Source organism: Narcine bancroftii, chromosome 2 (assembly GCF_036971445.1).
Source record: "Narcine bancroftii isolate sNarBan1 chromosome 2, sNarBan1.hap1, whole genome shotgun sequence".
Taxonomy (NCBI): Eukaryota; Metazoa; Chordata; class Chondrichthyes; order Torpediniformes; family Narcinidae; genus Narcine; species Narcine bancroftii.
The window spans coordinates 11701397-11845575 of record NC_091470.1 but is presented as its reverse complement, the minus strand read 5'-3'; the positions used below and the strand labels follow the sequence as shown (position 1 = coordinate 11845575).

Here is a 144179-nt window from a genome sequence, read left to right as displayed (position 1 = left end):
AGTGGGGACGTGCCTGTCACTGTGTAACACTGGGGTACAGTACTGGTGGGAACGGTCTTTTCTGTTACTGAGTAACACTGGGAACAGTACTGGGGGGACAAGACTGTCACTGTGTAACACCGGGGTACAGTACTGGTGGGGACGAGTCTATCACTGTGTAACACTGGGGTACAGTACTGGTGGGAACGGTCTTTTCTGTTACTGAGTAACACTGGGAACAGTACTGGGGGGACAAGACTGTCACTGTGTAACACCGGGGTACAGTACTGGTGGGGACGGTCTGTTACTGTGTAACACTGGGAAACAGTACTGGTAGAGACAGGTCTGTCACTATGTAACACTGGGGAACAGTACTGCTGGGAACGGGTCGCAACTGAGTAACACTGGGGTACAGTCCTGGTGGGGACAGGTCTGTCACAGAGTAACGCTGTGGTACAGTACTGGTGGGGACGGGTCTATCACTATGTAACATTGGGGTAAGTACTAGTGGGGACGAGTCTGTCACTGTGTAACACTGGTGAACCGTACTGGTGGGGACAGATCTGTCACTGTGTAACACTGGGGTACAGTACTGGTGGGGAAGGTCTGTAACGGAGTAACACTGGGGTACAGTACTGGTGGGGACGGTCTTATCTGTTACTGAGTAACACTGGGGAACAGTACTGGTGGGGACAAGACTGTCACTGTGAAACACTGGGGAAAAGTACTGGTGGGGACAGATCTGTCACTGTGTAACACTGGAGTACAGTACTGGTGGGGACAGATCTGTCACTGTGTTACACTGGGGTACAGTACTGGTGGGGATGTGTCTGTCACTGTGTAACACTGGGGAACAGTACTGGTGGGGACGAGTCTGTCACTGTGCAACACTAGGGTACAGTACTGGTGGGGACAGATCTGTCACTGTGTTACACTGGGGTACAGTACTGGTGGGGACAGATCTGTCACTGTGTTACACTGGGGTACAGTACTGGTGGGGACAGATCTGTCACTGTGTTACACTGGGGTACAGTACTGGTGGGGACAGATCTGTCACTGTGTTACACTGGGGTACAGTACTGGTGGGGATGTGTCTGTCACTGTGTAACACTGGGGAACAGTACTGGTGGGGACGAGTCTGTCACTGTGTAACACTAGGGTACAGTACTGGTGGGGACAGATCTGTCACTGTGTTACACTGGGGTACAGTACTGGTGGGGATGTGTCTGTGACTGTGTAACACTGGGGAACAGTACTGGTGGGGACAGATCTGTCACTGTGTTACACTGGGGTACAGTACTGGTGGGGACGGGTCTGTCACTGTTTAACACTGGGGAACAGTACTGGTGGGGACGGTCTTTTACGGAGTAACACTGGGGAACAGTACTGGTGGGGACGGTCTTTTACGGAGTAACACTGGGGAACAGTACTGGTGGGGACGGTCTTTTACGGAGTAACACTGGGGAACAGTACTGGTGGGGACGGTCTTTTACGGAGTAACACTGGGGAACAGTACTGCTGGGGACGTTCTGTTACTGAGTAACATTGGGGTGCAGTACTGGTGGGGTGGGGTCTGTCACTGTGTAACACTGGGGAACAGTACTGGTGGGGACGAGTCTGTCACTGTGTAACACTAGGGTACAGTACTGGTGGGGACAGATCTGTCACTGTGTTACACTGGGGTACAGTACTGGTGGGGATGTGTCTGTGACTGTGTAACACTGGGGAACAGTACTGGTGGGGACAGATCTGTCACTGTGTTACACTGGGGTACAGTACTGGTGGGGACGGGTCTGTCACTGTTTAACACTGGGGAACAGTACTGGTGGGGACGGTCTTTTACGGAGTAACACTGGGGAACAGTACTGGTGGGGACGGTCTTTTACGGAGTAACACTGGGGAACAGTACTGGTGGGGACGGTCTTTTACGGAGTAACACTGGGGAACAGTACTGGTGGGGACGGTCTTTTACGGAGTAACACTGGGGAACAGTACTGCTGGGGACGTTCTGTTACTGAGTAACATTGGGGTGCAGTACTGGTGGGGTGGGGTCTGTCACTGTGTAATTCTGGGGTACAGTACTGTTGAGGAATGGTCAGTAACTGAGTAACACTGGGTACAGAACTGGTGGGTACGAGTCTGTCACTGTGTAACACTGGGGAACTGTATCGGTGGGGATGAGTCTGTCACTATGTAACACTGGAGTGCAGTACTGGTGGGGAAGGGGCTGTCACTATGTAACGCTGGAGTACCATACTGATGGAGACGGTCTGTTACGGAGTCACACTGGGGTACAGTACTGGTGGGGATGGTCTGTTACTGTGTAACACAGGGGAACAGTACTGGTGGGGACGGTCTGTTACTGTGTAACACAGGGGAACAGTACTGGTGTGGACGAGTCTGTCACTGTGTGAAACTGGGGTGCAATACTGGTAGGGACAGTACTCTCGCTGTATAACACTGGGTAATGGATTGATGGGGACAGGACTGTCACTGTGTAACACTGGGGTGAAGTACTGACGGGGATGGGACTGTCACTGTGTAACACTGGTGTACTGTTCTGGTGGGAACGGGACTTACATTGTGTAACACTGGGGTGCAGTACTGGTAGGGACAGGTCTGTCACTGTATACCACTGAGGTAATGGATTGATGGGTCAGGACTGTCACTGTGTGACACTGGGGTGCAGTACTGACGGGGATGGGACTGTCACTGTGTAACACTGGGGTACTGTACTGGTGGGAACGAGACTTACACTGTGTATCACTGGGGTGCAGTTCTGGTAGGGACAGGACTGATACTGTATAACACTGGGGTACTGGATTATGGGGACGGGACTGTCACTGTGTAACACTGGGGTGCAGTACTGGTAGGGACAGGGCTGTCACTGTATACCACTGGGGTAATGGTTTGATGGGGACGGGACTGACACTGTGTAACACTGGGGTGCAGTACTGATGGGGACGGGTCTGTCACTGTGTAACACTGGGATACTGCGTTGATTGGGACAGGTGTGTTACGAGTTCGGATAGGTGGACTCCCTCTAAGATGGGGATCGGTTCTGATGGAGCCTCCCTTTCCTCACCGGGACAGGGATGACCTTGTGGCTGCACTGGTAGTTCTCCAGGTCCGTCCCCTTCGCTCTCTTCAGTGCTGAATCGTAGACTTTCCTTTTCCGTCTGTGGACCTTCCTGCAGATCTCCATGTGCGTTTCCAGGCGGTCAAGCACGAAGCGTCTTCCACAGAAGGAGCAGTGAGTTTTCTCCTCTGGAGAATAGTGTCCATTCCACTCTGTCGTATAACTGCCTCCTCTCTTCTCTGCCCCCTCAGTGCCCTTGTCCCGTGTGCCTGCCTCTCCACGCACAGCCTCCCTGTCGTCTGCCAGCAGCTTGCTGTGTCTCTCTTGCTCCACTGACCAGCAGCTCTCCTCTGTAACTTCTGCTCCTCTGTTCACTCCTTTCTCCCTGAGGGCGTCCTCAGCCCCCCACTCCCTGCCATGCCCTCTGCTCCTTCGCAGTTTGTCCCTCTCTCTCTGTGCCTCTCCCAGCCTTTCTTTATCTTTTCTCTCCCAATTTTCCTGCTCAATCGTCCCTTTCTCCAGCACGGCCCTCTCCCTCCCTGAATTCGTCCTCCCTGACCTCTCCCTCTCCAGTCTCCCTGAACACTCCCCCTCCGACCTCCTTCTCTCTGACCTCCCTGACCTGTCCCCCTCCAACCTCTTTCTCCCTGTCCTCTCCCATTCCAACCTCCCTGACCTCTTCCCCTCTGACCGGCATGACCTCTCTCTCCATAGCCTCTCCCCCTCTGACTCCCCTGCCTCTGACCTCTCCCCCTCTGACTCCCCTGCCTCTGACCTCTCCCCCTCTGACTCCCCTGCCTCTGACCTCTCCCCCTCTGTCCTCCCTGACCTCTTCCTCTCCAACCTCCCTGCCCTCACTTGCTCTGATCTCTCCCCCTTTGATTTCCCTGACTTCTTTCTCCCCATCCTCTCTGACCTCTCCCAGTCCCCTTCTGACCTCTCCCAGTCCCCTTCTGACCTCTCCCCTTCTGATCTCTCCCCCTCTGACCTCCCTGACCTCTTCCTCTCCAACCTCCCTGATCTCTCCGACCTCTTTCTCTCTGACCTCTTCCCCTCTGCCCTCGCTGACCTCACTCTGTGTGACCTCTCTTTCCGTGACCTCTCCCCCTCTACTTTCTGCCCCATTGACCTTTCCCAGTCCCCCATCCCCTCTCTGGATTCTTCACGCTGACTCTGGATCTGCCACAACTCCTCCTCGATGTTCCTCAGCTGCTGCTGGACGAGGCTCTCCCTGTGGGAGAGCCGCAGCATCAGGCAGTGGCTCCAGAGTGGGTCGTGGCCTAGCCCCCATCCGGCAGGGGAATGCAGCTGTTCCTGCTCCTGGTCCCTGCAGCGTGGCTGAGCTGTGGTGAGGGGGATGCCAGGAGACTGTCCCTCTAGCTCCCTGTCCCTGGGCCGGTCAGGGGCGTTAGAGACCACAGACCCTGGGGGCTCAAGGGGCTTCAGAGAGTGGGACCTGTCAATGCCAGGGCCCCTCTTGCCTCGTGGTCCGGGTGCCCAGCGGGGTACGAGGTGGGCTTGCTGCAGGCAGGTGGTCCGCAAGCGCTGGAGAGCCTGTTGGTACTGCATCCTGTAAATGGTGGTCAGTTTGGCCTGCTTCTCCATCTCGAGCTTCTGGTGCAACTGTTCCTTCAGCAGGTCCAGCCTGGTCAGGGGGGCCACAGGCTCGGGGGGTCGCCGGCTGATGGGGGGCAGCTTGCTGCAGTTCCTACCCTTCGAGCAGGGGGAGACCACGTCCATGTGCAGGTGGGGACCCATCAGCCAACCAGCGAGCTGTGGAGAGAGGGCACAAGTCAGTGTGACCAGACAGGGCAGATGGATGGGACGACCCACAGGGGAAGTCCCCCCTGAACAACCCTCCCCCGAACCCAGACAGAGCCCCTCGAACCAGACCACCATAGGTGGAGGAGGCAGTAGAGTGCGAGGTGAAGAGTTGTCCTTCACACAACATGACTTCCCCTCCACTCCTCCACTTCCCTCAGACACTCCCTCTCATGTCTCCTTTCATCCAGATCTCTCCCCACCCCTTCCCCTCCCTCTCCCAATATTAATTCTCACCTCCTTTTCATCTCCCCTTCCCACCTGCTGAGATTCTGCAGCTTTTGTGTGGGCTGCACAGTGGGAGTCAGCACTCGGATCTGTGTATAACTGTCTGTCTTGTGTATCCCACTGAACTGTGCTCACTCGGCCTGCGTATCCTGCCCCGACTTGTGTACCACTCCAGCTTGTGTACCCACTTCAACCTGTGTACCCAATACAATCTGTGTACCCACCCCGACCTGTGTACCCCACTCAAGCCCGCATATCCTGCCACAACCTGTGTACCCCACTCCGACCTGTGAACCCACCCTGATCTGTGTACCAACCCCGACCTGTGTACCCACTACAATCTGTCTACACACCCCGATCTATGTACCCACCCTGACCTGTGTACCCACCTTGACCTGTGTACCCCACTCTGACCTATGTATCCACCCCAATCTGTGTCTCCACCCTGACCTGTGTATCCACCCTGACGTACCCACTACAATCTGTGCACTCACCCTGACCTGTGTACCCACCCTGATCTATGTACCCACCCCGACCTGTGTACCCCACTCTGGCCTGCATTTCCTGCCACATCCTGTGTACCCCACTCCGACCTGTGTAGCCACCCTGATCTGTGTACCCACCCCGACCTGTGTACCCACTACAATCTGTCTACACAGCCCGATCTATGTACCCACCCTGACCTGTGTACCCACCTTGACCTGTGTATCCACCCTGACCTGTGTACCCCACTCTGACCTGTGTATCCACCCCAATCTGTGTCTCCACCCTGACCTGTGTATCCACCCTGACTTGTACCCACTACAATCTGTGCACTCATCCTGACCTGTGTACCCACTACAATCTGTCTACACAGCCCGATCTATGTACCCACCCTGACCTGTGTACCCACCTTGACCTGTGTATCCACCCTGACCTGTGTACCCCACTCCGACCTGTGTATATACCCCAATCTGTGTCTCCACCCTGACCTGTGTATCCACCCTGACTTGTACCCACTACAATCTGTGCACTCATCCTGACCTGTGTACCCACCCTGATCTGCGTACCCACCCGACCTGTGTACCCCACTCCGACCTGTGTATCCACCCTGACCTGTGTATCCACCCTGACTTGTATACCCACTACATGTGTACCCACCTGACCTGTGTACCCACCCTGATCTATGTACCCACCCAACCTGTGTACCACCCACTACAATCTGTGTACCCACCCTCATCTATGTACCCACCCCGACCTGTGTACCCCACTCCGGCCTGCATATCCTGCTACAACCTGTGTACTCCATCCCAATCTGTGTACCCAACGCTGGCCTGCGTATCCTACCACAACCTGTGTACCCCACCCTGACCTGTGTATCCACCCTAATCTGTGTACCCACCCGACCTGTGTACCCCACTCTGACCTGTGTATCCACCCTGACATGTGTATGCACCCTGACTTGTTTACCCACTACAATCTATGTACCCACCCTGACCTGTGTACCCCACTCCGGCCTGCATATCCTGCCACAACCTGTGTACCCCACCCCAATCTGTGTACCCCACACTGGCCTGCGTATCCTACCACAACCTGTGTACCCCACCCTGACCTGTGTATCCACACGACCTGTGTACCCACCCGACCTGTGTACCCCACTCTGACCTGTGTATCCACCCTGACATGTGTATCCACCCTGACCTGTGTACCCATTACAATTTGTATACCCACACTGACCTGTGTACCCACCCTGATCTGTGTACCCCCCGCTATAATCTGTGTACCCACCCTGATCTATGTACCCCCCCTGACCGTACCCCACTCCGGCCTGCATATCCTGCCACAACCTGTGTACCCCACTCCGACCTGTGTACCCACCCTGATCTGTGTAACCACCCTGACCTGTGTACACATTACAATCTGTGTACCCACCCTGATCTATGTACCCACCCCGACCTGTGTACCCCACTCCGGCCTGCATATCCTGCCACAACCTGTGGCAGGATACCCACTCCGACCTGTGTACCCACCCTGATCTGTGTAACCACCCTGACCTGTGTACACATTACAATCTGTGTACCCACCCCGACCTGTGTACCCATCCCGCTCTATGTACCCACCCCGACCTGCGTTCCCCACTCCGATCTGTGTATTCTGCAAGGATAGCAGATTTAGGCAGATGAATACGGGAGTGGTGCGGGGGTCAGGGTTACAAGTTCTTGGGATCTATTTTGGGGAAGATTTAACCTGTACAAAAAGGATGGGATAAACCTGAACTCCAAGCATACCAGTATCCTGATGGGGATGTTTAATATCACTATAAGGGAGGGTTTAAACTAAGTTGGCAGGGGAGAGAACCAGGGTGTTAGTGTCAAGAAAGAGGAAATTTTAAAAATGGCAAAAATAATGTGCAGTAAAGACGACAAAAAGGACAGGCAGGTGAAAAGTCAGGATAATTCACTGTACAATAGAAATACAGCAAGATCGGTAACAGATACTGGCTTAAGGGACCTGTACCCAAGCACACGGGGCATTAGGGATAAAGTAGATGACCTTGTTGTACACCTACAGATTAAAGAAATGACATTGTGGACATCCCCGGGACATGGCTTAATGATCGATGTGATTGGAAGCAGAATGTCCAAGGGTACACGGTGTAGAGGAAAAATAGGCAGGTGAGTAGAGGGGGTGACCTGACCCTGATGGGAAGCAATGATGTTAAATCACTAGAAAGAAGGGACATAGGGTCAGAAGTGGTAGAATCCTTATGGGTTGAGTTCAGAAATGGCAAGACTAAAAGGGCCCTATTATTAGTTATATACAGGCCCCCAAACAGCTGCCAGGAAGTGGACCATGAGTTATAGCTGGAGATAGAAAAAGTGTGTCAAAAGAAAAATGTCAAAATAATTATGGGGGAATTTAACATGAAAGGGGATTGGGAAAGTCAGGAAGGTTCTGGATCTCAGGAGAGAGAATTTGTTGAATGTGTATGGGATGGCTCTTTGGAGCAGCTTGTTAATCAGCCCATCAGGGGATCGGGGTCTTTGGATTGGGTGATGTGTAATGATCCTGAAGTGATTGGGGAACTAAAGGTAATGGAACCCTTAGGGAGTAGTGATCATAAAATGATTTGAAAAGGAAAAACAGATATCAGACGTGTCAATACTTCAGTGGAACAGAAGGAGTTACAGTGGGATAAGAAAGGACTGGCCCAAGTTGTCTGGAAAAGTAAACTAGATGGAGGGACAGCAGAGCAGAATTGGAGGATATTTCTAAAAGAAATAAAAACAGTGCAGATTAGATATATTCCAAATGAAAATTCTGAATGGAAAAATGGCACAAATGTGGCCAAACGATAGAGGTTTAGGCTAAAATAAAAGCAAAATGGAGGGCAGACAAGGAAGCAAAAATTAGTGGGAAAACAAAGGACTGGGAAACTTTTAAAGTTACAGAAAGAGACAAAGAAAGTCATTAGGAAAGAAAAGATGAATTATGAAAGGAAGTTGGCAAATAACGGACAAAAGATACAGAGAGCTTTTTTTCAAAATATATAAAGAGTAAAGGAGAGACATGGTAGATCTAGGGCTGATTGGAAATGATGCTGGAGAAATTATAATGGGTAACAAAGAGATGGCAGAGAATGAAAAGAGGATTTTGCATCAGTTGTCACTGAGGAAGAAAATAGCAACATACCTGATAGTCAGAGGTCTCTGGAAATAGAATTAAGTACAGTCAGGATTACTAGAGAGAGATAGCGTTTAGTAAGCTGAATGGACTGAAGGTCATTCCCCCGGACCGGATGTGGTGCACCCATGGATTCTGAAGGAGGTGGCCTTGGAGATATTGGAGGCTTTGGAAAGGCATGGTTCCAGGGGATTGGGAGGTCGCAAATATAGATCCACTGTTTACAAAAGAAGGGAGGCAGAAAAAGGAAATTATAGGCCTATTAGTCTGATTTTGGTAGTTGGAAAATTATTGGAGTCAATCCTCAAGGATGAAATACCTTGAGGTGCATGATATGATGGGTCCAGCCAGTATGGGTTTATGAAGGGGAGATCCTGCCTGACCAAACTAATGGAATTCTTGAGGAAATCTCAAGTAGGCTGGACAAGGATGTTGTGTATCTGGGTTTTCAAAAGACCTTCGATAAGTTGCTGCATAAGAGGCTGTTTAATAAAATGGAGCCCATGGAATTACAGGGAAGATATTAGAATGGGCAGAGCTTTGGCTGATAGGCAGGAAACAAAGGGTGGGAATAAAGGGATCCTGTTGCCAGTTACTCGTGGTGTTCTACAGGGATTGGTTTGGGGCCGCTTCTTTTTACAATGTGGACTGATGATTAGATTATGGAATGAATAGTTTTGTGGCCGAGTTTGCAGATGACACCAAGTGGTAGAGTAGGAAGTGTTGAAGAAACTGAAAGGTTGCAGAGAGACTTGGACAGTTTAGGAGAGAGGACAAAGAAATGGCAGATGAGACTCAATGTTGAGAATGTACGGATGGACATTTTGGAAGAGGAAATAAACAGGCAGATTATTATTTAGATGAGGAGAAAATTCAAAATTCAGAAGTGCAAAGGGACCTGGAGTCCTCGTGCAGGATAACAAAAAGGTTACCCACCAGGTTGGATCAGAGGTGAAGAAAGCGAATGCTATGTTGGCCTTCGTTTCAAGAGGAATGGTGTATAAGAGTAAAGAGGTGTTGATGAGGCTCTACGGGGCCCTGGTGAGTCCTCATTTGGAGAACTGTGTGCAGTTTGGGGCCCCTTAGAAGGGATGTCATGATGTTGGAGAGAGTCCAGAGAAGATTTACCAGGATGATTCCTGGAATGCAGGGGCTAACATATAAGGAATGTTTAGCAGCTCTTGGACTGTGTTCATTGGACTATAGAAGAATGAGCGGGGATCTCAAAAACATATCAAATGCTGAAAGGATTGGACACAGTAGATGTGAATAATATGTTTCCCTTGGTGGGTGAATCCGGGACAATTAGAATTAGAAGGCACCCATTTAAAACAGAGATGAGGGGAAATTTCTTTAGCCAAAGGGTCGTGGATTTGTGGAATTCGTTGCCACATCCACCTGTGGAGGCCCGATCATTGGGGGAGTTTAAAAGGTAGATTGATAGGTATCTAATGAGTCAGGGTACAAAAGGATATGGGGAAAAGGCTGGAATTTGGACGTAGATACAAGAGCAGTTTAGTCCATGTGTTCCACTGAAGACCCAGATTCGATTTTTGCCCCTGCTTCCTCACCCCCCGCCCCCTCGCCCGATTCCTAGCATCCCGTTCCAGCCACCCATCACTCTGTCAACATCAGCACCCCCCATCTCCCTGACAGCCCCTCCCCTACCCTGAACCAGGCACCTTCCAGAGTGGGGCACGTGTACCCTGGCACAGGGCACATGGTGGGATCCCCCACCCCCCAACCTTCCTCCAATCTGTTGGGGGGGGGGGCGATGGAAGCTGCTGTTTTACCTGGACCTGCTCCTTCAGGAACTACATCCCCCTGGACACCAGGAGTCGGACTTGTTCAATCCCAGACGCTCTCAGACCCTCAATCCCGGATCCTCTTAGATCTGGACTCTCTCAGACCCGGGTTCCTCAATCCCGGATCCTCTTAGATCTGGACTCTCTCAGACCCGGGTTCCTCAATCCCGGATCCTCTTAGATCTGGACTCTCTCAATCCTGGACTCGCTCAGACCCGGCTTCCTCAATCCCGGATCCTCTTAGATCTGGACTCTCTCAATCCCGGACTCTCTCAGACCCGGACTCGCTCAGATCCGGACTTTCTCAATCCCGACTCACTCGGACTCGCTCAGTCCCAGGCCCGATCCCGATCTCGCCCAGTCCCGGAATGTCTCGGACCCGGACTCCACCAGTCCCAATCAGATCCCGATACACGGACTCCGCGCCTCCCGTCAGTTTCCTGTTGTTTACCTTCGTTGCCAGGAAACCGTCTGACGTCACGTGTCACGTGGCTTTGAGGGGCAGAGATTTCAGCCTTGATCCATCGTCAGGGAGCAAAGGGGATGGGTCAGGGATAAAGGTGGAGGGTCAGGGTCAGGGACAGAGGCAGGGTCAGGGTCAAGGTCAGGGTCAGGGTCAGGGTCAGGGACACGGACAGGGTCAGGGGCAGGGTCAGGGACAGAGGCAGGGTCAGGGTCAGGGACACGGACAGGGTCAGGGTCAGGGTCAGAGGCAGGGTCAGGGGCAGGGGAAGGGTCAGGGGCAGGGTCAGGGGCAGGGGAAGGGTCAGGGACAAGGTCAGGGACACGGACAGGGTCAGGGTCAGGGACGGACAGGGTCAGGGACACGGACAGGGTCAGGGGCAGAGGCAGGGTCAGGGTCAGGGGCAGGGTCAGGGGCAGGGGAAGGGTCAGGGACAAGGTCAGGGACACGGACAGGGTCAGGGTCAGGGACGGACAGGGTCAGGGACACGGACAGGGTCAGGGGCAGAGGCAGGGTCAGGGGCAGGGGCAGGGTCAGGGGCAGGGACACAGACAGGGTCAGGGTCAGGGGCAGGGTCAGGGACAGAGGCAGGGACAGGGTCAGGGACACGGACAGGGTCAGGGTCAGGCGCAGGGTCAGGGACAGAGGCAGGGACAGGGTCAGGGTCAGGGACAGAGGCAGGGTCAGGGTCAGGGACAGGGGCAGAGGTAGGGACAGGGTCAGGGACACGGACAGGGTCAGGGGCAGGGTCAGGGACAGAGGCAGGGACAGGGTCAGGGTCAGGGACACGGACAGGGTCAGGGTCAGGGACAGAGGCAGGGTCAGGGGCAGGGTCAGGGACACGGACAGGGTCAGGGTCAGGGACGGACAGGGTCAGGGGTAGAGGCAGGGTCAGGGGCAGGGGCAGGGTCAGGGTCAGGGTCAGGGACAGGGGCAGGGTCAGGGACACGGACAGGGTCAGCGGCAGGGTCAGGGACACGGACAGGGTCAGGGTCAGGGGCAGGGTCAGGGACAGGGGAAGGGTCAGGGACAGGGTCAGGGACACGGACAGGGTCAGGGGCAGAGGCAGGGTCAGGGGCAGGGGCAGGGTCAGGGGCAGGGGAAGGGTCAGGGACAGGGTCAGGGACACGGACAGGGTCAGGGTCAGGGTCAGGGGCAGGGTCAGGGGCAGGGGCAGGGACACAGACAGGGTCAGGGTCAGGGACAGAGGCAGAGACAGGGTCAGGGACGGACAGGGTCAGGGTCAGGCGCAGGGTCAGGGACAGAGGCAGGGTCAGGGGCAGGGTCAGGGGCAGGGGAAGGGTCAGGGACAGGGTCAGGGACACGGACAGGGTCAGGGGCAGAGGCAGGGTCAGGGGCAGGGTCAGGGTCAGGGTCAGGGGCAGGGACAGGGTCAGGGACACGGGTCAGGGGCAGGGACAGAGGCAGGGACAGGGACACGGACAGGGTCAGGGTCAGGGGCAGAGGCAGGGACAGGGTCAGGGACACGGACAGGGTCAGGGGCAGGGTCAGGGACAGAGGCAGGGACAGGGTCAGGGGCAGGGTCAGGGACAGGGGCAGGGTCAGGGACAGGGTCAGGGGCAGGGGAAGTTCAGGGGCAGGGACAGGGTCAGGGACACGGACAGGGTCAGGGGCAGAGGCAAGGTCAGGGGCAGGGTCAGGGGCAGGGGCAGGGTCAGGGGCAGGGACACGGACAGGGTCAGGGGCAGAGGCAGGGTCAGGGGCAGGGTCAGGGACAGAGGCAGGGACAGGGTCAGGGACACGGACAGGGTCAGGGTCAGGGTCAGGGTCAGGGTCAGGGTCAGGGGCACGGACAGGGTCAGGGTCAGGGACAGAGGCAGGGACAGGGGCAGGGTCAGGGTCAGGGGCAGGGACAGGGTCAGGGTCAGGGTCACCATCAGAGGCAGTGCGGAGAGAACTTCAATCTGTGTCTGACCCCAGGAGTGTGTGATGAGAAAGTGTGGAGGGAGCTTCACTCTGTGTCTGACCCTGGGAGTGTGTAATGGGATGATGCGGAGGGAGCTTCACTCTGTCTGACCCCAGGATTGTGTGATGGGATGGTGTGGAGGGAGCTTCACTCTGTGTCTGACCCTGGGAGTGTGTAATTCAACGGTGTGATGGGAGCTTCTCTCTGTGTCTGACACCAGGAAAGTGTGATGTGTCAATGCAGTGAGAGCTTCACTCCGTGTCTGAACCACAGGAGTGTGATGGGATGGTGAGGAGGGAGCTTCACTCTGTGTCTGACCCTGGGTGTGTGTGATGGGACAGTGTGGAGGGAGATTCACTCTGTGTTTCTCCCCTGTTGATGAGAAGGTGCGGAGGGAGCTTCACTCTCTGTCTGATCCTGGGAGTGTGTGATTGGACAGTGCGAAGGGAGCTTCACTCAGCATGACCCCAGGAGTGTGTGATGGGACAGTGCGGAGGGAGCTTCACTCAGCATCTGACCTCAGGAGTGTGTGATGGGACAGTGCAGAGGGAGCTTCACTTTGTGTCTGACCCTGGGAGTGTGTGATGGGATGGTGTGGAGGGAGCTTCACTGTGTGTCTGACCCCAGGAGAGTGTAATGGGACGGTGTAGAGGGAAATTCACTCTGTGTCTGACCCCGGAAGTGAGTGATGAGAAGGTGTGGAGGGAGCCTCACTCTGTGTCTGATCCCGGGAGTATGTGATCAGATGGTGCGGAGTGAGCTTCACTTAGCACCTGACCCCAGGAGTGTGTGATGGGATGGTGCGGAGGGAGCTTCACTCTGTGTCTGATCCCGGGAGTGTGTGATTGGATGGTGCAGAGAGAGCTTCACTCAGCATCTGACCCCAGGAGTGTGTTATGGGACGGTGCGGAAGGAGCTTCACTCTGTGTCTGACCCTGGGAGTGTGTGATGGGATGTTGCGGAGGGAGCTTCTCTCTGTGTCTGACCCTGGGAGCACGTGATGTGTCAGTGCAGAGGGAGCTTCACTCTGTGTCTGAACCCTGGGAATGTGTGATTGGACGGTGCCGAGGAAGCTTAACTCTGTCTGACCCCAGGAGTGTGTGATGGGACGGTGCAGGGGGAGCTTCTCTCTGTGTCTGACCCCGGGAGTGTGTAATGGGATGGTGCGGAGGGAGCTTCACTCTGTCTGACCCTGGGAGTGTGTGATGGGACGATGTGGAGGGAGATTCACTGTGTCTGACCCTGGGAGTGTGTAATGGGACTGTGTGGAGGGAGATTCACTCTGTGTCTGACCCTGGGAGTGTTTTTTGGGATGGTGCGGAGGGAGCTTCTCTCTGTGTCTGACCCCGGGAGAGTGTGACGGGACGATGCGGAGGGAGCTTCACTCTGAGTCTGACCCCGGGAGTGTGTAATGGGATGGTGCAGAGGGATCTTCACTCTGTGTCTGACCCTGGGAGTGTGTGATGGGATGGTGTGGAGGGAGCTTCACTGTGTGTCTGACCCTGGGAGTGTGTGATGGGACAGTGTGGAGGGAGCTTCACTCTGTGTCTGACCCCAAGAGTGTGTGATGGGACGGTGCGGAGGGAGCTTCACTCTGTGTCTAACCCCGGGAGTGTGTGATGGGACGATGCGGAGGGAGCTTCACTCTGTGTCTGACCCAGGGAGTGTGTGATGGGACGGTGCAGAGGGTGCTTTCTCTCTGTTTTTTTTAATGATTTTTTATTTAATACTTCACTGTGAACCATTTCAATAACAATATATACATTCTTCATTAAAATACACACAGTGACCTTTTCCCCCTTTCCCTGCACCCTCCCCACCTCCTGTAACATAAAGCAAGAAAAAATATAAATAAACAATATAAGAACACAAAAGAGAAAAAAAAAGAAATCGTATTGTCCTAAATTCCATATTGAAGTATTTTTGAATTTGTAGCTTATCGTTTTAAGAGATGGAGGTCTGAAATCAGTGGTTTCTAATGTACTCTATGTATCATTTACAAATTTGTTCATGTAAAGTATATTTGTCTTTTAGATTGTATGGAATTTTTTCTCATGGAATACACTTGTTCATTTCTATGGACCATTGTTGTATTTTTTAAGTTTGCCTCCATTTTCCAAGTTATACATATGACAATCACAGTATGGAAAGAGGCCATATCGGCCCTTCTAGTCCGCACCAATTTAAGTGAAACTCCACTCGTACCACCTACCTGCTCCCTGCCCATAACCCTCCAACCCCCTCACATCCATGCACTCATCCAACCTCCTCTTAAATGACAAAACTGACCCTGCTGCAACCACCTCTACCAGGTCATTCCACTCAGTCACCACTCTCTGAGTTAATCATTTTGCATTTTATGCTACTGCAAGTGTAATCATAACAAATCTTTTTTGTATCCTGTCTAATTTTAGGCCTAATTCTTTGGCTTTGATGTTGTTTAACAGGAAGATTTCTGGATCTTTTGGATTCCTATTTTTTTTGTAATTCCATTTAATATTAAGTTTAAATCCTCCCAAAAGGTGTAGGCTGTGAGTGCCATTTAAAAGGGGATTCCCTTTTATATTTTGTATAATCAACTGTTCATTGACATCACTTCACTTTTATCAATATTAACTTTGTATCCTGATATCCATCTTTCAATTTTGTATATAACCTTTTTATTGATTTACCTGGGTTCATTAAATATACTATACTATAATTCACAATCAAGCTCATTTAAAATTCCTCTTTTACTTTTATTTCCTTTATTGTTGGTTCTTTTCTTATTAGCTCTGCCAATGGTTCTATAATATCCCTGCCTAGTTGATCTACTCAATTTAAAGTGATCTGAAACATATCCATTTGTTACCACTTTTGTCAAAGGTCCATTATGCAATGCTTTAATCCAATTAATAAATGTTTCTGGTAATTTGAATTTCTGTAGTACTTTAAACAGATAATTTCATTCCACCCTATCAAAAGCTTTCTCTACATTTAGAGTTACTGCCACAGTTGATGTTTTATTTATTTGCACTGTATGGATTAAATTAACAAATTTACAGACATTATCTGCCGTTCTTCCAATTTTAACAAATCCTAATTTTGGAACACAATTTGTTAATCTATTTGCTAGTAACTTTGTAATTAATTTATAATCTGTATTGAGTAAAGATATTGATCTATATGACGCCATTGACAGCTGTTATTTTCCAATTTTTGGAATTACTGTAATTATTGCTGTTTTATATGAGTCAGGTAAATTCTGGGTCTCTTCCATCTGTTTCATTACTTCTAAAAAGGGCAGGATTAATAGATTATTAAATACCTTATAAAACTCTGTAGGGAATCCATCTTCACCTGGCACTTTATCATTTATCATTAGTGTATCCTGTATTTCTGTAATTGTCAGGGGTTTTAGTAATTTATTTTGATCTTCCAATTGTAATGGTCGACAAAAAATCATCTATTCCCTGAGTTTTCAATTTGATACAATTGCTTATAATTTTTAAAAAAATTCTATTTATCTCCAATGGATTTATATGAAATCTGTATATTCTCCTTCCTTGTTGCTAAGATCGTCCTTTTTGCTTGTTCTGTTTTTAGCTGCCAAGCCAATATTTTATGGGTTTTTTCTCCTAATTCATAATATCTTTGATTTGTTTTCATAATGCTTTTCTCCACTTTGTATGTTTGTAATGTGTCATTTTTTTTCTCTCCCAATTCTCTCTTTTTCTCTGTATCTTCACGTCTCATTCAATCTTTTTCTCTAATTACTATCTTTTTCCAACTGCTCTATTTCCTGATTATATTCTTTTTTAATCTTAGTTGTATGACTAATTATTTGTCCTCTAATAAAGGCCTTTATTGCATCCCTTAATATACATTTATCTGTTACTGAATTTGTATTGAAAAATATTTTGATTTGTTGTTCATATATTCCCGAAAACCTTGCCTTTTTAACAATATAGGGTTTAGCCTCCATCTATCTGTTTTAGGTGGAATATCCTCTAAATCAATTGTCACGAATAAGGGTGAGAGGCCAGATATCAGTTTTGCTTTATATTCAGTGTTTCGAACTCTCCCCTGAATCTGTGCTGACAACAAACATATCGATCCTTGAATAGGTTTTGTGTCTGTTTCAGTAATAGGGGGAACTTCTTTTCTCAGAGAGTGGTAGCCGTGTGGAATGAGCTTCCGGGAGAAATAGTGGCGGCGGAGTCAATTGTATTATTTAAGAAAAGGTTGGACAGGTATATGGATGAGAAGAAGATGGAGGGTTATGGGCATTGTGCAGGGAGGTGGGACTAGAAAGGGGTGTTTGGTTCGGTGCGGACTAGAAGGGCCTAATGGCCTGTTTCCGTGCTGTAATTGTTATGTTATGTTATGAATAATCTCTTTCTTTTGGGTGTTGTTTTCTCCATATATGTCAATTATCTTCATATCATGCATTGAGTTTAATGTAAATTTGGCTGCTTTATTATTTATTTGTCTTTCAGGTTTTTATCTATCAATGGGTCAAGGTTAAAATTAAAGACTCCCCCCCCCCAGTAAAATGTGTCCCTGTGTGTCTGCCACCTTTAAAAATATGTCCTGCATAAATTCCTGATCATCATAAATGTTCCCCAAATTCCAAAAATCTGACTAAATCTGGCACATCATCATTCCGTATCTCCCCGCTGGGTCTGTTATTACTTCCTTTATCTTCATTGGCAGATTCTTATTAACTAATATGGCAACTCCCCTGGCTTTTGAATTGTATGATGATGCCTCTACATGACCCACCCAAGTCTCTCTTCAGTTTGCAGTGTTCTAACTCAGTTAAGTCTATTTTCTCCTTTTTAAGTAGTGTCGGTAGCTTTTTTCTCTTAATTTGATTGTGGATTCCATTAATATTAATAGTTATATAGTTTAATGTACTCATCTTACGCATCCATTTTCAGGTCTCTCCCACCTCTCCAAACTGAACCCAGCACAAGTGGTCCCTAAACTCCCTCCACGTTACTTCTGTGCTTTCACCCTTGTTTCCAATTTACTCTCGCGAGTTCCTGCCTCATCCCTTCGTAATTGGCCCTTCCCTAGTTTGACTGTTTATATCCTTTTCCATAGCTATGTTGAAGCTCAGGGAGTTGTGGTCACTCTCACCAAAATGCTCCCCCACTGAGAGGTCCGCCCCCTGACCAGGTTCATTCCCCAGAACCAGATCCCGTCTGGTCTCTCCTCTCGTCGACCGGTCCACACACGGTGTCAGGAATCCTTCTTGGACACACCTGACAAATTCAGCCCCATCGATCCCTCTTGCAGTCAGGAGATGCCAGTCAATGTTAGGGAAGTTGAAATCACCAATAACTACAACCCTGTATTTCCCACCATTCCAAAATCTGCCTGCTGATCTGCTCCTTGCAGTTCTGAGGGCTATTTGGGGGCCTGTAGGTGACTCCCAGCACAGTGATAGCTCCCTTCCTGTTTCTGACTTCATCCACACTGACTCAGTGGGCCCTCCCTCTGCAGCCTCCTCCCTTTCTATAGCCATGATACTATCCCTGACCCATAATACTACTTCCCACCCCCACCTCCGCTCCTATTCCTTTTAAAACCCCTAAACCCAGGTACCTGCGTCAGCCAATCCTGCCCTTCCTCCAACCAAGTTTCTGTAACGGCCACAACATCAAGGTTCCACGTATTGATCCAGGCTCTAAGTTCATCCCCTTTTTTCCTAATACCCCTAATGAAATAGACACATTTCATCCCCTCTAACTGGCTCCCTTTATGTTCTGTCCCCTGCCTGTCCTTCCTCACCAACTCAGAGCACACAGCATCAAGCTTTTGTCCTTCTAACCTAATCTCTGCCCTCACATTCTGATTCCCACCTCCCTGCCAAACTAGCTTAAACCAACCCCCATCAAACCTGCCTGCCAGAATATTGGTCTCCCTCCAGTTCAGGTGCAGCCAACCTTTTTGTACAGGTCAGACCTTCCCCAGAAGAGATCCCAATGATCCAGAAATCTGAATCCCTGCCCCCTGCACCAATTCTTCAGCCACACATTCATCTGCCACAACTCCTTGTTCCTACCCTCTCTGCCACGTGGCACAGGCAGCGATCCCGAGATCACCACCCTTGAGGAATTGCTTTTTAACTTAACCATATAACCATATAACCACTTACAGCACAGAACAGGCCAGTTCGGCCCTACTAGTCCATGCCGTAACAAATCCCCACCCTCCTAGTCCCACTGACCAGCACCCGGTCCATACCCCTCTAGTCCCCTCCTATCCATGTAACTATCTAGTCTTTCCTTAAATGTAACCCATGATCCCGCCTCGACCACGTCTGCCGGAAGCTCATTCCACATCCCCACCACCCTCTGCGTAAAGAAATTTCCCCTCATGTTCCCCTTATAATTTTTCCCCTTCAATCTTAAACCATGCATTCTAGTTTGAATCTCCCCCACTCTTAGTAGAAAAAGCCTATCCACGTTTACTCTGTCTGTCCCTTTTAAAATCTTAAACACCTCTATCAAGTCCCCTCTCAATCTTCTACGCTCCAGAGAAAAAAGCCCCAGTCTGCACAACCTTTCCCTGTAACTCAAACCTTGAAATCCTGTCAACATTCTCGTGAACCTTCTCTGCACTCGCTCTATTTTGTTTATATCTTTCCTATAATTTGGTGACCAAAACTGTACACAGTACTCCAAATTTGGCCTCACCAATGCCTTGTACAATTTCATCATAACCTCCCTACTCTTGAATTCAATACTCCGATTTATGAAGGCCAACATTCCAAATGCCTTCTTCACCACACCATCTACCTGAGTATCAGCCTTGAGGGTACTATTTACCACAACTCCTAAATCCCTTTGTTGCTCTGCACGTCTCAATAGCCTACCATTTAATGCATATGACCTATTTTAGATTTGCCTTTTCAAAATGTAACACCTCACCCTTATCTGTATTAAATTCCATCAGCCATTTCTCAGCCCACACCTCCAGCTTTCCTAAATCACCTTTTAATCTACAGTAATCTTCTTCACTGTCCACAACACCACCAATCTTTGTACCATCCGCAAACTTGCTTATCCAATTCTCCACCCCTACTTCCAGATCGTTAATATATATAACAAACAATAGTGGACCGAGGACCGATCCCTGAGGAACTCCACTAGTCACCGGCCTCCAATTGGACAAACAATTTTCTACCACTACTCTCTGACACCTCCCATCCAACCATTGCTGAATCCATTTCACTACCTCCTCATTTATACCTAATGCCTCCACCTTTTTTCCTAACCTCCTGTGGGGAACTTTGTCAAAAGCTTTACTAAAGTCTAAATAGACAACATCCACAGCTTTTCCTTCATCAACCCTTTTTGTAACCCCCTTGAAAAACTCAATCAGGTTTGTCAAGCATGATCTACCCCTGACAAAACCATGTTGATTACTCCCTAGTAATTCCTGTACCTCCAAATATTTGTAAATACCATCCCTCAGAACACTTTCCATCACAGACGTCAGACTCACGGGCCTATAATTCCCAGGTTTACATTTAGTCACTTTCTTAAACTTCTTTCCTAACTCCCTATATTCCCTCTTCAGGACTTCATCCCTACTCCATTCTATGTCATTGGTACCCACGTGGACATCTGTCTGCTCACCCTCCCCCATGAACTCGATCAGAGACGTCCCTGACCCTGGCACCTGGGAGACAACGCACCATCCAGGAGGCTCAATCTCATTCACCAAACATCCTATCCCTTCGTCTAACCAATGAGCCCTCAATCACCATTGCTCTCCTCTCCTCTTCTACCCCTTCCCTTCTGAGGGGCCAGGCTCTGTGATGGAGATCTGATCACCTTGACCACACCACCCCCCCCCCACTGACTATTCACATGCCTCACACTGCCCAATCACACGGTGCATAGGCCAATCAGCCCCCCCCATCGGCCAATCACGCAGCACCCCCACTGGCCAATCACATACCCTACACCGGCCAGTCACACCCCCACCCCACTAATCAATCACATACCCAATACTGGGCAATTCACATGTGCCCACTTGCCGATCATACACCCCCACTGCCCAGTCGCAACCAACAACGATCAATCACAAGCCCCACTGACCAATCACCATCATCACTGACCAATCACAAGCCCCACTGACCAATCACCATCATCACTGACCAATCACAAGCCCCACTGACCAATCATGATCAGCACTGACCTATCACAAGCCCCACTGACCAATCCCACTGCTCACTGACTGATTACTTGCCCTGACTCTCCCATCCCAAGCTGTGATCTGCTCTCGCTGGGGTCCTTGTAGAGGTGCTGGGGGATGGCGGGATATGCTGAACTTCCTTCGTCTCCTGATGAAAACTGGTGCATTCCTGACCAGAGCATCAACCTGCTCATCCCACGTCACATCACCAGGGATGTTCATTCTGAAGAAATTTACTCATTCGACGTGTCATTAATGGACGTGTTGGCTCTGCCCCTCCTGCTGAAGTTAGTGATCAACCCCATCTTATTTCCATTGAGAGAGGATATCTTGGCACTGGGCCTTGTGACTTTCAATCTCCTGGATTCTGTCCCCTTGTTCTTCATACACAGCTCACTGCAGTGGTGAGGATGGAGTTGGGTCAGTGTCCAGATGTAGATGGAGAGTTGAGTGTGATCGTGGAGGAGAGGTGACCCTCCATTCATTGTGCTCAGTCTGTCCTTAAACAGGTAATGCAAGACAAATGAGCAGGGAGTGGTGAACTGCAGGACTCTGGGGAGTTACAAGGCACGGGCCATGATGAGGCATGGTGTGTGAGTTTGGGGGTGGGGGGGGTGGGGGCACAGGAACAGACCCTTTAATCCCATGTCTGCCCCATGATTGGCTGGCCCAGTTCTACTTGAAGCCCTGATCCTTCTCTCCCTAACCCTAACCCTAACATCTGTTAGGCTCCATATCCGCTTCTCCCACCAGAACCTTTCTCCACCGGCCCATTCAGGTGTCTGAGAAGAGCAGGAAACTGTCCTGGAATCTGAAGGTTCAGGTTTCGACCCTATTCTATTCTGGTCGCCTCATTACAGGAGGATGGAGATGCCTCAAAAAGGTTGAAGAGGAGAACTTATCTTATGAGGCAAGGTTGTCAGAGCTGGTGCTTCTCTCTTTGGAATGAAAAAGATGAGAGGAGACTTGATAGAGGTCAACAAGATTCTGGGAAATAGAGTGGACGGACAAGGGGTGACAGTGACAAACACCAGAGGACATGTGTACAAGCTGAAGGGAGGGAGGTTTAGGGGAGACGTCAGGGTAGATTTGTTTTTTTAAACTCAGTTGTGGGGGCCTGGAATCACGGTGGTGATAGAGGCTGGAATATTAGGGGATTTAAGAGACTCTTAGACAGGCCCATGGATACGGTAAAAATAGAGGGTTATGGGTTTAATGTATGGAATAATTAGAATTTTGTGGAGTAGGTTTACATGGGTCAGCACAACATTGTGGGCCGAAAGGACTGTACTTTGAAATAATACTCCATGTTTGCTCCCTTGCCCACTCCCTCCTCCCCACCAATCACCTCCTTGGTACCTAACCCTGTGACTGCTATTCTTCAGGGCCCAAACAGTCCTTCCAAGTGAAGCAACACATGAATCTGCAGGGCTCGTCCGTCTACTGCATCTGGTGCTCCCGTCGTGGTCTCCTTTACATAGGAGAGACTGTACGCAGGCTGGGAGATCGCTTCATTGAGCACCTTGGCTGCAATAGAGTGGACCATTTTAATTCCCTGCCCAATTTCCATACGTAAGTGTGTCCATGACCTCACGCATTGCTGAACCAAGGCTACCTGCACTTTATATCCTGTATCTCATTAACCAATTTTCAGGAACTCCCTCCCTGGTCTCTCTTCCCCCAGCTCCCCACCCCTTTCCGTCCCTCTGTAGGAGCATCTTTCTCAACTCCCAGCCCTCTCACCCATCACTCGTCTCCACATAACACCTGGCCCAAACATGGGTCATCCTTTACTTCCAGTAAAGCGACCTGCTGACTTTCTCCAGCACATTGGGATTGAATTCTCCACCTTCCAGATTCCTGGTCCCTCTCCTCTGCCCTAACAACAAGGCAAACATATCTTCCAAAATGTCCCAGGGTGTCAGAGCACAGGAGAAGTAAATAAAGGCTCCAAAATAAAATAAAGTGGAACAGGAAACTTGGAGAGTGAAACAAAGTTAAGCAGGGGTGATGCAGAGACAAATGTGAGAAGAGTTCTGAACTCGGTGCCAAATATACCTGCACACAGTCTACAAAACAAGGGAGGTGAGCAGTTAGACATTGGCAGGTACCATGTTCTGGGAGCTCAACATCCAAGAGCAGGTGGGGTGGGGTGGGGACGAGGTGGGATGGCTCTGTCGGTATGAAATGAAATCCTCAGCAAGAAGTGGCATAGAGGATGTAGAATCCCTGTGGGTGGAGTTGAGGAACTGCAAAGGGTAAACGACCCTGATGGGAGAAACACGTCTCTAAACAGCATTTGGACGAGGGCTGCAAATTCCAATAGGAGTTTTCCCATGTAGGAAGGCAATATTACGGTGGCCCAGGGGGACTTCAATAGTCCACGTTAGACTGGGGAATACAGTCCTGCTCCTGCGCTGTACACCTCCCGCTCCGCACGACCTGCCTCCTCCACCCTCCGCAGCCGGCTGAGGAATCTCCCCGCATAAAAGGTAAATTGGCCTTTTTTATGGAAATGTGAGCGGGGGATAACGAAGCAGCAGCCAGGTCAGTGGCATCACAACTGGCTTGGAGGCCCAGCAGGGAAGGGCAGAGGGATAGTGATAGGTGGTGCCCTAGTGAGGAGGGGGGCAGACAGCGGCTTCTGTGGGGACGAGGGACCCCAGGATGTTATGCTGCATCTAAGTGGTTCCAGGATATTGTCATGGGGATGGTCACTGTGCACAATGGGGAGGGAAAGGGGTGAGAGAGCTGGGAAAGGAGGCTGAAAGCAGAAGCTCGAGTGTAGAATCACTGGTTACTCCCAGAGCCACATGCTGGTGAGGTTAGGAGTAGAAAGGTAAATGCATGGCTGAAGTGCTTGAGCAGGGATTCATGAATTCAGGTTCTGGGACCATTGGAGAAATGGGCACCAGTACAAGAGGGAGGGGCAGCATGAACTGGAGGGGTCCATAGTCCTGGCCAGGAGATTTGTTTGTGTTTCTCTGGAATGTTTAAACTAGATGGGCAGGGGTCCAGTCTCAGAGCAGGTGGGAAGTTGGGGGGCCAATACTGTACTCAAAGTGAGCAAGTTGTCGCGAGAATAAAAGTTCTCACAACTGGAGGGAGAACAAAACTTTTATTAGCTTATAACTAAGAGTAGGGTCGTCTTCGGAATGGTTCTGGGTTTAGGCGGGAACCCAGGGGGGCAGAGCTAGGAGGTGGGGGCATCAGCACCACACACGACTAGTGAATCCAAGTTCACTGCACAAGTGTACTGGACAGGATAAGCAGGAGTACGCAAAGAGAGTGGTTTAATCTGCATTTATTTCAGTGTAAGCCATCTAAAACTTCAGGCAGGTGGGCTGAGAGTGTGGATTGGCTCGGGACACAGGGATAGTATAACAGAGCTGAGAGAGGGGCAGGACTGGCAGCTCAATGTTTCAGGATACAGATGCAACAGGAGCGAAAGAGGGTCAGGTGAGAGGAATGATGGGGGAAGACTTAACAGGGCTTAGTGAGGGTCTCCTTGGGAGATCGTTGGGAGATTGAGGGTACGAGACAGGGCAAGTGACTGAAGTGACAGCAGGGAGCACTTTGGGTCCAGTGAGAAGATCTCCATCAGTTTTAAACTACTTCAAGACAAAACTGAGATAATCCACAAAAATGTGCTGAATTGAGACAAGGCTGATTTTGAGAAAGTGGGCCAAGAAACGGCAGATGGAATTTAACTCAGACAAGTGTGAGGTAGTGCAGTTGAAACAGGGCTCGACTTGCAGGGTGTATGTCAGGGCCCTGGGGAGTTTTGTAGAACAGAGACCTGGGATAAATGTCCATCGACCAGAGGACAGTCCATCACAGGAACAGGCATGTCCATCCACGAAGGCAGTGTTGAGCAGGATGTACTAATTAAATGAAAAATGTTGACAAGAATCCAGGACGTGCAGGGGCGTATCCTGGTTCCCATAAGCAAGTCTCCAGAACCCTGTGTTGGTCCTTGAACTACATTTCCAGTAGCCCGTGTGGGTCATTGGTCGTCCCCAGCACCGTGTGGGTCGTTGGGTGACCCCAGCACCGTGTGCGTCGTTGGGCATCCACAGCACTGTGTGGGTTGTTGGACGTCCCCAGCACCGTGTGGGCCGTTGGACGTCCCCAGCACCGTGTGGGATGTTGGACGTCCCCAGCACCGTGTGGGATGTTGGACGTCCCCAGCACCGTGTGGGATGTTGGACGTCCCCAGCACCGTGTGGGATGTTGGACGTCCCCAGCATCGTGTGGGATGTTGGTCGTCCCCAGCACCGTGTGGGTCATTGGACTACCTCAGCAGCCTGTGTGTGGGTCGTTGGTCATCCCCAGCCTGTGTGGGTAACTGCTAGTGACTGCATCCCCACCCTCCCCGGCAGCATGCATTTGGTTCTCCCCACTCTCTGGGTGCAAAGCCCTAATTGTGAATGACCCCTCCCCCATTCTTGCTGGCACATACTCCCCACTCTCTGGGTGAAGAGGGTTCCACGAGATCCCCTCCAAATCTCTCCCCTTCCCCCCAAACCTGCCCAGTTTTCTGTACTTGCGCTGCAGGTAAGAGTGGCTGACCACTCATGGGGGCACCTCAGAGACCTGGCTCGGTGTCCTGCCTTGGAGTCAGACTACACTCAGCATTTTGAAGGAGTAAGAGGGAATGCTATTGAGCAAGGTCTTTGACAAGGTCATGGATGCGTGGAACAGCAGGCGGAAGTGGTGGATGAGGGGACAAATCTGACATTCACACAGGAACTTGGACAGGAAATCCCTTCCAACTCTGTTCTCTGCCCTTGCGAAGGAAAGCTAATATTCCACACCACCCTTCTGACCTATTCTGCCACAATCAAGGTCTCTCTGTCTCCATCCACCAGGGTCCTAATGCTCACTATGTCCAAGCCCTGCTAATCCACCCAAAGTACATAACCGTGAACCTTCCAGGAACACAAACGGCTGACCGGTGCTCTGCCCAACTTACCTGCGTCACCGTGGACAGTCTTACTTCTCGACCACTGGCCAGACTGGGAAGTTTCAACATCACAGCAATGGGGAGAGTAACCCCAGTTCAGCAACTGGCCAGGGTGGATAGGGACAGTGAAGGGCAGAGGGGAAGGGGGGTGGATGGGGACGGTAAAGGACAGGGGGATGGGGGTGGTTGGAGACAGTGAAGAGCAGAAGGGGGAGGGGGGTGAATGGGGACAGTGAAGGGCAGAGGGGAAGGGGGGTGGATGGGGACAGTAAAGGACAGGGGGATGGGGGTGGTTGGAGACAGTGAAGAGCAGAAGGGGGAGGGGGGTGAATGGGGACAGTGAAGGGCAGAGGGGAAGGGGGGTGGATGGGGACAGTAAAGGACAGGGGGATGGGGGTGGTTGGAGACAGTGAAGAGCAGAAGGGGGAGGGTGTGGATGGGGACAGTGAAGGGCAGAGAGGGAGGGGGGTGAATGGGGACAGTGAAGGGCAAGGGGCACCTAGACCACGTTGAGGATTTGGGAGACACCACATGTACTCAGGCCCTGCCCACAGATGAAACTCACCAGTACCGAAGAAACAGACAATTCACTGGACAGCAAATAGCTGGAAAATATCAAAATATTTTAATTTAAAATTCTCTTAAAACCTTACTCAGGTGAATAGATTCCCTTTCAGAAAGCACCGAGTAATGTCAGAGATGAAGTTAACAATGCAAGTGGCAGGAACAGGGAAAACACGAACACTTGACAGAGGGCGTCGAGACGTCACACAGAAACAGTGGAACTAATCTAAAGAAGGGCATCTCCACACTTGCCACAGACTGACGACATGAATACACTTGGATTAGCAGTGGGTGTAACACTGCATGATGCTGCAACACACCTCGGCACATATTTACTCACTGTCTGTATCACAGAATGAACCTGGACTCTGACTCAAACCTCCTGTACATGGAGTCCTCAGACAATTACAACACAGCAGTGGGACAGCGAGATGCATCACAGGCGTAACAATGCTGTTCCCATTCCAATGCAGGCTGGCCCAGCCAGAGAAAAGCCTGGGATTGTGAGGGAAAGATTTCACATGTGCTGGCCCCTGCCAATCCACCCTGATGGCTGGAGTCCACACAGCTCAGTGAGGCAGCCAGTGGAACTGTGCATTGCCCAGGTCTAGGCCAGCGCTCCGAATCGGGGAGGACAGAGCAGGGGGCCTCCCACAGAGGGTGATATACATACACAACTCCTCACAACTGAGTCCCTGCCACATGCGGCAGAGACATCACGGCACTGACAGGCTGGCCAGGCCCAGGACTCTCAGCTCCCGACCCAGCCCTGTTCTCACCCTCCGCCCATTCCATGCAGCTTGACGTCTTGTTGGCAGCACAATCCGGGCTGTGCCCCTCAGTCTCGGCAATGTGGGAGGAGGCGGCTGCAACAAAGAGAGCACCACAGTACACGAATACTGCCCCACTACAACAAGTACTAGGCATCTCACCACCCCCATCCCCACCCCGTGTCCATCCCTGCACTGATCCCCCCGCCCCATGTCCAACCCACACTGATCCCCCCCACCCCATGTCCGTCCCCGCACTGATCCTTCCTTCGTGTCCGTCCCCACACTGATCCCCCCACTGAGTCCGTCCCCGCACTGATCCCCCCCAATGTCTGTCCCCACACTGATTTTCCCCCACCACTCCTTGTCAGATACACACTAACCCCACTGCCCCATTCTCCCGAGCCGGCCCCATATCAGTCCCAGACCCTACCTGTTCCAGGGTTGGACATGGTGGAAGTCTTGCGCCTGCGCTTCACGCCACTCGTACACAGCGACCCCAGGTGCACACTCGTCTGCCTGAGAGGAGAGAATGGCCAAATCAATGGCAGCAGTGATGATCTCCCCGCCCAACAGTGTGGTCTAACAGCACCAGCCGTAGAGACAAGGCCTGGGACCCTCTGCCTGAAGGGTTCCGTGCGTTTGGAGGGGGGATTGGGAGATGGGGGAAGAGAGAAAAGGGAGGTGGGGTGTGGCACTCACCGTGACCGGCTGTGCTGGGGGTTACCCCTCCTGTGGGCGCCGTCGGTCAGGACATCCAGTGGGTAGAGAGGCATCAATGGGTTAAACTGTGGGCACAGAGAGGAGGAGTCACAGAAAGGTGATTGTGAACCCCCCCCCCCGACCAAGACCCCCCCCTGACCAAGACCCCCCCCAGTTCCACCTTAACCCTCCAACATGAACCAGGGAGACCCCTGCCTATCGATGGCTGGGTCCCTCCACAGCACTGTACGGCCATGGTCCCTGCACCGCCCACCTACAACCCTGATGTCTCCTCCCCCACATCCCCTTCCCTCCTACAACCCCAACATCTCCTCCCCCCAAAACCCACTCATCCCTACAACCCCAACCACCTCCCCCACATCCCCTTCCCTACTACAACCCCAACGTCTCCTCCCCCACATCCCCTCCCCGCTACAACCCCAACCTCCTCCTAAACATCCCAATCCCTATATCAACACCCCTCGGCCCCCACAACTCACTTGCCCGCTCCTCCCACATTCCCCCCCCCATAAATGCAGCCAAACCGTACTTACCCCTAGAGGCAGGGGCTGCAGGCGGCTCAGCACACTCCACTCCCGGTACGGACCCCGCATGCAAACGTTCCTGCGCAGCCTGAACACACCACCCATAGTCAGCAACTGGGGTTGGGGGAGCACAACTCCTCCAGCCACCCTCTACTCCCCCACACTTCCCCCAAACTCACCCCACCACCCCAACCCGACCTTCTCCCTCACACCACCTACTCCCCCAGCCCCTCCCCTACACCCACTCCACCCCAACCCCCAGCCCCTCCACACCCCTCACCACCCTAGGCCCTACCGCAACCCGACATGACCCCACCCCACAGCCCACCTCCCTCCAGCCGGGGAGGGTGGGGCACTGCTGGGGGGTGGGACGCACCACGGGGCACTCACTCCCTCTGGAAGGGGTCCTGTCCAAAGTGGTCCACTCTGTCGCTTGGCACGGCTCCCACTGGACCCTCCTGTCGGCACACAAACCAGGTTAGTCCACACCGCTCCTGGGGCCACTCTGCCCATCACCTTACTGCCAGCTCCATCAGGGATGAGGGGAAATCGGTGACGGGGTGGGGGAGGCATTCAGTGACAGGGTGGGGGAGGGGGAGATCAGTGACCGGTTGCGGGGAAAATCGGTGGCTGGGTGGGGGAGATGAGTGACAGGGAGGGTGGAGATGAGTGACAGGGAGGGGAGAGATGGGTGACGGGGAGGGTCGAGAAGGGTGACGGGGAGGGTCGAGAAGGGTGACGGGGAACAGGGAGATGGGTGATGGCATGGGGGGGGAATTGGTGACGGGATGTCATGGAGATCGGTGACAGGGATGGGGGGAAATTGGTGATGAGGTGGGTGGGAGATCCTTGACGGGGTTGGGGGAGATGGGTGACAGGGTGGGGGAGATGGGTGGCGGGGTGAGGGAGATGGGTGATGGGGTGGGGGGAGAGATGGATGACGGGGTGGGAGGGAGATGGATGACGGGGTGGGGGAAGATTGGTGACGGGGTGGGGGTGGATTTGGGTGATGGGGTGGGGTGAGATGGGTGATGGGGTGAGGGAGATGAATGACTGGGTGGGGGGGAGATGGGGAGATCAGTGACGGGGAGATGGGGAGATCAGTGACGGGGTGGGGGGAGATTGGTGGCAGGGTGGGAGGAGATCAGTAATGGGGTGGGGAGAGATCGGTGATGGGGTGGGGAGAGATTGGTGATGGGATGGGGAGAGATGAGTGATTTGGGCGTCTTTACCTTGCCCACCAGCCGCCGGCGCCCTTTGCGAATACAGCGGGCAGCGATCCCGGGGAAACGGTTGAGCCGGGCGTGGTAACCTGTGGGTGATGGAGAGGGGTTAGAAACTGCGGGACAGGGCATGGCAGCCGTGGGGACGGGGCGGGGGCAGCCGACAGGTCAGCCAATTGCAGCACAGGCCACTCTCCCACTCACCTCTCTGGGCGGGTCGGGATGGCAGCAGGAATGGTGGTGAGGGGTAGGTGGTCACTGTTGGCCCCACCTCGGTCACTGGTATCACTGGTGAACTTTCCCGGTGTAGCCGCAGATTGGGCACCCGGAAACCCTGGTCACATTCCCCCTCATAGAACCAGTCACTCTGCTCATCATCACCTGGGGAGGGGCAGTGAGAGAGGTGGTGATTTCTCAGCAAATACCCACCGCACTCGGCCATCTGCCAGATACCTTACCCCCACAATCACCCATCCACCAGATATCTCACCCACATCCCCAAACATGCCCCCATGCTCATCTGTCCCCAGAAACCCCCACACGCTCACCCATCACGAGAAACCCCCCCCCACGCTCACCAGTCCCCCAGATACCACACCCCCACGATCACCCATTCCTAGAACACCCTCCACACTCATTCGTCCCCCACACTAACCCATAGCCTAGAAAGCCCAAACCTACGCTCACCCATCCTCAAATACCCTTCCACAATCACCCATCCCCCAGACAACCCACCACCCTCGCTCTACATCTCTCAGACATCCCACCATGATTGCCCGTCCACCAAAAACCACCTCCGGGCTTACAGACCTCTGGAAATCCCAACACCCAGGCTCATACCCCGCAAACACGTGTCATCCAGAAAATAGCCCCAGGGTCAATATATCCTACCAGAAAATCCCACCCACATAAAACCCCCAGCAGACACAACCCTTTCCCGGATCAGCCCCCTCCTGGAAAACCCCTTCACAGAACACCCAGCACAACAGCCTGGCACATCCACTTCATAGCAGGGCTGCCCGAGGCCCCAATCCTACAATTCTGCCCCTCTCCCCACCACGTTGTGTAAGGCCCTACCTTGTCGTCCTTCATCATTGGTGAAGAGTCCATCACTGCTGCAGACGCTGCTGGCCTCACTGGAACAGGGCACAGAGTTAATGGGCTGCAGACAGACACACACACACACTGCTGGCCTCACTGGAACAGGGCACAGAGTTAATGGGCTGCAGACAGACACACACACACACACACTGCTGGCCTCACTGGAACAGGGCACAGAGTTAATGGGCTGCAGACAGACACACACACACACTGCTGGCCTCACTGGAACAGGGCACAGAGTTAATGGGCTGCAGACAGACACACAAACACACTGCTGGCCTCACTGGAACAGGGCACAGTGTTAATGGGCTGCAGACAGACACACACACACACACTGCTGGCCTCACTGGAACAGGGCACAGTGTTAATGGGCTTCAGACAGACACACACACACACTGATGGCCTCACTGGAACAGGGCACAGAGTTAATGGGCCGCAGACAGACACACACACACACACTGCTGGCCTCACTGGAACAGGGCACAGAGTTAATGGGCCGCAGACAGACACACACACACACTGCTGGTCTCACTGGAACAGGGCACAGTGTTAATGGGCCGCAGACAGACACACACACACACACTCACTGCTGGCCTCACTGGAACAGGGTACAGAGTTAATGGGCTGCAGACAGACAGACAGACAGACAGACAGACAGACACACAGACGGAAGCTCACACACACACTCTGCTGGCCTCACTGGAACAGGGCACAGAGTTAATGGGCCGCAGACAGACAGACAGACAGACAGACAGACACACAGACGGAAGCTCACACACACACTCTGCTGGCCTCACTGGAACAGGGCACAGAGTTAATGGGCCGTAGACAGACACACACACACACACTGCTGGCCTCACTGGAAAAGGGCACAGAGTTAATGGGTCGCAGACTGACACAGACACACACTGCTGGCCTCACTGGAACTGGGCACAGAGTTAATGGGCCGCAGACACACACACACACACTGCTGGCCTCACTGGAACAGGGCACAGAGTTAATGGGCCGCAGACAGTCAGACAGACAGACAGACACACACACACACACACACAGTCACACACACACACACACGCTGCTTGCCTCACTGGAACAGGGCACAGTGTTAATGGGCCGCAGACAGACAGACAGACAGACAGACAGGCACACGCACGCAATGGCACACGCATACACACAGCTGGCCTCAGTGTAAGAAACCTGAGTGTCAAAATATGCGCGCGCGCGCGCACACAAGCAAAATGGCGCACACATGCGTGCACACATACACACAAAATGGTGCGCGCGCGCACACACACATACGCACTCACACACAAAATGGCACGCGCGCGCACACACACACGCACTCACACACAAAATGGCACGCGCACACACACAGCTGGCCTCAGTGGAACAGAACACCATGTTAATGGTGCGTGCACACACACCCCACACCGCCACACACACGATAACCTTTATTGTCATTGTAGAAAAAGAACAACATTGAGCGCAGCCCATAACCTTCTGGGCCGTATTGATGACCCCGCTTGTTTGCTACTGAGCAGTGGGGAAACCACGTCAGAATGCAGTTGGCCAGCAGATTTAAAAAAATATTTTATTTAATATAAAACCACTTAACAAGCATATCACAAAATTGTGTGGTATTTTATATAAAAAATGAAAGTAAAAAAATACAAAAGAAAGAAAAACCTCCTCTAAATCCCCCCAACCCTCTCCAAACTAAACGAAAGAGAAGAAAAGGGAGAAGAAAGCCCCAACAGGATGCTTCTCACCTCTTGATATATTAAACGTGTGTATTTATTCATAGAGACTGATAGAAGAAAGGGAATATTTGTGATTCATCTAAATTTTAATACCATTGTGTATAAATATGGGTTCCATATTTCACAAAATGCGATATTTATCTCTTAAATTATAAGTAATTTTCTCAAGCGGAGTAAACGTCATCTCTCGATTCCCAAATCAATATCAGACTTCCCAGTTATAGCAACACATTTTCTAGTTATTGCCAAATTTTACTTGATACATATTCAGTTTTTATTTAGGTTTAATCCCTCTAACATCTCCCAGTAAAAATAACATTGGATCCTGTAAGAATCTAACTCCAGTTATTCATTCTAATAAATTACCCAAATCAAGACAAATAAATTTAATTGTGGAACACAGCCAAGTCAAATGCAAAAAACGTACCAACTTCTTGTCCACATCTAAAACATAAATCTGAGTAAGTACAATTCATATTATGTAACTTTTGTGGTATTAAATATAACTGATGAATAAAATTATATTGAACCAGCCGATATCTCACATTGATTGTACGTTTCATACTCTCTCTACATATCTGAATCCATCTACGTTCATCTATTTGCTTATTTAAATCCACCTCCCATTTATGTCCTGATTTCCCTCTTTTCAAGCCTTCTTTTGTAATAATTTATACATCTCTGAAATAATTTTATTTGCATTCCTATTACTTAATAATAATTCTACTTCTGTCTCCGCTGGTAATACTAAATCTTGACCAGAAATTTCACATAGAAATCTCTTAACTTTATAACAAAATTTTGTATTTTTCAATATGTTAAAATTTTCCTTAATTTTACTAAAAGTAATACATTTCCTGGCTTCAAAACAATCTTTAATTTTCTTAATACCACAACTTTGCCAAATGTTTAGGAATTTATTTCCATAGAGAATGGAAAGTCTATTTTAAAATAAAGGTGTTCGTCCAGACATTAAACCTCTTCTTCCAATCTCTTTTTCAATTTTATTCCAAAGTTCAATTTTATGTTTCACCATGGGGTGCTTCATTCTTTGCTATTAACAATCTTGCATTGCATTTATATATAAAATGTGGTGGTTCAGTTTCTCCTATTCAGTTCTATATTTACTCCCTCCTGGAACATTATATAACTCGCACATTACATTAATGAATCTCAATTGTGCTGTTTTATAATAATTTATCAAATTGGGGAGCTGGAAACCTCCTAAATCATATTTCCATTTCCATGCCAATTTTTCCAAAGAAACCCTAGCCATTTTCCATTTCCATAAAAATTTTCTAACACAATCATTTAATTCCTTAAAAAAAACTTTTGAGGAATTGAGATTGGAATCAATTGGAATAAATACTGTATTCGAGGAAAAACATTCATCTTAATACAATTTACTCTACCCATCAAAGTAATAGGTTGTGGCGGCGCACATACTCATGATGAACCGGCCCCGCTTGTACTGCCACATGGTGGGGCAGCCATGAGAAGATGGCGCCATCGGTGGACCTCCTTGCCTTGTGGCTTTAGCCCAGCATGCGCACATCAGACGTCACCGCCCACGCCGGAGCTCACACTGCCCTTAAAGGGGCGCACGTGGGATTTGAAATAAATGGTCACTGAGAACCTCCAATGTGGTGGTCATTAGTCTCCTTCATTGTAGTTGCCACTACATTGGTGACCCCAAGTCCAGATGTTTTTCTGGCCTCCCAGTATGGATCCCGCCGAGATCAATGCCGTCGCAGTGAAACTGCCCCCCTTCTGGACACATCGCCCACGTACGTGGTTTGGGCAGGCAGAGGCGAAGTTTCACCTCAGCAACATTTCTTCAGATGCCATGATGTTTTACCACGTCGTGACCATACTCGATGAAGAGACCGCGGCCAGGATGGACGACCTCCTCCACGACCCGCCGGCCGAGGGTAAATTCCCTGCACTCAAGAACCTCCTTCTTGGCACATTCGGTCTCTCCCCACAGCAGCGCGCCTCAAGACTTCTGCATCTAGACGGGCTAGGAGACAGAACACCTCATGGACAAGATGCTGGCGGAGGATCACAAGCCCTGCTTCTTGTTCCGCCAGATCTTCTTGGAGCAGATGCCCGAAGACATTCACCTCCTGCTGGCAGACGTGGACTTCATGGATCCACGGTGAGTCATGGCCCGAGTAGACACCCTCTGGCGAACCAAAATGGAAAATGAAGCCGCCCTCTGCCATGTCACCCGCCCAGGGCCCAGCTGGTCACAGCCCCCCCCCCCACCCCCCCACAAGCACAAGCCGGAGGAGCACCACCCCACCTGGTGCTTCTACCATCAACGCTGGGGGGCTCAAGCTCATAAGGGCAGGCAGCCCTGTACTTTTCAGGAAAACAGTGTGGCAGTGTGGCCAGCCACCTCCTGCATGTGATTGATAAGTCCACCGGCTGGCGTTTCCTGGTGGACACCAGAGCTGAACTGAGCATCTTACCCCCGACCGCCCTTGAGACCCGTACCCGAGCACGGGGTCCTGCCCTGTGTGCAGCCAACAGTTCCGCCATCTAAACCTTCAACATCTGAAGGGTGCAGATCCGGATTGGGAAAGACAAGTTCTGCTGGAGGTTCATGCTGGCCTCAGTGGGTACTGCGCTGTTGGGGGCCGACGTCCTCAGAGCACATGGCCTGCTGGTGGATGCGAAGGGCAAACGATTAGTCTCAGTCTGCCTCGATGCCACGGAAGTCTGCAAGCCGCCATCACCGCTCTCAGAGACGTATTCCAGCATACTCGATGAATTTCCCACCATCCTGCAGCCACAGTTCACCGCCGCCATGCCCCAGCACGGAGTCTATCATCACATCTCCACGCAAGGCCCCTGCTGCATGCCAAGGCCAGGCGACTACCGCCAGAGAAGCTACAGCTGGCCAAAGAGGTGTTCTCTCGCCTGCAAAAATTGGGGATCATCCGCTGGTCCGACGGTCCCTGGGCCTCCACTCTCCACATGGTCCCCAAGTCTTCCGGGGGCTGGCAACCCTGCAGGGATAATCGGCGCTTGAACAATGTGACTACGCCGGACAGGTATTCCATCCCATACATTCATGACTTCACAGCAAACCTGCACGGCGCCCAGGTCTTTTCGAAAGTCAACCTGGTATGGGGCTACCATCAGATCCCGGTCCATCCTGAAGACATCGGTAAGACCACGATCGTCACCCCGTTCAGGCTATTTGAATTCTTGCGGATGCCCTTTGGACTTTCCAGTGTCTGATGGACACAGTGGGTAGGGATCTGGACTTTGTGTACATATATCTTGATGACATTCTTATTCCCAGCCATGACCAAGAGGAGCACAAAGTCCATCTCCACATCCTGTTTGCCTATTTGGCAGAATTTGGCCTCACGGTCAACATGGCCAAGTGCCAGTTCGGCAGGCAGACACTGCAGTTCCTAAGACACACCATCTCGGCAGCCGGAGCCGCTCCAGCACCAGAAAAAGTAGCAGCCATGCGCCAGTTTCCAAAACCCACCACCCTCAAGGGCCTGCATGAGTTTGTTGGTATGGTGAACTTTTACCATCGTTCATCCCCGGTGCAGCCCGCATCTGTGGCTGTTATTCTTGATGATCGCTGCAAAAGACAAAAATCCTAGTTTGGTCAGAAGAGGCGTAGGGCACCTTCACAGCAACAAAGGATGCACTGGCGAGCGCCACACTATTGGCCCACCCGTGCCCAGAGGCCCACACCGCGGTCTTGGTAAATGCCTCGGCCACGGCTGTTGGGGGCGTGCTCGAGCAGTGGGTTGATGGCCAGTGGCGCCCGCTGGCTTTCTTCAGGAAGCACCTGGCCCTGTACCTGGCCATCCGACACTTCTGGTACTTCCCGGAGGGCAGGCCATTCACCGATCACAAGCCACTCACGCAAGCCTTCGCGATGGCCAAAGATCTCTGGTCAGCTCGCCAGCAGCACCACCTCTGCTACGTGTCAGAGTTCACCACCGACATCCAGCACAGAGCAAGTAGAGACAATGTCGTGGTGGATGCACTCACTTGACCGCAATCCACAGCCTTGCCCCCAGCCTAAACTACACCCAGTTGGCACAGGCACAGAGGGAAGACACAGAAATGCAGGCACACCGTTCCGCCATTACAGGGCTCCGCCTCCAGGACATCCGTTTGCCGGACAGCCCGGACACGCTGCTCTGTGACGTTTCCTCCGGTTCGCCACGCCCAGTAGTCCTGCCGTAATGGAGGTTATGGGTCTTCAGCATGGTCCACCATCTCGCATACCCCTCAGTCAAGACATCGGTGCGGATGGTGGCAGAGCAGTTTGTCTGACACAGGCTCAAGAAGGAGGTAGCCCAAATCGCAAAGACCTGCACACAGTGCCAGACCAAGGTCCATCGGCAAATGCAGGCCCCGATTTAACAGTTCGACCTGGCGGTCAAAAGGTTCCAGCACATACATGTTGATATCGTGGGCCCCCTACCAATGTCCAGAGAGGCGCGCTACCTGCTGATGGTGGTCGACCAGACCACAAGGTGGCCAGAAGCCAACCCCATCAAGGATACTTCTGCCAAAACATGTGCCAGGAACTTGCTTGAAACATAGAAGATAGGAGCAGGAGTAGGTCATTCGACCCTTCGAGCCTGCTCCACCATTCAACGAGATCATGGCTGATCTTAAAGTTCAGTACCCCGTCCCCGCCTTCTCTCCGTAACCTTTAATACCCTTATACTGAAGAAATAGATCTAATTCCCTCTTAAATATATTTAATGAACCTGCCTCTACTGCCCTCTGTGGCAATGAATTCCACAGATTCACCACCCTCTGGGTCAAGAAATTCCTCCTCATCTCGGTCCTAAATGGTTTGCCTATTATCCTCAAACCATGGCCCCGGGTTCTGGATTTTCCCATCCTTGGAAACATCCCATCTGCATCCACTCTGTCCAGTCCTGCCAGAATTTTATATGTCTCTATGAGATCCCCTCTCAATCTTCTAAACTCCAGCGAGTACAATCCCAATTTGCGCAATCTTTCCTCCTAAGTCATTCCTGCCATTCCAGGTATCAGCCTGGTGAATCGCCTCTGCACTCCCTCCATTGCAAGAACATTTCACTCCCTCCATTGCAAGAACATCCTTCCTTAGATAAGGTGACCAAAACTGCACACAATACTCCAGGTGGGGTCTCACCAAGGCCCTGTACAGCTGCAGTAAGGTATCCTTGCTCACTGGATCGCCAGGTTTGGAGTCTTGGCGCACATCACCAGTGACAGAGGCGCTCAGTTGGCGAGCCTGCTGGGGGTTAAGCTCCACCACACCACGGCTTATCACCCGCAGCTAATGGCCTGGTGGAGTGATTTCACCGCCACCTAAAGTCGGCCTTCATGGCCCACCTCACCAGTCTCGGATGGGCAGATGAGTTGCTCTGGGTCCTCCTCAGCATCAAGTCAGCTCCGAAGGAGGATCTGCAAGTATCGTCTACAGAGTTGGTGTATGGCATGCCACTGTCGCTACCTGGTGAGTTCTTTGGCCCGGAAACAGACTCCACGACTGTCCACCCAACCCTGTTGGCAGATCTCCACAACAAACTCGCCTCGCTGGCCCCCCCGCCTCTTATGCACCACGGTGCCCAATCAGCCCGACTGCCCAAAGAGCTGGTATGTGGCCAAATTCATCTTCATCCGGTGTGGCACGCACACTGCCCTTTCAGCGCCCTTATGAAGATCCGTACAGAGTCCTGCAGCAGTCCGACAAGACTTTCATGTTGGACATTGGGGGTAAAAGTAAACTGTTTACGGTGCACCTGGACCTCACTTAACCAGTTCAAATGGCTCAGCCCAAGTGCGAAGGCCATCCGCCCAAGTGGCGGGACGCGTAAGCCAGTTCTGGTGGGGGTTGTGTGGCGGCGCACACACTCGTGAAGAACTGGCCCCGCTTGTACCACCACATGGTGGGGCAGCCACGAGAAGATGGCGCCATTGGGGGACCTCCTTGCCTCGTGGCTTTAGCCCAGCGCACGCCTCAGGCAGACGTGATGACGTCACCGGCCGTGCGGGGGCGGAGCTCACGCTGCCCTTAAAGGGGCGCGCGGGGGATTTGAAATAAACGGTCGTTGTGAACCTCCAACATGGTGGTCGTTAGTCTCCTTCATCGTAGCTTCCCAAAAGGTAACATACTCCATTTTTCCAAATCTTTAATTTTCATTAATAAAAATAAATAATTTAATTTTAATATTTTTTGTCAAATCTGATTGCACCTTAATATTTTATTCCAAGATCTGGGCATCTGGATTCAATTACTTCCTTACATTTCTGATAATCTCCATTAACTAAAGACATAATTTTACTTTTCTCCCAATTTATTTTATATCCCAATATTTCTCCATATTCTTTTATTCTAATTTTAAGTTGTTGCAAAGAATTTAAAGGATCTGTTAAATCAATCAAAACATCATCTGCAAATAAATTTATTTTACATTCTTCTAGTTTTACCTTAATACCCACAATCTTTGAATCTTGTCTTATTAATTCAGTTAATGGTTCTATTGCTAAATCAAATAAAGCTGGTCTACTTGATCTCATTTATTCAAAAGATGTGAAATCCATCCATTTGTCACTATCTTTCATCTATAAACATGGAACCCAAATTAAATTTCTCTAAAACTTTAGAGGAAATCCCATCCTAATCTATTGAATGCCTTTTCAGCGGGGAAAGTGACTGCCACACTTTTTTAACCAAATGTATTAAACTAAGAAGCCTCAGTACATTTAGTGCAGATTTCTAACCCTTAACAAATCCAGTTTGATCCATATGTATTCATTTTGGTAAATACTTTGCCAATCTATTTGCTAATATTTTATAATCAACATTTAATAATGTAATTGGTCTATAAGATGCTGGTTTCATTGGGCCTCTTATCTTTTTTTGGAATTACTGTATTGACTGCCATTAAAAAGGACTCCAGCAGAGAATGTACCTTCAAACACAGTTTAGCACCTATTAAAAGATCTTTAAATTTCTTATAAAAATCCTATAGGAAATCCATCATTTCCTGGCGATTTGTTATTTTGCATTGAACACATTACCTCACTAATTTCCCTTATCGTAAATACTACATCCAAATCTTTCTGTTCCCTATCATTTAGACTAGATAAAGTATTTTGAGTCTAACTTATTTTCACCATGTACTGATTCCACTTGACATAATTCAGAATAAAATTCCCTAAATACATCATTTATTTCTTGTGGTTTGTTATGTAAAAGTCCCCGGGGATTTTTTTTAACCTACATTAATGACTCTTGATGTCTGTTCAGCTTTCAATTGCCATACAAACACTTTATAAGCTTTTTCTCCTAATTTTTCTGTTCTATATGTCTGTATAATGTTATATTGAAGTATATAAAAAATTTTATTAATTTTTTTCCTTTCTTCAGAAGGATTATTTTGTAGATTTTTTTCTAATTTACTTATGTCCTGTTCTAATTGATTTGTCTCAATTATATATTCCTTTTTAATTTTAGCCATGTGACTTATTATTTGACCTCCATATATGCTTTTAACGCATCCAAAATAATACATTTATTATCTACTGAATTAAAATTGACTTCTAAAAATAATTGAATTTTCTTTCTTATGTACTCTTTTTATTAATGCAGAATTAAATTTTCCTTCTATAGGGAATATTTTCTTCCTTTAAAGTTGAACATATCAATAAAAGTGGTGAGGGATCAGAAAGGATTCTTGCTCCACACTCAACTTTATTAATCTTTCCTTGTAACTGTGCCGATATTTTAAAAAATCTATTCTCAAATAAAAAGAATAATCTTTCTCCAGGATTCAACTTTCACCAAATATCAACTAAATTTAATTGCTTCATAAATCTTAATATCGCCTTCGCCACTTTAGCTCTTATTACCGTTTTAGATGATTATCCAATACTGGATCAAGACAACAACTGATATCTCCTCCTATTAACACCTTTTCCTGCACTTCCACTAAGAATAAAAAGTATTCTTTATAAAATCTTCATCGCCTACATTTGGTGCATAAATATTCATAAGTGGTCACATTTCAGAATAAATCTGACAATTAATCAATATCAAACATTTTACTGGTAATGTTTTTTTAATGAATATAGTCACTCCTATTGCTTTAGAATTAAAAGTTGGAGGGATACCTTGGCCCAATGAATCCCTTTTTAATTTACTTTTTCTGTCAAATGAATTTCTCATTAAAATATTGTTGAATGACAACATTGTCTGACTGGTTTAATGTAACCTAGATTGTATACCTTAAATGGATGGGAGGGGGGGGGGTGGGTTGGGAGGAGGGAGGGGGGGGGAGAAAATGTCACTGTATATGTGTGAAAAGGAAAAAGTGTGTATCATGGCTAATGTGATTTATGGTGTGAAAAATAAAAAATAAAAAAATAAAATTAAAAAAAAATATATATATAACATCAACCTTCATCTTTTTCATATAATTAAAAAAAAATACTTTTAATTGTACTATTTATCCTATTTACATTAAAACTAAAAAAATTAATTTATTTTTATCATCCATTATCCCAAATCAAAATCTCTTCCAATCCTGTTCTCCCCCATTTCTCTCTCTATCAACTCAAATGGACTCCTGTGCGCATCTCTGGCCCTTAAAAAGAAAAATCCATTAATAACCAAACAAAAAAATTAATAATTAAACTATAAAAAATGCCAAAAAGTGCTGAATACAAATATAATGCACTATTTCCCTCCACCATACGGGTCACAGCAGCTACCACGATATGAAGGAAGAACATCCAACCCCCCCTCCCCAAGGGAGAACCATTAATTAATTACACTTTAGAAAATAATAAATCACTAGCCACTTCAAGGTCCACATGAACTTGACCATCACCAATTAAAGATGTTTCCATCGAAGATGGAACTGAGACTCCTTTCGACAACTTACAATCTGCTGTGGCCCAGCTTTCTTCACGTAATTTGGATCGACAGCACGACTCTTTCAAATTCTTGTCAGAGACTAAAACTCAACAATTCTGCTGCTCTTCTTTAATAGTAGGAAGTGATTCTGTAAATCTACGTAGTTCTTCTTCACCCATAAAGAACTTGGCTCATTCATTCACCAAAAACACCTTCAACGTAGTTGGATATAAAAAAGTAAACTTTTAGCCGTTCTTCGAAAGAATCACCTTCACTGGATTGAATTGTTTCCTTCTCTCCACCACTGTGTTACTTTCTGGACAGCCAATCTTCAAATTTTCTCTTTGTCTCGATATCGCAGACCTATAATCAATCTGGTGTAGGCTTCATGGTCAAGAGCTTCATTGCCTCCAAACTCGAAAACCTTCCGACAGGCCTCTCGGACCGAATCATGTCCATGCGACTCCCCCTTCAGAACAAGCGTCACATCACCCTCATCAGTGTCTATGCTCCAACCCTCCAGGCGGAACCAGCAGAAAAGGACAAGTTCTACACCGACCTGCGCAACCTCATCCAACGCACCCCTACAGCCGACAAGGTTGTCATCCTGGGCGACTTCAACGCTCGTGTCGGCAAAGACTCAGAAACCTGGCCAGGAATCCTGGGCAAGCATGGCGTCGGCAAGTGCAACGACAATGGGCGCCTCCTGTTGGAGCTCTGCGCAGAACAGCGGCTTGTCATTACAAACACCCTTTTTCAGCAGAGGGACAGCCTTAAGACCACCTGGATGCATCCCCGATCCAAACACTGGCACCTCCTGGACTACATCCTGGTGCGAGAAAGTGACAAACGAGATGTGCTCCACACCAGGGTCATGCCTAGCGCGGAATGCCACACTGACCACCGGCTGGTTCGCTGCAAGCTCAACCTTCACTTCAAACCAAAGCCCAAGAACAATAAAGCCCCCAGAAAGAGGTTCAATGTTGGAAACCTGCAGTCAGACGAAGCGAGAAGAAACTTCCAGGCAAACCTCAAAGCAAAGCTCAACGATGCAATCCGCCTCACGGACCCGTCCCCTGAAACCCTCTGGGATCAGTTGAAGACTACCATACTGCAATCCACTGAAGAGGTACTGGGCTTCTCCTCCAGGAAAAACAAGGACTGGTTCGACGAAAACAGCCAGGAAATCCAGGAGCTGCTGGCAAAGAAGCGAGCTTCCCACCAGGCTCACCTTACAAAGCCGTCCTGTCCAGAGAAGAAACAAGCCTTCCGTCGCGCATGCAGCCATCTTCAGCGCAAACTCCGGGAGATCCAAAATGAGTGGTGGACTAGCCTCGCCAAACGAACCCAGCTCAGCGCGGACATTGGCGACTTCAGGGGTTTCTACGAGGCTCTAAAGGCTGTGTACGGCCCCTCACCCCAAGTCCAAAGCCCGCTGCGCAGCTCAGACGGCAAAGTCCTCCTCAGCAACAAGATCTCCATCCTCAACCGATGGTCAGAACACTTCCAATCTCTTTTCAGTGCCAACCGCTCAGTCCAAGATTCCGCCCTGCTCCAGCTCCCTCAACAGCCCCTAAGGCTAGAGCTGGATGAGGTTCCCACCCTGGATGAGACATATAAGGCAATCGAACAACTGAAAAGTGGCAAAGCAGCAGGTATGGATGGAGTCCCCCCAGAAGTCTGGAAGGCTGGCGGCAAAACTCTGCATGCCAAACTGCATGAGTTTTTCAAGCTTTGTTGGGACCAAGGTAAACTGCCTCAGGATCTTCGTGATGCCACCATCATCACCCTGTACAAAAACAAAGGCGAGAAATCAGACTGCTCAAACTACAGGGGAATCACGTTGCTCTCCATTGCAGGCAAAATCTTCGCGAGGATTCTACTAAATAGAATAATACCTAGTGTCGCCGAGAATATTCTCCCAGAATCACAGTGCGGCTTTCGCGCAAACAGAGGAACTACTGACATGGTCTTTGCCCTCAGACAGCTCCAAGAAAAATGCAGAGAACAAAACAAAGGACTCTACATCACCTTTGTTGACCTCACCAAAGCCTTCGACACCGTGAGCAGGAAAGGGCTTTGGCAAATACTAGAGCGCATCGGATGTCCCCCAAAGTTCCTCAACATGATTATCCAACTGCACAAAAACCAACAAGGTCGGGTCAGATACAGCAATGAGCTCTCTGAACCCTTCTCCATTAACAATGGCGTGAAGCAAGGCTGTGTTCTGGCACCAACCCTCTTTTCAATCTTCTTCAGCATGATGCTGAACCAAGCCATGAAAGACCCCAACAATGAAGACGCTGTTTACATCCGGTACACAAGAGAAACTTGTCCGTGAACTACTCTTTGCAGACGATGCCGCTTTAGTTGCCCATTCAGAGCCAGCTCTTCAGCGCTTGACGTCCTGCTTTGCGGAAACTGCCAAAATGTTTGGCCTGAAAGTCAGCCTGAAGAAAACTGAGGTCCTCCATCAGCCAGCTCCCCACCATGATTACCAGCCCCCCCACATCTCCATCGGGCACACAAAACTCAAAACGGTCAACCAGTTTACCTATCTCGGCTGCACCATTTCATCAGATGCAAGGATCGACAATGAGATAGACAACAGACTCGCCAAGGCAAATAGCGCCTTTGGAAGACTACACAAAAGAGTCTGGAAAAACAACCAACTGAAAAACCTCACAAAGATAAGCGTATACAGAGCCGTTGTCATACCCACACTCCTGTTCGGCTCCGAATCATGGGTCCTCTACCGGCACCACCTACGGCTCCTAGAACGCTTCCACCAGCGTTGTCTCCGCTCCATCCTCAACGTCCATTGGAGCGCTTACATCCCTAACGTCGAAGTACTCGAGATGGCAGAGGTCGACAGCATCGAGTCCACACTGCTGAAGATCCAGCTGCGCTGGGTGGGTCACGTCTCCAGAATGGAGGACCATCGCCTTCCCAAGATCGTGTTATATGGCGAGCTCTCCACTGGCCACCGTGACAGAGGTGCACCAAAGAAAAGGTACAAGGACTGCCTAAAGAAATCTCTTGGTGCCTGCCACATTGACCACCGCCAGTGGGCTGATATCGCCTCAAACCGTGCATCTTGGCGCCTCACAGTTTGGCGGGCAGCAACCTCCTTTGAAGAAGACCGCAGAGCCTACCTCACTGACAAAAGGCAAAGGAGGAAAAACCCAACACCCAACCCCAACCCACCAATTTTCCCCTGCAACCGCTGCAATCGTGTCTGCCTGTCCAGCATCGGACTTGTCAGCCACAAACGAGCCTGCAGCTGACGTGGACTTTTTACCCCCTCCATAAATCTTCGTCCGTGAAGCCAAGCCAAAGAAAAGAAGAATCAATAGAACTCTATGGGCTGATTTGGCCGGGGCTTCCCCTGGAAAGCCCTTTCCAGTTCAATTCCATTTGGAATGTTTTCTTCACCCAAGATTCCAGGAATCAATTTTCGAAAAAATTCCACAGGGTCGCCAATTCCTTCAAAATTTTCTTTAAGTCCAACAATCTAAACATTATTCCATCTACTTTGATTCTCCAACATCCCCATCTTATGCATCATTTCTTTCTTCTGTTTCTCTCAGAATGTACCGAATTTTCAACCCTTTCAATTCTATCGTTATGAACATCTACATCGTTATCCCTCTGCAGAGCCAAAATAACTCTTTTAACTTCCTTCACCTCTGAAGAACATCTCAACATTTCACTTTTAACCTCCTTCATATCAGATGTAACATCTATATCAGCCCTTATAACCTGATAACCAACAGCACTCACATCACCCACCACCCCACACATCCTCAACAAACACACCTTCAATACCCACACACATCACCCACCACACCACACATCCTCAACAAACACACCTTCAATACCCACACACATCACCCACCACCCCACACATCCTCAACAAACACACCTTCAATACCCACACACATCACCCACCACCCCACACATCCTCAACAAACACACCTTCAATACCCACACACATCACCCACCACCCCACACATCCTCAACAAACACACCTTCAATACCCACACACATCACCCACCACCCCACACATCCTCAACAAACACACCTTCAATACCCACACACATCACCCACCACCTCACACATCCTCAACAAACACACCTTCAATACCCACACACATCACCCACCACCCCACACATCCACAACAAAAACACTTTCAATACCCACACACATCACCCACCACCCCACACATCCTCAACAAACACACCTTCAATACCCACACACATCACCCACCACCCCACACATCCTCAACAAACACACCTTCAATACCCACACACATCACCCACCACCCCACACATCCTCAACAAACACACCTTCAATACCCACACACATCACCCACCACCCCACACATCCTCAACAATCACACCTTCAATACCCACACACATCACCCACCACCCCACACATCCTCAACAAACACACCTTCAATACCCACACACATCACCCACCACCCCACACATCCTCAACAATCACACCTTCAATACCCACACACATCACCCACCACCCCACACATCCTCAACAAATATACCTTCAATACCCACACACATCACCCACCACCCCACACATCCTCAACAAACACACCTTCAATACCCACACACATCACCCACCACCCCACACATCCTCAACAAACACACCTTCAATACCCACACACATCACCCACCACCCCACACATCCTCAACAAACACACCTTCAATACCCACACACATCACCCACCACCCCACACATCCTCAACAAACACACCTTCAATACCCACACACATCACCCACCACCCCTCACATCCTCAACAAACACACCTTCAATACCCACACACATCACCCACCACCCCACACATCCTCAACAAACACACCTTCAATACCCACACACATCACCCACCACCCCACACATCAACAAACACACCTTCAATACCCACACACATCACCCACCACCCCACACATCCTCAACAATCACACCTTCAATACCCACACACATCACCCACCACCCCACACATCCTCAACAAAAACACCTTCAATACCCACACACATCACCCACCACCCCACACATCCTCAACAAACACACCTTCAATACCCACACACATCACCCACCACCCCACACATCCTCAACAAAAACACCTTCAATACCCACACACATCACCCACCACCCCACACATCCTCAACAAACACACCTTCAATACCCACACACATCACCCACCACCCCACACATCCTCAACAAAAACACCTTCAATACCCACACACATCACCCACCACCCCACACATCCTCAACAAAAACACCTTCAATACCCACACACATCACCCACCACCCCACACATCCTCAACAATCACACCTTCAATACCCACACACATCACCCACCACCCCACACATCCTCAACAAACACACCTTCAATACCCACACACATCACCCACCACACCACACATCAACAAACACACCTTCAATACCCACACACATCACCCACCACCCCACACATCCTCAACAATCACACCTTCAATACCCACACACATCACCCACCACCCCACACATCCTCAACAAACACACCTTCAATACCCACACACATCACCCACCACCCCACACATCCTCAACAATCACACCTTCAATACCCACACACACATCACCCACCACCCCACACATCCTCAACAATCACACCTTCAATACCCACACACATCACCCACCACCCCACACATCCTCAACAATCACACTTTCAATACCCACACACATCACCCACCACCCCACACATCCTCAACAAACACACCTTCAATACCCACACACATCACCCACCACCCCACACATCCTCAACAAAAACACTTTCAATACCCACACACATCACCCACCACCCCACACATCCTCAACAAACACACCTTCAATACCCACACACATCACCCACCACCCCACACATCCTCAACAATCACACCTTCAATACCCACACACATCACCCACCACCCCACACATCCTCAACAAACACACCTTCAATACCCACACACATCACCCACCACCCCACACATCCTCAACAATCACACCTTCAATACCCACACACATCACCCACCACCCCACACATCCTCAACAAAAACACCTTCAATACCCACACACATCACCCACCACCCCACACATCCTCAACAAACACACCTTCAATATCCACACACATCACCCACCACCCCACACATCCTCAACAAAAACACCTTCAATACCCACACACATCACCCACCACCCCACACATCCTCAACAATCACACCTTCAATACCCACACACATCACCCACCACCCCACACATCCTCAACAAACACACCTTCAATACCCACACACATCACCCACCACCCCACACATCCTCAACAAAAACACCTTCAATACCCACACACATAACCCACCACCCCACACATCCTCAACAAACACACCTTCAATACCCACACACATCACTCACCACCCCACACATCCTCAACAAACACACTTTCAATACCCACACACATCACCCACCACCCCACACATCCTCAACAATCACACCTTCAATACCCACACACATCACCCACCACCCCACACATCAACAAACACACCTTCAATACCCACACACATCACCCACCACCACACACATCCTCAACAATCACACCTTCAATACCCACACACATCACCCACCACCCCACACATCCTCAACAAACACACCTTCAATACCCACACACATCACCCACCACCCCACACATCCTCAACAATCACACCTTCAATACCCACACACATCACCCACCACCCCACACATCCTCAACAATCACACCTTCAATACCCACACACATCACCCACCACCCCACACATCCTCAACAAACACACCTTCAATACCCGCACACATCACCCACCACCCCACACATACTCAACAAACACACTTTCAATACCCACACACATCACCCACCACCCCACACATCCTCAACAATCACACCTTCAATACCCACACACATCACCCACCACCCCACACATCCTCAACAAACACACCTTCAATACCCACACACATCTCCCACCACCCCACACATCCTCAACAAACACACCTTCAATACGCACACACATCACCCACCACCCCACACATCCTCAACAATCACACCTTCAATACCCACACAAATCTCCCACCACCCCACACATCCTCAACAAACACACCTTCAATACCCACACACATCACCCACCACCCCACACATCCTCAACAAACACACCTTCAATACCCACACACATCTCCCACCACCCCACACATCCTCAACAAACACACCTTCAATACCCACACACATCACCCACCACCCCACACATCCTCAACAAACACACCTTCAATACCCACACACATCACCCACCACCCCACACATCCTCAACAAACACACCTTCAATACCCACACACATCACCCACCACCCCACACATCCTCAACAATCACACCTTCAATACCCACACACATCACCCACCACCCCACACATCCTCAACAAACACACCTTCAATACCCACACACATCACCCACCACCCCACACATCCTCAACAAACACACCTTCAATACCCACACACATCACCCACCACCCCACACATCCTCAACAAACACACTTTCAATACCCACACACATCACCCACCACCCCACACATCCTCAACAAACACACCTTCAATACCCACACACATCACCCACCACCCCACACATCCTCAACAAACACACCTTCAATACCCACACACATCACCCACCACCCCACACATCCTCAACAAACACACCTTCAATACCCACACACATCACCCACCACCCCACACATCCTCAACAATCACACCTTCAATACCCACACACATCACCCACCACCCCACACATCCTCAACAATCACACCTTCAATACCCACACACATCACCCACCACCCCACACATCCTCAACAATCACACCTTCAATACCCACACACATCACCCACCACCCCACACATCCTCAACAAACACACCTTCAATACCCACACACATCTCCCACCACCCCACACATCCTCAACGAACACACCTTCAATACCCACACACATCACCCACCACCCCACACATCCTCAACAAACACACCTTCAATACCCACACACATCACCCACCACCCCACACATCTTCAACAAACACACCTTCAATTCCCACACACATCACCCACCACCCCACACATCCTCAACAAAAACACCTTCAATACCCACACACATCACCCACCACCCCACACATCCTCAACAATCACACCTTCAATACCCACACACATCACGCACCACCCCACACATCCTCAACAAACACACCTTCAATACCCACACACATCACCCACCACCCCACACATCCTCAACAAAAACACCTTCAATACCCACACACATCACCCACCACCCCACACATCCTCAACAATCACACCTTCAATACCCACACACATCACCCACCACCCCACACATCCTCAACAAACACACCTTCAATACCCACACACATCACCCACCACCCCACACATCCTCAACAAAAACACCTTCAATACCCACACACATCACCCACCACCCCACACATCCTCAACAAACACACCTTCAATACCCACACACATCACCAACCACCCCACACATCCTCAACAAACACACTTTCAATACCCACACACATCACCCACCACCCCACACATCCTCAACAAACACACCTTCAATACCCACACACATCTCCCACCACCCCACACATCCTCAACAATCACACCTTCAATACCCACACACATCACCCACCACCCCACACATCCTCAACAATCACACCTTCAATACCCACACACATCACCCACCACCCCACACATCCTCAACAAACACACCTTCAATACCCACACACATCACCCACCACCCCACACATCCTCAACAAACACACCTTCAATACCCACACACATCACCCACCACCCCACACATCCTCAACAAACACACTTTCAATACCCACACACATCACCCACCACCCCACACATCCTCAACAATCACACCTTCAATACCCACACACATCACCCACCACCCCACACATCCTCAACAAACACACCTTCAATACCCACACACATCACCCACCACCCCACACATCCTCAACAATCACACCTTCAATACCCACACACATCACCCACCACCACACACATCCTCAACAAACACACTTTCAATACCCACACACATCACCCACCACCCCACACATCCTCAACAAACACACCTTCAATACCCACACACATCACCCACCACCCCACACATCCTCAACAATCACACCTTCAATATCCACACACATCACCCACCACCCCACACATCCTCAACAATCACACCTTCAATACCCACACACATCACCCACCACCCCACACATCCTCAACAATCACACCTTCAATACCCACACACATCACCCACCACCCCACACATCCTCAACAAACACACCTTCAATACCCACACACATCACCCACCACACCACACATCCTCAACAAACACACCTTCAATACCCACACACATCACCCACCACCCCACACATCCTCAACAAACACACCTTCAATACCCACACACATCACCCACCACCCCACACATCCTCAACAAACACACCTTCAATACCCACACACATCACCCACCACCCCACACATCCTCAACAAACACACCTTCAATACCCACACACATCACCCACCACCACACACATCCTCAACAAACACACTTTCAATACCCACACACATCACCCACCACCCCACACATCCTCAACAATCACACCTTCAATATCCACACACATCACCCACCACCCCACACATCCTCAACAATCACACCTTCAATACCCACACACATCACCCACCACCCCACACATCCTCAACAATCACACCTTCAATACCCACACACATCACCCACCACCCCACACATCCTCAACAAACACACCTTCAATACCCACACACATCACCCACCACCCCACACATCCTCAACAAAAACACCTTCAATACCCACACACATCACCCACCACCCCACACATCCTCAACAAACACACCTTCAATACCCACACACATCACCCACCACCCCACACATCCTCAACAATCACACCTTCAATACCCACACACATCACCCACCACCCCACACATCCTCAACAAACACACCTTCAATACCCACACACATCACCCACCACCCCACACATCCTCAACAAACACACCTTCAATACCCACACACATCACCCACCACCCCACACATCCTCAACAATCACACCTTCAATACCCACACACTCAAACAAGTCACACAAGCACATCACACACAGACATATTTGTGCACACAGACACACCCAAACATGCACACTCATAACCACACACCTCAACTCACACACAGATAAGTCCTGACGTACGTACACTCTCACACACACACACCCCTACATGGCTGGCCACAGTCACTCCCCACCAACACCCCACAACGTGTGCACACCCACCAATCATGATCACACTCTGACACACCAGGAGGGGAGCACAAATGACAGGGACTGGGGAAGGGGACAATATCCGTGGGAACTAGGGATGGGACGATGGAGACATGGACAGGGCAGGGGTGGAATGAGGACAGAGGAAGGGATGATCGGGACAGGGTAGAGGACGAGGCGGTGGGGGAGGGGGACTGGCTCATGTTGTAGGAGAGGAAGAGACCATGGGGAGGAGAGAGGTGCACATTCCCCTGAAGATGTGGGAGAGAAGGGACAGAGCCCACCCATCCCCCAACCCGGGAACATCCCCACCCCCTACCTGTCAGTCATGTTCTCGTCAGATGCCTTGTGCTCCTCGGGGTCACAGTGCCCGCCTTCCTTGTGCCCCCCCTGAGCCCCCCTCCAGGCGCCACCGGACCCCCAGTGGGAGAGCCGCTGCTTCTTGTGCTGGCAGCCCCCCCGCAGGGGGCATGTGGGGACGTGGGGAGGGGGACGGGCCTCCGATACCTTCAGTTTCTTCTGCAGCGTGGCACTGACATCGCCCGCGGCCACGCAGCCGCTGCGCTTAACCCTGCGCCGGCGGCGGAGCGGCTGCGCCGGTGCTGTCTCGGTGAAGGAGTCCGACTCGTGCCAGGCGTGGTGCTTCTTTAGCGTCACATTGAGGGAGCATAGACGCTTGACGACGGCGCGGTCAGGGTCCGACTCGCTGGCACCCCCCTCCTCCTGGCTCGACTCTGACGCCTCGCTGAAGCAGCGGCTGTGCTCCAGTGCATGGCTGCACAACGAGCGCCGTTTCCTGCCGCGCCGCTTGCGTGCCTGCCTGCGCTGCTGCTGCTGTGGGCTCAGTGCTGAGCCCTCCCATGCCTCTTCATCCAGCCGCGCCTGCTCCGACGTCTCATCCAGCGCAGACGCCAGGTCGTGCGCCAGCTCATCCATGATGCTGCGCCTGACACAGACACGGAGGTCAAGCCGGTGTGGGATCACCCCCCCCCCCCCCACCCCATAACACTCACTTTCCAACACCTGTAACGATGCTATCCCCCACCATAATCCTCACCCCTGGAGTGCCACCCCCGTAACACCAACCCCCACCCTGCATCATCGACTTCCCACAAAACACCCAGCACCCCTGAACGGAAACATGCAGGGCGAGTCAGTGGTAAAGATGGCAAATACGATGCTGGCATTCATTTCAAGAGGAATCGAATCTAAGAGCAGGGATGTGATGTTGAGGGTTTATAAGGCATCCTCACGGGGAGGATTGTGAGCAGTTTTGGGCTCCTCATTGAAGAAACGATGAGCTGACGTTGGAGAGGGTTCAGAGGAGGTTCACAAGGATGATTCCGGGAATTAAAGGATTATCATATGAGGAACATTTGACAGCTCTTGTTTCCCCTGGTGGGAGAGTCCAGGACAAGATGCCACAACTTAGAACAGAAATGCAGAGGAATTTCTTCAGCCAGAGGCTGGCGAATTTGTTGTCACAGGCAGCAGCGGAGACCAGGTATTTGGGTGTATTTAAGGTAGAGATTGACAGATTTTTGATTAGCCAGGGCATCAAAGGTTATGGGGAGAAGGCCGGGCAGTGGGGCTGAGTGTGAAATGGGTCAGCTCATGATAGAATGACAGGGTAGACTCGATGGGCTGAATGGTCTATTTCTGCTCCCATGCCTTAAGGCACTCAGTCCTGATTTCCCCCAACCCCATCACCATTCCCCTGTCCCCACCCGCAGACCACCCACCATTTCCCTCCTCAACCCCCATCCCCAGATCCCCTCCCCCCTCAACCCCCACCCACCTCCCTCCCTCAACACCTAACCCCACCCTCCTCAACCACCTCCCACCCCTTCCCTCCTCAACCCCCACCCCCAGATCCCCTCCCCCCTCAACCTCCACCCACCTCCCTCCCTCAACACCTAACCCCACCCTCCTCAACCACCTCCCACCCCCACCCTCCTCAACCCCCACCCCCACCCCCACCCCCAGATCCCCTCCCCCCTCAACCCCCACCCACCTCCCTCCCTCAACACCTAACCCCACCCTCCTCAACCCCCACCCCCACCCCCACCCCCAGATCCCCTCCCCCCTCAACCCCCACCCACCTCCCTCCCTCAACACCTAACCCCACCCTCCTCAACCCCCACCCCCATCCCCACCCCCAGATCCCCTCCCCCCTCAACCCTCACCCACCCTCAACACCCAAACCCTTTCCCCTCAACCCTCTGCCTCTGCCCCCCCCCCCCCCCATCACCCGGACCCGGGCCTCACCTGCGCTCCGTCCTCCCAATTCCAACACGATGACGTCACGTCCGACCCACTCTGGAGACGAGAAGGAATGCTTCCGCCCCACTCTGTCGTCACTTCCGTTTCGTGCCGTTCCACTCATCACCGTGGTTCCCGCCTGGCTCCTGCCCCAGTCTGCCCCGGCGCTCCTCCACAGTGGGACGCTCCCTCACTCAGATGTGTGGGCCCTGTTCCCTGCGGGGACATCGGGAATGGGTGGGTCTGGGGGGACCGGGAGTGGACGGGACTGCGGGGACCGGGAGTGGACGGGACTGCGGGGACATCGGGAGTGGACGGGACTGGGGGGGACCGGGAGTGGACGGGACTGCGGGGACATCGGGAGTGGACGGGACTGCGGGGACATCGGGAGTGGGCGGGTCTGCGGGGACATCGGGAGTGGGCGGGTCTGCGGGGACATCGGGATGTGGGCGGGTCTGCCGGGACATCGGGAGTGGGCGGGTCTGCGGGGACATCGGGAGTGGGCGGGACTGGGGGGGGGGCATCGGGAGTGGAGGGGACTGGGGGGGACAGGGAGTGGACGGGACTGCGGGGACTTCGGGAGTGGGCGGGTCTGCGGGGACATCGGGAGTGGGCGGGTCTGCCGGGACATCGGGAGTGGGCGGGTCTGCGGGGACATCGGGAGTGGGCGGGACTGGGGGGGGACATCGGGAGTGGAGGGGACTGGGGGGGACAGGGAGTGGACGGGACTGCGGGGACTTCGGGAGTGGGCGGGTCTGCGGGGACATCGGGAGTGGGCGGGTCTGCCGGGACATCGGGAGTGGGCGGGTCTGCGGGGACATCGGGAGTGGGCGGGACTGGGGGGGGGACATCGGGAGTGGAGGGGACTGGGGGGGACAGGGAGTGGACGGGACTGCGGGGACTTCGGGAGTGGGCGGGTCTGCGGGGACATCGGGAGTGGGCGGGTCTGCCGGGACATCGGGAGTGGGCGGGTCTGCGGGGACATCGGGAGTGGAGGGGACTGGGGGGGACATCGGGAGTGGAGGGGACTGGGGGGGACATCGGGAGTGGAGGGGACTGGGGGGGACAGGGAGTGGACGGGACTGCGGGGACTTCGGGAGTGGGCGGGTCTGCGGGGACATCGGGAGTGGGCGGGTCTGCCGGGACATCGGGAGTGGGCGGGTCTGCGGGGACATCGGGAGTGGAGGGGACTGGGGGGGACATCGGGAGTGGAGGGGACTGGGGGGGACAGGGAGTGGACGGGACTGCGGGGACTTCGGGAGTGGGCGGGTCTGCGGGGACATCGGGAGTGGGCGGGTCTGCCGGGACATCGGGAGTGGGCGGGTCTGCGGGGACATCGGGAGTGGAGGGGACTGGGGGGGACATCGGGAGTGGAGGGGACTGGGGGGGACAGGGAGTGGACGGGACTGCGGGGACTTCGGGAGTGGGCGGGTCTGCGGGGACTTCGGGAGTGGACGGGACTGGATGGACATCGGGAATTCGCGGGACTGTGAGAAAAGTAGAAGTGCTGTGGACCTGGGAGACACACAGCTCTGCTCTGCAGGGTCCTGCTACCCCATCTTTATTCTACTCTTTACAGACTTTAAACAGCTTTGGAAATGAACTAACGGTGTTTTGTTTAATCCTGCAACCTCGGGGTCTGCGCCAAGTTGGCGGCACCAGTGCTGCAGGAGGGATGGCAGCGTCTGGAGGAGCAGCAGACTTGTGAAGGGCAGCTGAAAGGGGAAGAACTCCAGAAGCAGAGGAAATGATCTGCCAGGTCGACGACTACAGCAGAGGGCCAGGGAGGGGCTCTTGCACTGAAGGCTCCACACAGGCTGCGGAATGGAGGTGACGCAGCCAGGGGACCCGCACGGACTGCGGGCTGCTGGAGACTGGTCCATGGGTCCAGGTATCGGAGCCGGGATTCGAGAGGGTGATGAGGGCAAGAAGGGCCTTGGTCGCTGAAGGCTTCCTGATGGTGTTGGAGGTTTGGATCTGGAGCTCGGGCGGCCGATGGATCAAACAGGAGTCTGTGCGGCTGCAGAGGCTGCGTGAGGCTGGAGGTGAATCCACGGACACTAGGTGTCTCGGAAAGGATTCTATTATGTAGGGCCAGGGTAAAGATTTCGCACAAGAAAGGACGTATTTAAGGTGACGGAGAAGGTTGGGGGGGGGGGGGGGTCCAATTTTGTTCACACAGACAGTGGTAGGTGCCTGGAATGGGCTGCCAGAACTCGTGGTGGACGCAGAAAGGGCTGCTGGACAGACACATACAGTGAATGAGCAGTAAATCACAGCCGTGGCCGTTCCACATACTCACTTGCCCCCATTGTGATATAGAGAATTTAGGTTAAAAAGACTTAAGTTAAAATGTGATGATTAATCAGAAACAGGGAAGCCAGAACGGACAGAGAGTTTACTAGCAGTCAAGGACAGAAGGAGCTGCTGAATATGTTTTTTTTAAACCTATCTTTTCATGGTCATAGTGAGAGACATGCAGGAGACAAAGGATTGATAAGAAGTGTGAGAAACAGAATTCAGTGAATGTAGAGTTCACAGCGTACGTAACGAACGTGATCATTAATAATGCAGTTATACTTAGAATGTTTTTGTAATACTAACCAATTAAAACAGTATTAATAAGAAGGGGAAGGGCAAATAATAAAGGTATAAAAATCAATGCACTGTATGTATCGGGGCTTAACTGGTGAGAAACCAGTTGAGTCCAACTCTGCAGACTTGTAAATAAAGCTTGTCGTGTCATCAGTTTTAAAGAGACTCATGTGTGAGAAGTTTTATTTCTGACAAATGGGGGCTCGTCCGGGATCTACACTCCGGCCGTGAGGGGAGGCGAGAAGAGGGACATCGGAGGCGGTGCACCCCGCTGAGTTCAGCGGCTCCTAGTCCCTTGCTCGTCGCTTCGGGCGGCTTGAGCGAGTGGTATCCGGACAGGGTGACACGACAAGACGGAGAGGAGAAGGGTGACGGTTCAATCCCCGGGAAGACACCGGTAAGTGACGACTTACGATTGTGGTGTGGGGATTGGGTAACAGGTGTAACGGGATACACCTGTTTGGATAAAAACCTAACGGAATAGATTAAGTATAGATCTTTTGTCGTTGTGTGAGGACCCTGTCGCGGGACTCTAGGATAGACCCCAGGGAAACCTCGGCGGTAACCGAAGGAGGGACAGCACCTCCGACGAAGTGCCGAGAAGAGAGGGGTCGACCCCAGGAAAACCTCAGCGGTAACCGAAGGAGGGACAGCACCTCCGACGAGGCGTCTGAGAGGAAGGGAGTAGGGTCCAGAGCGAGAGGGTCCTCAGCAACGATAAACAGATCTAGGTGGGAAAATGGGAGGATCAAAATCTAAGGGCTCGTCTGAAAATTCAGGACAATTCCTGGGAGTACCCCTTGACAGCCCTTTGGGGAGAATGTTTGAAAATTGGGATAGTAAAAGATATCGGGACAAAAACAAGAAAAAGATGGTCCAATATTGTCTCCTTTGGTCAAAACAACCTATTAAAGGTTCCTCGGTCTGGTGGCCGAAATTTGGATCTGATGAGGATTGGGTTAGACAAGCATTAAACATATATGTAAATTCGAGACCAAAGGTGAATCAAGAAGAGTCAGCATATGCATTTTGTTGGGTTCCCTGGCCAGGATCCTTAACAGAATGTTTTAAATTGAGAGTGGCAGGAGAAAAGAAATGGGAACCTCTGGACAACCTTCCCCCTCCTTATATTCCCCCGGTGCCTACTGCGCCCGAGGAAAGCTTATTACCGGAGGGGAAAGGTGATGAATCTGATTGCCCCGAAGGGGGCCGGGATAAAAAGGAGGAATTAAGGGAGTCGGACCCTAAACTTCCACCGGTAAACCGACCCTGGACAAGATCCCAGACTGGTCCAGGACCATCAAAGTTTTCAATAAACCTAAATCCCCTGAGAGAAGTTCCTATGGGAGGACCGGGAGGGGGAACGGGATATGTGAATGTTCCCCTAACTAGTACAGAGGTGCGGGGATTTAAGAAAGAAATGAAAAAGTTATTGGAAGATCCTATAGGACTGGCTGAACAGCTTGACCAATTCTTGGGACCAAACACATATATGTGGGAAGAGATGCAGGCAATAATGGGAACATTATTTTCACCCCAGGAGAGGCAGATGATTCGACGGGCTGCCCTCCTCATGTGGGAATATGAACAACCTGGGGACCCTAGACCCCATGAACAAAAATATCCCTTAAATGAACCCAGGTGGGACAAACGAACACCCGAGGGATTGGCAAGTATGAGACAATATAGAGAGTGGACAATTAAAGGGATACGGGAGGCTGGGCCAAAGGGTCACAATTTTACCAAGGCATTTGGGAACCACCAGGGGAAAGACGAGTCCCCTACTGATTTTTTGGAGAGGGTGAGAAAGAATGTCCAACAGTATGCTGGTGTGGACCCTAGTACACCAATGGGTGAACAGCTTATTCGAATTGAATTTGTTTCCAAATCATGGCAAGACATTAGAAAGAAACTAGAAAAGGAGGAGGACTGGAGTGAAAAACCCCTAAGTGAACTGTTAAAAAAGGCACAAAAAGTATATGTGCAGAGAGAAGAAGAAGATCAAAAGAAGGCGACAAAGGTTATGGTACAGACTATCCGACAGATGAATGCTGAATCCAGAGGGGAAAGAAAACAAAACCTTCCTCTAAACAATCCAAAATATCCAAGAGAGGGAAGACCCCGGAGGTTCGTTAAGTGCTATTACTGCAATGAGGAAGGACACTTTAAGAGGGAATGCCCCCGATACAAGAGGGAATTGCGTGCCCTCGAACTTATGGAAGAAGATTAGGGGTGTCAGGGGTTCCAAATGTTAGGGACCAAATATAAGAGGGAACCCCTGGTAAAACTAAAAATTGGTCCCAAGGGAGAAGAGGTGGTGTTTATGGTGGACACAGGAGCGGAACGAAGTAGTGTAATAACTGTGCCAATCGGAACTGAGCCTATAAAAAGTAATTTGACAATTTCTGGGATAGAAGGGGCTCCCAGAATGGTATCAATAATTCCCCAAGTAACAGTGAAACTGGAAGAAAGAGAAGGGGTACAAGACCTCTTGTTATTACCTTCGGCTGGATTTAACCTCCTAGGAAGGGACTTACAGGCTCTCCTAGGTTTGGGTGCTCTCCCTGTGGACGGAGAAGTGCGAGTCCACCTCTGCGCTTTAAAGGAAGAGGATGAACGGCAGATTGACGAGAGAGTCTGGTATAAGGAGGGAAATCGAGGAGGTCTGGACATCCCACCTTTACATGTCACATTAATACCAGGTCATCAGCCGGTAAGGAAACGTCAGTATCCTATTTCTTTGGAAGGGAGAAAAGGGCTACAGCCGGTAATTGAGACTTTAATACGAGACGGACTATTAGAAGAATGCATGTCACCTTATAACACCCCTATACTCCCAGTAAAAAAGTCAGATGGATCCTATCGCCTAGTTCAGGATCTAAGAAGTTTGAATGCTATTGTTCAGACCCGCCACCCAGTGGTGCCTAATCCCTATACTATTATGAGTCGGATTCCCCCAGACCATGAGTGGTTTAGTGTTATCGACTTAAAGGATGCCTTCTGGACTTGTCCGTTAGAAGAGGAAAGTAGAGATATGTTTGCGTTTGAATGGGAAAATCCATGGACAGGTAGACGGAGACAGTTTCGGTGGACTGTATTGCCCCAAGGGTTCACTGAATCTCCAAACCTGTTTGGACAAATGCTAGAACAAATCCTGATGGACTATCCACAATCTGATGATTCCCAACTAATGCAGTATGTGGATGATTTACTATTATCAGGACCCAAGGAACAAGAAATGAGGAGAGAGACCATTAGACTCTTGAATTATCTGGGGAAAAAGGGTCTACGAGTGTCCAGAAACAAGTTACAGTTTGTTGAGAAAACTGTGATATATCTGGGACACCAGATAAGTAAAGGACAGAAACGGATTACCCCTGAACGAATTGCGGGAATCACTAGAATGCCTTTACCCCGTAATAAGAAGGAAATAAGACAATTCCTGGGACTCTTAGGATAGTCTAGGTTATGGATAGAGGACTACTCAGCTTTGGTGAAGTTTATGTATGATAAACTGACAAATGAAAATGACTATCCATTGAAATGGACCCAGGAGGAGGAGGGATGGTTCGAGGACTTGAAACATTGCCTAACACGAGCCCCAGTGCTCACTCTGCCCTCTTTAAAACAGCCCTTCCAGCTATTTGTCACTCATAACCAAGGAACAGCTGTGGGAGTTTTAACACAGGAAAAAGGCGGTCAGCGACACCCAGTAGCTTTCCTTTCCAAAATGATGGACCCAGTGTCTCGCGGATGGCCGACGTGTATCCAGGGAGTAGCGGCTGCTGCTCTGTTGGTAGAGGAAGCACGTAAACTTACTTTTGGAGGAAAGATGACTGTGTACACCTCCCATTCTGTGAGTGTTTTATTAACACAAACTGCCCATCGATGGCTGACTGATTCTCGCATATTAAAGTATGAAACCATTTTAATGGTTGGAGAAGATTTACAGTTTGCAAAAATTAATAGCTGCAACCCAGCTCAATTTTTATACGGCAGTGAAACAGAGAAAGAGGTGGAGCATGACTGTGTCGAGTTGACAGATCTTCAGACCAAGACCCGAGAAGACCTTTGCGATACTCCGCTGGGAGAAGGATATGAATTCTACATTGATGGCTCCGCCAGATGTGTTGACGGAATGAGAAGAAATGGGTATGCTATAATAGAAGGAAATACTTGGAAAGTAGTAGAATCCACGAGACTACCCGGAAGCTGGTCAGCACAATCCTGTGAACTATATGCCTTGCAGAGAGTCCTCAGAATACTGGCAAAGAAAATTGGAACGATTTACACAGATTCCAAATACGCATACGGAGTAGTGCATACCTTTGGTAAGATCTGGAAGGAGCGTGGTCTAATTACATCAAGAGGAAAGGAATTGGCACACGAACAGATGATTACTCTGACTCTAGAAGCCTTAACATTACCCCAAGAAATAGCAGTGGTCTACATACCAAGCCATCAAAGGGGAGATAACCCGACAGCAATTGGAAACAGACTGGCTGATGAAGAAGCCAAAAGAGCAGCCATGCAACAAGAAGTCCGTTTGCTGACTTTAATCCCAATAAGGCAAGGCATAAAGACAGCTCCCATTTTCACTGCTAAGGAAGAAAAGAACATGGATCAGCTGGGCGCAAGCCAGTTACCTGATGGAACATGGAAAACACCAGATGGAAGAATTGTTCTAAATAAAGAAATAACTCGCAATATTTTAAAACACCTGCATCAACAGAGCCACTGGGGCACCCAAGCCTTATGTGACACAGTGCTTCGAGAATATGTGTGTAAAGGAATCTACACCTTGGCCCAACAAGAGGTGCAAAATTGTTACCTATGCACAAAAATTAATAAGAAGATAATGAGGACAGGGACCATGGGAGGTCAACCATTAGCCATACGCCCTTTTCAACGTATCCAGATCGACTTCACAGAGTTACCTCAAGTTCAAAGATGGAAATATCTGTTGGTGATAATAGATCACTTTACCCGATGGGTAGAAGCCTTCCCAACAATAAATACTACAGCCTCTACAGTAGCTCGCCTCCTCCTAGAGCAGATAATCCCCAGATATGGTATAATGGATTCTATAGACTCAGACAGGGGTCCACATTTTTCTTCAAAAATCCAGCAATTGATTTGTGATGCATTACAGGTCTCTTGGAAATTACATACCCCTTGGCATCCACAAAGCTCAGGGAAGGTCGAACGTATGAATGGAACACTAAAAATCCAATTGACAAAGTTAATGGTGGAAACTAAAATGCCTTGGATAAAGTGTCTGCCCCTAGCCTTATTGAGAATTCGTACTGCCCCACGAAAAGATGTAGGGCTGTCCCCTTATGAAATGATGTTTGGGCTTCCCTTCTGGAGTACAGTTGAGGGGTGTCCCACCTTGGGGGAAGGGGATATATTTGTTAGGAACTATTTACAGGCACTGTCACGCTCTCTTACAGATTTACGAAAGAGAGGACTATTGGCACAAACACCGCCTCTAGACTTTTCTTTACACAAAGTGGAACCAGGAGACTGGATTCTTATCAAGACCTGGAAGACTGAAAAACTCCAGCCCCAGTGGGAAGGTCCATACCAAGTTCTCTTAACTACAGAAGCTGCAGCACGAACAAGAGAGAAGGGGTGGACACACGCATCCAGATTTAAGGGACCTGTAGAGGCGCCACAGGACCCTGATACGAACTCAGATTGGACTTGTATTCCTGGAGAAAAACCTCTTACCTTACGATTTCGCAAAAAGACTTAATTCACAATGTTATTGTTATGTTCTTTGATTTTTCTTAGTTTGCCTATGTCTTTATCAGGTGTGAAATGTAAGAAATGCAGAGATACAGTGGTCCTGTTTCAGGACCACATTTGGGGAAGAAAGGAAGGTAATTTCATTTCCCATACCTCAGTTCCTGAGAAATGCTGGGCAGAAAATACCACCCAACATCCATATACCCCTTGTGTGGAAAAAGAAGGAAATAATATGGGCCATTATATACAGATTCCTAATACCACTCCTTTCCCTCTTAACGGTTGGAAAGGTGACTCAAGCCCACCATGCCCTGATGGACTCTGGTTTTGCATACACCAACGTACTGTTCCAATGAGAAGTTACACTCCACACTCGAGATTGCCTGTCCCTTTAAGACAGCCGGACTTAGTTCGAGTCCATCCAAATAACCATGTAAGTTTCGGTAATGCAATTGGGGGAGATAACCTTTTTGTAGATCTGGCAACTAAAATTGCAGGAACTTTTAATGTAACCAATTGTTGGGTCTGCGGGGGTCCACGGATGTCAGAACAATGGCCTTGGTGGGGAGAACCTCTCAATTCATTGACCATGATTTCCCGCATTTGGACAACTAACCGAACGAGATCAAGAGAAACCTGGTCTCTCTCTAACGTCCCCTCTGGTTTTTATTGTCTCTCACGAGCCGGCAAATACCCAGTAGGAGAAAGTCCCTGCAAGGCTGTATGGATTCGCATTTCGCCTGGTGTTTTCACTTGGTTTCCTAAACCTCAGACTTGGTTCTTATCCACTGTTTTTAAAACTAATTGCCTACCCCTGTCTAATAGCAGTATTCAGTTTTGGAATTGTACCACTTCCACCATCACAGGACCATACCAATCAAATCCTGTTCTTAGAAGAGTTTGGGAAAGGGGGTATGGAGTATCCCCAAATGGATTATTCTGGGTATGTGGTAATAAAGCTTATACTCGTCTTCCCTCACAGTGGAGTGGAACTTGTTTCCTAGGAATAATCCGCCCAGAATTTTTCCTTCTACCCCACGATCACGGTCATAAATTAGGCGTGAAGGTCTTTGATACATTACATCGTGAACCCCGCTCTACCACGGTACATTTGGGAGAATGGAGAGATGATTGGCCTCCAGAGCGCATAATTCAATATTATGGTCCCGCTACATGGGCTCAAGATGGATCTTGGGGTTATCGTACTCCTATATATATGTTAAATCGCATAATTCGCTTACAAGCAGTGCTTGAAATTGTTACAAATCAAACAGCTATAGCCCTGCAATTACTTGCATCCCAGCAAGGTCAAATGCGCTCTGCTATATATCAGAACCGTCTAGCCCTAGACTATCTCCTAGCCACGGAAGGAGGTGTATGTGGCAAACTTAATTTGACTAACTGCTGCTTACAGATTGATGATAATGGAAAAGCCGTTCGTAAAATCGCTGATAATATTCGTACATTGTCCCATGTACCGGTTCAAACCTGGCATCCTTTCCCACAATTTAATTGGATGGACAAATGGTTTGGAGGAACCTGGTGGCGTACCTTCTTGTGGGTCATCGGAGGTATTTTATTCCTCCTACTTATTTTGCCCTGTATTATTCCCTATCTACGCAGCCTGGTGATTTCCATGGTCGAACAAGCTATGCAACCAGGGGGGATGGGAGACCCTGTAAGACTTTTATTTCAGCGTGAGATTAATGTATCATAAAACATTTCTCTTCCCTAGCTTAGAATCCCCATTCATATCTATACATATATTCAACACATTTTAAAGAGAGAAAGGGGTGGATTGTGATATAGAGAATTTAGGTTAAAAAGACTTAAGTTAAAATGTGATGATTAATCAGAAACAGGGAAGCCAGAACGGACAGAGAGTTTACTAGCAGTCAAGGACAGAAGGAGCTGCTGAATATGTTTTTTTAAACCTATCTTTTCATGGTCATAGTGAGAGACATGCAGGAGACAAAGGATTGATAAGAAGTGTGAGAAACAGAATTCAATGAATGTAGAGTTCACAGCGTACGTAACGAACGTGATAATTAATAATGCAGTTATACTTAGAATGTTTTTGTAATACTAACCAATTAAAACAGTATTAATAAGAAGGGGAAGGGCAAATAATAAAGGTATAAAAATCAATGCACTGTATGTATCGGGGCTTAACTGGTGAGAAACCAGTTGAGTCCAACTCTGCAGACTTGTAAATAAAGCTTGTCGTGTCATCAGTTTTAAAGAGACTCATGTGTGAGAAGTTTTATTTCTGACACCCATCACCCTTACTTCTCTACAATGCAAACATCAGTCTAACTCTCAACTAAATTTAGTGAGGGCACCCTGCTTCTCTCTCGTCTATCCCTTTTATAATGTTGTCTGTACAAGATCTCTAATTCTAAACTCCCTGATCCTCAGCACTGCCCCCAAAGTCAGTCCAGTGAAGCCCCTGGTATCGGTGCCCATGGTAGATGCCAGATAAGTGTATATTCTGGTTGCAACTTATTCTAAGTTGTCTGCATGAACAATAAATAGGTCAAGAGGCAAATGGCGGCAGTAGTGAGGTTGGAGCGCTCCCCGTCAGAAAGATTAGAAAAGAGAGGTTAAGGTGTAGAAACCCGCTGTAAGAATCCACAAAAGAGACAGGATAGTTGAAGTGATAAAGAAATGTGAAAAAAGGCAAAAGTTGCAAGAGGAGAGAGTGAAATGAGCTGACCTCGTGCCAGAGGAGAGGCCTACCCAGAGGCGATGGTGGCAATGACGATTCCCAAGCAGGGACCTTCCTGTTAGAAGGAGAGGGCACAGGAGGAAGTGAGCAAGGACAGTTTGGGGAGAGGCTAGCAGGAAGGCACCCAGCGAAGACAACGATCTAGGAGACGGGAGCACTGTCGGGCGTGGGAGATGTGGCAGTACAGAAAGGAAGAGGTCGGGCCAGGACGGAGAGGACAGCAGCAGAGGTTGTGGTGACGTTGGTGGAGACAGGGAGCCCGGAGGTCGAGGTAAGGGGATCCGGGCCAAGAAGGAGAGGGCAGTGATACCAGCAGTGGCAGGAGACGCGAGGGCAGCAGAGCCAGGGTGAGGTTGGGATGGCAGTGACAACAGTAGCTGAGGGAAATTTGGAGGCGTGAGGCCGGGGACTCGGTCCAAGGCAGTGATGTCGGTGGAGGCAGAGAAGGAGTCCATGGACTGGGAAGGGAGATACCAGGAAAAATGAATACCTGGTAAGATCGCTCCAACCGGCAGGCACGAGGAGGTTGGATCTGGAGCACTGGAGGACGTCCGAGGCATCAGACCTGGTGGACTCCAGGAGCAATGCAGCCAGAGAGAGAGCGGTGGGAAAGCCCTGTGCGGGGCAGCTCAGAGTTGGAGAGTGAGCTGAAGGAGGAAGAAGAGCAAGAGGGTAAAGAGACACAACACATGGAGATGGAAGACTGACAAAAGAGGCAGAGGGCTGGATGCCCTTTTCAGGGAAATATTAGATGCCATTGGGGAAATAAAAAAGACTTTGAGGACACTGGTGGCAGAGCAAGGGGCAATTAAGGAAAGGTTAGACAGCCTAACGGAAACAGGAGAGAATTGAAAGGGTAGAGGAAAGATTGGGTGGGGATGGGGGGGGGGGAGAATGAAATGGTTGCATGGGAGAGAGGTGGTAAAGATGTGGGAGAGGTTAGAAAATAATAATAAGATGAACACGATTAAGATTGTGGGGGTGAAGGAGGGGACCGAGGTGGTGGAGTTCCAGCAAAAATAGATCCCAGGCCTACTGGGGAGGGAAAAAATAGGAAACAATTTGGAAATAGAATGGGCCCACCCATCTCTCACCCTGCGCCAGGGGCCAAACCAACGGCCATACTCTATCCGGTAAACTGAATTTTTGCAATACTTTGAACAAATAATTCCATTCTACTCTGTCAAAGGCCTTCTCTGCGTCTAAAGCAACTGCTACTGTAGGTGCTTTATTCCCTTCTACTGCATGAATTAAGTTAATAAATTTACAAATATTGTCTGTTGTGCGTCTTTTTTTGATAAATCCAGTTTGGTCTAAATTTACCATTTTCGGTACCTGTTCTGCTAATCTGTTTGCTAATAGTTTAGCTATTATCTTATAATCTGTGTTTAGCAAAGATATTGGTCTATATGACGCTGGTGAGAGTGGATCTTTCCCTTGTTTTAGTATTACTGTAATTATTGCTGTTTTACATGAATCTGGTAAGTTTTGTGTCTCATCAATCTGGTTGATTACATCCAGGAGGGGCGGTATTAATAAGTCTTTAAATGTTTTGTAGAATTCTATTGGAAATCCATCCTCTCCTGGTGTCTTATTATTTGGTAATTTTTTTATTATCTCTTGTATTTCTACTATTCCAAATGGTTCTGTTAATTTATTTTGTTCCTCTATTTGTAGTTTTGGTAGTTCAATTTTAGTCAGAAATTCATCTATTTTCCCTTCTTTCCCTTCGTTTTCAGTTCGGTATAATTGTTCATAGAATTCTCTAAAGTTTTCCTTAATTTCTTTTGGATTATATGTAATTTGTTTGTCTTTTTTCCTTGATGCCAATACCATTTTCTTAGCTTGTTCTGTCTTAAGCTGCCATGCTAGGATTTTGTGCGTTTTTTCCCCTAGTTCATAATATTTCTGTTTTGTCTTCATTATATTCTTCTCCACCTTATATGTTTGTAGTGTTTCATATTTTATTTTTTTATCTGCCAATTCTCTTCTTTTAGTTGTATCTTCCTTCATTGCTAATTCTTTTTCTATATTTACTATTTCCCTTTCCAACTGCTCTGTTTCCTGATTATAGTCCTTCTTCATCTTGGTTACATAACTTATTATTTGCCCTCTAATGAATGCTTTCATTGCATCCCATAGTATAAACTTATCTTCCACTGATTCCGTATTTATTTCAAAATACATTTTAATTTGTTTTTCAATAAATTCTCTAAAATCCTGCCTTTTAAGTAACATGGAGTTTAATCTCCATCTATACATTCTTGGAGGGATGTCCTCTAACTTTACTGTCAATATTAAGGGTGAATGGTCCGATAGTATTCTAGCTTTATATTCTGTTTTTCTTACTCTATCTTGCATACGAGCTGATAACAGGAATAGGTCTATTCTTGAGTATGTTTTATGTCTTGCCGAGCAATATGAATATTCCTTTTCCTTTGGGTGTTGTTTCCTCCATATATCCAAAAGTTGCATTTCTTCCATCGATTTAATTATAAATTTGGTTACTTTGTTCTTTCTGTTAATTTTTTCCCCAGTTTTGTCCATATTTGAATCCAAATTCAGGTTGAAGTCCCCTCCTATTAATATGTTCCCTTGCGTATCTGCTACCTTCAAAAATATATCTTGCATAAACTTTTGATCTTCTTCGTTAGGTGAATATACATTGAGTAGATTCCAAAACTCCGAATATATCTGACATTTTATCATTACATATCTCCCTGCTGGATCTATTATTTCCTCTTCTATTTTAAATGGCACATTTTTACTAATTAATATAGCTACTCCTCTTGCTTTTGAATTATACGATGCTTCTGTTACGTGTCCTACCCAATCTCTCTTTAATTTCTTGTGCTCCAATTCAGTTAAATGTGTTTCTTGCACAAATGCTATATCAATTTTTTCTTTTTTCAGTAAATTTAGCAGTTTCTTCCTTTTAATTTGGTTATGTATTCCATTAATATTTAAAGTCATATAGTTCAACGTAGCCATTTTATACTTTGTTTATCTTCCCTTTCCGTTTCTCCATCATTACCTTTCCTTCTTATCCATTTCTGTTTTCTTGTTTTGAACCCTTTATAAGACAACATTCCTAAAACATCAAACATTTTCCTTATTCTCCTATTTAAAACTTCTTTAGCCCCAATCTCCCCTTCCCCTCCTGAGTTGTCCTTTAGGCCATACTCTATCCTGGTGAGACTCCTGCACTATCAGGATAGAGAGAGGATTTTGAGGGGTGGCAGTGGGGGCAAAAGGCGGTGGGGGGGGGATCCTGAGGGGGACGCCTTATTCTATCTGAACATAACTGTAGTGTTTTTGAAGCGCAGGAGGGAGTTGTATCTGGTTAAAAAAAAGTTTCAAACAAAAAAAAAATTGAGTTTACCCTCCTGCCACCAGCAACGTTGAAGATTGTAAGGGTAGGAGGGGAAAGAAGGTTCTTTAAGGAAGCAAACAAATTTGTAAGATCCTTGTCACTGCCACAAGACTAAAGATAAATGTAAATAAAGGGGAATGAGAGATGCAGGGATGTATGGATTGTATTTCACGAGAATGTTGACAGGATTTCAGGGTCTGAGTTACAGGGAAAGGTTGTGCAGACTGGGGCTTTTTTCTCTGGAGCATAGAAGATTGAGAGGGGACTTGATAGAGGTGTTTAAGATTTTAAAAGGGACAGACAGAGTAGATGTGGATAGGCTTTTTCAATTAAGAGTGGTGGAGATTCAAATTAGAGGGCATGGTTTAAGATTGAAGGGGGAAAATTATAAGGGGAACATGAGGGGAAATTTCTTTACGCAGGGGGTGGTGGGGATGTGGAATGAGCTTCCGGCAGACGTGGTCGAGGCGGGATCATTGGTTACATTTAAGGAAAGACTGGATCGTTACATGGAGAGGAGAGGACTGGAGGGGTATGGACCGGGTGCTGGTCAGTGGGATTAGGAGGGTGGGGATTTGCTACGGCATGGACTAGTAGGGCCGAACTGGCCTGTTCTGTGCTGTAAGTGGTTATATGGTTAAATAATGAAAGTGTAGGTACTGCAGGGGGGTTATGCTTCTTTATTCACCATTAATGTTTGAAGGGGATTGTATATGTTAAATAAAGAAGATACGGGAGCTCATAGAAGGGGAGGGAAGTGGAAGATGAGAGTGTTGTGCACTCCTCAAAATAGAGGGAGGTTGGTACTAACAGCTTGGTTATTGGTGCCAGGGAGGGGAAGGGCAAATTGGGGGCAGGGGATATAGAAGAGGAGGGTTTTTTTGTTTGGTTTCAGTTGTGGGTTTTAGTTCCATTAACTTATTTAGTTTTTGTTTGGAGCCTGCGCCAGGGATCTATGGAAGAGAATCAGGATGGAAGCCAAGTATCGGGGACAAAAAGAGGGAAGGGCATAATGGAGTGGTCTGAGGACAATGGACAAGCCAATTAAATTTGTGAATTTTAATGTAAATGGGATAAACGGAGTGATTAAGAGAGTCTTGACACACATTAAAATGATGGAGGCAGACATAATGATTTTGCAGGAGACCCACCTTTCAGAACAAGAGCATTTAAAGTTAAAGAGAGGGTGGGTGGGTCAGGTGATGATGCCCTCCTTCAATTCCAGGGCCAGGGAAGTGGCCATTTTGATAGAGAGGAATATTCCAGTGGTGGTCAAGGATGTGCACGGAAACTCAGCGGGGATTCCACTAATTAGGTCCAATAGTCAGAGCTGTTCATTCTCTCCAGTGCTGTTTATACTGGCCATTGATCTCCTGGCTGAAGGCATTTGGCGGGATCTGGGGTTCACGGTGGGCCCAGGTAGAGCACAAAATCAGCTTTTTTGCTGATGACGAGTTGGTGTATTTGACAGACCCCAAGGGGTCATTGAGGGCCACATTGGAAGATTTTGGGGACAGTCTCAGAGTACAAAGTAAACTAGACAAAAGTGAAATTGTGCTTTTGACGAACAGGATTATAGACAATATCAACAGGGATGTCTATTTAAATGCCCACAGGAAGGCATTAAGTATTTGGGAATAAAAGAGGACAAAGATTTATGCAACATATACAAACTTAATTATCTCCCTATGCTCCGGAAGATTGAGGAGGACCTGGCTAGATGAAAGACTTTGCCCATAACACTGGTGGGCAGAGTTAACGGTGTCAGAATGAAGGTGATGCCGAGACTCCAGAATCTTTTTCAGTCATTACCCATTGATACAGAGTATCTTTTAAGATACTCAGCGATTGTGTCAGAAGGTTCCTGTGGAAGGGTAAGGTGGCTAGAATCTCCATGGAAAAGTTGATGTGAGACTATAATTTGGGGAATTTAAAAACATCAAAAAATATTACTGGGCGGCCCAAGCAAGGTTTATCACCTCACCCTCTGAGGGAAGGAGGAGGGTTCCCCCTCCTGGGCACATGCGGTAGGTGAAAAGATAGCTCTAGGAAAGTTTATACAGGTACATAATCCTTTATCCAGACATCTAAAATCTGGCAAGTGGGGACCAGCGGTCAGGGGAGGTGGCTGAGGGACCGGCAGTTGGGGAGGTGGCTGAGGGACCGGCAGTCGGGGAGACATCCAGGCGGCCGAGGGACTGGCAGTCGGGGGAGACGTCCAGGCGGCCTAGGGACTGCGGTTGGGGGAAACAGCCGAGAGACCGTGGTCAGGGGAGACTGCTGGGCGGCCGAGGGACTGGCGTTCGGGGGAGAGGTCCGGGTGGCTGAGGGACCGGGGTCAGGGGAGGCAGCTGGGCGGTTGAGGAACCATGATTGGGGGAGACAGCCAAGGTACTGCGGTTAGGGGAGATGGCTGGGCAGTTGAGGGACACAGTTGGGGGAGATATCTGGACAGCCGAGGGACCGGCAGTTGGGGGAGGCAATCGGACGACTGGAAGAGGGTGGGAATGGATACGGCAGCACAATTCGGGTGGGCTTTCCGAAATCCGGAAAAATCCAAAATTTGGAACACACTGTCCCCCAAGGGTTCCGGATATGCAAGTGGGACACCAAATTATTCTCAAAGAGAATAGATGACCCTATATTAAAGCAAGAACTTCAGATGTGGAAAAGAATAAATCAATGTATTGGTCGGAAGGTGGGGATATCTCCCAAAACACTTTTGACCCAGAACAAGTTAATACCCATGACTCTGGACAATAAAATCCTGGACACCTGGTGCCAGGAGGGGAATCAGGTGTATCGGGGACTGTTACAAATGAAGGCAGCTTATGTTATTCAAGCAGTTGAGGAACAAATACAATTTGTCTAATAGAACATTCTTCCACTATCTGTAAATAAGATCTTTCTTAAGACAAAAATTGGGACCATCTATGACCCTGCCTAGATGTAGTAACATGGAGATTCTAATTTGACAGGGAAATGTGTGTAAATTTATCTCCAAGATGTGTTCCATATTCCAAAGTGAGGGCCAAAGCTGGGCTTATGCAGGTCGAGGGAGAGGTGGGAGTTGGACTTGGGCACAACAGTCAACGAAGAGTGGTGGCAAGACCTGTGTCTGGACAGTTTGACACCAGATACAGGATGGTGCAATACAACTTCTTGCACCAACTGGTCCTCACACCACAAAAATTACACCAATCAAAGCAAGAAATTTCAGAAATGTGCTTTTGGTTTGGTGTGGTACTTGGAACCTTTGTCCACTCCACTTGGCTGTGTACAAAGGTGAAATCCTTCTGGGAAGATTTGAGGGACACTCTGAAAAAAATTATGAAGGTGGATTTTCCACAGGATCTGAAGTTGTACCTTCTGGGAGATATTGGGGATGTGAGTTTTAAACTGCCCAAATACCAAATTCAGTTTGTGAAGGTCGCCTTGTTGGTAGTCAGGAAGTGTACAGCAGTTTCATGGACATCAGACTCCCAGCTAAATACCACATGATGGAATATGGACATGCAGTTACATTCCCTTGGAGAAAATCATCTACAATCTTCGGAGGAAACATAACACATCTGTCAGAGAGTGGCAATCCTATCTGAAATACACAGGCACACAGATTTAACAAGTTCTCCCTCCCTTTGAAATATGGACACAATATGTAGTGCGCGTCAAAAGAACCAAAGACTTGTTGATCCAAACCAAGGCTTTTATTAACTAAAAGACTGGAGCATATCACAAGTAGGTCGACCAGTCAAGAATGACCTGGTTTGGCTAGGAGCAATCCTTTAAGACCTGCCAGTGGGTGTGGCTACACTCTCAGCCAATCAAAGTCATCCTACACGACCATCTGTACATAGACACATTGGGGATAGAATCTGTACGATCACACAATAAAAATCTGTCCGAGCAGGGAAAGGAGTGGAGTGAAGAAGTGGGACATGACACAGGTGATGAGCATTTGGTTTTTTTGGTTCTTTTTATTCCTTGCCTGTGTTATTTAGTTAGTGAGGTGATTTTTCAGGTTTCGGTGGGGCTATGAGCCCCACTAGTATTTGTATAATATGTTTGAGGGGGGGGGGGGAGGTAAATACAGGCTCTATATGTTACTTTAATGTTGAAAAAGATGGTGTTGGCTGTTTGAATTGCCTTATGAGTCGATGAAAACCAAAATAAAACATTCAACAAAAAAACAGGTCAAAAGACAAAAATACAAATCTGTACTTACATTAAACAAACTTCACATACATGAATAAATAAAGCATTTTACTTTATTTTCAGTCATTTTTAAAAAACGTTTAACCATCACTGGATCTCCAGGTTCCTCCCCCTCCACGGAGCTGCCCAAAGGTCAAATAACCATTATAGATAATTAACCCACCCCCAACATTTACAGATAAAGCCTCTGACCAGGGCGACACTTACTAAGCAGGGATAAGGAGACATTGAATTTTATTTAACTTCTTAATTTATTTTTGATTTTTTTGGCTGGTTGTTTGAGTTCCAGATACCGGGGGTTTTACTGTGTTTCCTCTCTCTAGTAAGGAGCCCAGCACTGCACACAGTTCTCTAGATGCCACCTCACCAGTACCCTGTACAGTTGCAGCAGAACCTCCTCACCCTTAAATTCAATCCCTCCAGCAATGATCCTAGTTGCCTTATTGATTACCTGTGATTTATACATGAGCACTCCTGTCATTCTGCACAACTCTACTCTTCAGAGGAAGTCAGGGGAAGATGAACCAGTCCTCATTGAGGGCTCAGTAGTGGAGAGGGACAAGAGATCTTCAAATTCCTGGGTGTCAACATCTCCGAGGATCTGTCCTAGAGCGACAATGTTGATTCAATCATGAAGAAGGCTCACCAGCGGCTATACTTTGTGAGGTGTCTGTGGAGATTTGGTATGCTACCAAAGATTCTCTAGGTGTACTGTGGAGAGCATTCTGGCTGGTTGCATCACTGCCTAGTACAGAGGCACCAACTCTAGGATAAGAATAAACTGCAGAGGGTTGTTAAATCAGCCTGTGACATCACAGGCACCAGACATCACTCTGAGGATGTCTACATGAGGCTGTGTCTTAAAAAAGCAGCCTCTATCCTCAAAGACCCACCACCCAGGCCATGCCCTCTTCACTCTGCTCATCAGTTAAAAGGTACAGGAGCCTGAAGACAAGCACTCAGTGGCACAGGGCCCATCTTCCCCACTCCCACCAGATTCCGGAATGATCAACGAACCAAAGACAATGCCGTACTATGACGTTTCCTGCACTATTTTTATAAGGTGGTTTCTATGAATGATTGCATTATGGATGCAGCTGCAAAACCATGCATTTTGTGATTTGTTCATGACATAGAAACATAGAAGATAGGAGCCGGAGTAGGTCATTTGACCTACTGATTTGAACAATAGCTGCAATATTTCACTATTTAATACCAGCCATTCTCAAACTTTTTTGGCTCTGGCCCCACTAGGACTTTGCTCAAAGTTTACAAGCCCCCTTCCCAGGGCACCCATTGAGAATAGCTGATTTAAATAATCATCTAACCTCACATTTCCCAGAATGCCATAAGATGATGGAACAGAATGAGCCCACTCAGCCCATCATCTGCGTCACCATTCAAATCATGGTGGTCTACCTTTCTTGTCACCCCAGAACATTTGACACTTTTACTGATCAAGAACCGATCAACCTCCACTTTAAACTTACCCAATGACCCGGCCTCCACATCCACTTGTGGCAATGAATTCCACAGATTCACTGCCCTCTGGCTGAAGAAATGTCTCATTTTGGTTTGAAAGGGATGACCTTTTACTTTGGTTCTGTGCCTCCTGACCCCAGACTAACCTACCAGCATTGGACTCCATATGCCCAGTCACTTAACCTACCTATATCTCTTTGCAGACTGTCTGTATCCTGTGCACATGATGTGTTTCCACTCAATTTAGTGCAAACTTTATTCATTCCCTTTTCCAGATCATTAATGTATAGCGTGAACAGTTGTGGGCCCAGCAACGACCTCTGCAGCACCCTGATTGGCATCGGTATGGGTTAACCAATCCTCTGTCCACACCAGCGCATTACCCTCATGGGGATGGGTTAACCGATCCTCTGTCCACACCAGCACATTACCCTCATGGGGATGGGTTAACCGATCCTCTGTCCACACCAGCACATTAACCGCATGGGGATGGGTTAACCGATCCTCTGTCCACAGCAATGCATTACCCTCATGGGGATGGGTTAACCGATCCTCTGTCCACACCAGCACATTAACCGCATGGGGATGGGTTAACCGATCCTCTGTCCACAGCAGTGCATTACCCTCATGGGGATGGGTTAACCGATCCTCTGTCCACACCAGCACATTAACCTCATGTGGATGGGTTAACCGATCCTCTGTCCACACCAGCACATTAACCTCATGGGAATGGGTTAACCGATCCTCTGTCCAGACCAGTGCATTTCCTTCATGGGTGTGGGTTGACCGATCCTCTGTCCAGACCAGTGCATTTCCCTGATGGGTGCGGGTTAACCGATCCTCTGTCCACACAATGCATTACCCTCATGGGTATGGGTTAACCGATCCTCTGTCCAGACCAGTGCATTTCCCTCATGAGTCTTTTTGTGACATCTTGTCAAACACCTTCCAGAAATCCAAATACTCCTGGTCCCCTGTGCACCGCACTTGTTAAAACCTCAAAGGATTCCAAGAAATTTGTCACACAGGACCTGCCCTTTCGGAATCCATGCTGCATCTGCCTGATGGAAACTTTCTATCCAGATGTCTTACTATTTTTTCCTTGTATAACGATTACCATTGATTTCTGTTCCCTGAGATGCATTCCATCAGGACCAGGGACAGATTTACCTTTACCCCCACTTGTTTGCCAACACTACCTCTCAAGTGATGGCGATTGTGTCAAGGTCCTCACCTTTCAACGGATCATGTGCAGGTAGCAGAGTTTGGCCCTCATGTTCAGCACAGAATTTGTGGGCTGAGGGCCTATTCAAATATTTTCCTTTACGGAATCATAGTTGTTCAGCCCTCAATCAGGCCCTTTGGCCCAAATCCTCTATGCTGACCCATTTCTCTGTCATCAGTCCCTCTCCCTCTAAACCCCTATTCCTTTTCTTGTCCAAATGCCTTTAATGTTGTAACTGTCCCAGTCTCTGTCACTTCATCTGGCAGCTCATTCCACTGACCCACCACCCCTTACGTACCCTTTAACTCTACCCCCTTTCACCTTAAACTGATGCCCTTACCCTGAGGACAAGACTACGATTTTATAAACCTCTACAAGGTCCCACCTCTGCATTTTACATACCAAGGAGAAAAGTTCCAGCCTATCTGGTCATGAATCAAGCCCTCCATTCCTGGCAATGTTTCCGTGAAGCTTTCTACACTCACTCCAGATCAATGACAGCTGGGTGACCAAAATTACTCACAATACCCCTCCTGGGGCTGCACCAAGATTGTGTATAGTTGTAACATGATGGCTTTATGACAAAAGGGCACAATTTCCTGATGAAGGGCGTCCACTTAGAACAGAGATGTGGAGGAATTTCTTCAGCCCGAGGGCAGTGAATCTGTGGGATTTGGGTGTATTTAAGGCAGAGTTTGATCGGTTCTTGATTAGCCAAGGCATGAAAGGTTATGGGGAGAGGGCCGGGCAGTGGGGCCAAGTTGGGAAATGGATCAGAATTTCTTGTTATGAAATGTCACCAACTTTGTGCAACAATTGTTATAGATTTTTTAAAATAAATTAGTGCGAAAGAGAAAGTGAGGTAGTGTCTGTGGTTCATTGTCCATTTAGAAATCTGATAGTGGAGGGTTTTCATCTTCAGGCTCCTGTTCCTCCTTCCTGATGGTCTGGGGTGAGGATAGAGGCTGCTTTCTTGAGACACTGCTTCTTGTAGACGTCCTTAATGGAGTGAAGACTAGGGACACGGTTAGTGTAGGGGTTAGCACAGCGCTGTTACTGCACCAGCAATTGGGACCTTGGCTCGAATCCAGTGCCGTCTGTAAGGAGTTTTTACATTGTTCCTGTGTCTGCGTGGGCTTTCTCTGGGGGCTCCAGCTTTTTCCCACTGTTCAAAACGTACATGGTTTATAGGTTAATTGGGCACCATGGGCTCTTGGGCTGTAAGGGTCTGTTACCAAGCTGTATGTTTAAATTTAAATGTAATGCCCATGAATCAGCTCCTGATTGAATGGCGGGGTAACTCGATGGGCTGAATCACCTAATTTTGCTCCTGTCTTCTGGTCTTTTCACCTGTACTCAATGCCCTAACGATGAAGACAAGCAAGCCCTCCTGCCCACCCTGTGTTACCATGACAGGCGTTTTACTGATCGCCCAAGTGCCCAGTAACTGCACCCTTGATGATAGATTCCAGTGCTTTACTGACTACCTGTTCTACAGTTCTGTCCTTGACAGCAATGTCAAATTTCCTGTCTTCCAATCTGCTGGGGCTGTTCCAGAATCCAGGGAATTTTAGAAGGTCCCAAGAACTTTGGTAGCTAGTCCTTCCACAACCCTGGAGGCTGGCTGGCTGTCTGTTGCAGGGCATTGGGCAGCTTTCCCCAGTCCATTCTCCAACCTCAAGGCACCCTCATTCCCCACGTAGTTATTGTTCCCCACACAAAGACAGATGCACAACTGTTCCCTCATAACTCCACTCTGAGACCTTGCTCTCCTTTTTTCATGGATCTGTGGATGTAATGTGTCCTTTTTATAGCCTCTCATTTCCCTCTACACAATTCTCTTCGCTCCGCTATTGCTCCTTTCATATTCTCATTCATTCTTCAAGCTTCCTACATTTTTTGGCAACAGTACAATCTTCTCTTTGCTACAAAGCTCTCCTGAATGCCTGCAGCCAGCCAGACATGGTATTTTATTTTCAACAATGGAATGCCTCATCTTTCAGTGGGATCAATAGAACAAGAAGGCACATTTCTGAGGACTGAGATTCTCTCCATGTCCCAATGTGGTCAAAGATCAAGGGCAAGGGGAGAAGTGTTTCTTTTTAGGGGGGAAAGAGAGAGGGAGGGAGGGAGTCAGAGAGACTGGAGGGGGAGAAGGATGAAAAGTGAGGAGGGAAGAGGGAGAGAGAGGGAGGGAGAGAGAGGGAGGGAGGGTGGGAGGGAGAGAGAGGGAGGGAGGGTGGGAGGGAGGGAGGGAGGGAGGGAGGATGGGAGGGAGGGAGGGAGGGAGGATGGGAGGGAGGGAGGGAGGGAGGGAGGGAGGGAGGGAGGGTGGGAGGGAGGGAGGGTGGGTGGGTGGGTGGGTGGGAGGGAGGGAGGGAGGATGGGAGGGAGGGAGGGAGGATGGGAGGGAGGGTGGGAGGGAGGGTGGGAGGGAGGGAGGGAGGGAGGGAGGGTGGGAGGGAGGGAGGGAGGGAGGATGGGAGGGAGGGAGGGAGGATGGGAGGGTGGGAGGGAGGGAGGGAGGGAGGGTGGGAGGGAGGGAGGGAGGGAGGGAGGGAGGGAGGGTGGGAGGGAGGGTACGATGCTGTAGCAGTAAATGCTGACACTGATGCAGACCCAAGGAGAGAGGGGAGTGGAGAGACAGTACTCCACCATGGGGTCCAACCGCTCAGACTGACGGCTGTCGGCTCTGTACAGGTTTAATTGGCTTCTTAATGGAGCTGGCAGTGGTTTATTTTAAAATCCCATAACGGGGGTGGTGGGGGGTCTGCGCCGAAAATGACAGCACCTATGATCAGCGGCAGACTACCGCACCTATGATCAGCGGCAGACTACCGGGAAAACAGAGCACCAGAAAATGGGGAGACCATCCCTTGTGTGAGAAGGAGAAGCAGAGGAGACAACCCATGAGACGGTGATCACAGCAGCGTACCAGTGAGGGGTTCTGCGGCTGAAGAACACACAGCCTGGGGCTGCTGGTGACAGGAAGTCAAAGGACTCACACCAGGCTGTGGGCTCCTGTAGTCTGGATGAAGAGGCACCAGGTATCGGAACCAGGATGCGACAGGGTGCTGAAGGGTTGCTGACATATCAAACGATTGGATCTGGAGCTCGGGTTCCAGATGGTTTGGACTGGACTCTGTGGGGAAGTGGGAACGCTGGAGGGACACTCAGTGACTCTGGGGGGACACTCTTTTGCTTCTCTCTCTCTCTCTCTGAGTGTAAGGCGTATTGGAAATTTCTGCTGACGGCGAATCTGTCTGCCTTATGGTAGACTAAAGCAAATTTCGTGTAATATTACGTTTTCTGTGTTATTACATTACAAAAATTTAAAAAAAGAATCTTGGAGAGGGGGATAAGTGAATGCCACCACCCCCAACCCTCCTCTCGCTTGCTCTTGATGTGAACCTGACACTGGGGCAGATGGGGGAGTGCAGGAGATGCGGCCAGACAGCTCCTCACTCATCGCCATAGAACAGACAGCGGCCGGTGGAAAAGCATGTCCTATTGTACAGATCAGAGTGTTTCCCCCAGGGGAACAGCAAGAGCTTGCCAGTTGGGGGTGGGGGGATGGGGGGGTAGAGGTTGCTGGTCAGTTGTGCGCAGACACCAGCCTGGGTTCCTCCTCGTCCTGCCCACTGCGCTCTTCACCCTCGCTCACCAGTTCTGAGGAGACTTCAGTGAAGAGTTGGTCCCAGCTCCAGCATTCGTCCTCCTAGTCACAGACACCACACAGCAGTGAGTTGACAGAGACAGGATCCCAATGCACTGTGTGATGCTGGAACCTCCCAGGGACCCCAACTCCCCCCTCCTCACCAGGACCCCTCTCTTCCCCTCACCTCACTTGGACCCCACTCCTCCCCTCCCCTCTTGACCCAACTCCCCTCATTGGGACCCCTACCTTCCCCTCACCTCACCTCACTGGGACCCCTCCCCCAATCCCTCTCTGGGACCTCCCACCAGGACTTCTCCCCTCACCGGGACCCCAACCGGTCTGTGGAGCCTGACGGGCAGACCCCATCCCACCCCAACTTGACGACCCCCCCCCCCACAACTCCACCCCACCCTGACAACCCAACCCTTACCCCCCCACTCCCACCCCAGCCCGATGACCTCCCCTCCCCCACCCTGACAATCCCCACTCCCCCCAACATTCCCACCATCAACCCACACTCCCTGAACCCCACCCCGACCACCCCAATCCCCTCTCACTCCCCCCCTCCCCGCACTCCCACATCCCCCTTTTCTCCTGCACTCACACCTGTCCCACACTGCCCCTTCCCCCATAGTGATGTGCTTGGACCCCCACCTCTTGGACATCCTGTTCTGATGATAACACCCGGCTCAGCAGCTTCAGGTCAACGTTGCCATCCTGTTAAAACACAGCACAGCTCCTCAACTCATGCCCGTTTCCAACAGCAGTGTGGTGGCACAGGGGATAAAGGCCTGGACAGGCAGGAAGCAGATCAGGAATCAACGTGGGAAGGTGTCATCCCAAAGTGAGGGACTGGGCATCCACAGGCAGGCCAACATGTGTGGGTGGAACGGTCACTCCCGGTGCGAGGAACGGTCACTCCCGGTGCGAGGAACGGTCACTCCCGGTGCGAGGAACGGTCACTCCCGGTGCGAGGAACGGTCACTCCCGGTGCGAGGAACGGTCACTCCCGGTGCGAGGAACGGTCACTCCCGGTGCGAGGAACGGTCACTCCCGGTGCGAGGAACGGTCACTCCCGGTGCGAGGAACGGTCACTCCCGGTGCGAGGAACGGTCACTCCCGGTGCGAGGAACGGTCACTCCCGGTGCGAGGAACGGTCACTCCCGGTGCGAGGAACGGTCACTCCCGGTGCGAGGAACGGTCACTCCCGGTGCGAGGAACGGTCACTCCCGGTGCGAGGAACGGTCACTCCCGGTGCGAGGAACGGTCACTCCCGGTGCGAGGAACGGTCACTCCCGGTGCGAGGAACGGTCACTCCCGGTGCGAGGAACGGTCACTCCCGGTGCGAGGAACGGTCACTCCCGGTGCGAGGAACGGTCACTCCCGGTGCGAGGAACGGTCACTCCCGGTGCGAGGAACGGTCACTCCCGGGGTGTGAGGAACGGTCACTCCCGGGGTGTGAGGAACGGTCACTCCCGGGGTGTGAGGAACGGTCACTCCCGGGGTGTGAGGAACGGTCACTCCTGGGGTGTGGGGAACGGTCACTCCTGGTGTGTGGGGAACAGTCACTCGTGGAGTGGGGAATGGTCACACCTGGTGTGGGGAATGGTCACACCCGGTGTGTAGTAGAACGACACTCCCGGGTTACTCACCAGCGTGTGGAAAGCTCCGTACTTCATTAAATCGTTATCCAGGTCACGGTATGTCATCACCCGGTTCACCTGAATGCTGGGAGAAGAGGCAGTGTCATCGCCCTGCACATACATGGCAGGTTTACCCGTTACCCATTTTCGTCCGATCCTACATCAAACCGTGACTGAGCGGTGAGGAAAACTTTCCAGGTTGATCATCATCAGGACCCCAACCACACCTACCTCCTCCCAACCCAACATCCCGACCTTGTCCCTTCCCAACGTCACCCTGTCTCTCCCCTTAAGACCAGTCTCCCCCTCCCTCCTTCCACCCTCACCCTGCAGGCCAGTCTCCACCACGCAACAATTAACCATGATTTCTGTGGGGAGGCCTTCTCATGTAAAATCACATTGCCGATTCTTGCCCACCCTTCCAGGAACTGGGTAAAGTTCCCAGGTAGGCTGCGCCGGAGGGGGGGAGGGGGGTCAAATTCAACCAGGCTCGGGGAACATGGAGGGGGTGAGTGGGGAGCTCTTGGAGTCCGGCCGAGTTTACCCGCCAATCCGCTTCTGGTGGTATGAAGGCACAATCTGCTCTCACATTGTCACCACTGGAGCTTAAAATCCACGGTTGGCGATTTACCAGGTAAATTCATGCTGTGATTACTGGGTAAGTTACTGGGTAAATTGCCCAGATAACGCACACATACTCAACGGCGTGAAAGGCCTTCATTGGGTCCAGCCAAAGTCTGAGCCCAGGACCCTCTGCCAAGCCATCTCACGTTCCACTGGTGCGAGAACGTGATGGTTGCTCAGGGTTGGAATTGTGGTCTGGTTTGAGGGTTTTTTACTGATTTACATGAATTGTAATTGGATGTTGGTGAGATGCCCGTTCACCAACCCCGTGGGATTTAACAGAAGTTGAAGGCCCTGCCACCTGTCAGGTGTGGGATCAGGTTGTGCCCTGCCATCTGTCAGGCCTGTGGGATCAGGTTGTGCCCTGCGGCCTGTCAGGTGTGGGATCGGGTTGTGCCCTGCTGGCCAGTTAGGTGTGGGATCAGATTGTGCCCTGCGGCCTGTCAGATTGGGTTGTGTCCTGCAGCCTGTCAGGTGTGGGAAAAGGGTTGTGCCCTGCGGCCTGTCAGGTGTGGGAAAAGGGTTGTGCCCTGCGGCCTGTCAGGTGTGGGATCGGGTTGCGCCCTGCCGGTCTGTGGGATTGGGTTATGCCCTGCCGGCTTGTCAGGCCCGTGGAATCGGGTTGTGCCCTGCGGCCTGTCAGGCCCGTGGGATCGGTTTGTGCACTGCGGCCTGTCGGGCCCGTAGGATCAGTTTGTGCCCTGCGGCCTGTCAGATTGGGTTGTGTCCTGCAGCCTGTCAGGTGTGGGAAAAGGGTTGTGCCCTGCGGCCTGTCAGGTGTGGGAAAAGGGTTGTGCCCTGCGGCCTGTCAGGTGTGGGATCGGGTTGCGCCCTGCCGGTCTGTGGGATTGGGTTATGCCCTGCCGGCTTGTAGGGCCCGTGGGATTGGTTTGTGCCCTGAGGCCTGTCGGGCCCGTGGAATCGGGTTGTGCCCTGCGGCCTGTCAGGCCCGTGGGATCGGTTTGTGCACTGCGGCCTGTCGGGCCCGTAGGATCGGTTTGTGCCCTGCGGCCTGTCAGGCCTGTGGGATCGGGTTGTGCCCTGCGGCCTGTCGGTCCCGTGGGATCGGTTTGTGCCCTGCGGCCTGTCGGGCCCGTGGAATCGGGTTGTGCCCTGCGGCCTGTCGGGCCCGTGGGATCGGGTTGTGCCCTGAGGCCTGTCGGGCCCGTGGGATCGGGTACTGGTCGCCTGCTCCTTCCTTGTCGTTCTGCCCTCCTCAGTTCCACCCTGTCCTGAAAACCTGGTGTTAGTGAAGATGGAAACAGTTCCTCCTCATTTCCCTGAAAATGTCCCTGAATCCACAAATGAATCAACGGGAATCTCACCCAATCCCAGAAGGCCTGGGAACGGTGCGAACAACCTGCACTGGGACTGGACAGGGGAAGTAATGACCAGTGGGTAAGACTGTCAGCGGCGCCGGGCTCAATCGGGGCACTGAATGACCTCTGCACCTCACAGATGAGCAGACCACCTGTACCCCCGTAGCTGACCGGGAATCAGAGGGTGGGGGGCAGAAAAACTGCAAAGGAGGCAGAGAAAGGCTGGAATGCCACACCTGAGTGTCAAGCACTGAGGGGTGGAGAGGTGATCAGAAGGAATTCTGAGCAAGGTGGTGAATGACCACTGGGAAAGTCAGCGATAGCAAACAAATCTTTGCTCTGTGCAGAACTGTCAGACCAACCTGAGTGAAATCATGGAGTAGGTAACATGGTGCAGGAATCAGGCCAGTGCAGTGGGGGTATTCACATGGACTTCAATGAGGACCCATGTGGGAGAGTGATCCAAAAGGTCAGGGCCCATGAGATCCAGGGCAAGTTGACAAACTGTGTGAAGGTATAACACAGGCAGTGGACATTGGGTCACTGGTACTGGTATAACACTGTCAGTAAATACTGGGTCACTGGGACCAGTACAACACGGGCATTGAACACAGGGTCACTAGTACAGGTATTACACTGGCATCAATGGCTTTGAAAGGCATTGGTACCGCAACAGGGCTGGGTGGGCATCATGCAGAAAGGAGGCAGGGGTGAGGGTTGGCATTGTGCGAAGGGAAGGGCAGGGTCCTGAGGTGGGAGTGGGCAGATTGAGGGGCAGGGGAGTGGATGGGATCGGGCAGAGTGAGGGGCAGGGGTGTGGGCAGAGTGAGGGGCAGGGGTGTGGGTGGGATTGGGCAGAGGTGTGGCTGGGTTCAGGCAGAGGGAGTGGGCAGGGGTGTGGGTAGAGTGAGGGGCAGGGGTGTGGATGGGAGTGGGCAGGGTTGTGGGTGGATTGTGAGGAGGGACAGTGACCTGGAGGTGGGAGTGTACACGAAGGGTGAAGTTCTCCCTACCTGGGTGGGGCAGCTACCTGCATGACCAGGTCCTCCTCCTGCACCTCCTCCAGGTCTGGGATGACAGGGATATCTGGAGCAGGGCGAGATAGCAGACCCAGTTAGTACAATGGGAGAGGGGCGGAGGGGTTCTGATTCTGGAGGGTGGGAAAGAGGCTGCCCTCTCTGCCATTCTGCCCTGTAACCTTTTCTGCCAAGTCCTATCGATGTCCTCCATTGACTCCTTCACATCCCACCTTCAATTGATGTCTGCACCCCTCTGCATCTTCATCTTGCTGATTTCAAACCCTTCCAAAAAATCTTTCCTCAGCCTTCTCTGCAGCTTCTACCTTCCGAGAGATCAGACAGAAACGTAACTCCATCCTCACTCAAGTTCTTGAAGCACGACTCGCACGTGAAGGGGAGGGCAAGACATTCAGCAGCAAGGAGGAAACCTTTCTCCAGTGTGGAGTTCTGCGGCAGAGGGTGAAAGATTTCTGGACTCAAAGGAAAGAGTAAACACAAGTACAGAGATTCTGGAGGAACTCAGCTGATCTCACACCGTCCATAGGAGGTAAAGATCTACTACTGACATTTTGTCCTTGAAGTTACCTTGAGGAAGGGCTCAGGCCCAAAACTTCGGTAATATTTCTTTACCTCCTCTGGTCACTGAGATTGGCTGAATTGCCCCAGTATTTACTACAATCACAGTACCTACAGACATTTGAGTTCCATCCCTAAAGGAACGTGGTACTGAGAAGGTATTAACTGTGGTGGGATATCGGCAGACAGTTGCCCATTCCTGGCCTGACTGGGCACTCTCCTCCAGCAGGGGATAATTTGCCATCCCCTGGCCCTCCCTGTAGTACTGGAACTAGGAAGTGGATGCTGGTCCCAGCTGGTCCCACAGCCTCCGATAGCAGGTAATATGCGGAGAGAGATCTGTTGACAGGCATCACAGGGGAAATGCAAGGCCTGACACGCACTCTCCAGACACACACCAATGGGAAATGCATTCTGGAAATAGAAAATCCACATGTCAAACACAGTGAAGCTCCCTCCGCACCACCCATCACACACTCCAGGGATCAGACAGAGTGAGGCTCCCTCCGCACCACCCATCACACACTCCAGGGATCAGACAGAGTGAGGCTCCCTCCGCACCACCCATCACACACTCCAGGGATCAGACAGAGTGAGGCTCCCTCCACACCATCCCATCACACACTCCAGGGATCAGACAGAGTGAGGCTCCCTCCGCACCACCCATCACACACTCCAGGGATCAGACAGAGTGAGGCTCCCTCCACACCATCCCATCACACACTCCAGGGATCAGACAGAGTGAGGCTCCCTCCGCACCACCCATCACACACTCCAGGGATCAGACAGAGTGAGGCTCCCTCCACACCATCCCATCACACACTCCAGGGATCGGACACAGAGTGAAGTTCCCTCCGCACCCCTCGTCATACAGACCAGGGATGGTTTGGGAAAGGGTGATGATCTTTCTGAGTTGCTGGATCACCAGCATTTTCTGATCACTGTAACTTCATGAGCAGAAGGAAGCCTAAACATTTGAGCTGCATTCCAACCTGCATCAAACACCTGATCTCATCAAATCTCTTTCATCACTGGACTTTTAGCACTTCTTGCCCACACTTGAAAGAAGTGTCACAATTCACTGGAAGACAGATGGCTTGCATTCAACACCAGCCAATCTGCATTACATAGCAAATTCAAATCTCATTCCTAACCACTTTATGAAAAGCTCTTTTTGATTTCTTGCTTGATTGTGGCAACAATCTCACCAGCAATCCCGATGCCAGTGTTATACCGATCAGTGGAATGAGAGGACAAGACCAGCAGCTAATAAACTTAAAAAGAAAACTCCATTTCGCAACCAAGTGATTGATGTCCAGCAGATTTTTAACAGTAATTATGCAGCAAGTGGAAATGGGAACGATGTCCTCTCGATCCTCATGTGTTACAGACAAGTGAACGATACATTCTGGTCTTGCAACTCATTTTGCCCTGTTGATTTGCAGAGCAAGTTGAACAGTTATATCTGGGATGGGCACAATGGCTGCTCATATTCATCTGCAATGTTTAATGAGGGAAGGCAGACCCATGGTACCAGCTGAGAGTTCCGGCAAATCTGTCAGCTCACCTCCATCTTCATCCGAGCCCTCCGGGCTACGGGGTCTGAGCCGGCTGCTAACAAGGAGAGAGTCTGATTAGAGTTCTCCAGGAGCAGAGTCCTCCCAGTGCAGACCCAATGATCACCCCTCCCACTGCAGACCTGGATGATGACCACCCCTCCAGCCCAGGACAATGGCCACCTTTCCAGCCCAGTGCAGACTCAGCCGATGTCTACCCCTCCCAAGGCAGACCTGGATGATGACCACCCCTCCAGTGCAGACCTGGACAATGACCACCCCTCCAGCCCAGTGCAGACCCAGACAATAACCACCCCTCCAGCCCAGCATAGACCTGGACAATGGCCACCTCTCCAACCCAGTGCAGTTACAGCCCGTAGTTAACCCCTCTAGGTTGGAGCAGACACTCACCTGAGCACTAACTAACCCTTCCATGAGTATACAGCCCAAAACACACACACACAGAGCCAACATCACCTTCATTTTCACCGCCGTCAGCTCAGTTCACTCACACACCACACACGTCGCAGTTCCTGGCACCAGGATGAGTGGCGGAGGAGACAGGGAAGGTTATCTGAGACTACATCAGGATAGGAAACAACTGGGGAAACAGGCCTCAGTGCAGCAGATGGAAATGAACTCAGACCCATGGAAAGTGGCACTTTGAGAAGTTAAAGAAGAGCAGGTCCTGCCCAGTGAACATACAGGTACACTGATCCCTGGCTCATGTCTTCTGACATACTGGTCACTGGTTGGGACTGTGTACAGAAGCAGGGACATCTGACACACTGGCCTACATTGCATGGGCCTGTGCACAAGAGCAGCAACGTATGGCCTTCCCTGGATGGGGTTGTGTTGAGGAGCAGGGACGTCTGGCACAGTGGCCACTGGATTAGGGAGTCATCATGGCTTTGTACATGGTAGGTCGTGTTTAACCAATCTTGTAGAGTTTTTCAAGGAGGTTACCAGGAAAGTTGATGAAGAAAAGCCTGTGGATGCTGTCTACATGGACTTTAGTAAGGCCTTCAACAAGGCCCCTCATGGGAGGTTAGTCAGCAAGGTTCAGACACTAGGTATTCATGGTAAAGTAATGAACTGGATTCGACAATGACTGGACGGGAGAAGCCATAGATTAGTGGTGGATGGTTGCTTCTCAGGCTGGAGGCCTGTGACTAATGGTGTGCCTCAGAGATCGGTGCTGGGACCATTGTTGTTTGTCATCTATATCAATGATCTGGATGATAATGTGGTCAATTGGATCTGTAAGTTTGCCGATGACACTTAGCTTGGACGTGTGGTGGACAGTGAGAAAGGTTTTCAGAGAGATCTGGACCAGCTGGAAAAATGGTGTGAAAAATGCAGATGGAATTTAATGCAGACGTGTGTGAGGTGTTGCATTTTGGAAGGACAAACAAGAAAGGACGTACACAGTAAACTTCGGGCACTGAGGAGTGGGGTAGAACAGAGGGATCCAGGAATACAGATACAGAATTCCCTGAAAGTGGCGTCACAGGTGGACAGGGTTGTAAAGAGAACTTTTGACATATTGGCCTTCATAAATCAAGGTATTGAGTCCAGGAGTTGGAATGTTATGGTGATGTTGTATTAGACTCAATCGGCCAAATTTGGAGGATTGTATGCAGTTTTGGTCACCTAACTACAGGATACATATGAATAAGATAGAAAGAGTGCAGAGAAGATTTACTAGGATGTTGCCTGGACTGCAGGAACTGAGTTACAGAGAAAGGTTAAACAGGTTAGAAGTTTATTCCCTGGAGTGTAGAAAAATGAGGGAAGATTATGAGAGGTATAGATAGTGAATTTAAATAGGGAGGGGGAGTGGAGGGAGAGGGAGTAAGGGATGGGTGGGGGAGTTAGGGATGGGTGGGGGAGTTAGGGATGGGTGGGGGAGTTAGGGATGGGTGGGGAGTTAGGGATGGGTGGGGGAGTTAGGGATGGGTGGGGTGAGAGGAAGTGGAGGGTGGGAACGGGTGGGGGAGGGGGTGGGAGAGTGAGGGATGGGTGGGAGAGGGGGTAAGGTGAAAGGAAGTGGAGTGTGAGTAGTGACGAATGAGGTGGGTGAGGGGAGGGGAGGATGGAGTAGGGGTGGAGGGATGGGTGGGAGTGAGGGATGGAAGGATCAAGGAGGTGGGAGGGGTGAGGGCTGGGTAGGTGACTGTAGACACTGACTGATATACTTACTCCTCGAGTTCCTCACTCACTTTTCGACCAGACCTGGAGAAGGGAAGGGAACAGGGATCACACTGACACCAGTACTGAGGTGTCCCTCCCTGGCATGTTGTGACAGGACCATATCGATCCAGCCTCACCATCTCCCATCCTGTGACATGACAATGCAGGACTCCCTCTCTGTGCCCCTCGCTGCCTCTTCCCCCCTCACCACCTCTCCCCGCCCCGCCTTTCCTCTCCCCTCTCCCCTCCCCGCCTCTCCCCTTCTCCGCCTCTCCCCTCCCCTCACCGCCTCTCCCCTCCCCTCACCGCCTCTCCCCTCCCCTCTCCGCCTCTCCCCTCCCCTCTCCGCCTCTCCCCTCCCCTCACCGCCTCTCCCCTCCCCTCACCGCCTCTCCCTCCCCTCACCGCCTCTCCCCTCCCCTCACCGCCTCTCCCCTCTCCTCTCCGTCTCTCCCCTCCCCTCACCGCCTCTCTCCTCCCCTCACTGCTTCTCTCCAACAGTTTGGGTCTAATCCTGGACTCCCTCTCCAACAGCACCGCAGGGCCACCTTCACTAGGACTGCACCAGCTCCAGAGGTGGCTCAGTCCCACCCACTCAAGGGGCAAAGATTGATGGCCAATAAATTCCTACTGAGCATTCACAGTGACGTGCAAATGCTGAAAACCGATGGTTTAGAACCCTTTCTGCAGGATTAATAGTCTATCCACACATCATCTCGCTGATCAGCTTCATTTCACTGTTTAGGGGGCAGGGGGGAGAAGGAAGGAATTGGTGAGAGAGAAGGGGTAAGGGAAGAGGGAGAGAGAGGGGGAAAGGTGAAGAGACTGGGGACGGCGAGAAACGGGAGGGCAAGAGACGAGGGGGGGGAGAGACGGTTTCCTGTTAAATCTGTTTCAGGCTGCACCTTCCTGATGGTGGGAACGCTGTCTTCAACTCCCTGCTATCTCTGAGTTCCCCACGGTGGGAGGGGAGCAGTTCCTTCTCTCCTTTATAGTTCCTCTTTGTGGTTTCATGTCTCTCATCCCCACAAGCCCTGCACAGCTCCTGGCATGCACCTAACTTGGTCCAGCTGAACTGGGCAGAGCTAGCATCAGGGCAACAGGCACTTACTTGGCCAAGCGAGGAGTGTCGTCTGCCCACACTCCCTGTCTGCGGGCTGGCTTGCTGAGAGGACCCTGCAACAGAACCAAGAGTTTGTTTAGTCAAGCCATTGAGCATGTGGAGGTAGGAGAGAGTACTCAGGAAGGGGGTAGCCTTGTAAACACATGCCAGAGCAGGAGTCACCCACCGCACCAGCCTTGTACTCCACGTGTGGTCTCACCAACACGTTGCTCCTGTACTCAGCGACTGATGAAACCAAGAAGGCAGCCAACATTATAGTTTAGGGGCCAAACTTGCTTAATGTAAGAGCCACATATGATAAACTTCAAATATTTGAGAGCCTCAAGGTATGAAATATTACATCCACATTTTTACTCTTGCATGCATGCTTTGTTAGAAAAAAGATATAAATGTTTAGAAATATTCCCATCCTGTCCGTACCCGAGGATGATGTACGTGCTGCCTTCAGGAGAATGAATATCCAAGTATACATTACAGATATGGTCCAGTTCTGGAGGTTTTTGTTCTTTTTTTCTTTATCTAGCTTTATCTTATCTAATTATTTTTTTCAGCCATTTGTGAATGATCCCGTTCCCTCAGTGAGGTTCAACGTGTGGGACCCTTCCCCCAATGAGGGTCAGTGCATGGGACCCTTCCCCCAGTGAAGATCAGTGTGTGGGACCCATCCCCCAGTGAGGGTCAGTGCGTGGGACCTTCCCCAGTGAGGGTTAGTGCGTGGGATCCTTCTCCCAGTGAGGGTTCCTGTGTATTTGGGACATGTCCCCCAGAGAGGGTCAGTGTGTGTGGGAGCCTTCACCCAGTGAGAATCTCGTTGGTGTTCTCCTTGTCGTGCGCAGTTGCGCACCTCTGTTTGGCTCAGTGAGCCAATTTTGCAGTCCCGCGGTCGGTGGGGTCGTGACCTGCGGGGTCTCCACTAACCTTGGAGAGCGGGCTCCTCTTTCCACGGTGTGTCCCTGCTTTTTAGCACAGGTAAGGCCTTCTCCTTTCTCTCCCAGTGTCTTTCTTTCTTCTTTTCTTCCCTTGTTTTTGGCTTTTCTTTCTTAGGTGCCATTTTCTCCACACCTTTATTTTTTATTTGTTGTGATTTGTGAGTCTGGGGCTTTGCTTTTTCTTCGCTTTTTTCCTTCTTTTCTGGAGAGGGCTGATATTCTCCTACCAGCCACTATTCCATCACGTGACTCCTTCCAATGAGGAGGGTTCTTAAGGACAGGATCTATGAGCATTTGGAGGTCCAGTCTACTCCAGCATGAGCCTAATTAAGTTTTTTAATTTTTTTATTTTTCACACCATAAATCACATTAACCATGGTACACACTTTTTCCTTTTCACACATATACAGTGCCATTTTCTCCCCCCTGAGCCTAATTAAGTTTTTTGAGGAGGTAACAAATGAAATTGATGAGGGTCGGGTGGTAGATGTGGTCAACATGGATTTTAGCAAGGCACTTGACAAAGTTCCCCATCCAGAAAGTCATGAGTCATGGGATCAGTAGAACCTTGGGTGTGTGGATTAAAAATTGGTTTGCAGGAAGAAAGCAGAGAGTAGTAGTAGATAGAAAATTTTCTGCCTGGAGGTCAGTGATTAGCGGAGGGGCCGCAGGATCTGTTCTGGGACCCCTGCTCTTTGTGATTTTTATAAATGACTTGGAAGAAGAGGCGGAAGGATGGGTCAGTAAGTTTGCGGATGACACGAAGGTTGGAGGAGTGGTGGATGGAGCTGAAGGTTGTTGAAGGTTACAACAGGATGCAGAGTTGGGCAGAAAAATGGCAGATGGATTTCAATCCGGATAAGTGTGAGGTGATGCACTGTGGAAGGACAAACCAGTACAGGGTTCATGGTCGGTTACTTATGAGTGGATGACAGAGGGATCTTGGGGTCCAAATCCATGCATACCTGAAGGATAGTTAAGAAGGTGAATGGGATGTTGAGGGATTGAGTTCAGGAGTAGAGAGATCCTGTTACAACTCTGCAACTCTCTGGTGAGACCAGACTTAAGAGTATTGTGTTCAGTTCTGGTCACCTCATTACAGGAAGGATGTGGAAGCTATGGAGAGGGAGCAGAGGAGATTTACCAGGATGTTGCCTGGACTGGAAAATAAGTCTTATGAGGCCAGGTTAGCAGAGCTGGTACTTTTCTCTTTGGAGAAGGACAAGAGGAGACTTAGAGGTTTACAAGATTCTGAGAGGCATAGATAGGGTGGACGGCCAGCACCTGTTTCCTAGAGCAGGATCAGCAAACACCAGAGGACATCTATTCAAAGTGAAGAGAGGGAAGTTTAGGGAGACGACAGGGGTAAGTTTTTTCACACACAGTTGTGGGTGCCTGGAATGAATTGGTAGCAGAGGCTGGAACTTTGGTGGCATTTAAAAGACTCTTATTTGGGCACATGGATGAAAGAAAAATAGATGGTTATGAGGAAAGGTGTATATAGTATTTTTTTTAAAGATATCGACAGCCGAAGGGCCTATACTTGCTCTAGTGTTCTATGTTCTAAAACTAAATCACTGAAGAATGCTGAGAATCACATTGGCTAAAATAAGACCAGTCTATGGAGTGTGGGAAAGGCCAATGGGAGGCCAAGGACATTCTCTTCCCGCGAGGCTGTGTTCTGGCACACACACAGCAGTCTACCCAGAGATCGTCTGTCACTAGCCAAGATCTGATTCAAATATAAACCACACATTCGCCTGGCTCCCGACAGCGATGAGAGGACATAGATTGCCTGAGCTCCCACTCTATGCATTGGACAAAGAGCTGGGCCTGGCTCCCTTCCCAACCAATGCTCATCCAGGGTGAGGGTGGGTTGTGTGCTGCACCCCACAACGGGTTCTAACAACACCTCAGGCCATGGCATATTTGCAGCACAATTACTTGGCCTTGGCCTCCAAGGGTAAAATTACAAGAAGATTACAGGCTACCATTGTAATCTGTGGAATGTTAAGACTAATGTGACTGAAGCACTTATAATATTAGAGGAACTGGTCAGAGCGACTTCCATTGGCTGAAGAATCAAGGTCAAGGGGACAGAGTTTTCAGAACTGAAGAAAGAAATACCATGGAAAGTAAAATGATGGAAGGTCCCAGCACTGACCGTGTGTGCATCACAGACCTACCCAACACTGTGTGTGTAACACAGACTGTGTCCCAGCACTGACTATTTAACACGGACTGTATCCCAGCACTGACCATATGTACAACAGAATTAAAGCAGAGTTAAGGGTGAACTATTTCCACAGAGAGTGGTGGGTGTTTCCATCAAAGGTAATGAGCTGCTGGAGGAAGCGGTTGAGATGGGGAATATTACAATGTCTCCTAGACATTTGGGCAGGTACATGGAAGGGGAAGGTTTCATGGCCTATGGGTCAAATGCAGGCAAATGGAAGTAGCTTAGGAGTAGCTTGGTGAGCAATGGACGAGTTGGGATGAAGGACAATAACATTAATACTGTCAGGAATTTAAAAAAAAGCACAGAGGGATGCATACCTTGCATTGGGAAATAGGATTTATGTGGTTTGGGAAAGCTGTCAGCAGGCATAGAAAGGGCCACATGTCCCCAGTCTCTCCTGTACAACTGTGTGACACCATGACTGCATTGTAAAAAATAAAGCCACATCAGTAATTTATCACTGCATCTTGGCACGAGCAAGAAATGGACAAGAAGAGAGAAAAACATTGCCACAAAAAAAAACCTCCCCTTTTCAATAAAAGCATGCCTGATCAATCCACTTCAGACATGGGCATCAAGGCAGACAGACAGATGGAGAGGTGGTGAGGTGAGAAGGTAAGGGAAGGCAAGTCACCTTCCTGGAGGCAAAACCTTCCTCAAGGGCAACATGAAGTCCAGTGCAAAGCACCCTTCTAAATGTAAGGAAAGGGAAAAAATGAGGGCATCATTGAATCTAACAAGTCTTGCAAAGATAGCAAGATAATGAGAAACAAGGGCCGATGAGATGTAGCTGGCCAAGCAGCGTCATAACACAGTGGGCTGAACTGCTGCCTGCACAACTGGCAGAAAGGCCACGCAGTGCCACGGGCTGAAAGGCCGCACAGTGCCACACGCCAAGCCGCCACCTGTGCAGCTGGCCAAACGACAATAGAGCACTGCGGGCCGAACCACTGCCTGTGCAGCTGGCCAAAAAGCCACGCAGTGCCATGGGCCGAACTGCCTCCTGTACAGCAGACAGAAAGGCCACGCAGCACCACGGGCCAAACCTCCGCCTGTGCAGCTGGCCAAAAAGCCACACAGTGCCTCAGGCCAAATCACAGTGCACAAGGGAGTTAGGTACTCACCTACACGATCATCTTCATTTTAACCCGTGTACCCTTCGGGTGCATCACAGGCATGTGGATGACGTCACTTCTGGTCCTGGGTGTCTGGGCCAGAAGTGACTTAAAAAGAGGAGGCAAATTTGAATAAAGAGTCTTTGCGGACCAACCTCTGCGTCTGCGTCTGGTGTATTCATATAGTAGCTCAACTGGAATATAGTCACTACAATTAGTGGCCCTGACTGCAAGATTCAGCCAAAGCTTAAATCCAGTCAATATGGATGGTACAACTGCAACAGCTGCAGTTAACACAGTAGGCGTTCACCTGCCCCCCTTTCTGGGCTTACCAGCCTCGAGTGTGGCTCAGCCAGGCTGAGACCCAGTTCCACCTTTGCGGAATAACAGCTGAAGACACAAAGTTTTGGCACGTCATCGGGACACTGGACACCACGACAGCAGCTAAAGTAAGTGAATTTACTGGTCATCCCCAGCAGCAAACCAAAACGCCAGGTTTCCTCATTTTCTTCTGGACACCCTGGAATTAACCAGGCACGAACGGGACATGTGGCTTTTGAACATGGAAGGGCTAGGTGGCAGGAATCCTTCCGATTTAATGAATGAAATCCTTGCACAAGCAGATGGTCATTTCAATTGCTTTCTTTTTGAGACCTTATTCCTGGCAAAGTTTCCAGGACACATCTTCATACCAAAAGCAAACATGGATTTTAGCCGTCCCCATGATGTAACCCAGGAGGCTGAAGACTCTACCACACACCAAGAGTCTGCCCATATATAGCCTGTGTTCTCAGCAGAGACAGCTCCTGTGCCCTGCGCCCTGTCCGTAGCTGTGGTTCAAACAAAAATGGACGGACGAACCAACAGGCACCAAGAATGGTGCTTTTACCACCACCGGTGGGGGAGAAATGCCCATAGATGATGCCCCCGTGTGGCTACCACGGCAGCAGAGGCAAGCCTGAAAATTTGTCGGGAAATGACAAAGCCACCTGCTAGTAATGGCCTCGGCAGCTAGCATGAGAACTGGCCTCCTCTATCTTTACGATGACTTTCATGAGTGCAAATTTCTTGTGGACTCAGTTTACTCCCACCGACCTACTTTGAAAAGACACATAAGCGGCAGGGACTCACCCTTCAAGCTGCGAATGGGACTTCCATCCCCAGATTTGGCATGCAACGTGTCATGATTAAGATAGGGGTGGTGTCATTCCATTAGGATTTGATTTTGGCTTCCGTCACACAGCCCATCTTGGGTGCAGATTTCCTCTAGGCCCACGACCTGCTAGTTGACGTTAAGTGAAGGAAGCAAGTCAATGCCACTACTTTCCAAACGTACCCTCTAACAAGCAGCAAACGACGAGTCTCCCTACTCAGGGTACACACTGTACACACTGATACCTATGCTGCCCTGCTCAACAAATTTCCTGGCATGCTCTTCCTCAAATTCAACTCCTCAACAACAGCCCAAGGCATGGCCCATTACACTGACACCTTGGGTCTGTCAATTTACGCCAGGGCTTGTCGTCCCCCAGCAGATAAACTACAGCAAGCCAAAGCAGAATTTACTGCCATAGAGGAATTGGGCATCATTCGACATTCCATCAGCCCGTGAGCACATGCTGCCCAAGAACACCATTGGGTGGAGACCCTGCGGCGACTACAGCAGGCTCAATGATGTTCCTACACCCAACAGATACCCTATTTCACACATACAGGATTTTGCTGCCCACCTGCACAAATGCCGTGTCTTTTCAAGGGATATCATCAAATCCCAGTCCATCCAGATGACATTCCCAAAACAGCAATTATTACTCCTTTCGGACTTTTTGAATTCCTCAGGATCCCAATTGGTTTGAAAAATGCCACTCAAACATTCCATCGCCAGTCAAGATGAACAAGATCACCTATGGTACTTAAGCTGCCTGATCCAGCAACTAGCTGAATTTGGACTCACCACCAACCCTACCAAATGCTAGTTTGGCAGAACGACCATCGATTTCCTAGGGCACAAGATCACAGCAGAAGGTATGTTTCCCTTATCCACCAAAGAGGATGCCATACGTGCTTTCCCGAGACCAGAACTTTTTGGGCATGGTGAATTTCTATCATTGTTTCATTCCAGCAGTTGGCAACATTCTTGGCCCACTATTTCAACTCTTCACCATGAAGCGCAAGGAAGTTACTTGGACCGCGGAGGCGATGTTTGCGTCCGCAGCTGCCAAAGCCGTTCTGGCCAATGCAGCAATGCTCGCGCATCCTAATTCCACCGCCACCCTGACACTCACCACAGACACCCCTGATACAGCAGTGAGCCCGGTTCTCGCACAGTTTGTCAACAGCCATTGGAAACCCCTGGCTTTCTTTAGCTACCACCTATGAACATCGGAAATGAAGTACAGCGCATTTGATCGAGAGCCGTTGGCATTGTACCTGGCCACACAACACTTCCAATTTGTTTTGGAGGACAGCCATTTCACCAATTTCATGAACCAGAAGCCACTCACTTTTGCCATTAGCAAGATATCAGACCCGTGGTTGGCCAGGCAGCAACGCCACTTGTACATTTCTGTGTTCACTACAGATGTGAGTCATGTTTCAGGAAAAAACAATCTGGTCGCTGATGCGCTGTCCAGACCTGCAGTCCATCATATCCAGGGTGGTGTGGATATCTCTGACTTGGTGAGGACACAAGCGTATGTTCAGGCGTACAGAACTGCCATCACAAGCCTGGACATAAACATGTGGCACCACAACTGGGCAGGCCAAGTCTGCTTTGTGACCTGTCTATGGGCTACCCCAGGCCAGTAGTCCCCACGTCTTGGAGACAGCCCCTTTATGACGAAGTGTGTATCAGGGCAGTGGGTGATGGGGTCAGATATGTGACCCTCACTGTGGAACTGGGTGATGGGTGATATCCGAGGAACGGTTAAGTAACCAAATATGTACAGCATGGATTTAAGATGTTGTGCAGTGGGTCCAGATGTGTGCCCACTGCCTATCTTCCAAACTACAGCACCACATCATGGCATCTCTCTAGTCTTTCCCGGGAGTGCAGCCCAACATTTTGACCATGTGCATGGTCAGACTACTCCCAGTGTCTCAGAACAGGAAACACATCCTCATAGTCAGAGACCGGTTCACGTGATGGCCAGAAGCCATCAAGCAATGCTGAGACATGCATTACCAACTGGATCGCAAGATTCAGAGTTCCCACACACGTCACCTCGGACCGCAGAGCGCAATTCACCTCTGCATTATGGACTGCTCTTCTGCACTTTTGTGGCACATAACTGCACCACACCACAGCGTACCACTCACGGTCTAGTGGAACGTTTCCACCGGCAACTCAAAACTGCACGCAAAGCCCGACTCACGGGGCCCAACTGGGTAGACAAGTTGCCATGGGTTGAGCTGGAAGTGCATATTGCCCTGAAGGAAGACATGCCAGCGAGGTCTGCAGAAATGGTTTACGGTTCACTTCTCTCAGTTCCAGGTGACGTTCACTTCTCATCCGACTCCTGCCCTTCCGATCTGGAAGCTTCAGCAGCTTCAACACCATGTCGCAATAAGAAAATCGATTCCAACCAACTGGCATGGACCCTCTAAACAGCCCTCCTCGACACTGACTTTGTCTTCGTGTGTAGACAACCCCCCAGGAACACTATTGCAATGGCTGTATGATGGCCCTTTCCACGTGATCAAAAGGGATGGGGTTATGCACACTTTATCGGGGGACATTCTCAATTGTCAAACCAGCATGTGGACCCTACTACCCCTATTCACTGCCTCAATCAGGAGGCGAGAGTGTCCACCTAGGTGCACATAGCCGATTTGGAAGACCATTGTTTTTGGGGGGGAGTGGAGTGGTCTAGCGGGCCAAGCAACCGTGTAATACAGTGGGCTGTACTGCTGCCTGAGCAGCTGGCCGAACGGCCGCGCAGCACTGTGGGCCTAATCGCTGCTCACACAGCTAGCCCAAAGGCTGAACAGCTCCACGGGCCAAACTGCAGTGCAGTAGGGAGTTAGGTACTCACAAGATGGCGTGTGGCTCCCGTCGTCTTCATTTTAAGCCATGCACCCTTCGGGTGCTGGGAGTCCAGGCCAGAAGGGATATAAAAGAGGAGGCAAGTCTTTGCTTCCTAACCACCGTGTCTGGTGAATTGATATAGTAGTCTACTGGAGTAGACACTACAGAAGTCTAATTTTTAAAAATTTTAAATTTAGACATAGAACAGCACAACAGGTCATTTTGGCCCATGAGCCCATACTGCCCAGTTAACCTACACCCCCAGTACATTTGTAAGGGAATGTGTTCAGTTCATGACAGGAGAACAATTATCAATTAGTAGAAATTCCGCCTGGCCCACAGAAAAAAGAATCTCAGGGTTGTACGTGATGTCATGTATGTTCTCTAACAATAAACCTAAACTTTGAACTGTTGAAGTATTGATGTCAGAGGGATGTGGAGTCCACATCCAATGCTCCTTGCAGGTAGATGAATGATAAAGGACAGTGCATGGAATGTGTGGCTTCACTGGATGGGCACTGAGTATCAGAGTAAGGAGGTCATGTTGCAGTGATATAAAACTGGGGTTAGGCTGCACTTGGAATACTGAGATATTCTGGTCACCCCATTACAGGGATGATATGGAGGAAAGGGCACAGAAGAGGTTTACCAGAATGTTGCCTGGCTCTTAGAGAGGCCTGATGGAGGTGTACAGTCAGTATTTTACCCTCAAGGTAAAAGGATCACACACTGGAGGACATGTGAATAAGGTAAAGGGAAGATTTGTTGGGCAAATATTTTAAACCGAGTCAGGGGTGAAACATACCTTTGAACAACCCACTTAACTGCCTGCAACCTTCAATGTTTTGGGTACATACACATAGCCTCTCTGTGCCTGCCATGAGTGACTCCACTACCCCAGCCTCTGAAGTCCACAACAGCCACACTGCCTCATGTCTAGTGGCCTGGTGACTTTCTGCTGACCCTCTGACAATTTGACTACTGTGAAGTTCCAGAGTAGTCTAGAGATGCATGGGTAAAGTGCTCTCGAATCAAACCCTGAGTTTAGTGAGCTGAATCCATTCCGTCCACTCCCCTCTCCAGAAACTCCAGAACATTTGCAGTCAATTCTGACTTGTCCAAAAGACCAAGATCTTTGTCCTCAGCTTCTGACTGGGATGACACATGCCTCCAGTAAAGCATGGGCACCTTTGACAGGACAATTCTGAGGTGCCTCCTGATGGAAGGATGTTGGGTCGTCAGGGACTTGAGACTTGTGTCTTTGCTGGGACACTTGGCCTAATTTGGCAGCAGCAGGCCCTGCAACATATCTGACATTCTTCTGGAGTTGTTGACTCAGATCAGCTCACCAGAGACCAGCTCTTCAGAAAACGTCACTTATTTGGTTATTTAAAGAAAACATGCACCCATTTTTACCCAATATAGGTTGGAAACCAGAGCATTCATAACATCATTCTTGACAGCCTGCAAAAGCTGCAAGGACTCTGATCAATTCGAATATACACAAACTGGTCAGTCCCTTCAGGACAGGGAGGGATCAGTCACATGGCCAATTAACAAGGAGAATCAGCAACTTGGGTTGGGGAGGAACCAGATTGACAGGGAGAAATAGCACCCTGGGTTGGGGAGGATCCAGGTTCATGGGGAGAATCAGCACCTTGAGGTGGGAAAGGAGCCATCCCTCAGAATCTTCTATGGCAGTGTTGGGGAGGTATCTGCACATTTACCTCAGCACCTATAGCATCCTGAGTATGCTGGGCTCGACGGCCTGTCTTCACCACCTACACAGGGAAAGAGGGAAAGGGTCACTACCGATGTGGGCTGTTTCGCCCATCCGCTCCCCCGGTACAACACATCCTCCACGTGTCTCACATATGGAGGAGTGCAAACTTGCCAGAAATCCCCAGGCCACCCATCCCCACCCCAAAACCTGTCCCACCCATCGTTACCCCAACCCTATCCCAACCCCATACCCACCCCATGTCCCAACAATACCTATTTCCTACCCTATACCCATCCCCATAATGTACCCTCCCCTTCCCATCTACTTCCACCCTCCTTATTCCCTCACCCCACAACTATCCCCACCAGCCTGACCCATTCCTTTCCCATCCACCCACAGCCACCAGCAACCAATGATGTCTCATTGAAGGAAATGATGCGATCCTCATGCATGAAAATGAAATGTGTCGATGGACAGAATGATCCCTGTGAGAATGGAGGGAGGAATCAGAATTGCAGCAAGGAGGCATACCTTGCTGCCAGAGATGCACAGGCTATGAAGGAATTTGATCCAACCCACTCCCCAGCCTGGATCTCTGACATGGCAGGGAATTTCGAGGCACACTGAGAATTTTTGCACCCACTGACCAGTTCCACAGAGGGTCACCCATCTGACCCCATCACCCACTGCCCAGTTCCACAGTGAGGGTCACCCATCTGACCCCATCACCCACTGCCCAGTACCACAGTGAGGGTCACCCATCTGACCCCATCACCCACTGCCCTGATGCACAGTAAGGGTCACCCATCTGACCCCATCACCCACTGCCCTGATACACAGTGAGGGTCACCCATCTGACCCCATCACCCACTGCCCAGTTCCACAGTGAGGGTCACCCATCTGACCCCATCACCCACTGCCCAGTTCCACAGTGAGGGTCACCCATCTGAACCCATCACCCACTGCCCAGTTCCACAGTGAAGGTCACCCATCTGACCCCATCACCCACTGCCCTGATACACAGTGCGGGTCACCCATCTGACCCCATCACCCACTGTCCAGTTCCATAGTGAGGGTCACCCATCTGACCCCATCACCCACTGCCCAGTTCCACAGTGAGGGTCACCCATCTGACCCCATCACCCACTGCCCAGTTCCACAGTGAGGGTCACCCATCTGACCCCATCACCCACTGACCTGATACACAGTGAAGGTCACCCATATGACCCCATCACCCACTGCCCAGTTCCACAGTGAGGGTCACCATCTGACCCCATCACCCACTGCCAGTTCCACAGTGAGGGTCACCCATCTGACCCCATCACCCACTGACCTGATACACAGTGAGGGTCACCCATCTGACCCCATCACCCACTGCCCAGTTCCACAGTGAGGAGGGTCACCCATCTGACCCCATCACCCACTGCCCAGTTCCACAGTGAAGGTCACCCATCTGACCCCATCACCCACTCCCTGATACACAGTGCGGGTCACCCATCTGACCCCATCACCCACTGCCCAGTTCCACAGTGGAGGGTCACCCATCTGACCCCATCACCCACTGCCCAGTTCCACAGTGAAGGTCACCCATCTGACCCATCACCCACTGCCCTGATACACAGTGCGGGTCACCCATGTGACCCATCACCCACTGCCCTGATACATAGTGAGGGTCACCCATCTGACCCCATCACCCACTGCCCAGTTCCACAGTGAGAGTCACCCATCTGACCCCATCACCCACCTGCCCAGATTCCACAGTGAGGGTCACCCATCTGACCCCATCACCCACTGCCCTGATACACAGTGCGGGTCACCCATCTGACCCCATCACCCACTGCCCTGATACATAGTGAGGGTCACCCATCTGACCCCATCACCCACTGACCTGATACACAGTGAAGGTCACCCATCTGACCCCATCACCCACTGCACTGATACACAGTGAGGGTCACCCATCTGACCCCATCACCCACTGTCCAGTTCCACAGTGAGGGTCACCCATCTGACCCCATCACCCACTGACCTGATACACAGTGAAGGTCACCCATATGACCTCATCACCCACTGCCCAGTTCCACAGTGAGGGTCACCCATCTGACCCCATCACCCACTGCCCAGTTCCACAGTGAGGGTCACCCATCTGACCCCATCACCCACTGACCTGATACACAGTGAGGGTCACCCATCTGACCCCATCACCCACTGCCCAGTTCCACAGTGAGGGTCACCCATCTGACCCCATCACCCACTGCCTAGTTCCACAGTGAAGGTCACCCATCTGACCCCATCACCCACTGCCCTGATACACAGTGCGGGTCACCCATCTGACCCCATCACCCACTGCCCAGTTCCACAGTGAGGGTCACCCATCTGACCCCATCACCCACTGCCCAGTTCCACAGTGAGGGTCACCCATCTGACCCCATCACCCACTGCCCAGTTTCCACAGTGAGGGTCACCCATCTGACCCCATCACCCACTGCCCTGATACACAGTGCGGGTCACCCATCTGACCCCATCACCCACTGCCTGATACATAGTGAGGGTCACCCATATGACCCCATCACCCACTGCCTAGTTCCACAGTGAGGGTCATCCATATGACCCCATCACCCACTGCCCAGTTCCACAGTGAGGGTCACCCATCTGACCCCATCACCCATTGCCCAGTTGCACAGTGAGGGTCACCCATCTGACCCATCACCCACTGCCCTGATACACAGTGCGGGTCACCCATCTGACCCCATCACCCACTGCCCAGTTCCACAGTGAGGGTCACCCATCTGACCCCATCACCCACTGCCCAGTTCCACAGTGAGGGTCACCCATCCGACCCCATCACCCACTGCCCAGTTCCACAGTGAGGGTCACCCATCTGACCCCATCACCCACTGCCCTGATACACAGTGCGGGTCACCCATCTGACCCCATCACCCACTGCCCTGATACATAGTGAGGGTCACCCATATGACCCCCCCATTCCCCACTGCCTAGTTCCACAGTGAGGTCATCCATATGACCCCATCACCCACTGCCCAGTTCCATAGTGAGGGTCACCCATCTGACCCCATCACCCATTGCCCAGTTGCACAGTGAGGGTCACCCATATGACCCCATCATCCACTGCCCTGATACACAGTGAGGGTCACCCATCTGACCCCCATCACCCACTGCCCAGTTCCACAGTGAGGGTCACCCATCTGATGACCCTCATCACCCACTGCCCAGTTCCACAGTGAGGGTCACCCATCTGACCCCATCACCCACTGCCCAGTTCCACAGTGAGGGTCACCCATCTGACCCCATCACCCACTGCCCAGTTCCACAGTGAGAGTCACACATCTGACCCCATCACCCATTGCCCAGTTACACAGGGTGATTCAAACACTGGACCCCATCACCCAATGTTCTTGTTTCTTGATCCTTCAAAATATTCCTTCTGGAATTTAAACTGGTGCTTAAGGAGGAGATTCTGAAGAAGAGATGTCTTAAATGTAACTGTTTCTGGGTCTGTGAGGATGGTCGGGTGAAGATTATTCCATGCTTTAATTGTACAGGGGAAGAATGAATTGCTGTACACATGTCTTGGAAGATGGCCCTACAAAATGGGTTGCGTGCCCTCATCACCCATAAGCTACCTTTTCAAGGAAGCAGAAACTTGAAATCAGTGAAATGAAAGAAAGATTCACAAATAGATCATGGTGTGGGGGTGACTATTGTACAGTAGAGAGTAATGAGACTAGTCCCATGCTTTTCAGTACAGGACAAGTCTGGAGAAAATATGAGAATTACGGAATGCTTGCAAAGTTTGACGGGGCAGATGTGGGTCACATGGATGAAAGGAAAATCAAGGGTTATGAGGTAGGAAGGATTTAGTCCTTTCTTTGGTAGGAAAATATAGGTCAGCACAAACTTTGAGGGTTGAAGGTCCTATACTGTGCTGTATTGTTTCTATGTTTTCACCTGGGGACAAAATCTGATGCTGGACATTAAGAAAAGAGATGAGAAGAAACTTAATTCCTTTATATAGGACAATTGGAACAATCCACCAAATTACAAATAAAGTGATCCTCAAACCATGGTAGGGAATCTAAAGGATACAATTTACTTCCATTTGGAAATGAATAGTTTTATTCGGGACAGTCAGCGGAGTTATGAGAGATTGCCACGTCTGACAAACCTGATTGAGTTTTTGAGGAAGTGACAAATGTGGTTGATGAGGGCATAGCAATGGATGCTGTCCATCGTGTTTGACAAGGTTCCTCATGACAGGCTCACCTCATAGAAGATCCATGGTGACTTGAAGAATGGATTCAAAGTTGGCATGGTCATGGAACATAAGGAGGGGATTTTATCTGACTGGAGATCTGTGACTAGTGTTGTTCCACGGGTTTTGTTGGGGTCTCTTTGTTTGGGGCATTTGGATGGAAAGTGTAAATGGACCTGCTTAGTCATGGAGATTTACTGCATAAAAACAGGCCTTTGGCCCATCTTGCACATGCCAAACAAGCTAGTCTCATTAGTCTACATTCAGACCAAAACCTTTTCTATCGATGTACCTGTCCAAATGATGATTTTTTTTTGTGCATTGTCAGTTGACAAACCAGTTAGTTTGCAGATGATACAAAGAGTGGGGGAGTTGAGGATAGTGAGGAAGGGGGTCAAATAAAACAGCAGCGATGGTGATCACTGGAAATATGGGCCGAGAATTGGCAGAACACATTTTCATCAACGCAGCTTGAGTTGATGCATGATGCGAACACTTGCATGGCAATGCAGTGAGCATGGTAGGGGTGAGGGTGCTGGCAAAAGGGGAGGGGTGCCGGCAAAAGGGGAGGGGTGCCGGCAAAAGAGGGAGGGAGTTGCCGGCAAAAGGGGAGGGGGTGCCGGCAAAAGGGGGTGGGGGCGCTGGCAAAAAGGGGAGGGGTGCTGATAAAAGGGGGAGGGGTGCTGATAAAAGGGGAGGGGTGCCGGCAAAAGGGGAGGGAGTGCCGGCAAAAGGGAGAGGGGGTGCCTGGCAAAAAGGGGGTGGGGCGCTGGCAAAAGGGGAGGGGTGCTGATAAAAGGGGAGGGGTGCTGATAAAAAGGGGAGGGGGTGCCGGCAAAAGGGAGGGGAGTTGACCTTCAAGGTTGAGTGATATGACTCAGGGACTGCATGGGCGCACATGCACCCCGGCCCCGGCCCCCTCCCAGGGCCCCGGCCCCCTCCCAGGCCCCGGCCCCCTCCCAGGCCCGGCCACCCTCCCAGGCCCCGGCCCCCTCCCAGGCCCCGGCCCCCCCTCCCAGGGCCCCGGCCCCCTCCCAGGCCCCGTTCCCGGGTGAATCCTGGGATTCACGGATCCTGGGTCCGGGGCAACTCCTCACCCGCGGCAACTCCGCGTCCAGCGAATCCTCCATCGCGGGGTCCAACGATCAGCGCATGCGCGATCGTCACCCGGCAACCGAGTCCCCAATATCCACTTCCGGTGGGAATCCACCCACTTCCGTCCTCACATTCCTCCCCTCCCTCACTCCCTCCCCTCACCCCCCCTCCCCTCTCCCCCCTCCCCCCTCCCCTCACCCCCCTCCCCTCACCCCCCTCCCCTCTCCCCCCTCCCCCCTCCCCCCCCTCACTCCCTCCCCCCCCTCACTCCCTCCCCTCAATCCCCCTCTTCCTTCATTCCCCCTGTTCCCCTCTCCCTCAAACCCTCCCTCCCTCTCACTCCCCCTCTTCCCCACCCCCTCCCCTCAATCCCCCTCTTCCTTCATTCCCCCTCACTCCACCCTCCCCCTCACACACTCCCTCCCTCTCACCCCTTCCCCACCCCCTCCCCTCAATCCCCCTCTTCCTTCATTCCCCCTCACTCCTTTCCCTCACACTGTCCCTCTCTCTCACCCCCTCTTCCCCACCCCCTCCCCTCAATCCCCCTCTTCCTTCATTCCCCCTCACTCCACCCTCCCCCTCACACACTCCCTCCCTCTCACCCCTTCTCCACCCCCTCCCCTCAATCCCCCTCTTCCTTCATTCCCCCTCACTCCACCCTCCCCCTCACACACTCCCTCCCTCTCACCCCTTCCCCACCCCCTCCCCTCAATCCCCCTCTTCCTTCATCCCCCCTCACTCCTTTCCCTCACACTGTCCCTCTCTCTCACCCCCTCTTCCCCACCCCCTCCCCTCAATCCCCCTCTTCCTTCATTCCCCCTCACTCCACCCTCCCCCTCACACACTCCCTCCCTCTCACCCCTTCCCCACCCCCTCCCCTCAATCCCCCTCTTCCTTCATTCCCCCTCACTCCTTTCCCTCACACTGTCCCTCTCTCTCACCCCCTCTTCCCCACCCCTCCCATCAATCCCCCTCTTCCTTCATTCCCCTCACTCCCCCTCTCCCTCAAACCCTCCCTCCCTCTCACTCCCCCCTTCCCCACCCCCTCCCCTCAATCTCCCTTAATTCCCCCTCTCCCTTCATTCTCCTTCATACCCTCCCTCCCTCTCACTCCCCCTCTTCCCCTCAATCCCCCTCTTCCTTCATTCCCCCTCACTCCACCCTCCCCCTCCCTCACACCCTCCCTCCCACTCACTCCCCCTCTTCCTTCATAGAAACATGGAAACATAGAAGATAGGAGCAGGAGTAGGTCATTCGACCCTTCGAGCCTGCTCCGCCATTCAACGTGATCATGGCTGATCTTAAAGTTCAGTACCCCGTCCCCACCTTCTCTCCGTAACCTTTAATACCCTTATACTGAAGAAATAGATCTAATTCCCTCTTAAATAGATTTAATGAACCTGCCTCTACTGCCCTCTGTGGCAATGAATTCCACAGATTCACCAGATTCAAGAAATTCCTCCTTATCTCGGTCCTAAATGGTTTGCCTATTATCCTCAAACCATGGCCCCGGGTTCTGGACTCCCCCACCATTGGAAACAGCCCATCTGCATCCATTCTGTCCAGTCCTGCCAGAATTTTATGTCTCCATGAGATCCCCTCTCAATCTTCTAAACTCCAGCGAGTACAATCCCAATTTGCGCAATCTTTCCTCATAAGTCTCCCTCACTCCCCCTCCCTCACACCCTCCCTCCCTCACACTCCCCCACTTCCCCATCCCACTCCCCTGAATCCCCCCTCTTCCTTCATTCCCCCTCCCTCAAATCCTCCCTCCCTCCCCCTCTTTCCTACCCCCTCTCTCCTCAATACCCCTTCATTCTCCCTCTCCCTCACAACCTCCCTCTCCCTTGCTCCCCCTCAATCCCTCCCCCTCTCCCCTCATTCCCCCTCCTCCTCACACCCTCATCTCCTTTCCTCTCTCCTTCCTTCCCCTCCCTCCCTATCCCTCCTCCCTCACTCCTTTCCATCCTTCTTCACTCTTCTCATCCTCTTCACCCCACATAACTCTGACCACAGACCCCTCCTCTATGTTGCTCCCCCCAACCCCACATTGTGAACACATTCCTAAACTCTCCCGACACCCATTTCAGTCCTAACCTCATTACTTCTCCCTGATGCCACATCACCCCTCACCATGAATTCATCTTACTTCCCCATGGCCACTCATCTTCCTCATTCCATTTACCCAAACCTTCACCCCGAACATCATCCTGACCCTTCACCCCAACACATCGCCCTTCATCCTGACTCGTTACCCCGACCATTCATCCCCTCTTCAGCCTGTTACCTCGACCCTTCACCCCAATCCTTCACCCTGTTATCCCATCAGTTCACTCCAACAATCGCCCCTTAACCCTGACCCTTCATCTTGTTACTCCAATCCTTCATCCCAAACCTTTACCCCAACACATTGCCCCTTCACCCTGAACTTTTATCCCAACCCTTCACCTCAAGGCTTCACCAAATTACTCCAAACCTTCACCCTTTCATCCTGACCTTTCACCTCCCCCTTAAGAATAAAAGAGATGAACTTAGAGCTTGGATCAGTACGTGGAACTATGATGTTGTGGCCATCACAGAGACTTGGCTGGAGGAAGGGCAGGATCGGCTGATGCAGGTACCGGGTTTTAGGGGTTTTAAAAGGAATAGGATGGGAGGTAGAAGAGGGGGGTGGGGGGATAGTATTACTGTCAGGGATAATGTCACGGGCTGTAGAAAGGGAGGTGGTTGCAGAGGGAGGGTCCACTGAGTCGGGGTGGGTGGAAGTCAGAAACAGGAAGGGAGTTCTCACTGTGCTGGGAGTCATCTACAGGCCCCCAATAGCCCTCGGGACCCCAAGGAGCAGATCAGCAGGCAGATTTTGGAATGGTGAGAAATACAGGGTTGTCGTTATGAGTGATTTCAACTTCCCCTAATATTGACTGGCACCTCCTGATTGCAAGAGGGATGGAAGGGGCTGAATTTGTCAGGTGTGTACAAGGAGGATTCCTGACACAATAGCTAATCAGTAAATTGGCTGTTTAACGAACTGGTTCAAGAAGCCATTTTTACCTTTCACGCTGGACCAATGTTAAATGGTTCTCTGTGCCCTTTCACACTCAGAGCAGAGCGGCACCTATCCTCCACCGTGACATCCTGAGTGATGCATTGAGTGATGGTGGACCTGAATGGCTCATTCTCTGCTGTACATAATGCTTAATTACGTTTTAATTAAGCATGAATAATTTTATTTAAATATAAAATCATAGTACATAGATCAGGATTTAGTAAATAGAAAGTTTATACCTTTTTAATCTTTTGTTTCCTTCATGTTCCTGCAAGCACACAAGTACGTCATCAATGTGTCACTAATTGGTCCCAGGATAACCCCCACCCCGTCCTTTCACACTGGGCTAACCAGTACAAAATGCACCCTGACTTAGGCAGTCAATCCCCGGGGTGCTCTGATCCCTGCGTGTTGATTCGTGAGCATTCAGACTGGCAGTTAATTACTAGAATAAAGTGCCAGTGTGAAAGGGGCTAGTATGTGGTCCAGCCGACGAGAGGAGAGGCCAGACTGGACCTGGTTCTGGGGAATGAACCTGGTCAGGGAATGGAGCTCTCGGTGGGGGACCATTTTGGTGAGAGTGACAACTCCCTGAGCTTCAACATAGTTATGGAAAAGGATATAAACAGTCAAATGGGGAAGGTGTTTAACTGGGGAAGGGCTAATTATGAAGAGATGAGGCAGGAACTAGCGAGAGGAAATTGGGAACAAGGGTGAAAGCACAGAGGTAACGTGGAGGGAGTTTAGAGACCATTTTTGCTGGGTTCAGGATAAGTTTGTCCCACTGGGACAAGGAAAATGTGGTAGGAAAAGGCAGTGGTGGATTAACTACCACCTGGACTCTAGGTTGTGCTTTAGTAAGGCCACCCCAGGGTGGCATCATGGGGAGGTTTGGGCATTTGCAGGCCATGCACACTCACACAGTGGCAAATCTACGTAAAACAGCGTCTATGGCAAGCACTGAAATTCCATCCCTGTCCAAATATCTGACACCCATCTTGTCGATAACTTTACCAACTCAAAAATACAAGTCAAGCTCTCAATGCTGCAGGGATCTCCCAATGCATCAATTCCCTCTCCACCCCAGCCCAGCCACTGACCCCTTCTCCTCCTAACCACTTCCAACTTGTCCCTGCCGACCCCTTCCCCAGCCTGTACCTGCAGATGCCTCTCTAGCACCACTGCTTCCAGACCAATCAATGCTTAGTAGTGCAACTCTGCAGCCACCTCGGCTCCATTGCCTCGAGGGCCCGACAGCGTCCATGACCCCACAGCCCTCCTGCATCTTCGCTGCTTCTGATCCATGCCCAGCTCCTTTTTCCCTCCTTGACAGTGCAAACACACTTTAAGGCCAGGCAGCCATTTTGTGGGGCCAGCGCCAGCCCTGCTCCGAGCTGTGACTGTATCAGAAGTGTTGCAATGGCGCACACTGCTGCTTCTTCTTCCCCTCCCTCCCCGCTTTGCCCACCTGGTGCTCTGCCATGGTTGCATGCGGCGTAGTCTCACAGCAGATGTGTGTCACCGGCCGCCTAAGGTTGACCGGGTAGCAAACTGATGGAAAGTGAGCTCGGCACTGGCCTGGCCAATGGGAAGTGCAGTCATTCGGAGGGCCCCTGAGTCCTTGGCTGTGTATTAAGAGTGGATTTTATCTTATATTATTTCAAAGAAGCATGGTACATGAAGGCTAAATCAGATCAAATAATTTTATTACCATTAGTTTTCCGGTACTTCCCATACGTCCCATAATCCCCATGCAACTGTATTTGAATAGTAAATAAAATCTCCTGAAGTGTATGGGTCATGTATACTTCCCTGCATTATGATTACAATTGTTGGAATTAACGGTATAATGACAATTGGGTACATAATTACAGATAGAAGGCAGACGACAAAAGGCACGTGTGTTTCCCTGGCAATGGCACAGTCAGAGTGGTCCCAGCTGCATGGGGGATTATGGGTAACAAAGCTGGCCATTGATCCCACGTTGAGCCATCATGGCCCTGAGAAGGCCTGTTGTTTTTTTAAAAAATTTCAGTAAATAGATGAAAGACAATCGACAGGAACATTGAAAGCTACAAGTTGTTGCAATTTAAAAATAATTTTAATATCGAGGCTCAGTTCCCTTTGGCATCATCAAGTAACATTTCTATTGTTTGACATCAGGCCCCCTTATATTCTGGGGCCCCTAGGCTTCAGCCTAATGGTTAATCTGCCACTGGGAAAAGGAAACCATGGATGACAAAACAGGCGTGGAAACTAGCCAAGAGGTAGAAGGAAACATATAAACCATATAACAATTACAGCACGGAAACAAATACTCTCCTCTAGTCCCACCTCGCTGCACCTTGCCCATAACCCTCCATTCCACTCCCATCCATATACCTATCTAATTTTTTCTTAAATGACAAAATTGACCCTGCTGCTGCTTCTCCTGGAAGCTCATTCCACTCAGCCACCTCTCTCTGAGTAAAGAAGTTCCCCCTCATGTTCCTCTAAACTTTTGCCTCTTAACTCTTGACCTCTTGTTTCAATCTCTCCTACCCTCAAGGGAAAAAGCCTATGCACATCAACTCTATCTATCCCCTCATAATCTGAAATACCTCTATCAAATCCCCCCTCAACCTTCTTCTTTTCTTTGGCTTGGCTTCGCGGACGAAGATTTATGGAGAGGGTAAATGTCCACGTCAGCTGCAGGCTCGTTTGTGGCTGACAAGTCCGATGCGGGACAGGCAGACACGGTTGCAGCGGAAAATTAGACCTAATCAGCTCAATCTTTCTTTGTAATCTAGATTCTGAAACCCAGGTAACATTTTCGTAACTCTTCTCTGCACTCTCTCTACCTTGTTGATATCCTTCCTAGAATTCAGTGAGCAGAACTGCACACAGTACTCTACATTTGGCCTCACCAATGCCTTGAACAGTCTCATCAACACTTCCCAACTCCTGTATTCTGTGCTTTGATTTATAAAGGCCAACATACTAAAAGCCTTCTTCACCACCCTGTCCACATGCGATTCTACCTTCAGGGAATGATGCACCGTTATTCCTAGATCTTTCTGCTCCACTCCATTCCTCAATCCCCTCCCATTTACTATGTACGTCCTGTTCTGATATTCCTTCCAAAATGAAGAACCTCACACTTCTCAGCATTAAACTCCATCTGCCATCTTTCAGCCCACTCTTCTAAGCGTCCAAATCCCGCTGCAATCTTCATGATCCACAATTCCACCTATTTTAGTATCATCTGCATATTTACTAATCCAATTGACCACCTCATCATCCAGATCATTAATGTATAATGACAGACAGCAATGGACCCAACACCGATCCCTGAGGCACACCGCTTGTCACCGGCCTCTAGGTAAGGAAGCAAAAAACAGGAAGGGCTCAATGAGAAGTATACAGTAGCCAGAAAGGAGCTTAAGAAAGGACTTAGGAGAGGTTGAAGGGGGCAGGAGAAGCCTTGGCTGTGGGATTAAGGAGAACCCCAGGGTGTTCTATGCATATGTGAAGAACAGAAGGATGAATGAAGGAGGCACCACTAAAGGATAAAGGAGGAAACATGTGCTGGAGGTTGGGGATGTCCTAAATGAATACTTTGTGTCAGTATTCACCAGAGGAAAAGACCTTGATCATGGTGAGGTCGAAATAGAACAAACCTGTGCGCTGGACAATGTGGAGATTAAGAAAGGGGATGTGCTTGGATCTTCTTAAAAATGTTAGAATTGATAAGTCTCCAGGGCCAGATGTGATATACCCAAGGTTGCTGTGGGAAGAGAGAGAATGGATTGCTGGGGCATTGGCTATGATCTTTGAGTCCTCCCTGGTCACAGGGGAGGTACCAGAGAATTAGACATGGAACAAATGTTTTTAAAACAAAGTACCCAATCACCCCAATTACTTGATCCCTGCTGTCTAGACCTGACATCTGCTTCTTTTTTTCTATCAGAATTTCAATATCTCTGGTCAATCAGGGTCCCCACTCCTGACAGCCTTACCCTTCACTCCAACAGGACCATTCTGTCCCTGAACTCTCCAATCTCATCTTTAAAAGCTTCCCATTTGCCAAATGTCCTTTTGCTACAAACAGCCTCTCCCAGCAAGTTCCTGTCTAATGTTATCAAAATTGACCTTGTCCCAACTTCGGACTTTAATGTGTGGATGATTCCCATTCATTTTCCTTCACCATTTTAAAACTAATCATGTTCTGGTCCCAAAGTTTTCTCCACTGACACCTCAATCACTGACCCTGCAGTATTTCCCGATGAGGTCCAATGTTGAACTCTCTCTTGTTGGGAGATCGACATATTGTTTGAGAAAAGTTTCTTTATAAAAATTCTGTCCCATCCAAAATCCTTTGCACTGTAAGATCAGATGCAGAAGGTACACATGCATAGGATCTATGCTGAATTGAAAGCTTGGATTTGGATTTGATAGCTCCATAGAAGGCTGTTATTGGGGCTGGAGGTCTGTGACCAGTGGTGTTCTGCAGGGATCGCTGTATGTGAGATATATAAATAACCTGGATGAAAACTTAGGTGGGTGTCATGGACAGCAAGGAACAGCCATTCTCAGCTGTTTTTCGGCTATGTAACCCCCCCCCCCCACCCCCACAAAGACTCTGCTCAAAGTTTATGGGCCCTGTGAAGCAGTCAAGTTTTGGTTGCTTTCGTACTTCTCTCCTACTGACTACGTAAAAATATTTATGCTGCATGAGGTGAAAAGAAAACAAGGCTTTTACTTAAATGTGCTGTGGCCCGGGGGTGGGGGCTGTATGCCCCCTGTTGAGAATGGCTGGTGTTAAGGGCTATCAAAGAATACAGGGAGAACTAGATCTGTTGTAAACTTAGCTATCTTTCTCAACTGTCCACTACACTACCAATTTTGGTGTCATTGACAAATGTACTTATCAAGGATGATGTTAGGGAATACCTGAAGGTGCATGACAAGATAGGCCCAAGTCAGCATGGTTTCCTTAAATGAAAATCATACCTGACAATGTTTTGAAGAGATCGCATGTAGGATCAACAGAGGAGATGCAGTGGATGTTGTGTATTTGGACTTTCAAAAGGCCTTCGACAAGTTGCCACACACAAGGCTGCACAACAAGATGAATTACAAGAAGGATTCTCGCATGGGTAGAGCATTGGATGGTCGGCAGGAAACAGAGAGTGTGTATAAAGGGGGTCTCATTGTGGTTGGCGACCGGTTTCCAGTGGTGTTCCACAGGGGCCGCTTCTTTTTACATTGTATGTAAACAATTTGGATTATGGAATAGATGGCTTTATGGCTAAATTTGCAGATGATACCAAAATAGGTGGTAGGGCAAGTGGTGCTGAGGATACAGAGAGGCTGCAGAGAGATTTGGTTCGATTAGGAGATTGGGCAGCACAATGATAAACTACAATGTTGGAAAGTGTACAGTCATGCACTTTGGAAGATAAATGACGGGCATGTGGCCACTGGTTTCACAGTGGACACGACGAACTAACCACTCAAGGTGTTTTTAGAGTGAATCAAACGGATTTACTCTTCATCACCTACACAACCTTTCAAAAGCCCGAATCACGCGCTCGACCTGTGCTGACATCATCACTCATTAATTTCACATGGCTGGTTCGATGCCTTCTGAGAGTTGTCGTGCTACCATAGTGCCACTATAAGCCACCACCCCCCCCCCCCCCCACCCCAGAACCAGCAGAAAGGTTTGTCTGTCTAGTCGACCTCTGTGACGGACGGTTGGCTGCTACAGTGGGGAAGACTTGTCCACATGAGCTGGTTTAAGCCTGTCAGTAGTGAAAGACTAAGGCTTCCCTCCAATGTCCAAAGTACAGGTCAACCTAGTTTGTCTGTGTATTCTATAAGGTCCTTCGTAAGTTGTCTGTAAAGGTTGACCAAGTGTTCCCCTTCAGACAAGACATATTCACAGTTTTTGAGGTCTTCAGGCACAAGAGAGTTCTCCATGGGACGATGGTGGTATAGGGGTCAATGAAACCTTTTCACCATTCCATTGGCCTGGGGATGATAGGCTTTTGTTGTACCGAGCAAGTGAGACAAGGCGGTCCACAGCGAGGAAGTAAATTGTGGTCCTCTATTCGAAGTAAACCAAAACGAGCCACCCAGGAACTGAGGAATGCCCGAGCACGAGTCAGTAGTAACATCTACCCTAGGCACGGCCTCGGGTCATCGAGTAAACCTGTCTATTACTGTAAAAAGATAACGGGATCCTCTTAAAACAGGAAGCAGACCAATGATGTCCACGTGGACATGAGCAAAATGCCGAGTTATTGCTGGGAAGGACTGTAGTGGTGCCTTAGCCCTGCTGAAATTCTGCTTTCTGGCAGGCAATGCAGGACCTCGCCATTTGTGTAATGTCTTTTTTAAGACCGCACCACACGAACCTGTCGTAAACCATATGGATCGTTGATCTAATCGATGGATGTGAGAAACCATGCACAGAGTTGAATTCTCGAAGTTTCCATGATGCCAGAACGACTGGGCGTGGGTGCCCTGTTGATATATCACAGAGGAGTTAACTCCAAACTGGACATCCTTCAATTGCAGGTTCGTGATTGCAGTCTGAAAAGCATTCGTCTCATGGTCATGTTCTTGGCTGCGGCCAAAGCCGTGTAGTCAATACTTTGATCTACAAATGAAACCTCGAGTGGAGTAGAGCAGGAAAGTGCATCAGCTACTACATTTTCTTTTCCGGAAATAGGTCGTATTTTTGTGGAAAATTCTGAAATGAATTATAATTGCCGTTGTTGTCGCGCTATCCAGGGCTCTACAACCTTGGAAATCGCAAATGTTAAGGGCTTGTGCATAGTAAAATCTCTGCCCTCCAAAAAAGTAACAGAAGTGTCAAATAGACAAATAAATGGCCAAAAGCTTCTTATCAAAAGCCCTGTATTTCTTCTCTGCTTCACGAAGATGGCGACTGAAGATGCTAACAGTTTCCATTGCCCGTTGACATATTGATGAAGTGCACCTCCTATGGCTGTACTGGAAGCATCTGTAGAAAGGGCGGTGGCTGCATTTAAAACTGGGTAGCTGAGCATGGTGGCATGGGTCAGCAAATTTTTCACCTTCAAGAAGGCATTGTTTCCCTCTTCAGTCCAAAGGATGGTTCCGGCAATTACAGACAGTAAATCGAAAAGAGGCTTCATGATATAAGCTGTTCCCAGAAGAAACTACAGATAAAAAAATACAATTTCCAAGAATTTCTGCAAGCTTTTATAGCAGGTCTTGAGTATTTGATAATAGCTTCAACTTTGGATGGCAGCGGGGTCACGCCTTCCTGAGTAATCCTATGGCCCAAGAAATCAAGTTTCTTGTCCAAAAATGCATTTATCCAATTGATGGTCAGTCCAAAGTTTTGAAGATGAATAAAAAGTGTACAAAGATGTTCCAAATGCTCTTACATGGTCCCACTGACCACTAAGATGTCGTGGAGGTTAATGAAGACATTGGTCGTATCACGTCCTAAAGCTTCCATCACCCGTTGAAATGATTGAGTGGCATTCTTTAATCCAAATGGCATTTGTAAAAATTCAAACAACCCCAATGGAGTAATTATTGCTGTTTTTGGAATGTCCTGGCTCTACTGGTACTTCGTGACGGCCACACACCGTCTATTTTGGAGTACATCTTCACTCCAAGCAAATTAGCCAAGAAATCCTGAATATGAGGTATTGGATAACAATCTGGGATGGTGGCATCATTAAGCTGCCTGCAATCTCTACATGGTCACTAACTTCCATTGTAATGGAGATGCCCAGGGACAGTGGGACCTACGAGTTATGCCTAGTTACTCCATCTTGGCAAACTCGTCCTTAGCTAAACGCAGTTTCTCTGGAGGTAAACGACGCGATTTAGCATGAATAGGTGAGCTCTTAGTACAAATGCGGTAACACTGGGCTTTGCAGTGGAGGCAGAAAATTGTAGAGTAGTAATCTCGGGGAATTCTTCCAACAGGTTGGAGAATTCATCTACTGGTTTACCTAATGTTTGGAGGTGCAGGGCGGGGGCAGAAGTATCTGCCAGAGAAATGGTCTGTAAAGTAGTTCCATCTATTAGCCGATTGGGTGCCTTGTCTTCATGTCTTGGGGTGGGTGTCCCTGGACTGGGTGCCCTGTCCTCATGTCCTGGACTGGGTGCCCTGTCCTCATGTCCTGGGGTGGGTGTCCCTGGACTGGGTGCCCTGCCTTCATGTCCTGGGGTGGGTGTCCCTGGACTGGGTGCCCTGCCTTCATGTCCTGGGGTGGATGTCCCTGGACTGGGTGCCCTGCCTTCATGTCCTGGGGTGGGTGTCCCTGGACTGGGTGCCCTGCCTTCATGTCCTGGGGTGGATGTCCCTGGACTGGGTGCCCTGCCTTCATGTCCTGGGGTGGATGTCCCTGGACTGGGTGCCCTGCCTTCATGTCCTGGGGTGGGTGTCCCTGGACTGGGTGCCCTGCCTTCATGTCCTGGGGTGGGTGTCCCTGGACTGGGTGCCCTGCCTTCATGTCCTGGGGTGGGTGTCCCTGGACTGGGTGCCCTGTCTTCATGTCCTGGGTGTGGATGCCGTGTCCGTGCCCCCCCCCCCCTTCGCCGCCCCCCCCCCTTCGCCGCCCCCCCCCCTTCGCCGCCCCCCCCCCCTTCGCCGCCCCCCCCCCCTTCGCCGCCCCCCCCCCTTCGCCGCCCCCCCCCTTCGCCGCCCCCCCCCCCTTCGCCGCCCCCCCCCCCTTCGCCGCCCCCCCCCCCTTCGCCGCCCCCCCCCCCCCTTCGCCGCCCCCCCCCCCCCCCTTCGCCGCCCCCCCCCCCCCCTTCGCCGCCCCCCCCCCCCCCTTCGCCGCCCCCCCCCCCCCCCCTTCGCCGCCCCCCCCCCCCCCCTTCGCCGCCCCCCCCCCCCCCCCCCTTCGCCGCCCCCCCCCCCCTTCGCCGCCCCCCCCCCCCCCTTCGCCGCCCCCCCCCCCCCCTTCGCCGCCCCCCCCCCCCCCCCTTCGCCGCCCCCCCCCCCCCCCTTCGCCGCCCCCCCCCCCCCTTCGCCGCCCCCCCCCCCCCCTTCGCCGCCCCCCCCCCCCCCTTCGCCGCCCCCCCCCCCCCCCTTCGCCGCCCCCCCCCCCCCCTTCGCCGCCCCCCCCCCCCCCTTCGCCGCCCCCCCCCCCCCCCTTCGCCGCCCCCGGGTGCATCCACGGTGGGCGCCCAGGTGCGGGATGACGCCGTGGCCCGTCCCGTCCCGTCCCGTCCCGTCCCGCTGACCCGGCCCCTCCGCAGCGTCACTGGGGCTGGTATAAAAGCCCGGAGCGGCAGGCGGCGAGCGAGAGAGCGGAGGGCGAGCCAGGCGACGGCTGCGGGGAGCCCGGGGCTGGGACACGCTGGGGGAGGAGCCGGAGCCGAGCCGGAGCCGAGCCGCAGCTGAGCCGGAGCGGAGCAGCCGCACTGCGAAGTTGGCGAAGAGGCGGCACAAGTCTGACGCTGCTTCTCCACCATGTGTGTCCGGCTGCTGCTGGTCGTCACCGCCCTGGACCTGGTGGCCGTGAGCCGGCCGCTGTCCACCTGCTCCACGGCCGACACCGAGCACCTGAGGAAGAAGCGGGTGGAGGCGATCCGCGGGCAGATCCTCAGCAAGTTGCGCTTCACCAGCCCGCCCGAGGATCCCGGGCCAGAGCAGGTGCCTCCGCACGTCCTGGCCATGTTCAACAGCACCCGGGAGCTGCTGCAGGGTCTGGCCCAGGAGCGCCAGCTCGGCTGCCTCACCCACAACACCGACTTCGAGTACTACGCCAAGGAGGTCTACAAGTTCGACATGATCCCCGGCCCCGCTGTCGACAGTAAGTGAGACGCTGCCGGGGCCAGGGTGGGATGGATCCCCACATCTGGAGTGGACAGGGTCCCGAGCGGGGCTGTGGACTGCAATCCCTACATCTGGACTGCACAGTGTCCCGAGCCGGGCTGTGGATTGGAGTCCCCACATCTGGACTGCACAGTGTCCCGAGCTGGGCTGTGGACTGGAGTCCCCACATCTGGAGTGGACAGGGTCCCGAGCTGGGCTGCGGGCTGGAATCCCCACAACTGGAGTGGACAGGGTCCTGAGCCAGGCAGTGGACTGGAATTCCCACATCTGGAGTGGACAGGGTCCTGAGCCAGGCTGTGGACTGGAATCCCCACAACTGGAGTGGACAGGGTCCTGAGCCAGGCTGTGGACTGGAATCCCCACAACTGGAGTGGACAGGGTCCTGAGCCAGGCAGTGGACTGGAATTCCCACATCTGGAGTGGACAGGGTCCTGAGCCAGGCTGTGGACTGGAATCCCCACAACTGGAGTGGACAGGGTCCCAAGCCGGGCTGTGGGCTGGAGTGGTCTGACAGGTCTCCTTACATAAGGGATAAGAACAGCCTGGAAGTCCCAAGGATGAGGAAAGGCTGTCAACCCCCACATCTGAAATGGGCTGTGGGTCCTGAACATGGGTGAGGGGCATCTGATAAGTTGAGCATGGCAGGAAGCCCACCTCACAGCATTAATGGTAGTCTACCATGAAGAGAGGCTAGCCACAATGATCACTTCTCCCTTCCACTGGTTCTACAGCTCCACTTATAGTTCACCCAGCTTTGCCAATACTTTGCCTGATGCCAGGCACTAGGCAAGTGTCATGGAGGCTGGAAAGTCCCAGCATTCATAGCAGCAGTGAAAGGCCTCTATTGAAAGCACAAGCCAAGGAGGGCGGGGAGTGGGGTACCGAGCCAGTCATGAGGGGGAGTGAAGCAGCCAAGAGGTCAGGGTTCATTGGGTCACATGATGCCAATGTGCTGGGTGCCGGTGCATTGGTTATTGGTGCAGGCATAACAGTGCCTTCTACTGCAGCCTGAGCACCTCAGCAAGTTCTAGCCACTGGGGACATCACTGACAGGGCACCCTGAGGTGCAGGTTCATTCAGTGACAAGGCAGGAAGGTGACAGAGCTCAGAGCAACATCTGCAACAGGCAGTCATTTAATAATCATGGAACTCGACAGTGATCTGTTATCAGCTGGTTCACATCTGGCAGTAGAGGTGTTGGAAAATTGTATGATTAACTTGGAAGTAAAAAAATCTTTTCATCATCCATAATCCCACAGAGTGAAGCTCCCTCTGCATTGACCCATCACACACTCCCAGGGTCAGACACAGAGTGAATCTCCCTCCACACCGTCCCATCACACACTCCTGGGGTCAGACACAGAGTGAAGCTCCCTCCACACCGTTCCATCACAAACTCTTGGGGTCAGACACAGAGTGAAGATCCCTCCACACCGTCCCATCACACACTCCTGGGGTCAGACACAGAGTGAAGCTCCCTCCACACCGTTCCATCACAAACTCTTGGGGTCAGACACAGAGTGAAGATCCCTCCACACCGTCCCATCACACTCTCCCAGGATCAGACACTGAGTGAAGCTCCCTCCATACCATCCCACCACACACTCCTGGGGTCAGATACAGAGTGAAGCTCCCTCCGCACTGACCCATCATATGCTCCCAGGGTCAGACACTGAGTGAAGCTCCCTCCACATCTTCCCATCACACTCTTCCGGGGTCAGACACAGAGTGAAGCTCCCTCCATACCATCCCACCACACACTCCTGGGGTGAGACACAGAGTGAAGCTCCCTCCGCACCGTCCCAACACATACTCCCAGGGTCAGACACAGAGTGAAGCTCCCTCCACACCTTCTCATCACACACTCCTGGGGTAAGACACAGAGTGAAGCTCCCTCCGCACTGTCCCATCACACACTCTTGGGGTCAGACACAGAGTGAAGCTCCCTCTGCACCGTCTCATCACACACTCCCGGGGTCAGACACAGAGTGAAGCTCCCTCCGCACCGTCCCATCACACACTCTTGGGGTCAGACACAGAGTGAAGTTCCCTCCACACCGTCCATCACACACTCTTGGGGTCAGACACAGAGTGAAGCTCCCTCCACACTGTCCCATCACACACTCTTGGGGTCAGACACAGAGTGAAGCTCCCTCTGCACCGTCCCATCACACACTCCCAGGATCAGACACTGAGCGAAGCTCCCTCCATACCATCCCACCACACACTCCTGGGGTCAGATACAGAGTGAAGGTCCCTCCACACCGTCCCATCACACACTCCTGGGGTCAGACACAGAGTGAAGGTCCCTCCACACCGTCCCATCACACACTCTTGGGGTCAGACACAGAGTGAAGCTCCCTCTGCACCGTCCCATCACACACTCCTGGGGGTCAGACACGGAGTGAAGCTCCCTCCGCACCGTCCCATCACACACTCTTGGGGTCAGACACAGAGTGAAGATCCCTTCACACCGTCCCATCACACTCTCCCAGGATCAGACACTGAGTGAAGCTCCCTCCATACCATCCCACCACACACTCCTGGGGTCAGATACAGAGTGAAGGTCCCTCCACACCGTCCCATCACACACTCCTGGGGTCAGACACAGAGTGAAGGTCCCTCCACACCGTCCCATCACACACTCTTGGGGTCAGACACAGAGTGAAGATCCCTCCACACCGTCCCATCACACTCTCCCAGGATCAGACACTGAGTGAAGCTCCCTCCATACCATCCCACCACACACTCCTGGGGTCAGATACAGAGTGAAGGTCCCTCCACACCGTCCCATCACACACTCCTGGGGTCAGACACAGAGTGAAGGTCCCTCCACACCGTCCCATCACACACTCTTGGGGTCAGACACAGAGTGAAGATCCCTCCACACCGTCCCATCACACTCTCCCAGGATCAGACACTGAGTGAAGCTCCCTCCATACCATCCCACCACACACTCCTGGGGTCAGATACAGAGTGAAGGTCCCTCCACACCGTCCCATCACACACTCCTGGGGTCAGACACAGAGTGAAGGTCCCTCCACACCGTCCCATCACACACTCTTGGGGTCAGACACAGAGTGAAGATCCCTCCACACCGTCCCATCACACTCTCCCAGGATCAGACACTGAGTGAAGCTCCCTCCATACCATCCCACCACACACTCTTGGGGTCAGATACAGAGTGAAGGTCCCTCCACACCGTCCCATCACACACTCCTGGGGTCAGACACAGAGTGAAGGTCCCTCCACACCGTCCCATCACACACTCTTGGGGTCAGACACAGAGTGAAGATCCCTCCACACCGTCCCATCACACTCTCCCAGGATCAGACACTGAGTGAAGCTCCCTCCATACCATCCCACCACACACTCCTGGGGTCAGATACAGAGTGAAGGTCCCTCCACACCGTCCCATCACACACTCCTGGGGTCAGACACAGAGTGAAGGTCCTTCCACACCGTCCCATCACACACTCTTGGGGTCAGACACAGAGTGAAGATCCCTCCACACCGTCCCATCACACTCTCCCAGGATCAGACACTGAGTGAAGCTCCCTCCATACCATCCCACCACACACTCCTGGGGTCAGATACAGAGTGAAGCTCCCTCCGCACTGACCCATCATATGCTCCCAGGGTCAGACACAGAGTGAAGCTCCCTCCACACTGTTTTCTCAAGGTGTGCTGACCCAGAACGGTGACTGATAACTTTTCCTTACAGATGCTGCCTGACTAGCTGAGTCCCTCCAGCTTCTCTTTGTTCATTCCCTCTCTACTGTCCCATCACACACTCCCAGAGCAGGGATTGCATGATTAAAAGAATGGGTGTTGATTGTGGCATTCCTTCTGTTTGCAAGTTTGTGTCAGACCTATGCCTCCATCTCTATTCTATGCTCTACCGGGTTGAAATGTATGCTTCCCACTGTGTTCCATCTGTTTTTTAGCAACAGGAACTCCCCATTCACTGGGAAGATGTGTCCAGAACTCTGATGCAAGATCCTTCTGCACTGGGACAACTTGCAGTGTGGTTGGATACCAGCAGAGGGAGCAGGTTCCCACCTGGAGGGAGGGCAGAGTGCAAAGCACACACAGAAATGCTGGAGGAACTTGGCTGGTCTTGCAGCACCCACAGGAGGTAAAGATATATAACCAACATTTTCGCCATGAGCCCTTCCTCAAGGTGTGAGTAAAAAGCTGGCAGGTGAATAAAGGGCTGAGATAGGAAGGTGAAGGACGAGCAGGGGAGGCAAAAGACGTTAATTGGATATGATACGAGGAAAGGGGCGAATCGATTTTGGCTCTGTGAAAGGAGACAGGGAGAAAGAGATGCAGATCCAGAGGAAAGGAGGCAGGGGTATGAAGATGGGGGCGGGGTTGGTTTAATGCAAACCGAGGAAGTGGATGTTAACAGGGGGGCGTCCAATTTGCAGCGGTCTCATTCTGGCAGTACGTGAGGCCATGGACAGACATGTCAGCAAGGGAATGGGATGGGAAATTGAAATTTACTTGCCTGTTTTTTGCTTGTATGTTGAAGAAGGGCTCAGTCCTGAAACATTGGTAATGTATTCTTACCTCCTCTGGACGCTGCGAGACCGGCTGAATTCCTGCAGCATCTGTGTGTTTTTATTACAATCACAGCGTCTACAGACTTTCATGTTTCACTTGAGACAAGAGAGTGGTCAGGCTGTGACCACTGCATCCTGTAGCAGCTCCCGAACCTCAGCAAGCACTGAATCCAGGCCTTGTGGGAGCCCCTGGAATTAGCAGAAGAGCTGAGGCTGCCAGCAAATGGAGGAGAGGGCAGGTACTGCAACAAGAGGTGGAGTGAGGGAGTTTGTGTACTGAGGCCAGAGGACTTCAACAGGAAAGTCCACAGACACTGTGATTGTAGTGCAAGGCATAACTGTGCTGGAGAAACTCACCAAATCATACATCATCTACAGGAAGCGAAGCAGGAGAACCAGCGATTCGGGCCTTTTGATCACATAAGGTGAGGTTCTTAAGGACAGGATCTATGAGCATTTGGAGATATCCAGTCTACTCAAGGATAGTCAGCGGGGCTTTGTGAAGGGAAGGTTTATAAATGACCTGGATGAAGAGGCAGAAGGTAGGGTCAGTAAGTTTGTGGATGATACGAATGTTGGAGGAGTTGTGGATGGAGCTGAAGGTTGGTGAAGATTACAAGAGGATATAACAGGATACAGAGTTGGGCAGAGAAGTGGCAGGTGGAGTTCAATCCGGATAAGTGTGAGGTGATGCATTGTGAAGGACAAACCAGAAGGGTGAGAACAGGGTTAATGGTCGGTTACTTAAGAGTGTGGATGAACAGAGGGACCTTGGGGTTCAAATCCATACATCCCTCAAGGTCGCCGCTCAGGTTGATAGGATAGTTATGAAGGCCTATGGGATGCTGGGCTTCATTAATAGGGGACTGAGTTCAGGAGTAGAGAGGTCAAGTTGCAACTTTACAAATCTCCAGTAAGATCACACAGAGTATTGTGTTAAATTCTGGTCACCTCATTACAGGAGGATGTTGAAACCATGGAGAGGGTGAAGAGGAGATTCACCAGGATGTTGCCTGGATTGGGAAACCTTATGAAGAAAGGTTAGGAGAGCTGAGACTTTTCTCTTTGGAGTGAAGAAGGATAAAGGTTGACAAGATTCTGAGAGGCATAGATAGGGTGGACAGCCAGCACCTGTTTCCCAGGACAAGATCAACAAACACCAGAGGACATGAGTGGAAAGTTAAGGGAATGAGGTTTAGGGGACACATCAGGGGTAAGTTATTTACACAGAGAGTTGTGGGTGCCTGGAATGCCTTGCCAGGGGTGGTGTTGAGACTAGAACATTAGGGGTGTTTAGGATACATACTCATGGATGGAGGATAGTTACAAAGTAGGGAGGGATGGTAATTTTTTTGTTGGTAGGAATATACTGTGTGGGCCAGCACAACATTAAGGGCTGAAGGGCCTGTACTGTGCTGTAGTGTTCTATGTTACATTGATGAAGGGCTTGGGACTGAAATAGGTGCTTCATATCCCTTTGCTTGTAAATGCTCCATAGAGTATAGAGTCGAGGGGTGACGGTGCATATTACACCGTGACAAACCGCGCGTCGCCGGGCGTGACGGTGCATATCACACCGTGACAAACCGCACGTCGCCGGGCGTGACGGTGCATATTACACCGTGACAAACCGCACGTCGCCGGGCGTGACGGTGTATATTACACAGTGACAAACCGCGCGTCGCCGGGCGTGACGGTGCATATCACACAGTGACAAACCGCGCGTCGCCGGGCGTGACGGTGCATATTACACCGTGACAAACCGCGCGTCGCCGGGCGTGACGGTGTATATTACACCGTGACAAACCGCGCGTCCCTGAGTGTGACGGTGTATATTACACCGTGACAAACCGCACGTCGCCGGGCGTGACGGTGTATTTTACACCGTGACAAACCGCACGTCACCAGGCGTGACGGTGTATATTACACCGTGACAAACCGCGCATCGCTAGGCGTGACGGTGCGTATTTTTTTATTTGGCTTGGCTTCGCGGACGAAGATTTATGGAGGGGTAATGTCCACGTCAGCTGCAGGCTCATTTGTGGCTGACAAGTCCGATGCGGGACAGGCAGACACGGTTGCAGCGGCTGCAAGGGAAAATTGGTTGGTTGGGGTTGGGTGTTGGGTTTCTCCTCCTTTGTCTTTTGTCAGTGAGGTGGGCTCTGCGGTCTTCTTCAAAGGAGGTTGCTGCCCGCCGAACTGTGAGGCGCCAAGATGCACGGTTTGAGGCAAGATCAGCGCACTGGCGGTGGTCAATGTGGCAGGCACCAAGAGATTTCTTTAGGCAGTCCTTGTACCTCTTCTTTGGTGCACCTCTGTTTCGGTGGCCAGTGGAGGGCTCGCCATATAACATGATCTTGGGAAGGCGATGGTCCTCCATTCTGGAGACGTGACCCACCCAGCGCAGCTGGATCTTCAGCAGCGTGGACTCGATGCTGTCGACCTCTGCCATCTCGAGTACTTCGACGTTAGGGATGAAAGCGCTCCAATGGATGTTGAGGATGGAGCGGAGACAATGCTGGTGGAAGCGTTCTAGGAGCCGTAGGTGATGCCGGTAGAGGACCCATGATTCGGAGCCGAACAGGAGTGTGGGTATGACAACGGCTCTGTATACGCTTATCTTTGTGAGGTTTTTCAGTTGGTTGCTTTTCCAGACTCTTTTGTACACAGTGACCGCACGTTGCCGGGCGTGATGGTGTATATTACACAGTGACAAACCGCAGGACACCGGGTGTGATGGTGTATATTACACATTAACGCCCCAGGCATTGTCGGGTGTGTCAGTATATATTACACAGTAACACTCCATGCGTTACCGGGTGTGATGGTGTATGTTACACATTAGCACCCTGCGCGACACTGAGAGTTTGGTATGTATTTGATACCCCACTGCCTATTACTGCCTCTCCAGTTAATTACAATAGCTGAGCTCGCGTGTCTTTACTCTGTGTGCCATGAAAAGTTGTTGTTTTATTTGGAGTCTCGCGCGTGAATGAGTGACGTGATATGTATTTATCAACGTTATTGGAGGCAATGATTATTCAGCCAGCAGGGCTTTTCCACGGAGTGGAATGTGCTCTCTCTCTCTCTCTCTCTCTCACTCTCTAGGTGTAGGTTTGATGTGAGAATGAGGTTGTGTGGGAACCCGATCAATAGATCTGCTGCCGATGGAGGAGATGTTTGGACAGATGTGTATCATGTTCGACAGAGATGAGGTGTTTGCTATGGCCTATTCCATCTGGGTCAGATGGAATCTTTGATCACCCTGATCTTTTTGGAAGCTCCTCAGTATCACAGAGGTAAAGCATGAAGGTCCACAGACACCATGATTGTAGTAAAAGCCCAAAGCTCCAGAAACTCAGTGGGTCCAAGATAAAGATGCCGAACCGACGATTTGGGCTTCAGCCCCTTTCATCAGGGTCTGGAAAATATCAGCAGGCATCGTATAAACCTTGACAAAGGGCTCAAGCCCCAAACATTGGTTAGATATCTTTATCTTTGCATAAAGGACCCTGAGTTTCTCCAGCATTGTGTTTTTGCTCAGTTCCTGCGTTCTCCCTCTCTCATGCTTTATTCTGGGTGTTAGCCCTGGGTTGACGACCCAACCTGTAACCAACCCACTCGTGTGAATTGTTCTCAATGTAAACCTCTGGATGAGGGATTTGGGTTTTTTTTGGACGTTATAGTTCCTGGCTGCCTGCCAAACAGATTCCTACTTGTCTCACACGTTACTTGTAGGCCATATCTGAGTTGCTCCTGTTGTCGTGAGCTGGGAGGCGTCTGGTGATGAGAGCTCGGATTTCTATTCCAGATGATGTCACTTCGTCCCAAGGCATCACTTCCAAAGTTTTCCGATTCAACGTCTCCTCCATGGAGAGGAATGTTTCTAGTCTCTTCCGTGCAGAATTCCGGGCTCTGCGTGTCCCCAACATCAGTGCCAAACGCTCCGAGCAGAGGATCGAAGTCTATCAGGTAGGGAACCTGTTCCTGCATCTCGCAATCCCTGGGGCAGGGATCCCATATCGCCCTCCCCCTTCTATCCCTCCCTCCTGCCCCTCCCCCTCCATCCCTCCCCCACATCCCTTCACCACTCCCCCTCTGGCTTCCACCCCTCCATGTCTCCACCCCCTCCCTCCGTCACCATCCCACCCCCTCCTCCCTTCCACCCTTTGTCCTTCCATCCCTCTCCCCTTCCCCTCTATCTGTCTCTCCAACCCTCTCTCCCTTTCTCCCTATCCACCCCAACCATCCCCCTCGCTACCCCTCACCCTCCTCTCTCCCTCCCCTCTCCTCCCCTCTCCCCCACTTCCCTCACTCTCCCCCACTTCCCTCCCCTCTGCCCCACTTCCCTCCCCTCTGCCCCACTTCCCTCACTCTCCCCCACTTCCCTCACTCTCCCCCACTTCCCTCACTCTCCCCCACTTCCCTCACTCTCCCCCACTTCCCTCACTCTCCCCCACTTCCCTCACTCTCCCCCACTTCCCTCACTCTGCCCTACTTCCCTCACTCTGCCCCACTTCCCTCACTCTGCCCCACTTCCCTCACTCTGCCCCACTTCCCTCACTCTGCCCCACTTCCCTCACTCTGCCCCACTTCCCTCACACTCCCCCACTTTCACCTGCTTACCACCCCCTTCCCCTCCCCCCATTCTCCTCCCCTACCTCTCTCCCCCTCCCCTCTCAGCCACCCTTCTTTCAGCCGCCCATCCTTTACCACCCCTCTCCCCCTTTATCTCTCTTCCCCCTCCATCACACCCTCTCATTCCCTTCTCCCTTTCTCTCCCTCCTTCTCCCCCCTCTCTCTACTCCTTTGGACAGTGGCTTGGAGGGGATAGACCCAGGTGTTTGACAGGAGGATGGAGGCTCTGGTCCCCGTGGGAGATATGTTGATCAATAGGTTTGCATTTGTCTATCTGTCAGATTCTGAAGCCCGATGACCACATTGCCAAACAGCGGTACATTGCAGGGAAGGTCGTTCTCACCAAGGGTTTCAGCGAGTGGGTGTCGTTTGATGTCACCGACAGTGTGAAGGAGTGGCTCATTAACCGGGGTGAGTCTTCATCAGTGGTCAACAGCAGGGGGGTGGGGATGGGCAGAGGCGACAGTGGGCAGCGGGGACAGTGGGCAACGGGAGGGAATGGTGGGAGGGGACGGGACAGTTGGAGGGGACAGCAGGTGGGCCGTTGGGTGGGGACAGTGAGCCACGTGGGGGAGTCAGTGGACAGTGATCAATGTTGGTCACCCTGGGTGCTGGTGTTCAGTTCAACCCAGTGGACGTCCAGGGGATGGAGGTCCATACGGTACCACATTGGAAGAGTTGCCTTGAAAGGATTTTACAATAGTACCAATACAAGGAATGTGTGTGGTTCTGCTGGTTTTGGGGTATTGACGTTCATTTGTTATGACAACGTTGTCAGTGTTGGGATCGTGCAGCCTGCGCATTGTACTGAGGTGGGATTGTGCAGCCCACGGGTTGTACTGAGGTGGGATTGTGTAGCCCGCGCGTTGTATCGAGGTGGGATTGTGCAGCCCATGCGTGGGATTGGGGTGGGATCGTGCAGCCTGTGCGTGGTATTGGGGTGAGATCGTGCAGCCCGTGTGTGGTATTGGGGTGGGAGTGTGCGGCCCGTGATAATGTGCCAACATAATAACCTCTCTCAATATTGGAACAGTGGGGCTGATCATAGACTAGGGGAGGGGGCAGAGACTACTCCCCTGTCCACATCAATGGCACGAACATATCAATGAGTTGTGGACAGTGCAGGGGGCTATCACAGAATGCAGCAGGATGGGGATCAGCTATGGATATAGGCGAAGAAACGAGAAATGGAGTTTAATCCGGACAAGTGTTAGGTGTTGCACTTTGGGAGATCACATTTAACGTGAATGTATGCAGTTGATGGTAGGGGGCTGGGAGTCCAGGACCATCGCTCATTGAGAGTGTCTACGTGGGTGGATAGGACGGTAAAGTGCGCAGTATATACTTGATTTCATTCAGTGGGTCACTGAGTGTCACAGTAAGGAGGTTATGTTGCAGCGATATATAACTGTTGTTAGGCTGCACTTGGAATACTGTGTGTGATTCTGGTCACCCCATTACTGGGAGGATGTGGAGGCTTTGGAAATGGGACAGAGGAACTACAGCAGGATGTTGCCTGGTTTAGAGGGAGTAAATTACGGGGAGAGGTCAGACAAACTTGGGTTGTTATCTCTGGAACGTCAGCAGCTGAGGGAAGGCCCATTAAAGTCAAGCTTCAAGTATAATTTCTTGTCATGTACACAAATTGCACGATTTCATTTCTGTTATTTGCCCTGTGAACAAACACACACCCCCCCTCCCCACCAGTCCAGCATTCCTGTCAAGATGAGAAAGAGAAGCAAAAGGGAGTCCCGTGGAGAGTCTGTGGATCCTGCTGCCTCCAACTCCACAGCCTCATGCCTAATTCAGCAGAGACCTTGAGCTTGGCGGGTCTGAATCTCCCTCCTTAACCCCTGGTGCCCAACCCCTGGCATGAATAGGGAGTTATCAGTGCCTGGGGAGCCCTGCTTGCTATCAAGTCCTTCCCAGATCCCAGGTTCCCATGAGCAGGTCTCCAGCAGCCCATAGCCTGGTGAGGGTTCTTCCCCTCCTCAACCCGTGGTCTACCACTCTGTCAAGTCTTCTCCCAGGCAGAGCAGTGTTCTCCTGATCTGGTGCTTTCCTTGGAGCCCACAAACCTCAAAGTCTGGGATGCCGAGCGTGGCTCCACCAACCTGGCCATGGGTCTTGGTCAGAATCCTTTCCCCTGGGCGATCGTGTCCCGCAGTAGAGGACCTGAGGTGAGGGAGAAGATGTTCTGATTCGGCACCTGCCTAGATTTTGTTCATACCTTGAGGAAAGGCTCAGCCGGAAATGTTGGTTCTGTATCTTCATCTTTGCTGTATAAAGGACACTGTTTGACCTGCTGAGTTTCCCCAGCAGTGTGTTTTTGCATCAACCATGATGTCTGCAGATGTTTGTGGTTTACTGCATGTTAGAGCTGACTTACTGAACTGCTCATGGAGTGAACCTTCCTCACTGCGCCAGGTATAATGTGACAATGACGATACTCAACAGGGATAGTGCGTTCGTGCTGTGTATTCCAGAATGATGGGTGGTGGTGTGTTTTGTGGGATCAAGTGTGAGTGGTAGGAAGTGGTGGAAGGGTTTCTGTCATGTGTCACAGCTGTAGGTAACGTGTACTGGATCAGTGCTGCTTGTGTTCGATGAGGCTGGGGCACGTTCAACCACTGTTGGTCTCTTTGGGATTGGATTTGTCTTTGACTTTGAGTCTTTGCTGGATTGTGTTGGATTTGTGCTACGTTGTGCTCGGCCTGCGTTGGACTGTGTTGGAGTGGTTTTGTGTTGTTTTCGACTGTGTTGGACAGTGTGGAGTGGTCTTTTGTTGTTTTGGACTGCATTGGGACTGTGGATTTGTTTTGTTATATCTGCAGAGGATTTTGTTGAAGATTTTCTGTTGGATTCTATTGGGAGGACATTGCTTTTGGGCAATGCTTGAACTGTGCACCAGTGGTATCTCTGTGGGTTTGTGATTGATGTTGTGTTTGGCCTGTGTTTTGTCTTATAGATACGAACCTTGGTCTGGAGATTAGTGTTCATTGTCCATGCCACACGTTTCATGCCAATAGAATCATCTCCACTGAAGTGGAAGTTCTGGACGTGAAGTTTAAGGGTAGGAACTTTCCCTCTCCTTCGTCTCCACCTCCTCCTTTCTTCCCCTTCTCCAGCTCTCCTCTCATTGGGAAAGAGCTGTTGGCATTGCTGGTGGAATAGATGGGGCAGTGTTGGGGTCTGTACAGGCTGACAGATATTGGGGGACTGCTAGTCTGAAGCCTGGCTCAGAGGGTTGGATGCACAGGCACTGTTAGTCAAAATCAAGACAAGCCAAGTCACTATCAATCTCAAAATACTGCAGCCTCTGTGGCAAGGGAAACGGACAATCGTTTCAGGTGGAATGTCCTTTGTCAGAACTGGGAAGGAGGCGGGAAGTTGTTGGAGGTAGGGGAGGGGTGACGTCTGGCAGAAATTTCCTGTTTTTCTCTTTGGGAGCGAGGTCTGACCTCCCTGGCATGTCCTCCTTCTCTTACCTCCGTTCTTTGGTCAATGTTCTAATTCTCTCTCCCTAATTGCTCCCATTCACTCATCGACCAGACCAGCTTGTTTACAGCTTATCCCATGGCCACCCCAGTTTTACCCTCTCAGAGACATCCCACTTTGATAGCCTCTTTATCACCTCCAGACGAAGGGTCTCCAACCTGAAACGTTAGCCCTGATTCTCCTCCAAGGATGCAGACTGTTCTGCTTGAGTATTCTCCGTGTTGATAGAGTTGCACAAGGGGAGAGGCTGTCTATGGGCCATCCTCCCTGTGTTCTCCGACAAGAGCGTGTTAGAACCTCCTATCAACAGCCTGAATAAATTCATCTATTCTCTCAACATTCTGGGACCCCTGTGTTTCCTGTCCAACGAGTCTGCCCTTCCTGATGTTACATTTGTTAATTTCCAATTCACTGATCAGTTCCAAAAGTTGGGAATTCTTGGTGATCACCCTGGATGCATCTCGTCCACCTGCAATCACCTCACAAGGCTAGTCAGCTGTGAACATGTTTTTGGGAATATTTTATTTAAGAATTTAAAAACCACATCCACGTATACACATTCAATAAAGCTACAAGAGAGAAAAAAAAAATCACGTGATGTATATATTAGAGACCCCCCTATCCCTTTCCCCTCCAACTGCCCTGATCTGGTGCTTTCCTTGGAGCCCACAAACCTCAAAGTCTGGGATGCCGAGCGTGGCTCCACCAACCTGGCCATGGGTCTTGGTCAGAATCCTTTCCCCTGGGCGATCGTGTCCCGCAGTAGAGGACCTGAGGTGAGGGAGAAGATAAAGGAACTGGGGGTGACCAACGGGATGGGCTTTTCGAGAGACCCTCATACCTTCAAACTAACGTTATGGGCTCCATCACAGGATCCAGCCTTCACTCCTTCGAGGACATCCACAAGAGCCAGACAGTTTTCTGGCCTCACAATATGGACACAACAGCAGTAACGCAGTTACGGTGAAACTTCCACCCCATTCCTCCCCCCCCTTTCTGGACGCATCGCTTACGCACTTGGTTCAGGCAAGCGGAGGCGCAGTTTCACCTCAGCCACATCATTTCAGACGCCACGATGTTCTACCATGTTGTGAGCGCACTCGATGAAGAAACCGTGGCCAGGGTAGACAACCTCATCCATGACCCATCGGAGGAAGGTAAATACCTCGCTCTCAAAAGCCTCCTCCTCGGGACCTTCGGCCTCTTCCGTCGGCAGCGTGCCACCAGGCTCCTACACCTGGACGGACTGGGCGACAGAACCCCATCTGCCCTCATGGACAAGATGCTCGCGCTGGCAGAGGACCACAGACCCTGCTTGATGTTTGAAGAGGCCTTCCTTGAGCAGATGCTGGAGGACATCCAACTCCTGCTGGCAGATGAGGATTTCTCAGATCCACGCAGAGTCACAGTCCGTGCAGACGTGCTCTGACGGACCAAGTGAGAAAACAAGGCCGCACTCAGCCAGGTCACCCGCCCACGACCCAATTGACCGCAGGCGCCCCCCCAAGCACAAACCGGAAGAGCACCACCTCACCTGGTGTTTCTACCATCATCGCTGAGGGGCCCAAGCCCACAGAAAACAACCTGCCCAGCCGCTGTTAACGGCTGTGATGGCTGGCCGCACTAACAGCCTCCTGCACGTGATCGATAAGACCAGTGGCTGACATTTCCTGGTAGACACTGGAGCAGAGCTGAGTGTGCTTCCCCTGACTGCCCTCGAAATCCGCACCTGTGCACGAGGTCCAACCATATGGGCAGCCAAAGGATCTTCCATCGACTTTTGGCACACGCAGTGCCCAGATCCAGATAGGCAAGGACAGGTTTCGCTGGAAGTTCGTACTGGCCACGGTGAGCACAGCGCTGTTGAGAGCTGATTTCCTCCGGGGACACAGCCTGTTGATGTACATCAAAGCCAAGCGGTTGGTACATGCTCGCACTTTCAAATCTGTCCTCGATTCCACAAACACGTATGACCCAGGAATAACTTCCATCAGCTCCCCCAAGGACAAGTATTCTCACATGCTCGACGAGTTTCCTGCCATCCTGCGGCCACAGTTTACTTCCGCCGTGCCCCAACATGGAGTCCGCCACCACGTTTCGGCCCAGGGCCCCCCTCCACGTCAAAGCCAGGCGTTTGCTCCCCGAGAAGCAACAACTGGCAAAGGAGGAGTTCTCCCGACTGCAGGTCGGATAGCCTTTAGGCCTCCCCCCTCATCGTGGTCCCCAAGGCTTCCGGGGATTGGTGCTCATGTGGGGACTACCGTCACCTCAAAGACATGACCACGCCAGGCCGATACCCCATCCTGAATATACAGGACTTTACAGCCAACTTGCATGGCGCCTGAGTGTTCTCGAAGGTCGACCTGGTACAGGGTTACCACCAAATCCCGGTCCATCCTGATGACTTTGGGAAGACCGCCATCATCACCCCGTTCGGCCTATTCAAGTTTCTGCGGATGCTCTTCAGCCTTAAAAACGCGGCCCAGACATGGACGCAGTGGTCAGAGACTTGGACTTCGTATTTATTTATCTTGACGACATTCTCATTGCCAGTTGGGACCATGATGAACACAAAGTCCATCTCTGTGCACTATTCACTCGCCTGGCAGAATTCAGGCTCACCATCAACCTGGCCAAGTGCCAGTTTAGCAAGGAGTCCTTGCAATTCCTGGGCCATACCATCTCCGCGGACAGGGCCACCTCATCCCTGGAAAAAGTCGCAGCCATATGCCAGTTCCCGAAGTCTACCTTCTCCTGCCTCAAAGGTCACCCTCAAAGGTCTACAAGAATTCACTGGGATGGTCAACTTCTACCCCCGCTTCATCCCGGGGGTGGTTCGCATCATACAGCCGTTCTTTGCACTGATCGCCGCCAAGAATAAGAACCTGGAGAGAATGGAAGAGGCCAAGAACGCTTTCACTGCGACGAAGGATGCCCTGGTGAGCGCCACCCTACTGGCCCACCCGCAGCCTGACGCCCACACCACACTCTCAGTGGACTCTTCGGCCAAGGCCGTCAGGGGCATCCTGGAGCAATCAGTCAACGGCCAGTGGCACCCATTTGCATTCTTCAGCAAGCATCTCTGCCTTCCCAGAACTAAAACATAGCGCCTTCGACAGGGAGCTTCTGGCCCTGTTCTGGCCATCAGACACTTCCAGTATTTCCTGGAGGGCAGGCCATTCACCGTTTTCACCAACCACAAACTGCTCATTCAGGCCATCGCCATGTTAAAGGACCCCTGGTCGGTGTGCCAGCAGCGGCATCTGTCTTACGTATCAGAGTTCACCACCGACATCTGACACCGAGCAGACGAGCTCTCAAGCCCCCCGGCCTGGACTAAGCCCAGTTAGTGCAGGCGCAGAAGGAGGATGCAAAAACACAAGCTTTTTGCACCATTCCAGAACCTCAAATTGCCGGACAGCCCCGATACGCTGCTCTGCGACGTTTCCACTGACTCGCCGTGCCTGGTAGTCCCACCGCAAAGGAGGCCGCAGGCCTTCAGCATGGTTCATGACTTGGCCTACCCCTCGGTCAAGACCTCGGTGTGCATGGTGGCAGAACAATTTGTGTGGCATGGCCTCAAGAAACAGGTAGCCCAGATGGTGAGAAACTGCACAGTGCCAGGCCTCCAAAGTCCAGCACCATGTCAAGGCCCCGGTACAGCAGTTTGACTCCCCAGCCAAGAGGTTTGAACACATATACATCGACATCGTGGGCCCCCTACCGGTGTCCAGGGCCACCCGCTACTTGTTGACTGTGGTCAATCACACAACCAGAAGCCATCCCGCTGAAAGACACTTCTGCCAAGTCCTGCACCAGAAATCTGCTCACCTACTGGAGCGCCAGGTTCAGCGTCCCAGCACATATGACGAGTGACTAGGGTGCCCAGTTCACATAACCATATAACCATATAACCACTTACAGCACAGAACAGGCCAGTTCGGCCCTACTAGTCCATGCTGTAGCAAATCCCCACCCTCCTAGTCCCACTGACCAGCACCCGGTCCATACCCCTCTTGTCCCCTCCTATCCATGTAACGATCCAGTCGTTCCTTAAATGTAACCAATGATCCCGCCTCGACCACGTCTGCCGGAAGCTCATTCCACATCCCCACCACCCTCTGCGTAAAGAAATTTCCCCTCATGTTCCCCTTATAATTTTCCCCCTTCAATCTTAAACCATGTCTCTAGTTTGAATCTCTCCCTTTCTTAATTGAAAAAGCCTATCCACATTTACTCTGTCTGTCCCTTTTAAAATCTTAAACACCTCTATCAAGTCCCCTCTCAATCTTCTACGCTCCAGAGAAAAAAGCCCCAGTCTGCACAACCTTTCCCTGTAACTCAGACCCTGAAATCCTGTCAACATTCTCGTGAACCTTCTCTGCACTCTCTCTATTTTGTTTACATCTTTCCTATAATTTGGTGACCAAAACTGTACACAGTACTCCAAATTTGGCCTCACCAATGCCTTGTACAATTTCACCATAACCTCCCTACTCTTGAATTCAATACTCCGATTTATGAAGGCCAACATTCCAAATGCCTTCTTCACCACACCATCTACCTGAGTATCAGCCTTGAGGGTACTATTTACCACAACTCCTAAATCCCTTTGTTGCTCTGCACTCCTCAATTGTCTACCATTCAATGTATATGACCTATTTAGATTTGCCTTTCCAAAATGTAACACCTCACACTTATCTGTATTAAATTCCATCAGCCATTTCTCAGCCCACACCTCCAGCCTTCCTAAATCACCTTTTAATCTACGGTAATCTACCTCACTGTCCACAACACCACCAATCTTTGTGTCATCCGCAAACTTGCTTATCCAATACTCCACCCCTTCATCCAGTTCGTTAATATATATAACAAATAATAGTGGACCCAGGACCGAACCCTGAGGAACTCCACTAGTCACCGGCCTCCAATTGGACAAACAATTTTCTACCACTACTCTCTGACACCTCCCATTCAACCACTGCTGAATCCATTTCACTATCTCCTTATTTATACCTAATGCCTCTACCTTTTTTCCTAACCTCCTGTGGGGAACTTTGTCAAAAGCTTTACTAAAGTCTAAATAGACAACATCCACAGCTTTTCCTTCATCAACCTTTTTTGTAACCCTCTCGAAGAAATCAATCAGGTTTGTCAAGCATGATCTACCCCTGACAAAACCATGCTGATTACTCCCTATCAATCCCTGTACCTCCAAATATTTGTAAATAGCATCCCTCAGAACACTTTCCATCAACTTGCCCACCACAGACATCAGACTCACAGGCCTATAATTCCCAGGTTTACATTTAGACCCTTTCTTAAACAGCGGAACCACATGCGCCACCCTCCAATCCTTTGGCACTACCCCTGTGGCCAGTGACATCCTGAATATCTCTGTTAATGGCCCCACTAACTGTCCACTAGCCTCCCTGAATGTCCTAGGGAATATTTTGTCCGGTCCCGGAGATTTATCCACCTTTATCTTTTTCAACACAGCCATCACTACCTCCTCGGTTATCCTTATATGCTTCATGACCTCCCCACTATTTTTCTTTACTTCAACTGGTTAAACATTTTTTTCCCTAGTGAATACCGAGGCAAAGAAATCATTTAAAATTTCCCCCATTTCCTCAGACTTCTCACTCAGCCTACCCTCGCTATCTACAAGGGGTCCAATTTTATCTCTCACTAATCTTTTACTTTTAATGTACTTATAGAAACCCTTTGGATTTATTTTTACTCTGTCTGCCAAAGCCTCTTCATGCCTTTTTTTGGCCTTTCTAATTTCTTTCTTAAGATTCCTTCTACACTCCTTGTAGTCCTCCTTCAACTTCTCAGCTCCCTGCTCTTTATACCTCTTGTACACCTCCCTTTTTCTCCTAACCAAATTTCCAATAGTCCTCGAAAACCAAGCCTCCCTATGACTTCCAGCCTTTCCTTTGATCCTCACTGGGACATAACTACTCTGTACCCTCAAAATTTCTTTTTTGAATATCCTCCATTTTTCATTAACATCCTTACCTGAAAATATCCTGTCCCACTCAATACTCCCCAAATCCCATCGAAATTTGCTCTTTTCCAATCCAGATCCTCAACTTTAGGCCTCTCCTTGCTCTTCCCTAAAACTACCTTAAAACTAACAGAATTATGTTCACTAGACCCAATTGGTTCTCCAACATTAATGTCCGCTATCTGACCTAGCTCGTTCCCTAACAGGAGATCCAGTATTACACTGTCCCGAGTCGGTTCTTCTACTAACTGATTTAGAAAACAATCCTGAGCACATTTAACGAACTCCAGCCCATCCAGCCCTCTAACCGTATGGGTATCCCAATCAATGTGTGGGAAGTTAAAATCTCCCATGATCACTACCTTATGATTTTCACACATATACGTTATCTCCCTACAAATTTGTTCCTCTAATTTTTTTGGCCCATTTGGTGGTCTGTAATACACCCCTATTAGCACCCTCTTGCCTCCTCCACCCCTCAATTCCACCCAAACAGCCTCACTGGTGGATCCCTCCATACCATCCTGCCACCTCACAGCAGTAATGTCCTCCTTAAGAAGCATAGCAACTCCTCCTCCTTTTTTACCCCCTGATCTATCACATCTAAAACAAATGTATCCTGGAATATTAAGTTGCAAGTCCTGCCCCTCCTGTAGCCAGGTCTCACTAATTGCCACAATATCGTGACCCCAAGTATCTATCCATGCTCTCAGCTCATCTACCTTGTTCAAATCTGCCCTCTGGTCACAGCTGGCAAACCTCCTGGGGATCAAACTCCACCATACCTCCACATACCATCCCCAAGCCAACAATCTAGTGGAGCGCTTCCACCTGCACCTCAAGTCGGCTCTCATGGCTCGCCTCACCGGCCCCATCTGGACGAACAGATTGCTCTGGGTCCTGCTCGGCATCAGAACGGCTCCGAAGGAAGACCTACAGGTATCATCCACGGAGTTGGTCTATGGCACACTGTTATCGCTACCCGGGGAGTTCTTTGGGCCAAGCATTAGTTCCGTGACCAAGAATTGGACCTTGCTGGCAGACCTGCGGGGTAAGCTCGCCTCACTAGCGCCCACACCACCGACCCACCACGGTAGCCGCCCATCTTGTATCTCCAAGGAACTGGCCACAACTGATTTTGTTTTCGTCTGTCGAGGCCCACACTCCGTGCCCCTACGAGGGCCCCTACAAAGTCCAGAAACGCTCAGGCCAGACATTCACGTTGGACGTTGGGGGCGGGGAGGAGATATTCACAGTTGACAGACTCAAGGCGGCACACGTGGACCTTAGCCAGCCAGAACTAACGGCCCGACTGAAACAACAAGGTCGGCCACCGAAGTGGCGAGATGCTTAAACCGGTTCTGTGGGGGTTGTGTGGCGGCACACATCAATCGTGGTGAACCGACCCTGCTTGTATCACCGCAGGGCAACCACGGGTAGATGGCATCGTCAGGGGACCTCAGCGCTTCGTGGCTTAGGCCAAAGCATGCACCTTGGGCGAGCGTGATGATGTTAATGCCAGCACGGGGGAGATACAGGGCTCACACCACCCTTAAAGGACGCGCGTGAATTTTGAATAAACAGTTTGACTGAAACTTCCACAGTGTCCTGTGGTGTGTTTCTGTGTGTGTAAGCAGCCACTACAATCTAATCATTTTGATCTATTCGCCTATTTAAATCAACCTCCCATCTGAATCTCGATTTGTGAATTCCAAATTTAGGAGCTTCTTTTTGAAGTAATTTATACTTAAATAAACTTATTTAAGCCACTCTTACATATCAATAATTCTAATTCATTCTGTCTAGGTAACATCAAAATAGGACCCAACTTATCAACCAAGAAAATCTTAACCTAATAATAGCAAAAAAGATATTTATTTGGGACATTACATTTTCCTCATTCATTGCAAAGTAATAAATTTTCCAGTTTCAAAACTAGTTTCTATTTTCTTAATCCCCATTCAACTCCAAATCCTCAAAAATTGATTATTCATCAAAAAAAGAAGTATATATTGATATAAAGGCATTTTTTGAGAAATCAAACGTCAGCTGTGAACATTGATACCAGATGGATGGTCCTGCGTTTGATTAGGCCGCCAGCTCTAGGCTGGAATGTTTCGATGTACGATAAAAGGGAGTTATAAATTATTTATTTCAATCTGCTCTTGCATGTGCATTTGTGAAGGTGACAGGCACATGCCATGCTGTGTCAGTCAGAGAGGGCAAGAGAGTACAGAGGTATTCCCACAGATGGGAAGAGATGGGGAGGGGGTAGATTCGTTTTCCAACAGAGTGGGGCAGGAGAAGGTAGATTGGACCTGGTCACAGATATGTACAGCTTTGGCGAAGTGAAGGTTTGCAAAGTGGGAAAGAGTGTTTGACCTGTGGTCACGGAGGGAGATTGATCAAGGATCCAGAGGGGAGAGGAGTAGAATTTAATTTTTAATTTTACTTTAACGACAGAGCGTGGTGGAAGCTGGTTGAGTCTAATGAGACTTAACCACACAGTGAACCTCCTGATCCCGTACATTTGTGGAGAAGGGAGGAAATTGGAGCACCTGGGGAAAACCCATGTAGGACATAGGAAGAACATAAAGACTCCTCACAGACAGTGAAGGAATTGAACCCGGGTTTCTGGCTCTGTAACAGTGTTGTACTAATGGGTACAGATTCGGACCTAGGTTGCTGGTTCTGTAACAGTGTTACACTAACGGATACGGATTTGAACCCGGGTCGCTGGTTCTGTAACAGTGTTGTATTAATGGGTACGGTTTGAACCCGGGTCACTGGTTCTGTAACAGTGTTGCACTAACATACGGATTTGAACCCGGGTTACTGGTTCTGTAACAGTGTTACACTAACAGATACGGATTTGAACCTGGGTTACTGGTTCTGTAACAGTGTTACACTAACAGATACGGATTTGAACCCGGGTCGCTGGTTCTGTAACAGTGTTACACTAACAGATACGGATTTGAACCCGGGTCGCTGGTTCTGTAACAGCGTTACACTAACAGATACGGATTTGTACCTGGGTCGCTGGTTCTGTAACAGTGTAACACTAACAGATACGGATTTGAACCCGGGTCGCTGGTTCTGTAACAGTGTTACACTAACAGATACGGATTTGTACCTGGGTCGCTGGTTCTGTAACAGTGTAACACTAACAGATACGAATTTGAACCCGGGTCGCTGGTTCTGTAACAGTGTTACACTAACAGATACGGATTTGAACCCGGGTCGCTGGTTCTGTAACAGTGTTACACTAACAGATACGGATTTGAACCCGGGTCACTGGTTCTGTAACAGTGTTACACTAACAGATACGGATTTGAACCCGGATCGCTGGTTCTGTAACAGTGTTACACTAACAGATACGAATTTGAACCCGGGTCGCTGGTTCTGTAACAGTGTTACACTAACAGATACGGATTTGAACCCGGGTTGCTGGTTCTGTAACAGTGTTACACTAACAGATACGGATTTGAACCCGGGTCGCTGGTTCTGTAACAGTGTTACACTAACAGATACGGATTTGAACCCGGGTCGCTGGTTCTGTAACAGTGTTACACTAACAGATACGGATTTGAACCCGGGTCGCTGGTTCTGTAACAGTGTTACACTAACAGATACGGATTTGAACCCGGATCGCTGGTTCTGTAACAGTGTTACACTAACAGATACGAATTTGAACCCGGGTCGCTGGTTCTGTAACAGTGTTACACTAACAGATACGGATTTGAACCCGGGTCGCTGGTTCTGTAACAGTGTTACACTAACAGATACGGATTTGAACCCGGGTCGCTGGTTCTGTAACAGTGTTACACTAACAGATACAGATTTGAACCCGGGTCGCTGGTTCTGTGACAGTGTTACACTAACAGATACAGATTTGAACCCGGGTCGCTGGTTCTGTAACAGTGTTACACTAACAGATACGGATTTGAACCTGGATCGCTGGTTCTGTAACAGTGTTACACTAACAGATACGGATTTGAACCCGGGTCGCTGGTTCTGTAACAGTGTTACACTAACAGATACGGATTTGAACCCGGGTCGCTGGTTCTGTAACAGTGTTACACTAACAGATACGGATTTGAACCTGGATCGCTGGTTCTGTAACAGTGTTACACTAACAGATACGGATTTGAACCCGGGTCGCTGGTTCTGTAACAGTGTTACACTAACAGATACGGATTTGAACCCGGGTCGCTGGTTCTGTAACAGTGTTACACTAACAGATACGGATTTGAACCCGGGTCGCTGGTTCTGTAACAGTGTTACACTAACAGATACGGATTTGAACCCGGGTCGCTGGTTCTGTAACAGTGTTACACTAACAGATACGGATTTGAACCCGGGTCGCTGGTTCTGTAACAGTGTTACACTAACAGATACGGATTTGAACCTGGATCGCTGGTTCTGTAACAGTGTTACACTAACAGATACGGATTTGAACCCGGGTCGCTGGTTCTGTAACAGTGTTGTATTAATGGGTACGGTTTGAACCCGGGTCACTGGTTCTGTAACAGTGTTGCACTAACATACGGATTTGAACCCGGGTTACTGGTTCTGTAACAGTGTTACACTAACAGATACGGATTTGAACCTGGGTTACTGGTTCTGTAACAGTGTTACACTAACAGATACGGATTTTAACCCGGGTCGCTGGTTCTGTAACAGTGTTACACTAACAGATACGGATTTGAACCCGGGTCGCTGGTTCTGTAACAGTGTTACACTAACAGATACGGATTTGTACCTGGGTCGCTGGTTCTGTAACAGTGTAACACTAACAGATACGGATTTGAACCCGGATCGCTGGTTCTGTAACAGTGTTACACTAACAGATACGAATTTGAACCCGGGTCGCTGGTTCTGTAACAGTGTTACACTAACAGATACGGATTTGAACCCGGGTCGCTGGTTCTGTAACAGTGTTACACTAACAGATACGGATTTGAACCCGGGTCGCTGGTTCTGTAACAGTGTTACACTAACAGATACGGATTTGAACCCGGATCGCTGGTTCTGTAACAGTGTTACACTAACAGATACGAATTTGAACCCGGGTCGCTGGTTCTGTAACAGTGTTACACTAACAGATACGGATTTGAACCCGGGTCGCTGGTTCTGTAACAGTGTTACACTAACAGATACGGATTTGAACCCGGGTCGCTGGTTCTGTAACAGTGTTACACTAACAGATACGGATTTGAACCCGGGTCGTTGGTTCTGTAACAGTGTTACACTAACAGATACGGATTTGAACCCAGGTCGCTGGTTCTGTAACAGTGTTACACTAACAGATACGGATTTGAACCCGGATCGCTGGTTCTGTAACAGTGTTACACTAACAGATACGGATTTGAACCCGGGTCGCTGGTTCTGTAACAGTGTTACACTAACAGATACGGATTTGAACCCGGGTCGCTGGTTCTGTAACAGTGTTACACTAACAGATACGGATTTGAACCCGGATCGCTGGTTCTGTAACAGTGTTACACTAACAGATACGAATTTGAACCCGGGTCGCTGGTTCTGTAACAGTGTTACACTAACAGATACGGATTTGAACCCGGGTCGCTGGTTCTGTAACAGTGTTACACTAACAGATACGGATTTGAACCCGGGTCGCTGGTTCTGTAACAGTGTTACACTAACAGATACGGATTTGAACCCGGGTCGCTGGTTCTGTAACAGTGTTACACTAACAGATACGGATTTGAACCCGGGTCGCTGGTTCTGTAACAGTGTTACACTAACAGATACGGATTTGAACCCGGATCGCTGGTTCTGTAACAGTGTTACACTAACAGATACGAATTTGAACCCGGGTCGCTGGTTCTGTAACAGTGTTACACTAACAGATACGGATTTGAACCCGGGTCGCTGGTTCTGTAACAGTGTTACACTAACAGATACGGATTTGAACCCGGGTCGCTGGTTCTGTAACAGTGTTACACTAACAGATACGGATTTGAACCCGGGTCGCTGGTTCTGTAACAGTGTTACACTAACAGATACGGATTTGAACCCGGGTCGCTGGTTCTGTAACAGTGTTACACTAACAGATACGGATTTGAACCCGGGTCGCTGGTTCTGTAACAGTGTTACACTAACAGATACGGATTTGAACCCGGGTCGCTGGTTCTGTAACAGTGTTACACTAACAGATACAGATTTGAACCCGGGTCGCTGGTTCTGTGACAGTGTTACACTAACAGATACGGATTTGAACCCGGGTCGCTGGTTCTGTAACAGTGTTACACTAACAGATACGGATTTGAACCCGGGTCGCTGGTTCTGTAACAGTGTTACACTAACAGATACGGATTTGAACCTGGATCGCTGGTTCTGTAACAGTGTTACACTAACAGATACGGATTTGAACCCGGGTCGCTGGTTCTGTAACAGTGTTACACTAACAGATACGGATTTGAACCCGGGTCGCTGGTTCTGTAACAGTGTTACACTAACAGATACGGATTTGAACCTGGATCGCTGGTTCTGTAACAGTGTTACACTAACAGATACGGATTTGAACCCGGGTCGCTGGTTCTGTAACAGTGTTACACTAACAGATACGGATTTGAACCCGGGTCGCTGGTTCTGTAACAGTGTTACACTAACAGATACGGATTTGAACCCGGGTCGCTGGTTCTGTAACAGTGTTACACTAACAGATACGGATTTGAACCCGGGTTACTGGTTCTGTAACAGTGTTACACTAACAGATACGGATTTGAACCCGGGTCGCTGGTTCTGTAACAGTGTTACACTAACAGATACGGATTTGAACCCGGGTCGCTGGTTCTGTAACAGTGTTACACTAACAGATACGGATTTGAACCCGGGTCGCTGGTTCTGTAACAGTGTTACACTAACAGATACGGATTTGAACCCGGATCGCTGGTTCTGTAACAGTGTTACACTAACAGATACGGATTTGAACCCGGGTTGCTGGTTCTGTAACAGTGTTACACTAACAAATACGGATTTGAACCCGGATCGCTGGTTCTGTAACAGTGTTACACTAACAGATACGGATTTGAACCCGGGTCGCTGGTTCTGTAACAGTGTTACACTAACAGATACGGATTTGAACCCGGGTCGCTGGTTCTGTAACAGCGTTACACTAACAGATACGATTTGAACCCGGATCGCTGGTTCTGTAACAGTGTTACACTAACAGGTACGGATTTGAACCCGGGTCGCTGGTTCTGTAACAGTGTTACACTAACAGATACGGATTTGAGCCCGGGTCGCTGGTTCTGTAACAGTGTTACACTAACAGATACGGATTTGTACCTAGGTCGCTGGTTCTGTAACAGTGTTACACTAACAGATACGGATTTGAACCCGGGTTGCTGGTTCTGTAACAGTGTTACACTAACAGATACGGATTTGAACCCGGGTCGCTGGTTCTGTAACAGTGTTACACTAACAGATACGGATTTGAACCCGGGTCGCTGGTTCTGTAACAGTGTTACACTAACAGATACGGATTTGAACCCGGGTCGCTGGTTCTGTAACAGTGTTACACTAACAGATACGGATTTGAACCCGGATCACTGGTTCTGTAACAGTGTTACACTAACAGGTACGGATTTGAACCCGGGTCGCTGATTCTGTAACAGTGTTACACTAACAGGTACGGATTTGAACCCGGGTCGCTGGTTCTGTAACAGTGTTACACTAACAGATACGGATTTGAACCCGGATCGCTGGTTCTGTAACAGTGTTACACTAACAGATACGGATTTGAACCCGGGTCGC

The 144179-nt window shown here is 50.3% G+C and overlaps 6 protein-coding genes across 11 annotated transcripts in view; 2 read left to right on the top strand and 4 right to left on the bottom strand.

Moving 5' to 3' along the window:
- Positions 1–11053, bottom strand: part of LOC138753192 (cylicin-2) — a 14013-nt gene extending 2960 nt beyond the window's left edge. The window contains exons 1-2 of the mRNA XM_069915853.1: positions 10895–11053; positions 3065–4831 (exon numbers count right to left, since the gene is read on the bottom strand). Of these exons, the coding sequence (XP_069771954.1) occupies positions 3065–4816 (1752 nt within the window). The 5' untranslated portion in view covers positions 4817–4831; positions 10895–11053. The remainder of the gene's footprint in view (positions 1–3064; positions 4832–10894) is intronic.
- A 15398-nt stretch (positions 11054–26451) lies between these two features.
- Positions 26452–54711, bottom strand: LOC138752249 (G patch domain-containing protein 2-like). Its single transcript, XM_069915223.1, has 10 exons — positions 54331–54711; positions 52382–53008; positions 31006–31064; positions 30133–30309; positions 29938–30017; positions 29096–29163; positions 28715–28793; positions 28161–28246; positions 27892–27977; positions 26452–27554 (listed from the first exon to the last, which is right to left on the bottom strand). The coding sequence occupies exons 2-10, from the start codon at positions 52996–52998 to the stop codon at positions 27370–27372; spliced, it is 1437 nt and encodes a 478-aa protein (XP_069771324.1). The 5' UTR covers positions 52999–53008; positions 54331–54711; the 3' UTR covers positions 26452–27369.
- Positions 54448–56636, bottom strand: LOC138752840 (uncharacterized). The gene is made up of 4 exons (XM_069915463.1): positions 56627–56636; positions 56096–56278; positions 55902–56039; positions 54448–55811 (listed from the first exon to the last, which is right to left on the bottom strand). The coding sequence occupies exons 1-4, from the start codon at positions 56634–56636 to the stop codon at positions 54448–54450; spliced, it is 1695 nt and encodes a 564-aa protein (XP_069771564.1).
- Positions 55763–64916, top strand: LOC138753191 (endogenous retrovirus group 3 member 1 Env polyprotein-like). Of its 3 annotated transcripts, none has more exons than XM_069915852.1 (2): positions 55763–56215; positions 62373–64916. In XM_069915852.1, the coding sequence occupies exon 2, from the start codon at positions 62684–62686 to the stop codon at positions 64385–64387; it is 1704 nt and encodes a 567-aa protein (XP_069771953.1). In that variant the 5' UTR covers positions 55763–56215; positions 62373–62683; the 3' UTR covers positions 64388–64916. The 3 variants fall into 3 exon arrangements, with proteins under 3 accessions (XP_069771953.1, XP_069771952.1, XP_069771951.1); XM_069915851.1 differs by having other exon boundaries at positions 55763–56369; XM_069915850.1 differs by having other exon boundaries at positions 55763–57316.
- A 13595-nt stretch (positions 64917–78511) lies between these two features.
- On the bottom strand, positions 78512–104891 carry LOC138752248 (Intraflagellar transport protein 43 homolog). 3 transcript variants are annotated; one of them, XM_069915220.1, is made up of 9 exons: positions 104805–104891; positions 99442–99495; positions 89393–89457; positions 88291–88323; positions 86100–86146; positions 83951–84023; positions 81004–81079; positions 80006–80068; positions 78512–79411 (listed from the first exon to the last, which is right to left on the bottom strand). In XM_069915220.1, the coding sequence occupies exons 1-9, from the start codon at positions 104835–104837 to the stop codon at positions 79289–79291; spliced, it is 567 nt and encodes a 188-aa protein (XP_069771321.1). In that variant the 5' UTR covers positions 104838–104891; the 3' UTR covers positions 78512–79288. The 3 variants fall into 3 exon arrangements, with proteins under 3 accessions (XP_069771321.1, XP_069771322.1, XP_069771323.1); XM_069915221.1 differs by having other exon boundaries at positions 86100–86143; XM_069915222.1 differs by lacking the exon at positions 104805–104891 and having other exon boundaries at positions 99372–99451.
- Positions 104892–117154: 12263 nt separating this feature from the next.
- The window catches only part of tgfb3 (transforming growth factor, beta 3), a 36535-nt gene continuing 9510 nt past the window's right edge, over positions 117155–144179 (top strand). The window contains exons 1-4 of one of the 2 annotated variants that reach the window (XM_069915848.1): positions 117155–117660; positions 126063–126223; positions 127171–127300; positions 129858–129962. In XM_069915848.1, the coding sequence (XP_069771949.1) occupies positions 117318–117660; positions 126063–126223; positions 127171–127300; positions 129858–129962 (739 nt within the window). In that variant the 5' untranslated portion in view covers positions 117155–117317. The remainder of the gene's footprint in view (positions 117661–126062; positions 126224–127170; positions 127301–129857; positions 129963–144179) is intronic. The other variant, XM_069915849.1, reaches the window with a different exon arrangement.

Coding starts and splice junctions, on each gene's coding strand:
- LOC138752249 (XM_069915223.1), bottom strand. CDS start 52,998: ATGGATGAGCTGGCGCACGACCTGGCGTCTGCGCTGGATGAGACGTCG. Junction 30,018..30,132: donor ATCCCGACCCGCCCAGAGAG/GTGAGTGGGAGA, acceptor CATCACCCACAG/GTTACCACGCCCGGCTCAAC. Junction 28,247..28,714: donor TGCAGCCCCTGCCTCTAGGG/GTAAGTACGGTT, acceptor CTGTGCCCACAG/TTTAACCCATTGATGCCTCT.
- LOC138752840 (XM_069915463.1), bottom strand. Junction 56,040..56,095: donor CCCCTCCCTGGCCCTCTGCT/GTAGTCGTCGAC, acceptor TTCCCCTTTCAG/CTGCCCTTCACAAGTCTGCT. Junction 55,812..55,901: donor TCCAAAGCTGTTTAAAGTCT/GTAAAGAGTAGA, acceptor CTTTTCTCACAG/TCCCGCGAATTCCCGATGTC.
- LOC138753191 (XM_069915852.1), top strand. CDS start 62,684: ATGTTATTGTTATGTTCTTTGATTTTTCTTAGTTTGCCTATGTCTTTA.
- LOC138752248 (XM_069915220.1), bottom strand. CDS start 104,837: ATGGAGGATTCGCTGGACGCGGAGTTGCCGCGG. Junction 81,080..83,950: donor CAGGTAGCTGCCCCACCCAG/GTAGGGAGAACT, acceptor CTCTTCTCCCAG/CATTCAGGTGAACCGGGTGA. Junction 80,069..81,003: donor ACGGAGCTTTCCACACGCTG/GTGAGTAACCCG, acceptor GTGTTTTAACAG/GATGGCAACGTTGACCTGAA.